This window comes from Macaca fascicularis, chromosome 14 (genome assembly GCF_037993035.2).
Source record: "Macaca fascicularis isolate 582-1 chromosome 14, T2T-MFA8v1.1".
Taxonomy (NCBI): domain Eukaryota; kingdom Metazoa; phylum Chordata; class Mammalia; order Primates; family Cercopithecidae; genus Macaca; species Macaca fascicularis.
The window spans coordinates 33,069,218-33,210,000 of record NC_088388.1 but is presented as its reverse complement, the minus strand read 5'-3'; the positions used below and the strand labels follow the sequence as shown (position 1 = coordinate 33,210,000).

The window sequence follows — 140,783 nt, the reverse complement described above, 5'->3', positions numbered from 1 at the left end:
CATGAACTCCTGAAGTCCATCCATGGGTTCCCCTGGGGATTCATGTACCCCAGTTTCCTGCTCTAAAATTTATATTTGTGAAAAGATACCCAAGATATTTTAAGTGAAGAAAATTAATTACAGACAGTACATACAACAAGATTCCATTTTTCTTTTAAATCTTATATATACGAGCATTCAGTGTCTGAGGGTAGAGGATCAACTGAAAGGATTACTTTTACCTTGTATTCTATAGACTTCATTTAGGATTATTTTATCTAGCAAACACTTTTTTTTTTCTTTTTTTGTTTTCTTTTCTTTTTTTTTTTTTTTTTTTGAGACGGAGTTTCACTCTTGTTGCCCAGGCTGGAGTGTAATGGTGCAATCTTGGCTCACTGAAACCTCCGCCTTCTGGGTTCAAGCGATTCTCCTGCCTCAGCTTCCCAAGTAGCTGGGATTACAGGCATGCGCCACTATGCCCAGCTAATTTTATATTTTAGTAGAGACGGGGTTTCTCCATATTGGTCAGGCTGGTCTCAAACTCCCGACCTCAGGTGATCCACCCGCCTCAGCCTCCCAAAGTGCTGGAATTACAGGCGTGAGTCACCGCACCCGGCCCAATCACATTATTTTTATAGTAGTTTTTTTAAAAATGAAGTTAAAATCATGGCCATGTCTGAATCAGACGATATGGTTGCCATACCTGGGCAATTGATCTGGATTGAGAACCAGTACTGGATTGAAAGCCTGTGTGGGTTAGAATATAAGGGGCAGAATATGAGGTCATCTGGGAGGTCTAGCTCAGGATGTTTCAGATACAGGGTTGCTGGATTTAGAAGAGTTCAAGTAGGTGGCAGTGGAATAATTTGGAAACGTATTTCTGACAAAATATGTCTGAAATAAAGAAAGACCAAATTGGCCATGTAGAATGGCCTCCTTAGATCACTTGAGGTTAACTTGGAACCTGTGTTATAACATAATGCATTTTTATCCAAGATCTCTGTTTTCAGAGATCATAGTCCATAGTGGGTGGGTCCTCATAAGAGAGGAATAGAGCTGAAACAGGAAAGGGTAGCAATAAACCATCTTCCAACTTCCATGGCTAGGTACAGTTCCAGGAAGTCTTAGGTTTGCAGGTATTTGATCCCACATGCATGATTCTTAGTAGGAAGGTATAGAAATCAGATATATCATGTTCCAAATCATGACCCTCTTCCCATCTGACCCAGAGCTAGTTCCTGCTAAGGAGGCAGTAGACCTTGTGAAAGTTCTAAATAGGGCACTTTGCATTCAGAAATCATACACTGCTTTAGGGGTGGGTTTTTACAAAACCATACAGCTTAACACATCACACAGTGTATTAAAGGGGGTTCAGCCATGCAAGGAAAAAAGAGACTGGGCATTCCTCTGAACTAAGTCCGGCCTGTCTTTGTTGCTTTCCTCCCACCATGAAACCATGAGCTGTGGAGAGCAGGCCTGGGCCAGCTTCTGCTCCATTTCTGCCTGGACCTGGGGGACGGAGGCCAGTGACATTTACTGGCATCACTCCACCTGCTGTGCACGTGGCCCATCCTTTGAAACTGGAGCCGGACAGGGGTTTATTCAACGCACTTCAAAATGGCTATTCCAGAGGAGGCAGGAGAATGAAGCGATCAGGTTCACTATGATTGGTGTGATTTCAGCATTGCAGATAGAGCTGCTGCAAGAGGGAGATTATCTCTGCGAAGATCTAACTGACTTCTATGGGCAAGGGTGATGCTTTTGTCTCACTGCCAGGGAGTAAAGGCATTTATGGGGTTAAAATCATTCTGATCTTTCCTATCTTCCATTCCCAGTCTCTCCTTGGGACCAAGGCTGTCAGAGGGACAGTCTATGATGTTGATAGTCCATGATGTCATTATTACCAGCTATGACTGCTGCCACCTTCTATTCATACAGTACTTTCCAGCCTACACAGCACAGCCACACGTGTCGTGAATTACTTACCTAATGTGACCCTCACAATACATCAGTGAGGTCCAGATGAGTGTCCCCACTTGACAAATTAGGAAACTGAGGCTTGGAGCAGGTAAGAAATTTCTCCCAAGTCTGCTCACCTCATTGGTGGAGGAGAAGATACTTGGAACCAGGTTTTCTGACCCCGAGTCCAATGCTCTTTCCCCTCTTTCCCCTGGCTGAGATCAGAAAAGTGGCCACAAACAAAGCACAGTCCAGCATTGAACCAGAAACTATCCCTGAGCATGAGCTGTGTTTGTCCTGGGCATAGCAAAAAAAAAAAAAAAAGGACTCCTTTACCCCCCAAAGCAAAGATAACCATAGTCAGTAAGCATGTTCTCAGTTCTTATGCTCTGCCAGGTACTGCTCTAAACACTTCACAGCTATGTCCCCTCCTGATCCTTACAACTACCAAGTAGAAGTTACCATTATTTTCTTCACGTTATAAATGAGGAAACTGAGACTCAGAGATATCAAGTAACTTGTCCACAATCACAGAAAAAAAGTGACAGTGCTGGGATTACATCCAGGCCCTGGGACTGCGGAGGTCTGGACTGCTAACCACCACGTGTCCCCTTCTCCCAGTGGGCCTGTTCACCATTTATTTATCAAGCAACCCACCACTGATCCTGACGCCCTCAAGACCTTCGCTTGGTAGCAGGTTACTTGACTGAATCAGGCTGAATAGTTCCACCTCATCTGTTAACACCCCTTCAGCCATGGCACATTAGGGGCCTAAGATCCCTTAAACCAGCAACACAAAATCGCCTATTTCTGCAAAATTGCTCTTTCAGATGGCGGTCAGACTCCATGAGGACGCAGAGACAGATTCCTCAGACAGAGCCTCACTCGGCAGCGTAATTAATAAATGTCTTGAAGAGGGTCAGGGGAAAAGATTTGCTGCCGTTTTGCTGGGCATCTGGGGAGCGAAACACAAGCAATTCATATACATTTTTTATTTCCACTTATTGCCTTTGTCAAGTACCTTCATATTCCATAGGCCAGATGGATTAGTCAGAGTTTTTTTTTAGTAGTTCTGTGTTTCAATGAAATAACACTCTCCCTTCTCATCTCCACCAAGTAATTTTTCTCCACATAAAAAGAAAAAGAAAAGGCAAAAACCTAAATCTCTGTGTTGACAAATGCCATGGAAAAAGCTTTCTTTTCTTCCAGTAAGTGCTTGTAATTGCATTCTGGCACATTTGTTTCCCTAAAGGAACTAACGCCACAGTTAATACAATTTGGGGGAGAGAAATAAACTTGCAGTGGATTGCCCCCACAAAAATGTGCTGATAATGAAGGCAGGATTTGAGATTTTGGAGAAGGTCTGTGCCAAAAATGGAGAACAAGCCTGCAGCCTGTGACCTGGAAGTCTCAGCCCTTCAAGTGCTAGAGTTCAGCGTTGGGTTTTGGCGTTCTCCTTGGAGACGCCTATTGATAGCTGGTGTCTCTGCGGATACAACTTGAGCTAATTCCCAGGATAATGACCCGGCCGCCCATGATTTACTAACCTCACCGCTGTGCAGTCGCTCCGTCAGGCCTGGCTAATCCTTTAATGGTCCCTGCAGTGTGTCCAGGGCTGCTCCAAAAATTCCAACGCCCTCCCTGGAACACTGAGGGGCATTGAATGCCCCTTCCCCTCCCCTCCACATCTCCCCACCCCCGGCCCTTATCTTATCAGGTAGCTAATTCCCACAAATTATTGTGTGGTTCAGGCAGAAAAATGAAATTGCTCTCAAATCATAAATTTGTCACTTTCCAGACAGCTGCTAAGTCAAGAAAAGCTTGACCAAGTGGGGCTTAGTCACTGTTCTGAACAATTAAGACCTATAAGTGTATTTGGCTGTCTCTCAAAGCAATGTTTATTGTTGGAGGGGAAGAAAACAGTTTATATAGAGATTTAACACTCTATCCGCTCTTAAGTGGAGTGTAATCCTTCATTGAGGAGAATGTGACTACCAACACGCTGTGTCTGACAAAATGTCTCTATGGCACATAGCACTTTATTCATTGTGCATCCTTGAGCTCAGTGGTTGCCTTTAGGTGGGGAACACCTAAGTTTCCTAAATCTAGTCTCACTCAGAGCTGAAAGTCAAAAGGTGGAAACAATCAAATGTCCATTAATCAACAAATGGATAAACAAAATGTGGTACATCCACACAATAGCATATTATGCAGCCTTAAAAAGCAATTATATCCTCATGCATGCTGTAACATGGGTGAAACTCAAACACAAGTTAAGTGAAAGAAGCCAGAACTACCAGGGCTTCAGATGGTCTACAGCCCACAGGGTCCCTCAGAGAGGATATTGAGGAACTTCTCTTTTAAATTATATATCCAGGCCAGGTGCAGTGGCTCATGCCTGTAATCCCAGAACTTTGGGAGGCTGAGGAGGGTGGATCACCTGAGGTCAGGAGTCTGAGACCAGCCTGGCCAACATGGCAAAACCTCATCTCTACTAAAAAAAAGTACAAAAAATAGCCAGTTGTGGTGGCACACACCTGTAGTCCCAATACTCAGGAGGCTGAGGCAGGACAATTGCTTGAACCCAGGAGGTGGAGGTTGCAGTGAACCAAGATCATGCCACTGCACTACAATACAGCGAGACTTCATCTCAAAAAAAAAAACAAAAACAAAAATTGTATATCCAGAATCCTCCTGCATCCCATCACCTCCACCACTATCAGCCTGTTCAAGTTACCGTCATCTTTCACCTGCACTGTTGCAGGAATCCTCACTGCTCTCCTGTTTTTGCCTTGGCCTCAATTCAGTCTATTCTCCACACAGCAGCCCAAAGGATCCTTTAAATATTTTTTATTGAGGTAAAATTCACATACCATAAAATTAAAATGTCTAAGTGTACAATGCAGTGACTTTTAGTGCATTCTTAATTTGTGCAACCATCACCTGTATCTAATTCCAAAACATTTTCATGATTCTAAAAGGAAACCCACACCCAGTAAGCAGCCAGTCTCCACTCTGCCCTTCCCCCAGCCCCTGGCAACCATTAATCTTCTTTCTGTCTCTATGGATTTGCTTATTCAGGATATTTCATTTAAATGGAATCATACCATATGTGACCTTTGTGTCTAACTTCTTTCACTTAGTGTGTTTTTGAGTTTCACCCATGTTACAGCACATATCAGTATAGTATCAGTATATAATTCCTTTTTGGCAGAATAATATTCTGTTGTGTGGATAGGCCACATTTTGCTTATCCATTCATTGATTGATGGATATTTATTGTTTCCATATTTTGACGACTGTGAACAGTGCTGCTGTGAACATTCTTGTACAGTTTTTTTTATCAATACCTGTTTTCAGTTCTTTTGGGTGTATAACTAAGAGTGGAATTGCTAGGTTCCTATCCTTGTAATTTTTTATTGATATGTAATATTTTACACATTTCTGGGATACATGTGATATTTTGTTACATGCATAGAATGTGTAATGATCAAGTCAGGGTATTTGGGGTATCCATCAAGATGTTAGATTTAAAACACTTGCTGTGGTATGGGTAATTAAAAGATTATAGGGCCAGGTGCGGTGGCTCAAGCCTGTAATCCCAGCACATTGGGAGGCCAAGGAGGGCGGATCACAAGGTCAGCAGATTGAGACCATCCTGGCTAACATGGCGAAACTACGTCTCTACTAAAAATACAAAAAATTAGCCAGGCGTGGTAGTGGGCACCTGTAGTCCCAGCTACTTGGGAGGCTGAGGCAGGAGAATGGTGTGAATCCGGGAGGTGGAGCTTGTAGTGAGCCGAGATCATGCCACTGCACTCCAGCCTGGGTGACAGAGCAGAGACTACATCTCAAAAAAAAAAAAAAGATTATATATGTATATATTATATATGATTATATATTATTATATATTATATGATTATATATAATTAAAAGATTATATATAGATTATATAATATATATAAGATTATATATATAAAAGATTATATATACATATACTTTTTTATTTTGAGACAGAGCCTTGCTCTGTTACCCAGGCTATAGTGCATTGGCACAATCTCAGCTCACTGCAACCACTGCCTCCCAGGTTCAAGTGATTCTCCTGCTTCAGCCTCTCAAGTAGCTGGGATTACAGGCATGCACCACCAGGCCTGGCTAGTTTTTGTATTTTTAGTAGAGACAGGGTTTCACCATACTGACCACACTGGTCTCAAACTCCTGACCTCAAGTGATCTGTCTACCTCGGCTTCCCAAAGTGCTGAGATTACAGGCATGAACCACCCTGGCTGGCCAAAATATATTTTCCTAACTTCCACAGCTAAGAAAGAGTTTTCAGTTGCAGCAGGACAGTGGCCATAGTTGTAACAGAGTTGACTCTTGCAGGAAAGTGAAAGTAACAAGTACAGAGGGCAAGCCATGGGATCCCTGATTCATTCAAGTGATACATGCGGTGGGTCTGAATTTCAAGAGCACAAGAAATACCACTTTATTTTCCTAAAATGAAACTGAATTTCTGTGTTAAACTCCCATGTCACTGAGATCTTGTCTCAGTCGAGGTTAAAGGTTCTAGTGTAAGTTTCAGAAGACTCATGTACTGCCAAGCCCTGGAAGGTGGTCTTCCTAAAGTTCCAGTGATCTGTGCACACAGGTATTCCTGAGATGTCTGACTGGCCCCTTCAGGCCTGGAGGGCACCTGACACTCAGCTGGGCTGTCTGTGGCGCTCTATGACGCTGTCCACCTAAAACATATCACTCAGCCACCCCCAACCCCTCCCTGGGGGTGTTGCCATCTTCCTTCTCAAGCCGTATTTTCTTTTCCCACCTCCTCCTGCTTAAAGGAATCTTTTCCTCATCTTCAAGAGAAATTCCTGCTTCTTTTAAATCTTGGGGATTTCTTCTCAGGGCCATTTCCTCTCTATTACCTTCCATCAGCCAGTGGCAAATACAACCATAAATATACATAATAACTCAAAGAGAGGGCCGGGCGCGGTGGCTCACGCCTGTAATCCCAGCACTTTGAGAGGCCGAGGCGGGTGGATCACGAAATCAAGAGATCAATACCATCCTGGCCAACATGGTTAAACCTCGTCTCTACTAAAAATACAAAAATTAGCCAGGTGTGGTGGCATGCACCTGTTATCCCAGCTACTCGGGAGGCTGCAGGAGAATCCCTTGAACCTGGGAGGTGGAGGTTGTAGTGAGCCAAGATTGCGCCACTGCACTCCAGCCTGGCGACAGAGTGAGACTCCATCAAAACAACAACAACAGCAACAAAACTTCAAAGAGAGACCAACTGGCGATTTCTTGTAATCACATCACTCCCCTGAGGAAGAGAACCCCAGGACTCACTGCTAGAGTAGGGAGGTGGGGAGCAAAATGCTAGGAGAAAAAGAGAGGCTAATATTTCAAAGATGGTACCCTACCACATATTATTGAGTGTATGCTATGGAGCAGTCACGGTTCTGGGTGCTAAGGATATAGAGATGGATGCAATCTACAAAGGGGATGAATTTGTTTCCCACTGTTGCTATAAAAAAAATTACCTTGTGGCTTAAAACAACAAAAATTTCTTATTTTTGGAGATCAGCAATCCAAAATGGTTCTCACTGGGCTAAAATCAAGGTATCAACAGGGCACACTTCTTCTGGAAGCTCTAGGGGATGATGCATTTTCATGCCTTCTCCAGCTGCCCACATTTCTTGGTTCATGGCTTGTATCACTCCGAGCTTTGCTTCCTTCATCACATCTCCTTCTCTGATCCTCATGCTCCTGCTCCCTACTCTCTGCTTTATAAGGATCCTTACTACGTTTAGAGTCTACCTCTAGAATCCAGGAAAATCTCCCAGTCTTAAAATCCTTAGCTTAATCACATCAACAAAGCCCCCTTTGCCTTGTATCCTGGGTTCTAGGGATTAGGACATAGGCATCTGTGGGAGGCCATTAATCTGCCAACTACAGGAGATTAGTCCAGAGGTGCTATGGTAAGTGCTACCACAGGAGAAATGTGGGGTGTATGAGAATTTGTAGGAATGCCAGATTTGGGAATCAGGAAAAGTTCCTCAGTATAGCCTGAGACCTGGAGGATGAATAAGAAGGATTTGGGAGGCTGGGCGTGGCGGCTCATGTCTGTAATCCCAGCTACTTAGGAGGCTGAGGCAGGAGAATCACTTGAACCCAAGAGGTGAGGTTGCAGTGAGCTGAGATCGCACCACTGCAATCCAGCCTGGGTGACAGTGCCAAACTCTGCCTCAAAAGAAAAAGAAGGATTTGAGAGACCTGAGGAAGAGGAAGCTATACTTAAAGAATTCATAGTTTAGAACAAAGGCTTAAAAGTCACAGAGAATGAAGTAGATCTTTGGAGCTGGAAGTCATTGAGCAAGTTGTTGCAAGGCTGCAAGGTAAGGACCAGGCGTGAAAGGCCTGGGAAGCCCAGGGAAGTTTAGGTTTTCTCCTAAGGGCAAAGGGCGGCAAGATGAGATGGAAAAGTCACTTGGCTCCTGTGCCAGTCCAGATTGAAGGGCTGGTGATGGAGAGAATAGCCAGGAGGTATGACAGTAATCCAGAGACAGATGCTGGGACAAGGAGGGCTGGGGACAGGTGGAGGCATGAGGAGAGATTGAGATTTATTTATTTATTTATTTATTTTATTATTATTTTTTGAGACACAGTCACCCTCTGTCACCCAGGCTAGAGTGCAGTGGCACTATTTCAGCTCACTCCAACCTTCGCCTCCCTGGTTGGAGCAATTCTTGTGCCTCAGCCTCCTGAGTAGCTGGGACTACAGGCATGCGTCACCATGCCTGGCTAATTTTTTTTGTATTTTTAATAGAGATGGGATTTCACCATGTTGCCCAGGCTGGTCTTGAACTCCTGGGCTCAAGTGATCCACCCACCTTGGCCTCCCAAAGTGCTGGGATTACAGGTATGAACCACCAGGCCCAGCTGAGATCAAGATTTAGATTTAGGACTGTCAGGGGTCAGCAGTTGGCTGGATGTTGGGTGAGGATTACGGAAGAAGGAGGAGTCCAATGACTCCCAGGTTTCTGGCTTGACCTGCAGAGGAAGAGGAAACTTGGGGAAGAAGGCCAAGGTTCCTGTTTTGAACATGTTGACTTGGTGCCTAGGAGAGATCCGAGTGGACTGCCTGGGAAACAGCTGGCTGCAGCTCAGTCTTGGGGTCTGGTGAGGAGTGAACAAATGAAGCATGGAAAGCACTTAGCCCAGTGGCTGTCACATAGTCAGTACTTAATAAAAATGAGATATTATTATTATGTATTAGTTTTATATTCAGGTCTGTGCTGTGCCTTATCAAATTATGCCCTGAGAGCCATTTAGAGCAAAATAAAAAGAAAGCAAGTAAATGACGGGAGAGCAAGGAAAAGGGTGGTTCTGTAGCTGCACACGTATTTGTGTTCTCACGCGAGTCCCGCAGGCTAACAGGGAAAGGATGGGGCAGAGCCTGCCTGCTAAAGTGGCAGCATCAGTTAGCATGAACCAAATACAGATGGGGAAAATAACTACCCTGAGTCCGCTCACTCCTGCAATTCTAGGATCAACCATCTCAGATGAGGAGTCCCCATGAAGCGGCATCGTTTGTCCGGGGTAATACCCGAGGCTCATTGCCTCATGCCAAGGAAATCAAGGACACGGACACACGTGGAGTGAAGATCAACAGTGGAGGGTTAATAGGCAAAATTAAGAGAAAAGAGAAATAGCTCTCCTTCCTGCAGAGAGAGAGGAGATCCCAAGGGGATCTTGTGGTTTCGTGGTGAAATGCACAGGGTCTTATGGTCTGGCTTGCGGAGGCAGTGTCTGACTTACATAGGGCCCAAAGATTGGTTGGAGCAGGCATGACATTTATATAGCCGGTGAAGAAGTTGGCCACCCTACCCTAATCTTTTGTTATGCAAATGGGTTTTTTTACCTGGCCAGTACCACATGGTAGGCTCCTTACTGTACATATGGTTGATAAAGGAACGGGAAGATGGAGCCTCCATGTTAGACATGTCTAGACCCCAGGTAGCCTTTTCCTATCGTCACAGCTGCAGGCATTCACCCCTGCAAGCTTCCGACTGCTTATCTATGTTTGCAGCTCAATTTTACAGGCTGCTTTTTGTCAGAAAAGAAATGATTTGGCCGGGCACAGTGGCTCACGCCTGTAATCCCAGCACTTTGGGAGGCCAAGGCAGGCAGATGACCTGAGGTCGGGAGTTCAAGACCAGCCTGGCCAAGATGGTGAAACCCCGTCTCCACTAAAAATACAAAAATTAGCCGGGTGTGGGGGACGGCACCTGTAATCCCAGCTACTCGGGAGGCTAAGGCAGGAGAATTGCTTGGACCAGGGAGGCGGAGGTTGCAGTGAGCCAAGATGGCACCACTGCACTCCAGTCTGGGCAACAAGAGTGAAACTTGGTCTCAAAAAAAATGATTTGGGGACTGCTCTTTATTAAAAGGGAAACCTTACCAAGGACTTCCTTATCCTCACTATCTGTCTAAATAATTTCTTCTTAACTCCTGTATCACCCAGATATCCCGGTGAGGAGTCAGGAGGGAAATCTGGGCTGATTGCTGGGATGAACTCCAGGCTGGTTTGTTTTTAATGAGGGGCTGGGTGGGTGTTAGGGAGGGGGACGTCCTTTCTCAACAATATCAACAATATCAGCAACATCAGCAATGAATTGACTTTTCTCTTCACTCTGATTTCAACCCTAGTATTGCCATCAAAGAGAATCCTCTGTCTGCACAACTGCAAATATGGGCCTTAGAAGAAGACTGGAGCAATTTCTCCAAGTGGTTTCACGTTAGTACTTGTCCCTCAGAGAGAAGAATTGATATTCCTGGGCAAAAGTAACATTTTGTAGAAGTAAAAGTTTTATGATTTATGATGCACCAGAGACCATATATTTCCCTTAAATATTATCATTACGGTCACAGCACCTTCAAAAGAGAAAAATGGAATTCAAGGAACATTAACCTTTAAATATTTACAGCATTTCAAATCCCTGTCCAGTCTTCATTGTCATTAGGATAACTTTGGGAAGTTGTGAGCACATAGACAATGCAATGAGAAATAGCCAGAATCCAGCTGAGTGTTGTGTTCATATCCTTTTGTGGTTGTCGTGGGGCTCCAAGACTGGAAAAATATGAAAAGAATGCAGGATTCCAGCAAGTACAGAAGTCTTTAGAACTAGTCCAGAAACATGTAAATATCTTGAGTCAAAGAAATACACAATCAGTCAAGTGAAGTCACAGATTGGGAAGTGTTCAGGCTTCTCTGAGTAGAGACTTGGCTATAAGTCTCTATAGCCAAGTCTTGGCTATAAGACCACCCCCATTTGGAAACCATAAGACATAGAACCATAAATAAAGCTCAGTGGGTCTTTCAGTCTTGTGGACAGCATTGCAGTCAGCACTCAGATTCAACTGTGACAAAAGTAGCCCCAAAAGTGTTCAGGATAAGGAAATTTTTTCTTCAGAAAGTAAAAATTTCCTTAATTCTGAAACCTGGGGTATTTTTTATACATAAGAATAAAATGGCAAGAGAATAAAACAAAAATATTAGCATTTTTATGTTAAGACATCTGTGCATATTTGATATTTTGAGTGTAAGGTTTAAGAAAGTTGGGTTGGCTGGACGTGGTGGCTCATGCCTGTAATCCCAGCACTTTGGGAGGCCGAGGTGGGCAGATCACGAGGTCAAGAAACCAAGACCATCCTGACCAACATGATGAAACCCCATCTCTACTAAAAAGCACAAAAATTAGCTGGGCTTTGTGGTGCATGCCTGTAGTCCCAGCTGCTCAGGAGGCTGAGGCAGGAGAATTGCTTGAACCCAGGAGGCGGAGGTTACAGTGAGCCAAGATCACGCTGTTACACTCCAGCCTGGGCAACAGGGTGAGACTTCATCTCAAAAAAATTAAAAGAAAGGAAAGAAAGTTGGGTCTATTAGAGTTGATAAGTCAGTCTTGAAATTCTATTTTAAAATGTAATGAGTAATTAATGTGTATGTGTAATATTTAAAGTAAATTCTGATTAAATTTACACACCAGGTTGAAGAGGGCTTGAGAATCACTATATTAGTCTGTTTTCACACTGCTGATAAAGACATGTGTAATTTAAAAAGGAAAAGAGGAAATATATTAATATTCATACATGTTGCACCTATCCTTCTATTATCCTTAAACCCTAAAATTACGAGACTGTGTAATTTAAAAAGAAAAAGAGGTTTAATGGACTCATGGTTCCATGTGGCTGGGGAGGCCTCACAATCATGGTGGAAGTTGAAAGGCACACGGTGGCAGACAAAAGAGAATACTAGAACTTGTGCAGGGAAATTCTCTTTTATAAAACTATCAGATCTTGTGAGACATATTCACTATCATGAGTACAGTACAGGAAAGACCTGCCCTCATGATTCAATTATCTCCCACTTAGTCCCTCCCATGACACATGGGAATTGTGGGAGCTATGATTCAAGATGGGATTTGGGTGGGGACACAGCCAAACCATATCATTCTGCCCAAGGCCCCTCCCAAATCTCACGTCCTCACATTTCAAAACCAATCTTGCCTTCCCAATGGTACCCTAAAGTCTTACTTAACTCATTTCAGCATTAACTCAAAAGTCTACAATCCAAAGTCTCAACTGAGACAAGGCAAATCCCTTCTGCCTATGAGCCTGAAAAATCAAAAGTAAGTTAGTTACTTCCTAGATACAACGGGAGTACAGGCATTGGATAAATATATGCATTCCAAATGGAAAAAATTGACCAAACTGAAGGGGCTAAAGGCCCCAGGCAAGTCTGAAATCCAGTGGGGAGGTCAAATCTTAAAGCTCAAAAAAAAAAAAAAATGATCTCCTTTGACTCCATGTCTCATATCCAGGTCACGTTGATGCAAGAGGTGAGTTCCCATGGTCTTGGGCAGCTCTGCCCCTGTGGCTTTGCAAGGTACAGCCTCCCTCCTGGCTGTTTTCACAGGCTGGCATTGAGTATCTATGACTTTTCTAGGTGCATGATGCAAGCTCTTGGTGAATCTACCATTCTCGGGCCTGGAGAACAGTGAACCTCCTCTCACAGCTCCACTAGGCAGCACCCCAGTGGGGACTCTGTGTGAGGTTGCCCACCCCACATTTCCCTTCTACACTGCACTAGCAGAGGTTCTCCATGAAAGCCCCACCCCTGCAGCAAACTTGTGCCTGGATATCCGGGCCTTTCCCTACATCCTCTGAAATCTAGGCAGAAGTTCCCAAACCTCACCTCTTGGCTTCTGTGCACCTTCAGGCTCAACACCACATGGAAGCTGCCAAGGCTTGGGGCTTGCACCCTCTGAAGCCACAGTCTGAGCTGTACCTTGACCCCTTTCAGTAATGGCTGGAGCAGCTGGGACACAGGGCACCAAGTCCCTAGACTGCACACAGCAGAGGGATCCTGGGCCCAGCCCACAGAACCATTATTCCCTCCTAGGCCTCCAGGCCTGTGATAAGAGGGGCTGCCACAAAGTTGTCTGACATGCCCTGGAGATATTTTCCCCATTGTCTTGGTGATTAACATTCAGCTCCTCCTTACTTATGCAGATTTCTGCAGCCAGCTTAAATTTCTCCTCAGAAAATAGGATTTTCTTTTCTGTCTTTTCTATCGGGCTGCAAATTTTCTAAACTTTTATGGTGTTTCCTTTTTAAAACTGAAAGTTTTTAACACCTCTTGAATGCTTTGCTGCTTAGAAATTTCTTCTGCCAGATACCCTAAATCATCTCTCTCAAGTTCAAAGTTCCACAAATTGCTAGGGCAGGGGCAAAATGCCACCAGTCTCTTTGCTAAAACATAACAAGAATCACCTTTTCTCCAGTTCCCAACAAGTTCCTCATTTCCATCTGAGACTACTTCAGCCTGGATTACACTGTCCATAGCATTATCAGCATTTTGGTCAAAGCCATTCAGCCAGTCTCCAGGGAGTTCCAGACTTTTCCACATTTTCCTATCTTTTTCTGAGCCCTCCAAACTGTTCCAACCTCTGCCTGTTACTCAATTCCAAAGTCGCTTCCACATTTTCAGGTATCTTTTCGGCAGTGCCCCATTCTACTTGTACCAATTTACCATATTAGTCAGTTTTCATGCTGCTGATAAGGACATACCCAAGACTGTGTAATTTAAAAAGAAAAAGAGGTTTAATGGACTCACAGTTCCGTGTGGCTGGGGAGGCCTCACAATCATGGTAGAAGGCAAAAGGCACATCCTACACAGCAGCAGACAAGAGAGAATAATAGAACTTGTGCAGGGAAACTCCCCTTTATAAAACTATAAGATCTCATGAGACTTTTTCACTATCATGAGAACGGCATAGGAAAGACCTATCTCCATGATTCAATTACCTCCCACTGGGTCCCTCCCATGACACATGGGAATTGTGGGAGCTACAATTCAAGATGAGATTTGGATGGGGACACAGCCAAACTCATATCAACCACCATATTTATGAGTTTAATTTATTAGAATTTAAAGTGTTATTTAGGTTCCCAGGAAAGTTTTGTTTGTTGACTCAGACTGGTATAGTATTAAAAGAAAAATCAAATATGTTAAATGTATAAATGCACTTTAAAATGTTAAAAAGAGTTAAATTAAGTTTTTAAATGGGATCAAACATTAATCAAGGAGTTATACATCATGCCAGGGTTTTGTAATTTTATTTTTTACTTTTCTGAGACAAAGTGTTTCTCTGTCACCCAGGCTGGAGTGCAGCGGCACAATCACAGCTCACTACAGCCTCAACATCCTGGGCTCGAGCAATCCTCCCGCCTCAGCCTCCTGAGTAACTGGGACTACAGGTGCATGCCACCATGCCCGGCTAATTTTTTTAATTTTCTGTAGAGACAGGGTCTCACTATGTTCCCAGGCTGGACTCAAATTCCTGGGCTCAAGTAATCCACCTGCCTTGGCCTCCCAAAGTACTGGGATTACAAGTGTGAGCCACTGCACCTGGCCCATGCTAGTTTTGAAAATAAAATAGTAAGAGTTGTAAAAAGAACTTAGAAGTTCATGGAAGAACTAAGGCACTGATTTTGTAACTTTATTAAGTTGAATATTAATTTTTTTTTTTGAGATAGAGTCTCACTCTGTTACTCAGGCTGGAGGGCAGTTGTGCAGTCTCTGCTCACTGCAAGCTCAGCCTCCTGGGTTCATTCTCCTGCCTCAGCCTCCCATGTAGCTGGGACTACAGGCACCTGCCACCATGCCCGGCTAATTTTTGTATTTTTAGTAGAGAGGGGGTTTCACTGTGTTAGCCAGGATGGTCTTGATCTCCTGACCTCGTGATCTGCCTACCTCAGCTCCCAAAGTGCTGGGATTACAGGCGTGAGCCACCATGCCCGGCCCTGAATATTAATTTTTAAAAACCAAAGTAAGGCCAGTTGTGGTGGCTTACACCTGTAATCCCAGCACTTTGGGAGGCCAAGGCCGGTGGATCACTTGAGGTCAGGAGTTCAAGACCAGGCTGACCAACATGGTAAAACCCCATATCTACTAAAAGCTACTTGCGATGCTGAAGCAGGAGAACCACTGCAGTGAGCTGAGATTGTGCCACTGCACTCCAGCCTAGGTGACAGAGTGAGATCCTGTCTAAAAATGTAAATAAATAAAAATCAAAACCAAAGTAAACCTTGAGAAAATATTTTTTGTACCAAAGTATGCCTTAGAGGATATAAAAGAAATAATAACCAATTCACACTTATGAATGTGAATGAACATATTTCTCCATTGCTATAAGCAGTGTTAGCTTTTTTCCGCATTTAATATTATTTTATATATTTGTATGTATGTGCATCGTGCATGTATGTATATGCATGTTTGTTAAAATAGAAATTATAAAGTTCAGGCCGGGCATGGTGGCTCACACCTGTAATCCCAGCACTTTGGGAGGCCGAGGTGGGCAGATCACGAGGTCAGGAGGTCAAGACCATCCCGGTTAATACAGTGAAACCCTGTCTCTACTAAAAATACAAAAACATTAGTCGGGCATGGTGGCGGGCACCTGTGGTCCCAGCTACACAGGAGGCTGAGGCAGGAGAATGGCGTGAACCCAGGAGGTGGAGCTTGCAGTGAGCCGAGATTGCGCCACTGCACTCTAGAATGGGCGACAGAGTGAGACTATCTCAAAAAAAAAAAAAAAAAAAGAAATTATGTTCATCAGCACATGAAATACGTGTGTGTGTGTGGTATTTCAGATACAATGCACAAACAAAATAGGCTCTAATAAATTTTCTTATATTTTGTGCTGCCAGACCCATTTTCTCTCCTGGTCATTCTTGAGCATTTTCATTAGGTCACCTAGATATACGATGATGTAATTAGGTACAATTATGTAATAATTGTATATAAATGATATTTTCAATATATTTTCCCATATGCCTTCTTTGATGAAATGTCTGTTCAAAACTTTTGCAATTTTCTACTTTGCATTATGGATTTTGTATTATGCAAACTTTTGCAATTTTGTATTATGCCATTATTTCGTTTGTGTGTCTCCTAGAGTAGTTATTGCCAGCATTTCTAATCTCTGTAAAATAGCAGTGGTAAGCAGTGGTGGCTCACACCTGTAATCCCCGCCCTTTGGGAGGCTGAGGTGGACGGATCACGAGGTCAGGAGATCAAGACCATCCTGGCTAACATAATGAAACCCCATCTGTACTAAAAACACAAAACATTAGCCAGGCACGGTGGCTGGCGCCTGTAGTCCCAGCTACTCTGGAGGCTGAGTCCGGAGAATCGCTTGAACCTGGGAGGCAGAGGTTGCAGTCAGCTGAAACCACGCTACTGCACTCCAGCCTGGGTGACAGAACGAGACTCCATCTAGAAAGAAAGAGAGAAAGAGAAAGAGAGAGAGAGAGAGAAAGAGAGAGAGAAAGAGAGAGAGAGAGAGAAAGAGAGAGAGAGAGAGAAAGAGAGAGAGAGAAAGAGAGAGAGAGAGAGAGAAAGAGAGAGAGAGAGAGAGAAAGAGAGAGAGAGAGAGAAAGAGAGAGAGAGAGAAAGAGAGAGAGAAAGAGAGAGAGAAAGAGAGAGAGAGAGAGAGAGAGAAAGAGAGAGAGAGAGAGAGAGAGAGAAAGAGAGAGAGAGAGAGAGAGAGAGAGAAGAGAGAGAGAGAGAGAGAGAGAGAGAGAGAGAGAGAGAGAGAGAGAAAGGAAGGAAGGAAGGAAAAGTGAGGACAAGAGACATCCTTGTCTGCTTCTGTTTTGAAGGAGAATTTCTTTGGTTCTTCTAATATTGCCTTTTGCATTTAAGTTTTTAAATCTTTTTTTTTTTTTGAGACAGGATCGGATTTCACTCTGCCGCCCAGGCTGGAGTGCAGTGGTGCAATCATAGCTCACTGCAGGCTCAAACTCCTGGGCTCAAGGGATCCTCCCACCTCAGCCTCCCAGCAGCGGGGACTACAGGTAGGTACCACCATGGCCAACTAACTTTTAAATTTTTGTAGAGACAGGGTCTCACTATGTTTCCTAGGTTGATCTCCAACTTCTGGCCTCAAGCCATCCTCCTGCCTTGGCCTCCCAAAGTGCTGGAATTACAAGCATGAGCCACCTTGCTTGGCCTAATTTATAAAACTGTTTATTATGGAAATTTTTAACATGTGCAAAGATAGAGAGAAAAGTACACTATTAAACCCTCATGTAGCCACCACCCAGCCTTCACAAATTTTTTTTAACATTTCTCCATTCTTGTTTCCTCCATTCTTGTTTTATTCAATCTTGTTTTATAACCCCACTCCAAACATTCTTTTCTCCTCCTCCTTCTCCTTTTTTTGCTTTGAGGTGGTGGTCATGAGGCAGACTGGAAGGTTGTTTTTTTTCTTTCTTTTTTTTTAACTGAGGTAAAAATCAATGATTGTATAGATTTTAAGTGTACAATTTGATGACTTTCATTAAATGTATACGTCCAAGTACTCAACAATCCAATCGAGATAAAGAACATTTCATCACCCTAGAAAATTTCCCTGTGCCCTCTTCCAGGCAAACATCACCCTCCACAGACAACCACTCTTCTGATTTATATCATCATAGAAACGGTGTCTTTTCTTGAGCTTCATATATTAGGAATCATGCAGTATCTTCCCCTTGGTCTGACTTCTTTCATTCAAGCTTTTTTGGGATTCATCCATGTTGTTGCATATATCAGTTGTTCATTTTTCAAATTGCTGGATAGTATTGCATTGTATGAATGTGCCACACTTTATTCACTTATACCTTCTCCTGTTGATAGACATTTGGGTTGTTTCCAATTTTTAGCTATTCTGAATACAAGTAATACAAACATTCTTGTACAGTTCTTTTTACTCGTTCTTGTACAATTCTTATTGTAGATATTTGTCTTCATTTTTGGAGGAGTAGATAACAAAGAGTATAGAATTGGGAGTCATGGGGTAGATGTATACTTAGCTTTATACGGAACTGACAAACAGTTTTTCCAAAATGGCTTTGTTATTTCACACTCTCTTCAGCAGTGTATGAGAAGTTTCGTTGTTGCACATCCTTGGCGGTATTTGGTGTTGTCAGTCTTTTCCGTTGTAGCAGTTTCAGCAAATATGAAATGGCATCTCATTGTTGTTTCAATGTGTACGTTGCTATGGTCTGAATGTGTCCCCTCAAATTTCATATATTGAAATCCTGACCCCCAAGGTGATGGTACTAGGAGGGTGGGGCCGTTGGGAGGTGATTAGGCCATGAGGACAGAGCCCTTGTGAATGGGATTAGTGCCCTTAGAGAAGAAGTCCCAAAGAGTGAATTCTCTCCCTTCACCGTGTAAGGACACAGCAAGGGGCCATCTATGAGCCAGAGAGCAACCCTCACCAGACACCAGGCCTGCCTGCACCTTGATGTTGGACTTTCCAGCCTCGTGAACTGTGACGAATAAATTTCTGATGTTTACAAACCATCTAGTTATGTTATCTTGCTATAGCAAGTGTAAATGTGTGTGTGTACAGAAATTCTTCCTAGGCCGTGCGCAGTGGCTCACGCCTGTAATCCCAGCACTTTGGGAGGCCAAGGCGGGTGGATCACGATGTCAGGAGATCAAGACCATCCTGGCTAACAGAGTGAAACCCCAGCACTTTGGGAGGCCAAGGCGGGTGGATCACGAGGTCAGGAGATCAAGACCATCCTGGCTAACACAGTGAAACCCCGTCTCTACTAAAAAATAGAAAAAATTAGCCGGGCATGGTGGTGGGTGCCTGTAGTCCCAGCTACTCAGGAGGCTGAGGCAGGAGAATGGCGTGAACCCGGGAGGCAGAGCTTGCAGTGAGCAGAGATCGTGCCACTGCACTCCAGCCTGGGCGACAGAGTGAGACTCCGTCTCAAAAAAACAAACAAAAAAAAACAAAAAAAAAAAGAAAAAGAAAGAAAAGTGATAAGGTTTCTGTTGAAGATGTGGTGTTCTATATTTATTAAGATAATCATTTTTCTTTCTAAGTAGTAAACCATTAGTAAACCATTAATAATTTATATGAATGATACCTTCCATTCCCAAAGTAAACCTTTTTTGAAAGGAATGAAGTGGTGCTGTGTGCGGCACCACAGATGAAATGTGAAACATGCTAAGTGGAAGTAACAATGACTCTCTGCTTGGCCAAACTTTAATCAGTGTCCTCTAAGCCCTTTTCTCAACTAAGCTCAGGTTTGCGGAGCCAAGATTTAGCAAAAATCCTACTAAGTCCAGTGTGTGTGTGAGTGTGTGTGTGTGTGTGTGTGTGTGTGTGTGTGTGTGTGAATTTTTTGAGACGGAGTCTCACTATGTTGCCTAGGCTGGTCTTGAACTCCTGGGCTCAAGCAATCCTCCCCCCTTGGCCTCCTGAGTAGCTGGGATTACAGGTGCACACCCAAAATAAACCTTATGTACTCATAGTGGACACTATTTTTTTTGAGACAGGGTCTCACTCTGTTGCCCAGGCTGCAGTGCAGAGTGAGATTGTGCCCAGGCACAATCTCAGCTCACTGCAACCTCCACCTCCCAGGTTCAAGCTATTCTCTCACCTCAACCTCCCCAGTAGCTGGGACTGCAGGTGCATGCCACCACACCCAGCTAATTTTTGTATTTTTTGGTAGAGCCAGGGGTTTCATCACATTGGCCAGGGTGGTCTCGAACTCCTGACCTCAGATGATCCGCCTGCCTCAGCCTCCCAAAGTGCTGGGATTACAGGTATAAGCCACTATGCCCGGCCAATTCTTTTTAATATGTGTTGTCTATGTTATTCTAAGTCATACAATTTGATATACTGTTTTTTAATCTTTTCCCATGTATGCTTAGTTTAAATTATTTGGTGGTGGGGAGGGCAGGGTAGAGGTAGTACTGTATCCTTATCAGATTTAAGGATCAAAAACAAATTCAATTTATACAATCATCTCAGTTAACAGGTCATTCCTTTCCCCAATATTTTGAGATAATTCATGTAATAAAGGGATTATTTATAGTGCCATGGAAAGAGCATTGACTTGGGAGGAAAACAGAACTGCTCTTGATGTGAGTTGGCTACTCACCAGCCTTATGACCTAGCAAATTATTTCATCTCTCTTTCAGTATCTTCCACAGCACTGAGCAAGTGGATGGAGAGAGGAAAGACACCTGGTGAATCCCGATGATAAGACTGATGATTGGAAATAAAATTGAAATGGGACAAGCATACTTCAGTATGACTGCATCACAATTAATTGCATCTGCAACGACTTTATTCCCAAATAAAGTCACATTCAGGGGTTCCGTGAAGGACATGAATTTTGGAATGACACCATCCAAACCACACACCTATCCTCGTTCATATTTGGAAACTCCATTTCAGGTTATGAAACACATGCCTTACTTGTTCCTTGCCCTTTGCAGACAGGGTGATGCAAAGTGTCACACATTGTGACCTGGGTCCCAGTCATTGTCCTGCCTTGTGCTGGATGATCCTGGCCAATCTAATTCATCTTTCTAGGCCTTATCCAAATAATGAAGTTGGGAGAGGTGGTCTCTAAGAACCCTTGGAATTTAACTATTCACAACCTTTCGGGACCCAATTAAACTTTTTTTTTTTTTTTTTTTTTTTTTTTGCAGGGGAAATGTAGAAATGAGCCATCATGAAACGATGCTAGAGGCTGGAGAGCCTGGATACATTGACATAATTGGGGGATGAGTAATTTATTACAATTGGATTCCAGGACAGCCCAGGCTACAGCTCCCCAGGCAGTATCTCTAAAGTTTCTACTTGCTAATCATCACCATATGAAGGGCAGGGGGATTGCTTTCATCTGTGACTTTTATGGGACCATCCAGCTATTCTTCAGAGCCAGTTTCTCATCAAAAATGGGGTTTATTACCACAAAAGTTAAAGACCTTAGTACACATTTTGGTAAACATAGATTGATACCCCCTAGCAGGAATCAAGAGAACAGATTTCATTTACTGAAAGGTTACCAGGCATTGTGCTAAGAGCTCTGCATGGCTTCTTCCATTTAATCCCCAAAACAATTCTATGAAGTCATGTGCCAGGTAATCAATGTATCCTTCTCAGGTCCAAATTCACCCTTCAGTACCTGCTCTGCCATACTGACATGTAAAGCATTTCTCCTTTACCTTGAGCGCCATGATAAACTTTGTCAGTAGAGGGCGCTGGCGAGACATCACGGGAGGATGCGGTTTCTCCTCCTGGTTCTGGCCTGCTGTTTTGCTTGGTTTGCTCCATCTGCTTTGTAAAGCCTCCTCCTGTGCATATGTGAGGACATCCAGTGGCATTCTGCTCCACCCAGGCTCCCAGAGTGCCCAGTCCCTCAGCCACTTTGCAGCCCTGCCGGGGGCCCAGTGAACACCTTGCTGTGTGGCCTTCCTGATGCAAACGCCAGTGCGCTCCAGGGCTCCCCAGCACGCTCCCTGGCCTACCCTCCAGCCTCGGTTTGCCTGCCCCCCGGGGAGGGCTGTTTTCCACTGCCCTACTAGCATCAACACCACGAATCCTAGGTCAAGTGTCGCCCTGCCAGGAAGCAGATTCTCAGCATCCTGACTCCATCTGCCCATTCACCTTCGCTCACCTGGACCTGGGAGGGCTGTTTCCTGCTACCAGGAAGCCCACAGACTTCACCATCTAGTGGGCGGCACCATGCCTTCTCCAACCTAGTCCAAACCCCAGCCTCGGGGAAGGCCTCCCCGTTCCAAGTTTGTCCTTTCTTGGGCACTTTCCCTCCGCCCTGGAGGACCCTTAGAGTTCCCTTCACATCTTCATGGATACTCACCTATCATCGTGTAATACTTCTTCAGATTAAGACAACCCCTGTTCAAATTGCTGTGTGGTTTCTGTCTCCTGACTGGATGCAGACAGATACAAGTAGGTACTATTATTACCATTTTAAAGATGAGGGAATGAGATTTAAAGAGGCCAAATGGCTTAGTGAGAATCAGATGCGAAGTGTGGCAGAGCGGGACAGAAACCCCAGGATGGTCTGGCTCTAAATTCTTTGATTTGCACCTCTCTGTACATAAACCAGGAGTTAGTGGAAAGATAGGAAAGATACCACTTAAGAAAGAGGGGTGACTCAGCCTTCTCCCTCCCCTCTTTTCCTATGCCTATGTGCCCTGGGTGTTTCAGATGAAAATAAGGGCAAAAAATGCAAAAATGGGCCGGCGCAGAGGCTCATGCCTGTAATCCCAACACTTTGGGAGGCCGAGGTAGGTGGATCACTTGAGGTCAGGAGTTCAAGGCCAACATGGCAAAACCCCATCTCTACTAAAAAATACAAAAATTAGCTGGGTGTGGTAGCGGGGTGCTAGTAATCCCAGCTACTCGGGAGGCTGAGGCAGGAGAATCACTTGAACCCGGGAGGCAGAGGTTTCAGTGAGCTGAGATCACACCACTGCACTCCAGTCTGGGCGACAGAGTGAGACTTCATCTAAAAGAAAAAAAAAAAAGAAAAAAGAAAACAGAAAAAAATGCAAAAAGTAGGCCAGCTCCTAGAGGAAGATTTTCAGCGATCAAGAATGTCAATACTCATCTCAAGATAATTGCCAAAATAAACACAGAAAAGAAGGGGAGAAAAAAAATGCCCCATATATTTAAAAAACCACTTTTATACACTTTACATATGGTCGATACTCTGCTCCAAATACATTTGTTTTGAGGCTATTCAATTTTTGCCAATTTCCCCAGCTTTGTCTTATCTGCTAAAATGCCTCATCTTGCTATGGAGAGAGGTGAAATCCCAGCTTTGGGTCTTGCCTGTATTTGCATCCGGCTCAAAGCAGCCAGATTTCTGGATGATGTATGTCCCAGCTCTAAGGAGCTCTGGTCCTCACTGGGGGTGTGCTCAGAGGCAGCATGTCACAGCTTCCATATTCCTGGAAATGAAGCCCCAACTTGCTTGTAGTTTATCCTTTAGGGAAATCAGCAATGTGAATCCTAATTAGCCTCAAAATAACAAACCCCAATAATTAATGATCTTCCTTAGGGGTTGCTCTGGTCCTTCAGCTTCGGTCGGAAGGGAAAAAAAAAGAGTCCAATAGGAGGATTCACTATTTCCTGCTGATTAGAGCTGGTGAGCTCTGGACTAAGAGTTAGGATACCTGGATTTGAGTCCTGGCTTTGCCACTAATTACACGGTCCTGTGTCTCTCTGTAAACAAAAAAGATTGGCATCTAAGCTCCTTTCTAGTTCTGTGGTCCTTCAGCCTCAGAATCCTTTCAACTCTATTTAGCCATGCCAAGTTAAATAACAGCACCTTCACTGAGTGCTCACAATGTGCCAGGCAAATTGCTAAACACCTCAAATGCATTATCTCATTTAAGTCTCACTGCAAACCTATGAAGCAAGCACTATTATTATTATTTTATTTTATTTTATTTTTTGAGACGGAGTCGCGCTCTGTCACCAAGCTGGAATGCAGTGGCGCCATCTCAGCTCACTGCAACCTCTGCCTCCCAGGTTCAAGTGATTCTTCTGCCTCAGCCTCCCAAGTAGCTGGGACCACAGGCGTACTCCACCATATCCAGCTAATTTTTGTATTTTTAGTAGAGATAGGGTTTAACCATGTTGGCCAGGGTGGTCTCGATCTCTTGACCCCATGATCCGCCCACCTTGGCCTCCCAAGTACTGGGATTACAGGCGTGAGCCACCACGCCCAGCCTATTATTAGCCCCAATTTACAGGTTCAGAGAGATTAGAGCATGATGATAAGAAAGCCACACCATGTGTCCTCTCCCCAGATGGGTTACTGACCTCAGAAATATGCTCCAAATGGGATCCAGTAGGAGAAATGCAGGTAGATCCCTGATTGACATTGTTTAAGTCAGCATCACCCTCATTAGCGGTAAATGAGGAAAAGCAGTAATGAGTAGTCAGGCGGGTGCTTGGAGCGGAAGGCAGGAGGGAAAAGAACATTAATCAGCAAAGCCAGGCACTTTATGCAGGTGGTCTCATTTAATCCTTAGAGCAATGCTATGCATTGGGATTATTCCCATTTTACAGATATAAAGAAAATGAGGTTCAGAGAGGATAAGTGACTTGTCCACTTACACTTCCCACCACCAGTCAGCAGCCAACCTGAGATTTCAGTGTATTTTGTTTGACCTCTTCCATCACACTGCATTGGGAGAATCCATTGTTTGTGGCCAGGGATTTCAGGGCCTGGGCAACCATATATACATTTACTGAGGCCAAGACCGTGTCAACTGGCAGTGAAATAACTGTTCAATTCAGACAAAGGGAAGGGGAGGGAAAGGTCTTTAAAAAGTTAGTCCTTTTCTTTGATATTGGCTGAGCTGAGATTTCCTGGGTCTAGGCCCAGCCTCTGCCCCAGAGGAGCCCCTCCAGGACAAGTGCTGTCCCACCTCTGAGAGAAGAAACCAAGTACCTGCTAATGATCTTCATGGGAATTGACTCAGGTGTTGGACCCCAAAGAGGCTTCAGAATAGGCCCATTGGAGGAAGCACAGGAACAGGCTATGAGGCAGGAACAAGACATAAACCTAGCCATCCTCAAAGACCAAAAAAAGTTACTTTTTTTTCTATTTCTCTTTTGACCCTATCTTTGAAGACTACATGCGTAAGAAGAACCACTCCGCTGGACCTTCCAGACACGAGGAATAATTGAGTACAAAGACACGTTGCTCAGATGCTCTTGGGATATAACTTCTCAGCCACCACGCAGAGTAGCCTACCATGGTATACAGGTAAACTGGTTCTCTGGAAAACAAAGCAACAAAGGCAGTCCTGCTTTGTAGCACTTGCCAGTTCCCATGGTGTAAACGCTTCCAGTTCAAGCTACTAACACTTTAACATTTGGCTTGCAAAATACCTAAATATTTAACAGCTGCCTTCAGCTAAACAAGAAGTGACATCTTGGTTAGAAAACATGTCTTACGCCGGGTGCGGTGGCTCACGCCTGTAATCCCAGCACTTTGGGAGGCCAAGGTGGGCGGATCACGAGGTCAGGAGATTGAGACCATCCTGGCTAACACGGTGAAACCCCGTCTCTACTAAAAATGCAAAAAATTAGCCAGGCATGGCTGCGGGGGCCTGTAGTCCCAGCTACTTGGGAGGCTGAGGCAGAATGGCATGAACCCGGGAGGTGGAGCTTGCAGTGAGCTGAGATTGCGCCACTGCACTCCAGCCTGGGCGACTGAGCGAGACTCTGTCTCAAGAAAATGAAAAAGAAAAAGAAAAAAAAAAAAGGAAACATGTCTTACAGGCCAGGCACGGTGGCTCATGCCTGTAATCCCAGCACTTTGGGAGGCCGAGGTGGATGGGAGCCAGTTGCTAAAGAGTGAGCAGCTTGGCTACTATTAGCAAATCAGTGGAAGCCAGTTCCATGTACCCTGGGTAGCCAGCTCTGAGGGTACACCACTCGGAGCAAGCAAGAGTCTTTTGTGGACAATGGCCCAGTGTTCTGCTTCCCCACTGTGACTCCAGGTATGCCAAGATATCCCCTGTCCTTTTAATTCCTGCATTTCCTTTTACTTGGAAGCTTCTTCCCTTTCTCTTCCTTCTGAAAAACTCCTATACATCCTTCAAGAACCAGGCTGAAAATAACTCTGTTAAATCTTCCCTCTGTTAAAAGCTCATCCTTGATCCTTTGCACATGCCTGTATTACCTGTTTAAGTGTCTGATTCTTCTACTAGACTGTGAGACCCTTGGTCATATGGTTTGGATCTGTGTCCCTACCCAAATCTCATGTTGAAATGTAACCCCCAATACTGGAGGTGGTCTGGTGGGAGGTGACTGGATCATAGAGGCAGATTCTCATGGATTAACACCATCCCCTCTTGGTTCTCTTGTCCCAATAGTGAGTTCTTGTGAGATCTGGATGTTTAAAAGTGTATGACATTGCCCCACCACTTCTGCTGCTCCCCACATGTGAGACACACTTGCTCCTGCTTTCCCTTCAGCCATGAGTAAAACCTCCCTGAGGCCTCCCCGGAAGCAGAAGCCACTGTGCTTCCTGTGGAACCATGAACCAATTAAACCTCTTTCTTTCAAATTACCCAGTCTCAGGTATTTCTTTATAGGAGTGCAAGAAGGGACTAATACACTTTGGGAGAAGGCGGTGCCTGATTTATCTCTGAATGAGGGACCAGACACACAGGAGGCTCACAATCAATGTCTGCTAAATGAATGAAGTTATAAACTTATCTATGATTTTAAGAAATGAATGACATCATTCATTCACCTAGTTTAAATGTCCATGTCTCCAGAAAGTCTACAGAAGCAATTCCAATGGTGGTAGTTGGGCAACAGCAGCTAATAGGATACCTCTCTTCTCCAACTATGGGCAAGAACTGACTGCAGCAGTGGACACGGCTCCTCCTGGCCTATCTCAGCTCTGAAGGGATGTCCTAGGAAGACTCAGACCACTACAGCTGGCGTTAACCTTTTTGGCAATCAAAATAAGGAATGGGAGAGTTTAAGGCCAGAACTTGGTTGTTCTCCTAAGTCCCCCCAAACCTACAAGCCCTCCAAAGGGATGCACTGCAGCCAGGAGGGCACACCCTAGATGTCCCCTCGGGACCTGCCATGAGAATCCAAGCAAAAGGGCCAGACCAACTGCCTCACACTGAGAATTTCCAACCTGTGAGAGAGAAGTGGAGGGAAGGGATGAAAAGTGAGAGAAAGGATGGAGAACAAGAATGACTAGAGACGGTAGTAATGTTCTTTATGTAAACAGGTGATAATAGCAATGACAAAATTAAGAAAATAAAAACACTGCCATGAAGATTTATAGACTAGCTAATACAGAGCTAAATCGTCAATAACTTGGACTGATAAAAGGCAACGGGGCATCAGCCATGTAAACAGCTCGTCACTTCAATGCTTCCGTGTATATTATGATGACACTGGTTTGTTGATACCACACCACCCCCATGACCCCAGGCACCAGGAGTGGGGCCTGACTCACTGTGGGGAGGTTGTGCAGGGTTGACACTGACGAGTAGCTTTTTCGGAAAGACGAGTTATCCTTGACTGGATGCAGATGGCCCGGTGAAAAATGAAATCTGCCAGCAGACACTGCCTTTATCAGCTGTAGAAGTTCAGCAGGGACGAGACTTCCCCATCCCTGGCCCGCCTGGACGAGCCTCTGGTTTCAGCACCATATCACAGGCTGTCCTAATGAATTCTTCCGCGAGGTTGGAGCCTTCACATATCTGCTTCTAGGAGTGCATCCTGGCGTCTGGAGCATGGTACGGAACTCGCCTGGTGTTTGCATTCCACCTCATGGAGTCGTCAAGGAATGCTTGCAGCAGAAAGGGAGCGCCAGCCTTACCAGGGCTAAATGCCCTGCCTCAACGGGGCCATCTTGCCAGTATCCTGGGCCACCCTCATTGACTTCCAGGTGAGGGGTGCCCAGGAAAAACCAAGAGGCTCCCCAGGACATGTCAAGCCAGACAACCATTGGTGTCTACAGTGTGGAAGACAGTAACAACAAGCACCACTGTTAATTAGCTTTCTCTTATGTGCTGACCCCCATGCCAGGCACTGTGCCTCATGTAACACACATGTCTGTCCCATGAGGTTACTGCTATAGCCTCGCCTCATAGATGGGCAAACTGAGGGCTACATGGACCTGTCCAGAGTCAGGAGGCTGGGAAGTGGCAGATCCAGGGAATAAAACAGAGCTTCACATATCCACAGAGGCTGTAACCTTCAAAGGACAAATAAGAACGAAAATGGGCAAAATAAGACTATCTGGAGATTTGGCACCATACAGTCAGATAAATGAGCAGATGCTTCGGTTTCACTCACGATGCAGTTGCATCGTTGAGAAGGCCACAGTCTGACAGATCAATCTACCATGTGGATGTTTTTTAAACACTATAAATTCATTTTGGAACACAGCACCCGAAGGGTTGAATTAGCGCTGCTTGCAGTTATTTGCGTCACTGTTCTGCTCCTTTGAAACCGGAACTTAGGAGGCAAGGTGCCTCCAAGGCCCCAGATCGCCTTGTGAACTGAGCCCGATTCTTGATACTGTCCCTCCTGCCAACTCAGGTGAGAAAGGTGTGATTGTGCCAAGTGCTTTCCATGCTTTCTTCCTCTCCTCTTACCTGGGAAGTTGAAACTGGCTGGAGGCATTCTGATGGGTTCAGAGAAGACCTTTATACAAACGATGCACAGGACAATTGAGGCACGGGCCTGGCCTCCGATGAAGGTGTGTCCCAGCCAGTCCCCTAACAGCACCTTCCTCTCTGGGGTGAGACAGATGGGCATGTGTCCCTTCCACTTCCTGACTTGAGCAGGTCAAAGGAGGAGAACAGAGACAACTGTGTGACAGGGGAGTTTGGCAGTGACTGACCCCAGCTCCTGCCTGCTCCACCCAGCAGTGCCCAGCTCTCCTCTCTGCAGTGAGGCAGGGCCAAGGCTCCCTGGCAGGAGTGGCGCAGGGCCAGTGCAGGCCAGGGCCCCGCATCAAGCTCTGCCTCAGTCCTCTCTGAATGGCTGAACCTGTTCCACGCACAGCCAGAGGCCTGGCTGCCCTGAGCAGTGCCTGCCAGCAAGACGGAGGGTAGGCAGGCTAAGCACCTGTGGCCTCTCCTTTCATCTTCAGGACAACCTGGGAGATGAAGAGTGGTGCTGTCTGAGTTGAATCTCCAAGGCGCAGAAGGCGTTGCCAGGCTCACGGGGCTGAGTGGCAGAGGGTGTGCTAGTAGCCGCTGCACCTCAGCGCTGGGATATTCCTGTCTCTTTGGGGGTGAGGGCCATGCCACCCCACTGCCTCTTCCCAAGATCCTCACCCTTTGCTCTGGTCTCTTTCTAGGCTGTCCTTAGTGAGCAGAGGTGAGCAGAGAGATTGGCCAGGGGCTGGATCGATAGGCAGAACTGTTGTGGCATCTTGCCACTAGCCACTAGCAGTTGAATGCTACTAACACTGGAGGGGTGTCCTTCAAGGTTCTCCTCAGTGGCGTTCCCTGGGGCCTGGGAGCCCCTGCCTAGAAACGGTGGTGGTTTGTCTCCAGGAGGCAGCATCGGGAACATCTCTCTCATCAGGCAGCATCGGGAACATTCACGGGGTGGGCACTTTTGTTGCCCACCCAGTGAATTCAAAGTCAGCTCTCTCAGGAGGGAGAGGTAAACGCCGTCTCCCCCAGCCTGGTTATGCGGTGAAGGCAGAAGCTGTCCCACCCAGCTCCTCTCACTGTCTTCCCCCTACAACAAGCTCTCCATGAGCCGGAGCAGGGAGCACTCCTTCCCAGGACGCTGCTAGGGGAGAGGTTTGCTGGGGCAGGGTTGGAAGGCGGGCAAAGATAGAGGCCACCGACCGGGATCGTTACACTTTTAGAAGTCAGAAAAATTGGGACAGGCAGTGTCTCTAGGACAGGCTCCCTGGCTTTTGTCATCTGGATGGTAAGGACTCATCTTTTAAAAGTGGAGGCTGCCTGCTGAGAAGTGAGACAATCCCATCCATGGGGTCACATCCACAAAAGCCCCCACACCCCTCCATCCCTGGAAACCAACGGCTTCCTCCTCAGCCCGCTCCCTCTGACGTAGAACCCCTTGGGAAAGCAGGATACTGCTTTTAAAGAGTAATCGTTGACCTTGAACTCTTAAGATGTGTTTCTCAATTTTCCCCTTTTATCACTATCCGGCTAACATTATGCCATGTCATTTCTTGAGTTCCGGTATTTAATACAAAATGTTGAATGAAAACATATTTTGTAAACAGGCTCTACAACTGGGTATGGGGGAAGGGAACGCTGTGTCAATCCTGCCCGTCCTTTCTCTGGGCACTTGACAAACATCCCTGGTATCCTGGCAAGTGGGCAAGACATCGCTCTTGCATTCTCTCAACATTCCTGCTCCTCTGGTGCATGAGGCCAACGTGCCCTGGGACGGGGGACAAATGTGGTACAGTGTAGGAGTGAAGAATATGGGCTCTGACTCAGCCAGATTAAAATCTCAACTCTGCCCTATGCACGAACTGTATGATCCTGTGGGAGGTACTTCTGGAGTCTCGGTTTCTTCATCTGTAAAATGGGAACCACTGTCAAAAGGAGGCGAGTGGAGAGAGTGCATGTAAATGGAGAATGCATGTAAGATGGCACTGAGCTGCACACAAAGGATCAATACATGGTGTGCATTGATCCGATTCACCGTTCATCACTTGAGCATCTCCTAATTGTGAAAGTCCTGGAGTGTGCATTCACAGGCCAGTGCAGGTTCATGCTGGGGGCAGGCCCTGTGAGACAGAAGCCCCCTCTTCCTGCAGACCTCCCTGACATCCGCACTCCATTCCTCATCTGTCTCATCTTTCTTCCCAGACTGGTCTTCCTCACTCCACCCCTCCTCCTTCTTTCTCCTGGAGCCCAACTGCCTCCTCCATGGCCCTCCGAATCCCCACTGCATCAGGCAATCCTTCATGGCCAAGTGTCAGCATCACCAATGCTCCTGGGATGACAGGAGCGGGGAAAGCCACTGGTCTCAACCAACCTCTCCCCTCTGCATTTATCTCAGCCCAACCCCCGGACCATCCTTCAATTCTCCCCTGCTCCATAAAAATACCGCACCAACTCCGCAGTTCACATTTGCTCATTTGGTCTGCTTGACTTGCTTACCGTTGCGGTCTCCCTGTCTGAGGCCTCTACTCGAATTGGGATGATTTTGTCTGTACTTAAAGGCACTGACCTTCCAGATCCCTGGACTTCAGGAATTTGTCCTCATCCTCTCACCAGTCTCTGAAGCACCACCTTATTCAGGGGTCTGGTCTTGATCGTCCTAACTGTGCAGGGCTGGCCGGTGGGTTTCCAGATCTCTGAGATACTACCCTTCCTATGCTGTCTGGCTCTCTCTTTCCTTCTCAAGGCCAGCCTGAGAGCTAACAGAATCAGCATTTTGCTTGAAAAACGGAGGAAAGCCCAGAGCCCTCCATGGAATCAGCTACTTTCTCAGCATAACATCAACTGACAATAGAAATCAGACCAGGTGTGATCATCATCATGAATATTTATATTTATTTATCAGCTTTGCAAGATCCTATCAAATAAATAATTATACATATTTCAATCACTTGATAATTAAAATAGTCACTAGAAGCAAAGACCTGAATGAAGAGCCCAGACCTTTATATTTTCATAGAGATTTGTCTTCCTTTTTGTGGTTCTCATGCATTTACCTATGAGAAATTCCTACAAGCCACTCTGCCTGATTCAAGACTTTGAAGAAAAATGCCTCCTGCGAGTCAGTTAATTCAGAATGGTGGATTAAAGACAGCCCAGACAGCAATTCTTAGCATCACCCCTCTCATCTGGTAACAGTCCATCTACAGCAAGTCACTTCCCTCTTCTATGCCAGGGTCTCTCAACCAGGAGACTATTGACATTTTGGGCCAGATCATTCTTTGGGAAGGGGGAGGAAAGGGCTGTCCTGTGCACTGTAGGTTGTTTAGCAGCATCTCTGGCCTGTATCCTCCAGATACCAGGAGCACCCCACCCCTGCCCTGGTCATGATGATCCAAAATGTCTCCGGAATTGCCAAATATCCCCTGGGCGAGCAAAATTAACCCCCCACCCCACCACCCCCCCGCCACACACACAAACTTCTTCCTGGCACATCCATTAGTCCAAGATTAGTGTTGCAAACACCCTTCAGGGAGCACAGGGCTCCAAGGACCATCACCTTTGCTCTTTTTTACCCAAGAGAGCCAAGAAAGTAGTTCCTAGTAGCAGCAAGGCATGGGAAAACCCTGCCTGCCAGTGAGGCTTGGGGCTCACAGGGAATACATGCTCACCAAGGCCATAAGACTTCAATTTGTGGATGCTAGAAAACAGGGCATCAGGGAGGCAGGGGTCCACTGCTGAGATGTGTGACTGAGTGAGGTGCAAGGACTGGAGAGGCAGGTGTGCCCCTCACCACACTTGATCTTACCTGTGGAAGTCTCCCCAACTTGTGGAAGTCACCAACACAGGATCCGCCAACTGTGTTTGAAAACAACCCCCTCATGGATGGATTTCCCTGGGCTGGTGCACAGTTCCTCTGACTGCATTCAGCATGCGTGTCTTGACCCACAGTGGACCTTCACAGTAGGGCCCTGTGCCGTCTTCACTGACTCCTCTCAAGGACTAGAAGGGCCCAGCACCATCCCAGGATAGTCAAGTGCTAATCTCATCAGTCACCCTTCAAGTACTTAACAAGCCCACCCTGTAGATCCTTGCTACACACAGTGTCATCCACAGGCTGGTACAGTGGGAATCCCCTGGGAACTTGTTAGGAAAGAAGACTCTCAAGGCCCCGCCCCAGAACTTCTGAATCTGAGTCTGAGCTTTAGCAAATTTCCCAGCTGCTGTCCATGGATGTGAACGCTGAGAATTCCTAATGGAAGTAATGCAGGAAAGGGAGAAGATCTCCTTCCCTCTAGAAGCTCACATTCTGGCAGAGAAAAAAGGATACATAAAAATGAAGGTCAGCGCGGTGGCTCACTCCCGTAATCCCAGCACTTTGGGAGGCCAAGGCGGGTGGATCACGAGGTCAGGAGTTCGAGACCAGCCTGGCCAACATGATGAAACCCCCATCTCTACTAAAAATACAAAAATTAGCCGGGCGTGGTGGTGCATGCCGGTAATCTCAGCTACTCAGGAGACTGACGCAGGAAAACTGCTTGAACCCAGGAGTTGGAGGTTGCAGTGATCCAAGATTGCAGCACTGCACTCCAACCTGGGCAACAGAGCAAGACTCCATCTCAAAAAAAAAAAAAAAAAGTATATACACACACACACACATACACACACACACACACACACAACATTAGCTGGGCATGATGCCATGAGCCTGTAATCCCAGCTACTCAGGAGGCTGAGGCAGGAGAATCGCTTGAACCCAGCAGGCAGAGGTTGCAGTAAGCCAAGGTTGCACCACTGCACTCCAGCCAAAAAAAAAAAGGATATATAAAAAATGAGGCAAGGGAGCAGAGTGCAAGTCTACACCACCAAGCATGTTTTGGGAGGACACCTGGATGCTGAAGACCAAGACTAAGTGCTGCCTTAGCCACTTACTTCTGCTGAGCCTCAATGTCCTCATCTGTAAAGTGGGGATAACACTTGCCCTGTCTACCTTACAGGAGTGTCCTAAAGATAAAAAAGGAGGGGAAAGCACTATTCTGACCTAAAGTACTATTTAATGTTAAATGTACTCTAAATGTTACAGAGGTTCAGAGAGGAGACGGTTCCGGGTGACTGGAAGAGTCTGGGAAGATCCAGCAGAGGGAGTTGGGGAACTGGGAGTACTGAGTCATATGCTAAACGAGGTGCTGCAGTAAATAAAGCAAGATGGAAAAGTGCACATGCTGACGACTGCACCCAACACCGCCTCAAGCCTGGGCCACAGGGAGCTCCCACTGATTCCTCACAGTCTATGGAAGAGCAACACCGTGGGTCTCAGAAACACGTACAGTGTTCACGAGTGCTTTACAGAAGACACAGCAAGCACAGATGGTCTCTGTGGCAAGGCTGGCAAGAAGCTCAATTGCTGCAAAAGTTATTAACTCTGGGTTGGGGCAGAGGGCAATGGACTTGTTTCCATTTTTCAGAGCTGACCTGTGGGGATGGTTAGACACTGCAAGAGGATGCCTGGAGGAGGGGGAGGTAAAAAAAAATGAGCCAGTGAGTTCTTGGGTAATAGTTTTCCTAGATAAAGTTTATGAGCCTTTGCTATGTACTTGATGTTTTCATACTTACAAAAAATTCCTCCTCACTATGATCCTATCAGGCAGAGACTTTTGTCCCCACTTCACAGATAAGGAAACTGGAGATTTAGAATTTGAAGCCAGGTTGGTCTGCTTTCCAAAGCCCATGAGCTTAACTGCAAGCTAAACTTGCAGGGTCGTCTGAGAATCTCTGTTCTTCCCTGTGCAGTTGAAACAATCAATGTGGCTGTACTTTTGTTGTAAGACCTGGCTCTTCCCGACTCGCTGACGTTTGCCATGCTTGTCCTGAGCTTCTCCAGAGAAACGCTGTCTTCTGGCAGGAAAAGATAAAAACGGCTGATATAAATGAGTCACCACACTCGCTATAATTAACAGTGATGCAAGAGCCAGATGCAAAATAAGAGAGGCCTCCGGACCTGACTTTTAGGCTGCCCAAACTTTGAGCTGCACTTCAACGCACAACAGTCTCCATGGCTGGGCTTCCATCTGTTTGAGACGTATTTTAAATGAAGAAATAAAACCCGGAATGCATGCAAGCCCCAAGACAAGGGAGCTGAGAGGAGCGGCACCAAATTAATCTCCTTATTTACAATTCAAAAACCACACACCAGAACACAGAGTTTATAGTTTATAGATAATATAGATCTTTGCTTTCACACTCAGTTGCCCTGGAAAGGCTGAGCAGTTTTCAATCTGCTGAGCTGATTTATAGCAAGTACAGTTGTAAATTCAATTGTACTAGGTGTTCAGCCTATGCCCTCCCAGTGATGTATCTGTGAACTTTCAAAAGGACAAGTTATCATGAACATCTCTCTATTTTCTTTTGCTGATCTGGAGTAAGAAGTGATACAATGATAATCTGCCTAAAATAAACCTTAAAACATAATCCCCACATCATCCACAGACCCCATTCAACCACAGCACGAGCACGATCACTCTGTAATGCAAGGTGAAGGCATTCTCTGCGGCTTCTAGGACATGTAAGTCCCTCCTGAAGTTTGACAGAGATAAATAAATTGTGGTCACGACCTGGATAGGCTCACTAGTAGCATTCGACGTCGGTGGCGTCTTCTCTTACCTGTTTAAAAGAGGCTCAGTGGCCTTGAGATTTGAACACAATACAGCTGATGGAATCTTGCCACTTTCCTTTTGAATAGACTTTAATTGAGAGCGAAGTGAAAAATGCAGGTTACAATTTTAAGTGTTATCATCAATATCTTGTAAGATCAACACCCAGTGATGCATCTAGTACTTATACAGTCCTAATTTTAGTTGTCAAAGAGCAAATCATTATCAGACATATATTTACACAGTAATTTCAAGCAACAGTAAATAAATTCCCTCCCTTAAAAAACAAAACACAACACAACACACACACGCACGCACACGCACACACAAGCACTTTTAAACAATGCATTTCCTCACCCAGGAAGTCTCATTTTTTTCACATATACTTGTAGACCCAAAGTTACTTAAGTTACTTAAAAACAGTCTGATCAGTGGAGATTCTGGACCAGCCCCTATTTTCTTTTAAAGTCACTTTCATTTTTACAACTTGAAGCCACATAACCAGCATGGTTTGTTTACACCAAGGACACCCCCAATGATGAAAATGAATTCCAAATGAATTCCCCTTCATTTGTGCGAGGAGATATGTACATCTATGAAGACACATATGATTACTACTCAAAAGAGTCAAAAACATACACAAAAAATCTCAGATCTTCATAGTTTCTTAAGAGCAGTGTGCCAATGTTCACATTGAAATAACTGAATGGTAAAATTCTTTTAGATTTCTATACAGAGGCACTGGTTAGTTCTGATTCTTCCTTCAGCTGCTTGAAATGCATGAGCTTTACAAGTTGCCTGGCAGAACTACATCCTGCTTTCCAGGTTAGCGGTCTGGCTGACCTCGGGAATGTTAGACAAGACTCACCCCCGATGCCTTGCTCTCTGATTTATTTCTTGCTGATGCTGTTAGTAAATGGAAACCATGACAAAGTTTACATTAGCAGACACATACACATGCCCTGGCCTATAAATATTCCACGATGGAAAATGGCACAATAATTCCATCCCCAGCGAAAACGAGCATAAAAAAAGAAGGGAAGGGTCAGGGGGACATGATCAGCCATGACTCTTCTTACAGTAGAAAATCCAGACCAAATGGCAATGGGCTTTTAACTAACCGGACACTGTTAGCCGCTTCTCCAGGGCCTGTGAGTCAACTAAAAGTAGGCAGAGCAGAGACCAACTCTTCCAGGCACACCTGGTGGTTTCCAGAGGCACCGATATCTTGTCTTGGAAGTTGGATGAAGAAGATCAACTGAAGTTTCCTTCTTAGGGAAGTGAGTGAGGAGGAGTGGAGAGTCAGACTTGAAAGCAGTTCACACACCGTGCTGCCTGGGACACTGAAGGGTCCCCGAGGGAGACCCCCTCAAAGTGCCAGCTGGAGTTTGGTCATGTTTCTCTGATGCATGTTGTGATGGCGGACTAATTCATCTGACCGGGCAAACTTTTTCTGACAACTTGGCCACCGACAGCTGAAGGGCTTTTCACCTGTTGACACAATTGCCAGTCAGAGACACTTGCAATGAAGAGACGGGCGCAAGTTCAACTATCAAGGCCTGAGTCAAGTCATTACAAGGCACCCACTCTGAATTCCCCATCGTTCCATCCCTGAGCTAACCAACTGAGCTCATTTCCCAGGCAGCCTTGAAACAGCAGCACCTCTGGGGGCTTTAAGGATCGAAATATTGTAAAGTTATATTCTTAGGCCAGAAAACTTGGAAAGTGGGAGATAAAGAATGAGTCAAGTTGGGGGAAATGTCTGAGCAATTCATAATTAAGGGGAAGAACGTTTGTTTCAGTCTCTGCTGACAGAATGTTTTGCGGACTGTGTAAATTTCTCCCCCTTGCTGAGTAAGTTGGGAACTGAGCAGAACTGGGCTGCAGAAGCCTCCAGGTCATCACCCTGGGTATTACTGAGTGATCACTGTCCAGGGATCTGAGCTGTGACTGAAGCTTTTAACACTTCTATCTGTGTAGATACCCTGGATGGGCTGGATACTTTAAAAATAAATCACTGATACCAGTTTGCATGTTATGTGTTGTTTTTGTTTTTCTCTTAAAGTGTTACTGAGAGCATAATCTTGTTATATGGAAGATTCTAGTTGGGGCGTGGTTCTTAGATTTTTAATAAGCTTGCCAAAAGATTGAGGCTTCTCCACCCAAAGAGCCCTCAGACATTCTTTCCAAGCCTCATTCTCATTAGGGAGAATAACTATCATTTATTTGATGCTTAACATATGCCAAGCCTTGTGCTGGGCTGCACACACACACACACACACACACACACACACCCTCATGTATTCCTTACAACAGCCCGTAGGGGAAGCGTTATTATCCCCACTCTACAGATGAGGTAGGACATCTATTGAAGGCAGATGCAGGCAGAACTCAAATCTCCAGGTCTGTTGAATTCCAGAGCCCACGCTCTTTCCTGTATCACACCTCCCAGGCCTAGCCATGACGGAAAAGCAGCTGCGGCTCCATCCTAAGGAAGAATGTGCAGAAGCCAAACCCTGTACCACTTGACGGATCTTCTCAGATACTGCTGGTCCCACTTGGCCTTCTCTGAGTACTGATTTGGACAAGCACTGAGAAATGTCCCAGGAGGGCTGGTGTCCCAGGGTCAGACTGGAGGCCAATCAAATGCGGTATTAAACAGTCTGCTGGTGAAACAGGTCATGTCACACTTACTTGGGGAGTGTGACAGCAGTGTACAAGGGACTATAACACTTTGCCACCAAATTATGAGCTCAGGACTAAGTCAAAGAAGCATCGAAGGCACCTGAGGAAGGGAAGCAAGATCCCATCCCACCAACCATGGACCACAGGTACCTTGGCTCTGTTTTTAAATGCAGCCAGTTTGGGCAGAGAATCTGGGGCTGCCCAGGGGTTTGTGATGTCATGTTTTCCTTCACACGCTGTTCCTCTGCTCTTCCTGGCCTGGCTCCCACTCTCCAACCCCACCTCCAGCAGTGCCGTCAAGGGCTGGCTCCTAATGGACAAATCCCAACCCTCTCTCTCATCATCTTCATTCCTCTCAGTCTCTCAGTGGTGTTCAGCTTTGCTGACTTTGACTCTCTGCTTGACTCCCCATGCTCCCTGGACTGCAGCGTAAATGCCTGTTACTTCTCTAATAAAGAAGCAAGTGGGACAAGGTGGGCTGGAAGCAGACAGAACTGGATTTGCTACTTACTAACTTTGTGACTTTAGATAAGCCATTGAATTACTATTGCCTCAGTCCCCTCATCTGTAAGATGGGAATAAAACATGCCGACCTTACTTTTTTTGTTTTGTCTTGAGACAGGGTCTTATTCTGTCGCTTGGGATGAAGTACAGTGGTGGGATCACCGCTCACTGCAGCCTCAGCCTCCCAAGCAGGCTCTAGTGATCCTCCTACCTCAGCCTCCCCCAAATAGCTGGGACTACAGGTGCACACCACCATGCCCAGCTAGTTTTTGTATTTTTTGTAGAGACAGGGTTTTGCCATGTTGCCCAGGCTGGTCCTGAACTCCTGGGCTCAAGTGATCCACCCACCTCAACCTCCCAAAGAGCTGGGATTACAGGCATGAGCCACCACACCCAGTCCTATCTTACTCTACTTACAAGCATGTTGTGAAGATAGACTTAGACAAGCTAAGCATTAACCCTCTTTCCAAAGGTAGAAAATATGCAACAAAGGTGGTGCTATTTTTATTATGAATCACACCAGCCTTGCAGAAAGCAAAAACCTTCAGCAGCCAGTAAATAAATGCCCTATTCTCCTCTCTGTACTAGTACAAAAGAAATAATACCCACACACTGATACTGGTCCCACAGAAACCAAGACCGCTCCGGGGGCATTAACTTTCAGCAAAGCAAGGACTCAGTTCTCTGAAAACAGTGCCATGAAACATGTGCTCTCAGAAGAATAAATGTTTGGCTTGCTAGAATTTCTGCTGCTTTTCTGTAAAGTTGATTATCATATCAAACAGAGTGACAAAATGTGTGACATGACAAACTGGAAACAGTAGGGACCTGGCTTATCTCTTCATTTTCATTCTGCACACTCCAGCCATTTTTTTCCCATCTTTCTCCTTCTCTGTATTTCCACCCTCCCCTTCTTTAAAAAATGTTATTATTTATTATTTAAAGATAGCCATGCACTATTCCTTCTCTCAGCTGAGGCTAAACCTTAGAACTTTTACACTAGTCTTTTCCAATCCCTCTCATCACAATTTCATTCCACAATAGTTTAAAAAAATAATGAAAAATAAATGTGAAGAAAAGTTTACGCACTTGTTTTACCTGTATGAGTCCTGGTGTGGGTCTTCAGGTGGTCGGACCGGGAGAACTTTCGCTGACAAGTTTTACACTGGAATGGTTTCACACCTAAATGGACAGAGAAGGTCTAGCCTCGGCCCTAACAATGTGGGGCACAGTGAGGCCCACAAGGCTGACTTCTGACAGCTGGAGGAGCCCAGCATTTCCAGCCACGCCTGCAATGTCTGCATCTGCCTCACCCTCAGATTTCTCCAGTCCCCCAGGCCCAACAAGAATCCCTGATTCTGCACAGTAATCTTCAAGGACCTGCTTCTAGCTTGGGAACAATCATTCCTTAACCACAAAGGTCCAGCTTCTCACCAGCTGGAAGATCTCAGCTGTGTCAGAGACAGGAAAAGTGAATCACACGCTACAAATCGGATTCCACTCTCCGTCACCCTCATTCTTTGCCGATGCTCAGTGTATCATCAGCCCAATGCTAGTGGGATCTCGCTGTTCTGTGGTTTGCAGGGGAAATGTGGGGTGTTTCCTTTTCTTTCTTTTTCTTTAAGAGGAGGAACATCTCCAGAGATTATGGGGGAAAAATACTGGAAAAACTAAACACATGGCTGACTCTCTCATTCATATTCAACAACAAAGAGAATCATGAAATCAATCCTAGCCCAAGGGAACATGGCTGGCAACAATGAGAAGTGAACCTACAAACCTGTATGTCTCCTTTGGTGTCTTTTGAGCTGGTCTGAACGAGAAAACCTTCGCTCACAGTCCTTGAAGTCACACTGGTATGGTTTCTCACCTTGGGGAAGACACATATTCTATTTGAAAATGACACTGGAAAAGGGGATCTCATTCAAGGCAACCTCTCCTGCTAGGACTGAACAGATCCCAAAATGCCTAAAGCACTTTGTTGGAGCTTTTTAGGGTAGGATGATCCCCAACCTGCAAGTTAGAAATGAATGGGAGCTCAGGGGCCAGAGGATTCCACCCCGAAGCTCACATCTAGCTCTGCCATTAAAAAAAAAAAAAAAAAAAAACCCTGGGTGAGGTGTGGTTTCTTTATTGCAAAATGGGTCCAATAATACAGCAACTTCAAAGGATTTATGACCTTTGCATAAAGGGCTCAGCCCAGGGCCTAGCACAGAAAGAGTGCTCAAAAAATATTAGCAAATAAAAAACAAAATATTTAACTCCCAGGCAGAATCTGAGGCAGAATTCTGGGATGCATGTGCCTTGAGGTCAACCTCATGAAATAAGAGTTTTATGTTTTATGGCCCGAAGATCTGGTGTTCTGTGCTATGACTCCTTGTTCTTGAGTCAAGCAAATATGCCTCCATGGTTGTGAGATCCTCGAGATACACCAAAAGCATTGAGAAAGTTTTTGGTGTGCTTTATCCAAGAGAAGCCAGTAATGGGATTACCCAACCTCCTGACTCAGAATGGAGAAGCCTCACCCCTGTCCTCACTAGAGAAAGTTCAGCCAGATACTGGGACCTGAGCCCCAAGAGAAGTGAGCAACCCCAAGCCTTCCCACCTTCCTAGGAGAATCCTGAGTCACAGGCATCTGGGATGGAAACAAGCCATTCTGGAATCAGTCAGGTCCTGTTACCTTTCCAACCTCAAAGCCTCTGCTATTTCCCTCACGAATCTCTATTCCCCACTATGCCAGAGCTCACATCCTGAAGTCCTCCTTGCACTCTGCTCACACTAAATGTTCCCTGTCTCCACATCGAAAAGTCTCCTGTATGTCTCCTTCTTCTGCAATGCCTACTTGGAAACTGCATGGGTCAATTTCCCTTCCTTCCCTCATTACAACATTTATTCCAGGGTGTCTAATGTGGTGAGCTATGTCTGGGTCTACAATTCTACAATTCTTCCATGGGCTGGAAAATCCTGAGGACTGGAGCCTTTTTATTTCTTTTCTCAGAGACAGAGTCTCTCCCTGTTGCCAAGACTGAAGTGCAATGGTGTGAGCCTAGCTCACTGCAGCCTCGAAATCCTGGGCACAAGCCATCCTCCCACCTCAGCCTCCTGAGTAGCTGGGACTACAGGCATACACCAGCACACTTGGCTAAATTTTTAAAAATATTTTTTGTAGAGACGGGGTCTCACTATATTGACCAGGCTGGTCTTGACCCCCTTAAGCAATCTTCCCGCCTATGCCTCCCAACATACTGGGATTACAGGTGTGAGCCACTGCACCTGGCCCCTTTCTTTGTATTTGTATCCAGCTTGGTGCCTTATGCTTCACCTCTGCACGCTGGAGAACACAATACCCCTATTGAGTCTGATTTCCTTCCCCTGCCTTTGAGCTTCTGCTCACCTATCACTTTCTCTGCCCAACCTACCAGCCTTCACTGGTTAACCCAAGCCCTTCTTCCTCCAAGAAACTTTCTCAGATGACCCTAGTCATCTGATACCCTCCAAACTCCTCGGTGCCTCCTGTCTCTGATTTAGTACATGATCATGTACTCTCTTAGTCACTTTTCATTTGTTTATATCCTCGCTCCCAAACAAACCACCAACTCTTTGAGAAGGGGGATTATAACCTGCAGTTAAAAAGCAGGAGCCTGAGTCCTCTTTCTGTTATATCCTACCCTCTTAATAAATGTTTTGCGAGTGAGGATTAAATGAAATATACATGTAGAGAGCCTGACACCCAAAAAGTACTTAATATAATAGTCCATACTGTTGTTATAAATAAATAAGAAGATATTGCTCTCTTTCAAGGGGGGCTGTAGGATTGTTAAATACCAACCTGCCCTCGTCTTCTGCAAGGAAGAGTTTCTTAAAGGCTCCAGTGGGTCTGGGGTTCTGGCTCTCCTGTTTACTGCCTTCCCTTCACACAGTTGTCTAATCCTCACTGCATTCTAAGTGCTTCTCTCCCATTAAAAGTATCTACAACCATATTGCCTTCATTTATTCCCTTGCATTTTTCAGGCAGGATTTTACTTTTTCGTTTTCCTTATAACCTTGACAGTCACTTTTCAAATGATCCCATTTGGGGAAATGTATAAAAATATAACATGCCACTGGTCCCCTCCTCTTTAGCCTCAAAGTCTGTGGCCCACTAAGTGCAAACTCAGGTTGATACCAGAATTGTATCCTCTGGATACAGTGAATTAGCAAAATCCAGTGGTCTAAGGAAATCTGAATGCAGCTCACATTTTTCTCCAGCTTCCCAAGAGCAAAATCAGCAGTAATATTACAGTTGTAACAGTCATCTTATAATTATGCTGTTCTTTGATTGTGGAAAAGGTAGCAGTAGCTCCTCTGTAAGAAAACCTGGGTTTCACCACACTCCCACACTCCCACCTAGTGCCCACAAGGCCCAGAGCAAACATTCTGTGACATGGCTGTCCACATTCAAGGTGGCCAACACCAGACAATGCCAGTTCTCTGTTTCCCACAAGCAGCCTCCTTGACCTGGGGGAAAATCCAGTTTCATTGGAGTATCTTCAAAAATCATCATCTCTCTCTCTCCTTTCTTTTTTTTTTTTTTTTTTTTTTTTTTTGGCAGATTCTTGCTCTGTTGCCTAGGCTGGAGTACAGTGATGAGATCTTGGCTCACTGCAACCTCTGCCTCCCAGGTTCAAGCAATTCTCCTGCCTCAGCCTCCCGAGTAGCTGGGATCACAGGTGCGTGCCACCACACCCGGCTCGTTTTTGTATTTTTAGTAAAGACAGGGTTTCACTTTGTTCGCCAGGCTGGTCTCCAACTCCTGACCTTGGGTAATCCACCCACCTCAGCCTCCCAAAGTGCTGGGATTACAGGTGTGAACCCCCGCACCTGACCTTTTTTTTTTTTTTTAAAGTGATCACAAAAAAAACAATCAATTTTCCCCTTCCTGTCTGGTTGATTATTACTGACCTAAGCAGGTAAGTTTTTCTTTGGACCATCTCTTCCAAAATTTCACAACGATCTTGCCCATCGACCTTCTAAAACCACCTGATGACTATATTCCCAGGCTAGCTCCTCTCTCTTTAGAAATGCTAATAGTATTCTAACACCAACACGATTCCCACGCAGGTCTCTTTAATTCTGTGGCACTTTCTCTCTACCGCTCTGCTCTGCCCTTCTGGAAGACAGTTTACTGACTTCTGTAATAAAGGATGGATAATCAGAATGCAAAATGGCCTCACAGCCTCTTTACATCATCTGGATCAGACCTTTCAAAGCAGTGCTTACTTTCCATCCTGGAAATGACCTGGGTCCTTAGCAGCGTGACAGCCTGGAAAAGGAGCTCTTGAACCATGTTTGTCCAAGGCTGGACAGTGGGCACACTTACCAGTGTGCTTCCTGCTGTGCATCTGTAAGTGGGACAGCTTAAAATATCTCTTATTGCAGCCTGGGTAAGCACACATGAAGGGGCGTTTCTCACTGGTCTCAGATGCCGACCGCACAAGAGTCGGGGCTACTCCAGGCACACGCCGCACATCCTGTAGGCAGACAGTAAGAGGCAAGGAGGCTTTAAGCCATATGTGAACATTCTGGTAGGTCTTGAGGGAGAGTGAGCACTGGAATATATTCAAAGAAGGGGTGGCAGGTGCAGACCTAAAACCACTCCCATTCACACTCCAGATCGCCATGGCAGACATCACTAATGGATGCTAGATCAGGACATTCTACAATGCAGTGCTCTAAGGTCATCACTACTGAGCAACCAGAAGTGGCTCTTGAGATGCAACCTACATGAAATGGCTGTCCCAGAGCCTCTGCAAAAGAAATGCTGGTGCCTCAAAGAGCTCCCAATCCATTCTATCTCTCAGTTTCTCCTCTTGAGGTAGTGATGTTTCCAAGTCCAAAGTCCCAAAACCTAACTACTCCCTCCTGCTTGGAGACATGACCACATGACCTAGAGCCAATCTGCAATGGGTGGGGGCATCCTTATTTGAAAAAAGTGGGATAATGAATGAGCCCCAAACTGACCAGATCATCCAAGTATAGATAAATAACAAGGAAGAAGGAGCCCCTGGATGTGGTGGTCCCATCTGTGAAAGGAAGCAAAACCCACCAGAAGGCCATGGTGAAGCCAGCACAACCTTTAATAGTGACACCAGCAAGCACTGGAATCCGTCTGCCTTCTGTGCACTGCACACATCCTTTGCAGGGCATCTGTTGCTCCTCTTTATCTTGTGGAAGTGCAGTGTGTGTGTTGTCAGTCTTCCAAGAATAAGAACTGGAGGAAAACAGAGAGGCAAGCTCCCCTTCCTCTTCTTGGGGTCAGGGAGTCATAAATGGGAGCTCAGCAAGTGCCTGAGTGGGCACTAAATTCTCCTCATTCCTTTACAGATGTGCAAATTAACTCCATAGAGGGTGAGATGCTGACACTAGAGTGCATCCATGTTTTGGTTTTGTTTGTTCTTAAGACAGGATCTTATTCTGTTGCCCAGGCTGGAGTGCAGGAGTTGCCCAGGCACGATCGGGGCTCACTGCAGCCTCGACCTCACCAGCTCAAGTAATCCTCCCACTTGAGCCACCTGAACAGCTAGGACAACAGGTGAGAGTCATCATGCCCAGCTAATTTTTTTTTGGTAGAGATAGGATGTCCCTATGTTACTCAGGCTGGTCTCGAACTCTCGAGCTCAAGGGATCCTTCCACTTTGGCCTCCTAGAGTGCTGGGATTACAGGCATGAGCTACCATGCCTGGCCTAAAGCGCATTCATGTTTTGTGCTAAGACCTGGAACCACTTCTGAGTATAACCAACTTCTTGCCCCGTGCATTTTCCACTCTACCCCATGCTTGTGTTCTAGTCCCTATTTCACATTGCCCTGCACTGAAAGGTCACTTTCTTTTTTTGGAAGAAAAATGCTATAGTGACATACAACGCAACATTGATGTTAATAGGCCGAAGTGTCTCAGGGATAATGGTGGCATAAAATTAAATGGTGAGCTAGTTGCTGGATGGGAATACTCAACACCTGTCCAGTCTGGAGTTTTTTAGAGGCCATGACAAGGGAGCTTGACAAACTGGGCTTGATGGGAAAGAAAGCAAAGGAAGCATTTTCCATTTCCCTTAATTCATCCTAGAAGCAGTGCACATGGGAACAGTTGTTAATCTCAGTAAGGGCCCTGGTGAAGGATTCTGATGGTATTCGTCAGGGGACAGGCTTGATGTCTCCCCAAACCGTCGTCAGATTTCCATATTTCTGTAACTCTTGCCTTTATTCCTCTCCATTGAAAGGCTTGGGAGTAGGGAGCACACTGTTCTCTCTTTGTGACACTTCTGGAAACATTAATCAGAACATCTCAGAGCTACTTGCCCCACATATCCTGTGGGGTCTGGCCCGGATACAACTTACTTCTAGAGTACTGACCATTCTGGTGAAAGTATCACTGCTGTTACTCATGTTGCAGCCATGGATTGATGTTTATAAGCCATAAATGAAACCCTTAGTAACTGCGTGTGCTTCTGACCACCCAAAATAGAGACTCCGCAGGGAAGGTAGGCTGAAGGTCTATGGAGGTGGCAGACCAAAATGTCTATTGAATTCTCTGAAACTTTTACCTTTATACTTTACTTTCCTCATGCTCGTTGGAGACCTCTCCCTCCTCCAAAACTGTTCACCATCCTCTGCCTCCCCAAGAAGCAGTATCAGGAGGTAGGTATAAACAGGGGATCTGAAGTCAGGCAAGACCTGTGTTATTAGTCTCGGCTTCACCATTTACTAGCTAGGTGATTCTGGTCAAGTTATTCATCACCTCTGGGCTTCAGTTTCCCCACCCATAGAATAGAGAGAATAACAGTACCTGGTGTACTGAAGATGAAATGAAGGGGGAAAGGCCACATATAGACACGGAGAAACCTTACATGCATATTGCTAAGAGAAAGAAGTCAGCCTGAAAAGGCTACATCTAGTATGATCCCAAATATATGACATTCTGAAGAAACACCAGTGATTGTTGGGAGAAGAAGAGGGAGGGAAGAATAGGTGGAGTGTAGGGAACTTTAAGGGTAGTGAAACTATTCTGTATGATACTAGAATAATAGGTACATGGCATTATGCATTTTTCAAAACCCATAGAACTGTACAATACAAAAAGTGAACCCTAAGGTAAACTATGAGCTAACAATAACTTATCAGTATTGGCTCATCAATTACAACAAATGTACCACATCAGTACAAAATGGTACTAATAGGGTAAAGTCCATTTTTTTCAAGTCTACGTATAAAACTTAGCACAACGCCTAGTATATAGAAAATGTCCAGCCATAGGCGGTACAGTTAGTATGATTATCATCAACACTTGCCACGATGTGTCTACCTGTGGGCACTTTACGATGTAAACCAAATCTTAGAAGTCAAAGGTCCAGGCGGTTAATTCAAACCCAATTAGCTCAAAAGCAAAAGCCACACAGCCTGCCCTGGAGAAGTCAAATGGAGCAGTAAAGGCAGAAAGGAGAGGATTCTGTAGGACGCATCTTGGGCTGTGTCAGGCAGCGGGGCAGCCTCTCTGGGAGAGGACACAGCTGCGTTATCAGACCCAGGGGACGAGCAGGGGTCCCTGATGTTAAAGGAGCCTGCAATGAAGAAGAGGCTTGCCAGGGCCAAAGAGTCCATCAGTAAGGAACTAAAGGGCCGGTAAGCAGGAAGAGGCAGTGCAGCCCCCCTCCCGCTAGGGCCTCTGCGTGCTCACCTGAATGCCTCTGAAGACACCATGCGTGTGTATTCTGTACTGGGCGCCGCAGAGGATGGGCGTGGTGTGGTTGTCGCTCTCGTACCCTGTGCCGTGGCTGCAAACACAAAGAAGGGAAAAAAGGCTCAGGGTGGCTCACAGTCGCCATTTGGAAATGCTTATCTGCAGTCAGGAGGGAATGATTGTTTTTACAGTTCACAGAACAAAAATAGTTGGTTTTTGCCTCCCTCCACGGGGCCACTTTAGATGCAGCGTTCCACGGATGGCGAGGCCGCTGGATCCTGGGGCCGCCACCTCGCAGCCCCTCCCTCATCCTCCGATTCTCGCAGGCGTGCACCGTTCCGGTCTAGGGTCCAGGTCTCGCTCAGACAAGCCGAGGAAAGCCGCAGTGGCAGGGTTTCATCCTCGGCAAGTTGTTTACCATCTAGACGGCAGGGCTGACAGCTGCAAGTATCTCAGGAATGAGCAGAATGCCTCAAGCTTCACGTTAAGTGCACTGAATTTTTGTCGGCACCTCATGACTCAGTTTTTACCAGATAACACCAAAAAAGTGATGACGCAAGAAGAAATGTCGTGTCCTCAGAAGTGGGGATTACACATCTGTGGACCCATTCTGCTTAAACGACAGGTCACTTTTCCAGATCAACTTAACTCTTGGTAGCCTGCCTGTGCTGTAGGTGGGCACTGGAGAATCTTCCTCCAGCATTCGACTGACTAGTCCCCTAACTGGTGCTCAGGTCACCTTCGACTACATAGGAAGAGCTGAAAAATGTGCAATGCCGAAAAGGACAACTTGGAAGGGATGGATGTTCTGCTCTAAAATTATTCTCTCCTTCAGATACAATGCTACTATCTGCTCTACACTTACTTTACTTCCAGATGAGATGAGGCGGACTGAGGTTTTTCACCCACACCAGCAGCACATTAGAATCACATCTAGAAGCACCGAGCAGAGCTCTTATGAAATAGTTCTGTGAAATGATGCAGCTGCTTTGCAAAATATCTGGCACTTCCTCAAAAGGTTAGACATAAAGTTAACGTATGACCCAGAAATCCCACTCTTAGGGATATTCCCAAGAGAAATGAAAACAGATGTCCACACAAAAACTTGTATACATGGTGCATTAGCAACATTATTCCTAAGAGCCAAAAAGTAGAATCAACCCAAATGTCCATCAACTGATGAATGGATAAACCAAAGAGAGTATCTGCATATGATGGAGTATTATTCAGCAGTGAAAAAGAACAAAGTACCAATACATGCTACAATATGGATGAACCTTTAAAACATCATGCTAAGTAAAAAGAAGCCACTCACAAAAGACCACATGTAGTATGACTGCATTTCTATAAAATGTCCAGAATAAGCAAATCTATAGGGACAGAAACTAGATTAGTGGTTGGGTGCCTTGAACTGGGGGAGTTGGGAAGACATAGAAAATGACTGCTGAAAATGTCCTAAAATTGTGGTAATGGTCATACAACTGTGAATATACTAAAAACCACTGCATTGTACACTCTAAATGGGCGAATCACACGGTCTGTGAAATCCATAAATCTGCTTTTAAAAAATTATTGGTGGGGGGGTAGTCCAAGAGGGATGCATCAGTATATTTATGTATTTACTTGAGATGGAGTCTCACTCTATCACCCAGACTGGAGTGCAGTGGTGTGATCTTGGCTCACTGCAACCTCCGCCTCCCGGGTTCGAATGATTCTGGTGCCTCAGCCTCTGGAGTAGCTGGGATTACAGGCGCACGTCACCACGCCCGGCTCATTTTTGTATTTTTAGTAGAGATGGGGTTTCACCATGTTGGCCAGACGGGTCTCAAACTCCTGGCCTTAAGGGATCCAGCCATTTCGGCCTCCCAAAGTGCGGGGATTACAGGTGTGAGCCACCAGGCCCAGCCGCATCAGCATTTTTAAAAGCCTTCAGGTGGGATTAAACTGGCTGCCAGCACTAAGAATTCCATTCTCTGCCTCCATTACTCTTAACAGTTGGTTCCAGGGGTGCTGGGCAGGGAGGCAGGTAAGCTGGTGGGCGGATCAGCCCACTCCATCTGCTGTAGTGTGGGGAAGCCTGGAGCTGACCCAATAATACTCAGCCAGCAGAGAGAGTGCCTGGACAGGAAGAATGTCTGCCAGGACAACTGAAAAGTCCACACCCCCTAGGGCCACAGAAGCTGTGGGGTTTCACATTTACTTCTGGCTCTAAGCATTTTAGAAAGAACTGCCTGCCGCTCTAAACTACCATACCTTGTCTCCACATTCTTCAAGTAATTTTTGACTTATCTGGGACAGGGGCAATGTCTCAAAGAAGTAACCCCAGGGTCAACCATGCAAAAATTGGGCAAAAATGCCAAACCGAAAGAACATATGTCCTTCTGACCCTTAGAATGTGTTTACCAGGAGAAAAAGGCTGTGTCTGCCTTCCTTACAATTACTTGGTATAGACAGTGGGAAAGTGAGAGGTGACGACAATGGCCATGTGGCAGCAGAAAGAGGGCAGGACCAGAATGGTGCCATGGTGCTGCCAGAACATTTTGCCTCAAAGGTTGTGAAGAGAAGCTGCCTTTGCTTGCTTCAGTCATCTGCATGGAGCCACAATGTGACTTACACATTTTCTTTCTTTTTCTTTTTTAGAGCTTGCTCTATTGCCCAGGCTGGAATGCAGTGGTGTGATCATAGCTTACTGCAGCCTTGAATTTCTAGGCTCAAGTGTTCCTCCTGCTTCCATCTCCCAAAGAGCTGGGACTATAGGTGTCCCACACCATGCCCAGCTGATTTTTATTTTTATCTTTGTAGAAACAGGGTCTTGCTATGTCCTCCATAGGATGGTCTCAAACTCCTGGGCTCAAGTGATTCTCCCACCTTGGCCTCCCAAGATGCTGGGATCACAGGAGTGAGCCACTGCACCTGGCCTACTTTCCACATTTTCTAGGGCTGAAGGAGTTCTAGGGACACAACATTGAAGTTCTGCCATTGAACGGTAAAAATTAGAAATCTGTCTTGACAGCTAAGCTCTGGATGTTAGCTGGATTCCTGGAGGGTGGGGACACGGGAACAGACTTTCCTGAAGACAACTGTCTCATGAAATGAAGCGCTGTGACACTCAAAGGGAACAGCAATCCACAGAGCCAGACGCAAACCACAAACCAAAGAAGCAACATGCAACAAGACTGTGCCTGCCAAATATGCCAGTAGATTCTCCTACCAGGTCCAGGAAGAAAAAAAAAAAAAACAGCCAGGCCCCTGCCTATGGGGACTTGGGTCTCCAAAAGACAAACACACCAATGCAATTCCACACTGTAGAAACCTGCAATTCAACACTTCCCAATGTGGTGTGCCCAGAGCACCAAGTATAATGTACTGGCATTTGACGTGGTAACAATTCTCTCTAAATAAGTTTATAAAAAGCACCTCGGTGGTCTGGGAACCACAGACTAATAGAGATAGAAAGGACCTAGAAAGACCATCTACGCCAACCCCCCTTCAAAGTAGAAATCTCTTCTAGCTCATGCCCAACAGTTGATCAACATGACTGGTGACTAGTTTTCAAGAGAGCCCATTCCATTTTAGGAGAGCTTTAAAAACAAGCTGAAATCTGCCTTCTCGTCTCTGACTCCTGGAGAACCACTGAAAGAATATTACTTTTTAAAATTATTTTATTTTATTTTTTGAGACGGAGTCTCACTCTGTCACCCAGGCTGGAGTGCAGTGGCGCGATGTCAGCTCACTGCAACCTCCGCCTCCTGGGTTCACGCCATTCTCCTGCCTCAGTCTCCTGAGTAGCTGGGACTGCAGGTGCCCGCCACCACAATCAGCTAATTTTTTTTGTATTTTTAGTAGACACGGGGTTTCATCATTTTAGCCAGGATGGTGTCAATATCCTGACCTCAAGATCCGCCCGCCTCGGCCTCCCAAAGTGCTGGGATTACAGGTGTGAGCCACCCCGCCCAGCCGCAAATATTACTATTTTACAGCCATCTGTGTGTATATCCTCTGCCCCATTGTAAAGTTGGCCTTGAATACAAAGACTCCCTGCTCCTCTCTGCATCCTCTAAATTCAGTGACTGAGGCCGGACGTGGTGGCTCACGCCTGTAATCCCAGCACTTTGGGAGGCCGAGGCAAGCGTATCACGAGGTCAGGAAATCAACACCAGGCCGGCCGCCATGGTGAAACCCATCTCTACAAAAATACAAAAATTAGTTGGGCACGGTGGCACGTGCCTGTAATCCCATCTACTTGGGAGGCTGAGGCAGGAGAATCGCTTGAACCTGGGAGGCAGAGTTACAGTGAGCCAAGATCGTGCCATTGCACTCCAGCCTGGGCAACAAAGCAAGACTCTAGCCTGGGCAACAAAGCAAGACTCTAGCCTGGGCAACAAAGCAAGACTCTATCTCAAAAAAAAAAAAAAAAAAAAAAAAGATTTCAAACAGTTTTTGTATTCTTCTGTTTTGTTTCCTAGTAGACTTCCTTTTGAGACATAAGGTAACTGACCCTGCTGAATGACAGGGAGAAGGGATTTGATGAGTCCTTGGCCAAGATATTCAGGAAGATCACAGGAGTTTAAAGCAAGGTTTCATGAGGCTATGGTTCCAAGTGGGGAAAAGAACCGTGAGTCTGAGGCAGGCAGGTAAAGACATGTGAGAGGAGGTTCAGGGTAATATGACTGCTTCTCCTGTCCTGCCACAGAGGCCACTCTGCTAGAAGCCACTCTCCAACTTAACAAAGATACTTCAGACAACTGTTCCTTTGGTTTTATTGTTCAACCAAGCACAAATCATCCATTTAAGTATTTAGCCCATCATCCCCTTTCTTGTCCACAAGGACACCAAAAATATCAAATATTTTTTGCAATGAAGAGCCACTGTATTAGTAAACTTCCACTATTGGACTGGTAATTCTACCCAAAAAGAAATGGACTTGGGCACGTGTCTTGCATACCACTAACCAACATTGGTAATGATCCCTGTTTTCTCCCCAGCTTGTTCTCAAAGATCTGGCTTAATAACTTATCCAAGAATTCATGCTAACTCTGTGGTTTCCAGAATCCACTGGGTTTTTTTCCTACTTGAAAACTAAGACATTTATCTGTCTCAACTCTTCGGTCACCTCTCTTATTCTCCATGAATTTCCAGGTTATTGGATGAGGAGGCAGTTATTTTATGTGTTTGCTAAATTGGTCAGAATATAGATTTGACTCTTTTTAATTTAAAACAGAGCCACGAACTCAAATATTCCTACAGGGGCCAAGTAAGACAAGTAAAATGAAGGCAGCCCTAAAGAATGAGATGACATTGAACTCACAGGGACGGCCACCCTGGCCACACCACCCTCTGACCAATAGAGGTGGCCACGACTCAGCTCTCCCAGCCAATAACTGTAAACAATGTGAACCCAGCATTGCTATAGGTTTCCATTCTCAAAGAAAAGCAGGAAATCTGGACTGTTTTGAGAGCACCTGAATTATAAGTTCTTGTAAATAATTGAAGTTTTAAAGAATCACTGTCAGGTCAAATAAAACACACATCTGGCCCAAGGACCACCAATCTGCAACTTATTGCATGTATCTCATGAGCCTGGTGATTGAGATCAATAACATTTAAGTTTTTAGGGCATGTGGGTGGCTCACGCCTATAATCCCATCACTTTTGGGAGGCCGAGGCAGGAGGATCACGTGAGCCCCAGGAGTTCAGACCAGCCTGGGCAACATCATGGTAAGACCCTGTCTCTACAAAAAAATTAAAATAAAAATACAAATTAAAAAATGCTGAGTGTGTTGGTGTGCACCTATAGTCCCAGCTAGTTGGAAGGCTGAAGTGGGAAGATCACTTGTGCCCACGAGTTCAAGGCTGCAGTGAGCCATGATGGCACCACTGTACTCCAGACAGAGTAAGACTCTGTCTGTAAAAAAAAATATATATATATACACACACACACATATTTTATATACATGTTATATATATTAATAAATGTATAATAAAATATATATTGAATATATAAATATATAGAGAATATATACTCATACATAAATATATATATTTTTCAATCCTTAGCAGAACCCTAGGATTCATTCATTAAGTTGTATCACCTTACACAAATGACATAACTTCCTCCCTGTCCTCAGCTTCATGTAAATGAAAATAACAGCACTTCCCCCATTAGACTGATGCAATAGGTCAGGTAAGTAAATCACAGTACCTGGTATGCACTCAATAAGTGTTAAAACTGTTGCTTATATAGTATTATCCCCATTTTATAGCAAAGAATACTGAGGTTTAAGGAGACATTGCATTATTTGCCCACAGTCAGACAGATGGCAAGTGGCAGACCTAGAGTTTGAGTCCAGGTCAGTGCTTTTCTTCCTTTCAAATGAGTTGGACAATCCTGGTGGTATTAGCCCCACCCTACAGGTTCACTTTTATCATCATGACACTTGAATGACTCCCAGCTCTTTTCTCCAGAGGAACGAATGAAATTAGACGTGCTGAAGCTTTTAAAGGTGAACTCGGGTAGAGGGAAAGGACTGGGGTAGAGGAGAGGTGGGGGAGTGGGGAAGGACGGGTTTGAAACATTCCCTCTTTAGCCTTCTTCAGCTTCTACTTGGAGGCACAACATGTCGTTTTGTATAAATCAGTAGATCCCTCACATGCGCAGTTCACAATAGGGTTCACGCTGCCATGAGAGTCTAATGTCACCACTGATCTGACAGAAGGTGGAGCTCAGGCAGTAATTAGAGGGATGGTGCGGCTATAAATACAGATGACACTTTGCTACCTCGTCTGCTGCTCATCTCCTGCTGCGCGGCCCAATTCCTAACAGGCCACAGACCACTACCGGTCTGTGACCCCAGGGTTGGGGACCTCTGGTATAAAGAAAGCACAAGGCTAACTGATGGAAATAGCTGCTTATGTGCAATACAGCAAGATCTTTACCCCCCACCAAAAAAATATATATATATTTCTATTGAACTGGGAAAAGAAGCACAAGCAGTTATCAGCAGAACATGCACTTTGTCGCTTCACTTCTGGCAGTGGCCTGGACTATACATTTTCCTAAACAGTTTTAAGATGCATAAAATGTAGGCTGAGAAAGTTTGCTTTTCCTAGACAGCTTTAAAATGCATAAATACGGCTGGGTGTGGTGGCTCATGCCTGTAATCCCAGCACTTTGGGAGGCCAAGGTGGGCGGATCACCTGAGGTCAGGAGTTCGAGACCAGCCTGGCCAACGTGGTGAAACCCCATCTCTACTAAAAATACAAAAATTAGCCGGGTGGGGTGGTGGGCGCCTGCAATCCCAGCTACTAGGGAGGCTGAGTTGAGAGAATCGCTTTAATCTGGGAGGAAGAGTTTGCAGTGAGCCAAGATCTCACCACTGCACTCCAGCCTGGGCGACAGAGCGAGACTCCGTCTCAAAAACAAAAACAAACAAGCAAACAAACAAAAAACGCATAAACACTTTCCTTAGGAAGTCTGCAAAAAGAGAAAAATGTCCCTCATATAACACAAATTGTGAGCCCTTAATACACTAAAAACGTGTACATTGAGATTTGGCCCAGGAAAAAAAAAACACAAAAAACAAACACTTAACATTGCAAGAATGGCTTCTTTAGAAATGATTAACTTTGATATTCCACAGGCACGTGAAAATTAATAAAAAGGAATTGAAGTTTTACAGATGAGGAAAACCAGAGCCGCCCTGAAATCCCTTATCAACAGAAGAGGTAAAAGAGAGAAAGACAAAGAGCCTTTGGAAGGCAATTAGCATTCATATGAATATTCAAAAAGGGGGAACTTCGGCCTGTCATTTCTCTCACCCACCTCTAGTTATTGGCCAGGCAGGCATCCCCCCATCTTCACCTCTGTCTTCTCCCCTCTGCAGAGTTAATCAGATTGAAGGGAAGCACCTGGGGACATTCAAACTCTTGTGTCTCTAAAACATGGAATTTACCCATCAACCCCTCTTCTCTCCCCACCCTTGATACTCAGGGCTCATACATGAGATGCTGAAATGCCTGAAACTTTCCGATGTTGACAGTGAACCCCACTGCAAGCCTTGAGAGCCATCACTCCCTTGTTTAAGGATTTGTGCTAAGAAACTATGCTTCCTTAAAGTTTAAACACAAGAGATGAGGCTGAACACAGTGCCACTCATCAATTACATTTACCTAAAAAAGAAAGAAAGAAAAAGGAAAAAAGAAAAGAAAAAAAGAACCCAAATTGAATCAAGCCTCTAGCAAATACAGGGGAGGCCAGGCGCGGTGGCTCATGCCTGTAATCCCAGCACTTTGGGAGGCTGAGGCAGGCGGATCACTTGAGGTCAGGAGCTTGAGACCAGCCTGGCTAACATGGTGAAAACCAATCTCTATTAAAAATACAAAAATTAGCTGGGCATGGTGGCATGTGCCCGTAATCCCAGCTACTCGGGAGGCTGAGGCAGGAGAATCGCTTGAACCAGGGAGTCGGAGGTTGCAGTGAGCCGAGATCACGCCAGCCTAGCGAGAAAGAGTGAGACTCCATCTCAGAAAAAAAGCCTGGGCGTCGTGGCTCACGCCTGTAATCCCAGCACTTTGGGAGGCTGAGACAGGCAGATCACTCGAGGTCAAGAGATCAAGACCATCCTGGCTAACACGGCGAAACCCCATCTCTACTAAAAAATACAAAAAATTAGCCAGGTGTGGTGGCACGCGCCTGTAGTTCCAGCTACTTGGTAGGCTGAGGCAGGACAATTGCTTGAACCCAGGAAATGGAGGTTGCAGCGAGCCAAGATCGCACCATTTCACTCCAGCCTGGGCAACAGAAGGAGACTATGTCTCAAAAAAAAAAAAAAAAAAGAAAGAAAGAAAGAAAGAAAAAAGAAAAGGAAGGCAGGGAGGGAGGGAAATAAAGACAGAGAGAGAGAGAAGAAGAAAGAGAAAGAACAGAAAAAAAAAAAGAAATACAGGGGAGAGAGGCCCAAGTTTAAAAGACTGTAAGATAAAGCAATCTGCCAAATCCAGATTGTGGGATATTCTACCAGACAACTGACCTGCTATTTCCAATAAACCAATAGCCTGAGAAGAAAAGGGAGGAGGGGGCTGTTATAATATAAGCTAGACTTAGGAGAGGACTACTACCAAATAAAACAAAACACAACAAAACAATAAACCTCTGCATAAATACTGTACTCACCGTGTAGTCATATGAACCATAGACTGCTGAACTTGAATTAATCAGCCCTAAGGGAGTTAGGGCCAAAAGATCCAGGAGCATTCCCTAGGAATTCTCAGTGGTTATGCCACAATGCTTAGGTTTAACACTTTACTCAATGAATATCCAATTTCCCTGTAGCCACAGTAATTTCAAAAGTCACTTTCATATGCACTTATCAGATCTTATTTGGGCAATAAAAAGATATGGATTATTCACATTCAGAGCTGGTGGCAACCTTGCACAGATGCCACTAGATCAACACAAATATTATTTTATTATTTGCTTGTGACATGCTCCATCTCTTTATTTTAAAGAATAAAATTTTAAAAATACCAGAAATAATTAAATATTTTAAAACACTTGGGATGGGAAAAATCTAAGCATGATCTAAAAGTCAAAAACTTGAAACTGTAAGACAAAAACTTACTATTTTTACCATAAAATAAAAATATCTGACAGAAAAAAACCCATCAACAGAATTAAAATACAAACCAGAGAAAATATTTTCATTACATATGACAAGCAAAATAACTCTTATAAAAAAAGAACTTTTTCTTTGTTATTATTATTTTTAGAGAGATGGTCTCTGTTGCCCAGGCTGGAGTGCAGTGGCATCATCATAGCTCATTGCAGCCTCAAACTCCCGGGCCCAACCAATCCTCCCACCTCAGCCTCCCAAGCAGCTGGGACTACAGGCATGCCACTGTGCCCAGCTAATTTTTTAATTGTTTTGTTTTCTGTAGAGATGAGATCTTGCTATATTGACCAGGCTGGTCTTGAATTCCTGCCTCAGCTTTCCAAAGTGCTGGGATTACAAGCATGAGCCACCGAGCCTGGCAGAAAGAACTCTTATAAATTAATATTGTTACTAGATAAACTATCCCAGCTTCCAGCTAAAGCCAGCCCCACCAACTTATCTATGGAGCCCCTTCTCTCCCACCTCCTTCAAGGACACTGTTCCAGTGATTCCATCCCCTCCCAATGACCATTTTTTTCCTTTTGTTTTTTTCTTTTTGTTTTTTTTGAGACAGAGTCTTGCTCTGTTGCCCACACTGGAGTGCAGTGGCGCGATCTCGGCTCACTGCAACCTCTGCCTCCTGGGTTCAAGCAATTCTCTTACCTCAGCCTCCCAAGCAGCTGGATTACCGGTGTGTGCAACCATGCTCAGCTAATTTTTTGTATTTCTGTAGAGACATGGTTTTGCCATGTTGGCCAGGCTGGTCTCAAACTCCTGACCTCAAGTGATCCACCTGCCTCAGCCTCCCAAGGTGCTGGGATTACAGGTGTGAGCCACCATGCCTGCCCCATTTTTTCCTCCTCTTGATCATTCTCATCAGCAAACAAACATACAGACACTTCTATCTAAAGATAAATAACTACATAAAAACAGAACAATTTAAAACAAAACCACTCATTCTCCCAACCTTCTTTCCCCAGCGAGCTAGAACCCATTTTTTTTGCTCCCTTTGCAGCAGAACTCCATGAAAGCATGGTCTGTACCTTCTCTCCTTATCTCTTCAACCCATCTGTTTCATGCTTTTGTCTCTTCCCTCTAATCTATTTAGAGGTAACTGCAATTAATAGTTTGATAAATGTTTCCAGAATTTTTTCTCTGAAGATATAAATACACCTCAAAATGAAAATGTTTTTTTAAACAGTTATCTCTGGGTGGTGAGATGACAGATGAATTTTCTTTTCCTCTTTATAATGTTTTGGTCCAGTCTGAATTTTTTTAAAAATGATAAGCCTGTGTGACTTTTATAATCAGGAGAAAATAGCTGTTTTCATTTTAGATAAAGTCGCCATCTAGGCATACAGAACTACATCTGTTGTTTTAAAAATGAAGAGTTAGAAATAAAGCTAGAATAAATAAACTTGTTCGCTTTTAATAGAAAAACTCCTACTAAAATATGCAGTAGCTCCTCGTTTCGGAGAAACACTTATCTGAATAACTTTTTATTAGTGTAGCTTCTAGATCAATGTTCTTCTACCTAGAGGTTATGATCTTTTCTTGGGCAGATGACAGGCAGAAGGATAAATGGTGAGTACAGGGTCTCAAAGAGGTCAGAGATAGGAGAAGTCCAAATACTGCTTTGGATCATTAAGGTATCTTCAACTTATCTGATGTAACCTCTCCCTTTCCAATACACACACACACACACACACACACACACACACACACTTTTTTCAATCCTCATTAACCTCACTTCACCTCCCTGTGCTACGATCACTGTGTTCCTCATTTCCAACTTGGCCCCCTTTTCCATCCCAACCTTTCTTTCCTGTCTTTCCCATTCAGCTCCTTTCTTCTCCAGATCTAAACAAACCTAGCATTTTTCCTCACCTCCACCAGATGAAAATAATTCCTTGCTTTAAAATAAAATAGTTAGAATCATGGTATGGAGATAAGTCTGCAGAGCCCAAAAAATTTTTTTGAATATGTTTTAAGAGGCTGAGAATATTTTCAAGAAGTCAAAGCTATCGTGACAACTTCGCGACGGCCTATAAATATGCATTTGCTGAATTCAATCTCACCTGAAGCCAATCATTTTTATAAGAAAGAAGATGACACAAATGTACATGCATGAACAGGAAAGGGTCTAAAATTGTGTGCAACATCTTTATCACCGCAGTTTCATCTGGGCTTTTGGAGGGAGTTTTAATTTCCTTCCCTGTGTAGTTGTATTTTCTAACTATTCTATAATTTGTACACATTACTTACATAATGAAAAAATTCAATACATTCATCAAATGCATGTCCAAAAATAAAAGGATAGAAAAGGCCAGCAGCCAGGGAGGGGAAAGAAGCAGCAGCAAAGTGAGAAGCAAAGGAAAGAAGCTTCCGAATCAGTCCACACTAAGTGAGAGGGACACAGAGCTAAGTCACAAGTCTCCATCTTTATCAAACCCAGGAGTCCCAGTCTTTGTTCTGGTTGGCAGGGTTAACAGACCCCAGGCCAAGTGCAATGCAAGGCAATAATAAAGAAAAAAAAAAACCTCTTTAAACAGTATTAAATGAAACTGTTTAAACGGGGGAAAATTAATAACTTGTTGCTGGGGGTGGAGATGAAGGAGTAGGCTCGGAAATGCTGATATTCACAGAACTGAGGCTCCCCACCTTCACTTTGCATCTCAGGCTCCAGGAGCCACTTAAAAGCAAGCTATCTATTTCCAAGAAGTAAATCTCTTGGACGGGTACCTTATGTTCATGAGCCTGCGAGGGAAGGTGCTGGGCTGTGTATTGGAGCTCCCAGCCAGAGAAGACAGCTATCTCTTTTGGCACAGGTTCTCAGGGATGAGACCATGTCTAGCGGGGATTTTCTCCAGATTCGACAGCCTTGGCCCTACCAAAACGCACAGCTTTGTTTTCACTATACATCACTCATTGTTGAGTCTTTTTTGTTTTTCCTCTCAAGCATCCACAGGTTGAATACTGCATGTTCCCAACAGCCTGTGAACTTCTTGGACCAGCAAAGGGACATTCATTTTGCTGAGCACTCCTTTCACATTTCTATTGTGTTCGATTTCCCACTCCCCCTACCCGAGTCCCCAGAGAATAACTTCTTCCTTGTTTTAATAACTTGGATCAGAGTCAAGGTTGATGTGTTTCTCCATTTTGCAGGATATTTTCTTCAGAAGAGACAAAACAGAGGCCAACAGGGTAGGAGAGGCTTGTTCAGAAATCAGCAGCCATTGAGAACACACAGAAAATGTTTTCAAAGAAACAGAAAGCAGATAACACAAGGCACCATCAATAGAAGGCTTCAAAATGGTGGAGTCATACTCAGAAAGATTCCCTAGCAACGTTTTCTCCCAGGGACCCACTTTAAAAATCTAATTTCATTTGTTTGGGGCTGAGGGAGAAGAAGGTGGTTCTTTCTATAAAGTACCTTCTCATTGACTTAAATTGAAATACCTTCTCCCATTGGAGGTCATAAAAGTAGCTGTGATCCCAGTGGGTATGCAGAAATTAGAAAATGAGTAAAGGGAGAAGGAGGAGAAAGGAGTGGTTCAGCCACACAAGTATATCCCACCTCTAACACAGCAAGTTTTCATTTCATCTGCCCACCTTCTTTATAAAATCCTATCCCCACCCATTGTAACACTGATCCCTGACATCTAATGAAAGATGTCTCCACGGACTTGCTTGGGATACAAGGAAACAAATCTATTCTTTGTGAAGCCACTTTTTAAAAAAGAAACATTTTCAAGGAAAGAAGACCTGAACCAGCATTCAGTGGGGTTTAGTCTGAGGTACATGATCTTTTAATAAAAAATTGATAACGCCTCTTTTTTATGAGTGATACGGAAATTACATCTTTCTTCTCTAAAACATAAGTCAAATCGCCAGTTTTCCTGTAATAGATCTACCTTGTCACATGATTTTTCTAACCATTGATTTCAAATAGTGGCAAGACACTAGTTATGAATGAACGCAAAAAGTTATGTGTCTGAATTTGTCTTCATGGAATATCTTTTCTCAAATGTATTCTCCATATTAATAGTTTTCATACCATGGCAAAAGAAAGTAAATCCAGTATCACAAAGAACAATGACCCCAACCCAGATTTGTCTCCCCTGGGGAAAGGCCAAACTTTCTACTGGAATTACAGATTCAACTAAATCCAGTTCTGGGCTGTTCATAAGTTTGGAGGAGACAGCCAAGATGTCACCATGTTTGAATGCTAAAAGTGAGGCAAACTGTGGGTTGTAAAATCAATCTAGTACAACACAATCAGCATTTTGAAAAATGAAATGGGAGGGAAAGTATCAGCATGCAGAGAATGTCATAAGAGTATTGCTCAGTGAAAATCTGTGGTGTGTGTGTGTGCATGTGTGTATATGGGCTGTCACTGTAAAGGGTATTTCTAACTGTAGTCACAGTCTAAAAGGTTTCCACTCACTTAAGAAGCTCTAATCTAGGGCCCAGGTCCTGGAGTCAGACAGAACTGATTCCAGCATGGCTCTGCCACTCACTATGTGACCTTGGTTAGTTAGCTTAATCTCTCCACCCTCCTCAGCTGAAAGATGGATGTGGCCAAAGTGTCCTGGAGGTGTTGTAAGATCAGATCAGAAGAGGAAATATGTACAGCCCCTCACACAGCACCCAATAATGTTAATATACATCCTTAGACGAATGTCCAATTCACAAAATGGAAGTGGAAATTCGTGGATTTACAGTATGTTCTACAGGGATAAATTCACAGTGTGAGAGAAGATGGTAGGCAATTAGCTAATTGTAATTTTTAGGTCTGCAAAAGAGTTGTTCTTTTGTGGAACTATCTGTTGGGCCATCTAGCCTTTTTTATAACAGCTCCCTGAATAAAGTTAATATTCGAGAAATATACATATATATTTTGTTTGTTTGTTTGTTTTGTTTTGTTTTGTGGAAGGGTCTCACTCTATCGCCCAGGCTGGAATGCAGTGGCCTGATCTTGGCTTACTGCAACCTCTGCCTCCCAAGCTCAAGCAATCCGCCCACCTCAGCATTCCAAGTAGCTGGGGTTACAGGCATGTGCCACCATGTCTGGCTAATTTTTTTTGTATTTTTTGTAGAGAATGGGTTTCACCACATTGCCCAGGCTGGTCTCAAACTCGTGAGCTCAAGTGATCCTCCCACCTCAGTCTCCCAAACTGCTGAGATTATAGGCGTGAGCCACCATGCCAGGTCAAGAAATACATTTTTAGGCAGGGCGCAGCAGCTCACACCTGTAATCCCAGAACTTTGGGAGGCCAAGCGGGGCGGATCGCCTGAGGTCAGGTGTTCGAGACCAGCCTGGCCAGCATGGCAAAAACCTGTCTCTACCAAAAATACAAAAATTAGCCGAGTATGGTGGCAGATGCCTGTAATCCCAGCTACTCAGGAGGCTGAGGCAGGAGAATCACTTGAACCCAGGAGACGGAGGTTCTAGTGAGCCGAGATCGTGCTACTGCACTCCAGCCTGGGTGACGGAGTGGGACTCCGTCTCAAAAAAAAAAAAAAAAAGAAAAAAAAATGAAAGAAATACATTTTTATTTCAGAAATCCTTTCCAAGATGTAAGTAACAGACCAATGAAAACTCTTCTGATTTTTTTTCTTATGCAGTATTGAACAGAACAAATTGTTCACACTTTGTGCTTCATCCTTAAAATACAGCTTCTGCCTCCTCAGCAAGTGACTAACAGTATGTGTCTAAAGACCTTAAAAAGTATCAAAATTATCTCAACTATGGAAAGATCCAGCTGCAAATACATGCCAAAATTCCTTATCTGTAATTTTTGTAACTGAACAAACAAACCCCTTAGAGCATGAAGAAGTTTTTGAAACTGAAACGTACTGCTCACTTCACAATCATGTTCTGTCTATCCTTGCTATTTAGCTTGGGGAACATTATCAAGTTCTGAGGAGAGGAGAAAGGAGAAAAGGAAGGGAGCCAGAAAGAAAGGGTGGGACCAAGAAGCCAAGGAACTTAAGATGAGTTAAGAACAGGTAGAAAGGCCAGGCGCGGTGGCTCATGCCTGTAATCCCAGCACTTTGGGAGGCCGAGGCGGGTGGATCACCTGAGGTCAGGAGTTTGAGACCAGCCTGACCAACATGGAGAAACTCTGTCTCTACTAAAAATACAAAATTAGCTGGGCGTGGTGGCGCATGCCTGTAATCCCAGCTACTCGGGAGGCTGAGGCAGGAGAATCGCTTGAACCCGGGAGGCAGAGGTTGCAGTGAGCCGAGATGGCGCCATTGCACTCCAGCCTGGGCCACAAGAGTGAAAGCTCCATCTCAAAAAGAAAGGACAACAGGTAGAAAGACAGAATGCTAAAACTGTCAGCAGCCCCTCAGATGGAAGACGGGAGAGAAATAATTTGAAACAACAGAAAGCCTTTTCTTTGAGGTCCAGAGAGAGGAAGAGGAGATCTGGATAAAATTGCTGAAAAATTTGGGGGTGGGGGTGGCGGTGAGGTGAAGAATTCAACAGTAAGTCTTGGAAGATGAAATACAACTCTGTCGATTACTGAAGGATGAACCAAATAACAGGACTGGGCCAACACACGGAAGAAGAAAAGAGGGCCGCTGGTTATGGAGTTTAAGCAGAGAAAAGAAAAAGAAACAGCTACAGAAATGCCCCAGGGTGCAGAGTATAGGGCTGGGGAAGGTGCGAATGTTTGGGAATAAAAACAAACTTTGAAAAACAACAAAAAACAAGTCTTTTCAAACCTGGCCTCAGACTTAGGATAAGTTCTCCCTGAGAAATTGAAAGGTAAATAAAGAACAAGCAAGTAAGTTAAGACTGAAAGGCTTGACTGATCTAACAAGAACATGTGGCATTATGGTTGTAATGCCACAAATTTAGTATTTAGTATTTCGTATTTTGTGAAATACTCAAAAAGAAATGAACAGGATTCCTATTGCATAATTTTTTAAATTGTTTTCCAGGGGCACATTGATGAGAAATGCCACTCCCTCCATTTCGTCCCCAGCATGTGTATGATGAACAAGAAGAGGTGGGGGCGGGGGAGAGAGACTCTTCCCATCCACCAAATGCTACCCTGATTACCCACATCAGTCCTAACTCCTGCATTGCCCCAGGTGCCAGTCAACAAGGCCTACGCCATTTGCTTTGCCATCTCCGCATTGTCCACTCACTTGCTCTGCCCTTCTGTCCATTTCACTGAGCTGGAGCTCCCAGCAGCAACTCTAGAAGAGAAGAAGAGGTGGGGAGTGGGGAATGGAGCATGCATGGATCTGGCAAGCCCCCCCGATCCCAGAAACCAATGAAAAGCCCCTCAATACACAGAGACATCAAGCTAGCTTTCAAGAGTGCTGAACTAAGTCCACAGTCCCACTGGGGCCAATGGTGGGATCGAAGGCACCACCGGAGGCTGCAAAGAGCTTGGGCTTTGGAATCAAATCTGGACTTGGAATCCCAGCTCCAACACTTACTAGGATGTGAACTTGGGAAGTAACTTAACCCTCTGAGCTTGGTTTACTCATCTGTAAACCAAGCAGTACTTAGCCCTCATCAGAGTGTTGGGAAGATAAGATGAGGTAACCTGGAAGGGTGCCTGACACGCTGCAGGCACTTCACGAGTGCTCTTGCTACTGCCCATCTCTTCACACTTGTTAGAAAATGAAAAGTGAGTTCTTTCAATGGTGAAAGCAAGTCCTACCTGCCTTTTTTTTTTTTTTCTCATTTTTAGGTGCAAAGAGTAGCCCCTTCCGATGTTTCCTGGCTGTATTCTCCCTATTCAGGTTGCATTATCAAGTATGGAAAGAAACACCCTGTTGGTGCAATCAGGTATGGGCATATCTGACTGTGGATTGCCCAGATCAGCGCCACACAAATAGAATTTAGACCCTGGAGTTTGTACACCCAAAGCACTTCTTGATAAGATAGTGGAATGGTTAACAACTGTGATCTTACAGTAAAACACAATTATTAAATGAGGTTGAATGGCCTTTGAAGAATTATAAAACATTCAACAAGACCATAATAAGTGTCCTCAATATTCCTTGTTCCAGATAGAAATGCCCCCTATTTATATTTTTGAAAATTTAATACTGAACACAACTCACCAACTAGGGGAAGGAGGAAGGCATTCTAATGCCACAGAGAGCTCTGCCCATTCTTCAAAAACTGTACTGTCTTCATAAGTTCTAAGCACCTTTAAAATGGTTCAAACAGGTATAAGTTACTGTGGAAAGGCAATGAAATAGAGAAAACCTTACCCCTTTAAGGTGGCTCCTAAGTTCATCTGATTCCAGGTCATGCATTCAAGCTGGGAGGTCATTTGGTATAAATTGTCACTGTTAGAAAAACATCCAGAGTTAGGACACATAACCACAAAATAATACACAATTGTTTCTTCAAAAGCAATGGAGTTTTAACTTTTCTTGAAAGTACAAGCCTCCACATTTTCCAGAATGACAGAATATGCAAGTCTGAAATTATTTTCACTTCATCCCACTGATCTCTGCACAGTCATACACTTCATACACAGCAGAAGGGATGTGAGAGTAACTCGGAAGCATTTTTTAAAACCTTTGTATAGCAACCATTGAAGTTTCTAAAGAAGTATTAAACCTTTGAGGGGAAAAGGCTAAGGGGAGTGAAACTTTGAAAGGCAACACAGGCTGGATAACTCAACATTAAAGTTAAAAGCCTGGAGCTGAAAGTAAAGACAGCAGATTAATTATTCGTGAAAAGGCCATTAAGTTGTTTTAATCAAAAGGATAAGTATCATGTGGATTATGAGGGTCTGAAAAGTCAAAGAGTGATGGCTGATAAATGGTCTAAAAAGTAAGGATGTGACAAGCAGAAGAAAGATGATGATAAACTCTATGCACAGCTGAAGGAATCATTTTCTATATGTTTTATCCTGGTACAAGTCAAATGTTAAAAAAAAAAAAAAAAAAGAGCCCAGTTCTGTAAGATTCTATGAGGGAAATGGCTGATCATTTACATAAAGACTCCAAAGAAGTCTTATACCACCATGTAAACCAACCAAAAGCTGTTCTGTCCCCTCTGTATTTATTTCATTCCTAGAAAATTAGCACATGAATCAATGGCCAGAAATCTCCTAAATTGCCAAGCTCCATCAGGAATAAATTTATGCCTGAACTGAAATGGTTAATTATGAAAGTTGAGACCCAAGAGACCAAGAGTTTGTCTGGGACCTCTTGGTTTAAACACTTTACAGAAGAAAAATTTCACTCTACCATCGTGGCAGAAATGAAAAAAGGTAAGAGGCATTTAATATCTGATGTGTGGTATCAGATTGCAGATCTCAGACCATCTCTGCCTGGTCATGGCATTCTTTTAAGCTGCTTCACCGGGCAGAGGCAACACCAAATTTTAATTCAGAAAGGCTTTTTTCAGGCCAAGCATAACTGGGAACTTGAGGAAGGGAGAGGGAAATTACAGTAACTCAGAATAAATGAATTTTGTGCTCTCTTTCCGCATAGCTTGATAAATCGTGGCAGAGTTCATCTGACTTTCATATAACAACTCTGAAAATTATTTGGAACTCCTTAGTGGTGGGTACACAGGATAAGGAGGAAATCAGATTCCAGGAGCGCATTTTGCATATGAAAAGTGAAGTGACTTCAAACTCAAAGTATGTGCCCTTTCATTAGTCAGTGTATATCTGGACGCCGTCACTCATCCCCATGTCTGACTGGCTATTATGCTACTACAATATCCTACATATCAATGAAAAAAAATGATGAGTTTCTCCTGCAGCTTCCCCGTTTGTAGCAGCAGCCCGTGCTGGTCTGTGCCACAACGTTTTGCAATTCCACAAATTCTTGCTGTAAGGCTGGAGTAATTAATTCCTGAAGGACCCCAACTTTTATTAGAAGTGCCAGCCTGCTGCATTTACCACAGGAGAGTTTCTTGAACTTTCTTTGGGCTGACAGTTCATTAATAAGCGACCTCCTCCACAATCTCTCTACTGGTTTTTGTTCTCCTGCGCCTTTTCATCAAGCAATCCATTTATTAATCTTACCATTAATCTCAGCCAACAGGCATTGTATTCCCCAGGCAGCTCTATATTTTTGTCACTAATTTTTAAAAAATTGTTCACCAACTAAAATCACTCAGCCCCAGCTGACAATTTTCCTAGGCCCTTTGGGGATATGGGATCTTTCTGAAATAATTTCATTCTTTCATATGACTCAGAAAATCATAATTTTCAAGAGAGCTGGGAAAGAAAGATGAGTGACAGACATTGATGCAGAAGGGTGAATGAATCCCAAATATCTAACTTTACAAGTTGGAAATTTTCTCACAGACTTAAAGAATAGTCTGGTTGATTCCTAAGGTCTCTATAACAAGTACCCCAAAGAGAAAATAAACATTTTTTTTTTCATTAGACAGAGTCTCACTCTGTCACCCAGGCTAGAGTGCAGTGGCACTATCTCAGTTCACTGCAACCTCAGTCTCCCATGTGCAAGCAATTCTCCTGCCTCAGCCTCCCAAGTAACTGGGATTACAGACATGCGCCATCACACCCAGATAATTTTGTATTTTCAGTAGAGTCGGGGTTTCACCATGTTGGTCAGGTTAGGTCTCAAACTCCTAACCTCAGGTGATCCACTCGCCTCAGCCTCCCAAAGTGCTAAGATTACAGGTGTGAGCCACCGCGCCTGGCCAATATTTTTAATGGCATTTTCTTGGCCCTCAGAAGGCAAACCTTCTCAAATACAGGGTCTATGTCTTACACATATGACTTTTTCTAGTGTGTGCTTAACAAATACTGTGTATGGTACTGTCTAATATGGTAGCCACTGGCCACATGTGACTCATTCCACATATTAAAATGGTAATATTTTTTGCTATATTGAGTCAAATATGCTATTTGAAAAATTAATTTCACAGTTTCTTATTTTTTGAATGTGGTTACTAGCAAATTTCAAATTACATGTATGGCTTATGTTATGTTTCTACTGGACAGTGATGTTCTATAAGTTTTGGAACACTGAACAAATCAGTTCAGCTCCCTGACCCTCAGTTTTCTCATCTGTCCAATGGGAATATTAATCTCCATCAGTCTAACTGTACAGGAATGTTGTGAAGTCCATAGAAGGTAATGCCCTCAATGGCCCTTTGAAGATGACACAGATAACATACTTTAATTACTTTAATTTGTTCTAACCTACCAAATTTTGCACAGCACTTTCACACATTCTCAATACTGCTCACAACTTTGTGAGGTAGATGTAATTATGAGTCCCCATTTATTAGATGAGGATTGAGGCACAGATAGATGCCCAGTGCTGGCATGCCTGGTGCCCCCACCCTCACTCTGCCCTGCCCCATGAAGGCATGCTGAGCCTCATCCTCTCATTATCATTTATATAATAATAATAATACAGACAAGAGTCTGGAGATGAAAGAGAATATGCTCAAGGGAACATCGTCACCTACTCAGTCTCCAGAAAATGATGATACTGCAACATGCCCCATGCGTCCTCTTCAGCTCACTAAGGACAGTGTGCCAAGATCCCAGTAGAAGCCCCCTTTGCGATTCTAGCTGTCCTGATAGCTTAGCCTGCAAACTCTCAGAAGAGGAGAGAAGGTGGGGAGGGTGTATGGGAGAGAAGCACTTTCAGAAAATCCCCAAGCTACTAATAGGTTTCCTGAGGCCAGAGATAGGATCAGAGCACAGTTTTAACCACATCCTGCCTTTTGCTGGCTAGGGCTCCTCAGCTGCTCAGTCAGTGGGCCTGGCTGGCACAGCCTTTCAAATGGAAGTCAATGACAGCAATGACAATAACGGCTGCTGAGGAGAGGACTAAAATGTGAACTGGAGCTAAAAATACCGGGCCCAAGCATGCTCAGGCTCTGATCTCTTTGGGCAATCGCTCAACACCCAGCTCTCATCATGGAAGCCCATAGAAAGACGCAGCTTCATTCAAGGAATATACAGCCTCTGGCAAATGAAGCATCTAATTACTCAATAACCACTGTAGGTGCCGACCACCTCATTCCCAGAGGAGATCAGATAAGCAGGTGGTTTGGCTTACAGCGACCATTGTGGTCACGTAGGCATTTCAGCTCCAACCGTCTAACTCTGCCTGTTCGGAAGTGAACTTTCAAATTGCAGGCTGCTAAAATGTATTCCAAAAGTCATGGTGTCCTTTATATTTTTTAAGTAGATCTTTAAAAAAAAAAAAAAAAAAAAAGTCACTTGTTTCCTATGTAAGAATGTTTGAAGCTGGAGGCAAGGGAAAGAGGAAAGAAACTTCTATAACTGGGATTAATGCAAGTTGGAGTAAAATAAAAGGAAGTCAGTCCTAGCAAAAAGGGGGAGCTTAAAAGGAAATCAGTAGTAGATCATATAGAGTTTGTTTTGGCCTGAACTGCAGTATTACTAAGTTCTCGACCTCTGCACAAAAAGAAAGGAAGAAAAAAAGCCTCAGCTATTATCTAGACGAGAACTCCTCCACTCTTCAAATGCGTGTGTGATTCAAGCACATTTTCATCTTTAAGTCTGTTTATTATATTCAGCAGAATAATTCGTGTCATAAAGGGAATAGAACCATCTAACCTGGCTAAGATTAGGGTCACCTCTGCCACGCAGTTGCTGGCTGGCCAGGTAACATCTTGGAAGAAGTAAAGAGCTGCTCCCACTGGATAAAAAATAAAAAGGCTCAAAGTGGAGATAACTGGCATCTGTCCTTAGAATTCATGTTTCCAGCTTTTTTGGTAATAGCTGTGCCCCACACCAACAGAAAGTCCTCTGTGGGTGCACCTCTACCTAATAACCTAACGGAGGGTGCAGCCAGACTTCCACACACCCTTTTCCTGTGCTCCTCCCTTTGAGGTGCCTTGCAGCCTGCCTGCCTAGAAATTTCTGCCCAGCAGGCCATGATGAATAATTATTTCACAGTCACTCTCTTGGTATTGTAATTTCTCTCAAGCTCACCAGCTAACCAAAGAAAAACCCACTGGGGATTCCATTTCTATTAATAAACACTTGGTCAGCACAAAAGTTACAGGAATATTTGGAACTAGATTTTTCCTCCTCCCTGGAGACGAGTTTAATTCAAGCCTGTGGCTTTGATGACATTGCCCATCACCCTGGAAGCCATTTCAGACCTTCCACCTTCTGCCTATCTATGCAGGAAACAAATATTGACTTTGTACTAAATGAAAAGACAGTGTACAATGTACATAGGTACACAAGTGAAAAGAGGCATTATTAATTACAATCTTATTTTCTTGGGCATGGGCTGTCATCTGATTTATGTCTATGTTGAAGGCCAACTCAAGTGGTGGATCGGCACTTCCCACTGAGTTGTGGAACCCAAGATTTCCCAGAAACTCTGTGGCTGCTAAGGAAGTTTCTCTCACATGAAAAATAATCTACTTGTAACAGTCTCCACTGTCAATGTCACCATTTGTGAATCAACAACATTCAGTTCAAAACAGACTAACAATGATTGCTTCCAGAGTTGGAGTGGTTTTACCTGCTTACAGGCAAAAGTACAGCAAAAGGAAATATTCTCATTTAAATTTGTAGCACAGTTGCTAAAGAAGAATATGTAAAACTAATAAAAGAGCAAAAGGAAAGGGAAAGGGCTAGAATGCCTAAAAGAAACAATCAGTGTTCATGGGAATATTTTGCAAACACAGTGCACAGAATTCTTCAAAGCAGTCATGAGGATCATATGTGAAGTCGGCATAGTCAAGGACTGGGAGCTCCAAGGAAGTCAGCAAACAGATGAGGCAAAGGGACTTTGGGAAGGAAAGAGAGCAGAAAAGGCCCAGTTAGCTGCCTTTTAAGGTAGAAATTAGGGGGGAAATTGTGCCTAGTAGGGGTGGACCCCACTACTCCCTACACTGACAGAAGAACTTTTCCCTGGGACCTTCCCTCTGGGCAAGCCCAAACCAGGGTGGTCCTGGAAGCAGTCATTCTTCCTGGGTCTGGATGGACAGGGAGAAAGGTCTCTGCCCTGTGATTGTTTAGGTGCCTAGGCTGAACTTCACCCCAACAGCTCATACCCAGTGGTAAAGACAAAACTGGAGGAGTCTGGAGTTTGAAAGACAGCTGCTCTGTGAGTTAGAACTTCAGGAGAATGCTCAAGTCTGCTTCTGATAATGGCCTTGAGGGAAAACGTTGTCCCAAACCAAGAACTTTCTATTGAAAGCTACAGGTAAAACTAATGGATAACTGGACTTCTTTCACAACTGTGGGAAATAGAAGACCATCCTCTAGTGAGACTGAGGACAGATGCCACCTTCAGAAAGAGAATGGCACTTATCCACCTAGAGAAAAAGCAAGTGCAGAGGGTAGAAGGATGGATTCTGGAGCTGTATTGCCTGAATTTGAACACCACTTCCATCCCTTAACTGTGTCACATTGGGGAAATTTACTTCTCAGGGCCTGAGTTTCTTCCTCTGTAAAATGGGAGTGATAACCTGTTGTGTCCCTCAGAGTCACTAGGTGGATTAAATACGTCAATACTTGCAAAGTGCTTACAGTGGTACCTGATACATGGTAAGTCCACATAAGCATGTGCTCTTACGATTTGTGAGCAAAACGGATACATTGGCCAGGTGCAGTGGCTCTTTACGCCTGTAATTCCAGCACTTTGGGAGGCCAAGGCGGGCGGATCACAAGGTCAGGAGTTTGAGACCATCCTGGGTTAACACGGTGAAACCCCCCTCTCTACTAAAAATACAAAAAATTAGCCAGGCATGGTGGCACATGCCTGTAGTCCCAGCTACTTGGAAGGCTGAGGCAGGAGAATCCCTTGAACCCTGGAAGAAGAGGTTGCAGTGAGCCAAGATTGCGCCACTGCACTCCAGCCTTGCAACAGAGTGAAACGCCGTCTCAAACCAAAAAAAAAAAAAAAAAAAAAAAAGTGATACATTGACTATACAAGGGGAGTAATCAGATAGGGAATCCTGCATAGTCCAGTGTCACTCAGTGATTCAGAGCACAGCTGGGCTGTGAAGTCAGAGAGACTGAGGATCAAATCCTGATTCTGATTCTCACTTGGCGTGTGACCTTGAGCAAGTTACTTTGAGACTCCGAACTTATTTCCTCATCAGTAAACTAGAAATTATAGTACCTGCCTCAAAGAGTAGTCAAAAGGGTTCAGTGGGTAAACTAAGTGAACCATTTAACATCATGCACAGCAACATATAGTCAGCATGCAATAAATTCCAGTTATTACATTACAAGGACTCATGCTTTCATCCAACAATGATCACTGGGTTCCATAAGGGCAGACACCTGGTTTCAGAAACCCTAGTGACCTTGACACAAAACTCCACCCACCTTCTGTATAAGAGGAGAGGGTAAGGAGGATGGAGAAAACCACCTCCTGCCACTTCCCATAAGTTGTTGATTGGGTACATTTTCTATTCACTGTTGTTCATAGCCATAACAAATATAGATGCAGCTGCAACTCCTCAGGTCTGTCACCCGAGAGAAAGGAGGGAATTGTGCAGGCCACAAGGAAAGAACTGGGATTTTGCGAACATCCTCAAAGCGCACTCCACACTGTATTCTGCTTATTGAATGTCAGATCTGTACCATCACCTTTCTTTTAGGCTGGCAAGGGAAAGTATACCCAAAGACTGGGGATAAGCCCAGCACAGCGGCTCACAGCTGTAATCCCAGCACTTTTCGAGGCAAAGGTGGGCGTATCACCTGAGATCAGGAGTTAGAGACCAGCCTGGCCAACATGGTGAAATCCTATCTCTACTAAAAATACAAAAATTAGCTGGGCGTGGTGGCAGGCACCTGTAATCCCAGCTACTTGGGAGGCTGAGGCATGAGAATCACTTGAACCCGGGAGATGGAGTTGCAGTGAGCCAAGATTGTGCCACCGCACTCCAGCCTGGGCGACAGAGTGAGACGCTGTCTCCAAAAGAAAAAATGAAAAAAAGAAAAAAAAAGAAAAAAAACAAAGACTGGGGAGGGAAAAAGTTTGGTGAGGGAGGGAGAGAAAAAAGCTGGGCAGTCAGCCTCAGGGAGTCAAACGCAGCAAGGCAAACAAAATATAAGCAAGCTTTCCCCAGAAAGTCCCAAACTTTAGGCAGAAAAATGAATGAAACCAGGGACCAGTAGAAGCACCACTGAGTATCTAAAATCCAAAAGTTAGGGTGTTAGGCAATTAAAATTTAGTCCTATTTTTTATGCTTTTTCAAACACTGCATTCACAAAAGCATTTAAATACCCTTTCAAACTTGTTTAGGAGTAGGAAAAAGGGAAGCCATATTAACTGCAGTAATGTTGGTGCACAGATCCAGTTTTAAAACATCCCTACCCCTGCCCATTCACCTTTAGACTGCAAGGGAGGCACATGATCTTTGAAAACTGATTGGAAATGTTAATTTAGAGTGAATGGAGCTTTCAAGATCCAGACAGCACAAATTCCAAGGGAACAAACTCTTCCTACAGGGGTCACAAATTCTTCTTTGAGATGTTACTACTTGGGAAATGTTCTGTGAGAGGGAAAAATAGTATTTTTATTGGATTCGTGTAATAATAACAGTACCAAAGAAAGTTCCTGAATTATAAAGAATGAAGCTAGAAATAAATACTTCTGAAAGGTGAATTTGACAAAGTGCTTAATACAGTGGCCAATCAGAAGCTGGATTAGAAAATGTGAAAATTTATGTGATGTTTCCTACTTCCCTAGCAACCACAAAATCAGACCTAAGTCTGATACGCACCCTGGAGAATTGTTATTAAACCAGTAGTAGTGATCGCTTTTTCCTGGACTCCTCTTTCTAGGCTGCCAGGTCCTCTAATGGACGCCTTCCTAGGGTCCCACAGGGTGAGTCTCGGCTTGGGAGAGAGGAGTAACCGATGTGTGTGTAGCTTGGAGTCACTGATGCACCGGACTGCAATGTCTTCCATTCCCCAACCCCCAAGAACACTTCCCATCTCGACAGTGCCCACTCCCGCATCAAGGTCTCCTCTCAGCCTAGTGTGACACAGCAACTGAGTCCACAGGGAGCTAAGGAGGAAGGCGTGGACCAAGGTCATTACGTGGGAACCATCCCAACAGCCCGCCTGATGGCTACCAGAATAACAGCAATGACACCTTGGCAATGGGCGAGAACAGCTACTCTAGAAGAACTCAACGGCCCTGCTGCCAGTTTTGCTAGGGAAGGAGATTCACCTCAGAGAATAAGTGCAAATCCTGCCTCCATTCCAGAGACTTGACCCACCGAAGGGAGGCGCTGAGGTGGCAGGCTTGGGGCAGCATGCCGCGCCTGTGGTGCAGAACAGGAATGATTTCTAGCTAGGGAGGCAGAAAAAGAAGGATGGAAAGGTGCGACCATTTCGTGTCCTTGCCCACCGCCTGCCTCCCCCCGCCCAAAAAAAAAAAAAGTGTGATGAGGAATCCAAGATTCGAACAGATAAACCGGATGTTCTGGGGAGAAAAAGAAAAAAAAAGTTTCCCCAGTCCGCGCGCCTCAGGCGTTAGAAACAGAAGGGGCACGTCCCTGCTCTCTCTAGAAACTCCCAGGAAGGAGAACCCTAGATGCGAGAGCCAGGCCAGTCCCGGGCTCACTCTCCTAAGGGCAGCAAGGGCCTGGGGCTGCGCCTCGCTCCGGATCCAGGACTCCCGCCCCTCCTCCACCTGCGGGACTGGATAGTCCCCCAGGCGCAGCCACTCCCCCACCCAATCTCCCAGGGCAGGCGCTTTTCCTTCCTTCATGACCTCACTACCTCCTTCCCTTGACGTCAGCCCCGGGTCCCCGCGCGGAGGGGCGGGAGGACGGGGATGGGTTTGGGGGCAGCCGGTGTCAGGATCCCCGAGCACCCGGGAGGAGGGGGCGATGAGGTCATGCGCGCCCAATCCCGGGCCGCACAGGCCGCGCGCCGCGGCTCCACGGCCCCCCCCCCCAACCTTCCAGCCCCGTGCGGGCTGGTGTGCGCCGCAGTTACTAGGCAACCCTATCGCAAACGCGGGCGGCCGGCCAAGTTCACCCAAAGTTGAAGAAGAAATTTGGGGGAGAGAAGGTGGAGCAAGAGGCGAGAAGAGGAAGCACGGAGCGGGAAAAAGTTGGAAGGGAATGAAGCTGGCCTTGGGCCTCCCGCGCACAGGAAGAAGGTCCCACGCAGGCCAGGGCAGCCTCCCCGCAGGGCCCTGTTGCAACCCGACCTCCGTCCCGCATCCAGGCCGGAGGCCCACCCCAGAGCGTAGCAGGGGTGCTGGGAACCACGCCCACAAATCGCTGCCGCGGGCCGAAACCCTGGAGGGTTGAGGTGGGGAGAAGACTGTGGCCAAGGCTGTGGCCGAGGGTACGCGCCTTCGCGGTAGTCTGGCCGGTGTAGTCTGGCCATTGGATGGGTTTGAGGTCTCAGAACCGAGTGGGAGTGAACTCCTTGTTTAATCTTTAGTCCCGATGAAGGTAAACTCCTCCCAGTAAAGACCTTCTAAAAATAATAATAACTTTTCAAGCGCCGCTCCCTCTTCAGCTCGAAACAGTAATTGCCCTCATTTGTGCACAAAATAAGAACTCAGAGACCAGGAAGATCAGCTTTAATTTTCTCTAAGTAGTAGAATGGAGTCGAGGCGTCCCGTGCCTCCAAGACCCTGCATGCCGCAGTCAGGGCTGCCCAGCTGGGGTATTCTAAAGTCTGCCGGCTCGTGCGTCCCCTCCGGTCCCCAGGGACCCAGACGCAGAGGGCAGCGCCTTCCTACCTGCTGTAGGGCGTCCTCAGCAGCAAAGCCTGGCTGCCGGTGCAGCTGTCGGTGGGGGTGTGGCAGCCGTAGACCGGGGGCGGCACCGAGTACTGCTGCTCACCTGCAAAGAGAACCGAAGACAGCTGAGCGAGTGCGCCCCAAGGGCTCGGGGTGCGAGGCTGCGGGCAGGGGTTGGGGGAGACGCGAGATCCTGAGCCTGGGGCACTGGGGCCTGGATGAGCGGCGTGCAGAGCGAGGCGTCCAGAATTCGAGAAGCTAAGCCTCTCACTTTACATTCCCCTAGCAGTCGCTGCGCGGTGCGCCCAAAAGGCCCTCCGGACATTCATAAACTTAGTTGGAGGGCGATGTCCCTAAGGTACTTAGGATGGAGGGATACCCAGTCTTGTCCTTTAAATACAGTGCCATTGGGGTAATGATTTCTAAGGTCCTTTTAGAGGTCTTCCTTTGCCTAATTTGCTGTGGGTTGGGAATTCCTGGGGGGAAAGGGGGATAGCATGGAAGAAGGGGAGGACTCCACTTGGTTCCCGCTCGCTTACCCAGCGAGCCCTGCTGGCCCATGGGATCCTCATGCTTGAAGGAGTGGTTGGGGAACTGCGCCGCATGGTGTGAGGGTGTGTGACCGTAGCTGGGCGTCCCGTCGAAGGTGACCGTGCTGTAACCTGCGGGAGCGGCGGAGAGAAGCACAGTGTTAGCGGGGCTCTAGCAAGACAGGGACAGTGGGTCTGAACCAGCCACAGGCGGGGGATGTGTGCTGAACCCCGCATTCGGACCCCCAGCGGAGGAGAATCCAGCCCCACCAGCCTCCAGGACTTTCGGCGGGAAGACGGCCCAAGTCCCTGGATGTGACCTCAGGACAGGCTTCTCCATCCTTTTCTGACTAAAACCCCGACCTCGCTTTTTCCCAGTTTATTTATGCCTCAGTCTTTTTTTCTGGGCGGGGGATGGTGGTGTGTGTGCATGAGTGTGCGTGTGTTTCGAAAATGGAGGTAACGATGCCCTGGGCCCTGCTTATTTAAGCCTCGGTCTCTGCCGCTTCTGCAGCGAACCCCTGGCAAGTTAAATATAAAACTCGTTGCCTGATCGACAGAGAAAGTTGGTCAAGCCCAAAAAACAAACTCCGCAGCTCTCCCGCAGGAGCAGCGCGGGCAAGCGAAATGAATCTGCTGGGCTAACCCCGCGCTGACTCCGAGCTGTAAATCAGGGGCCCGCGCACCAACTTTCATGAATTACTCGGAGCCAGTTAAATGGCCTGGTCTTAAAAATGGGAAGACTAATTACCGAGTAATGTTATCTGTCTGGGACTACCCAACCTGACACCACGACACCCGAGGACCAAAGGAAAGCTGGTGAGGGGGAAAACAAGGGCCCCTTCCAGTTGGGCCTTCAGATGGCGACCCTGCGCTCTCCTTCCCCTCCCCCTATGGGACCCACTTTGCGCCCAGGGACCCTCCTTGCGCCCAGGGACCCTGACCACTGCTGTAGGAGCCAACTTCCTTGCTCTCCAGGCTGGACAACCAGTTTCCTTTAGAGTGTGCCTGACACTGTATCTCCCTTTCCCTCCATGGTAGTGCTTGGGTCCTTTGCCTCAGTTTCCCCCCCAGGGCAATCCTGGCATTTTTCCCCATCTCTCCTAAAGTGAGAAAAAGAGCGTGGAGCCTCAGTTGGAAAACATAGTCTTTTATAAGTTTTGTTATTAAATTGCTTTAAACATATGCCCCACAAGCTTCTGGAAAGCTGTTGCTGCCTCTGGGGAAAAGGATCCTTCCGCTAAAGATCCTCACTGGCCCTGGAACCCAAGGTGGGGTCCCATTCCTCTACAAGTTCGGGAGTCTGTGGCCTGAGGTCCAGGCACAATGGCAAAGGAGAGCTGCTCCTATGGGATCCTGGCAGGGCCACCCCACCAACCTCAGATCCTCCTGGCCCAGCGACTGCCCTGGGTCTCCAAACTTCACAAAATTCTCAGGAGTAAGTTGGGGCAGACAGCACCCATTCTCCCACTCTTGCGCGATTTTATCAAAGTGCCTCCAAAGACTTAAGCAGGACTCAGCCGAAGAGCAGGACCCAGGGCATCCTTACCTCCATTTTCGAAACACACACGCACACTCATGCACACACACCACCATCCCCCGCCCAGAAAAAAAAAAAAAAGCTTCTCCGGGGCAACAGAGGCATAAGCCTGGAGGGTGTTGTGGCAGAGTGCAAGGGAGGGAAGGAGGGGACAAATCCTAACTCCCTGGTAGTACAGGTCCAGGCTTAAGTCTCACACACCGCTCAGCACCACAAGTTGGGGATTTGAGAAGCCACCAGCTTTTATCATCTGCATGACCCCGAGGGCCTCCATTTCTCGCCTGCTAAGTGGGCAAAGATAACCCCCGCCCCGTTAGCTCTCGGGCGTTGGTGAGCACGTTTGGGCTTCCAGAGACTTCCTTTTGAAACCTGAGGCCTGGCCCTCTTTGAGGACTACAGATCAGCTTACAAACGAAATTTGGCTCCGGGCACCCACTATTGCCCGGAGGGAAGGCCGATTTTCTGAAAGGACACTAAAAAGAGAGAGAGAAGAAACAGAAGCTACTAAGAAGTTTTCTCTAGGCGAACCCTTCTCCATTCCTGAGCCGAGGAGTAGGCAGGGACCCGGGGCACTGCACAATCCTCAGAGCCCTGCTCCGCAACCGTCCGTGCCCGGCGAGGGCCGTGGGTCCCAAATTGCGGCACCCACTCTCGCGACGTCCGTCCGCACCCCAGAACTCGGGCCCAAGTATGCCCGTGGCCCCTAGGCCTCCTAGGCTCCCCTCCCAGACGGGATCTGCAGACCTCGGCGGGCAGAGACCGGCCTCGAACCCCCTCCTTCAGGTTCCCCCGGGAGGGGCAGTGGTGAAAGCGCCTGTGGAGTGGAGGGAGGTCTCTTTTAATTAGAAGCTTATCGGACGCGGGTTTGATTAGAGCGCGCTGTCCCTGGGCCCAGCGCTGGGCCTGGCGCGGAGAGTGCGGGGGCAGGGGCCGGGGGAGGTACAGCTGCTGGCTGGAAGGAGCAGCGTGTTCAAAGGCTCCTTGTACAGGCCTTCGGGGGAGAGAATCGAGTGGCCAAGGTAGCGCCTTTCCCACGGTTAGTCCCAGCCCGGGAGGGGAGCGCAACCTTGACCGCGAGCGAAGAGGTGAGACGCGCTCTGCGCCCTCCACTCCCGCCCGCGGCTGCAGAGAAGCCAGGAACCGCCTGGCCCAGCCGGGCCGGGAGAGCTGAGGGGTGAAATGGACAGCAGGCTCAGCCAGGAAGGTGCTCAGAAGGCTGAAAACGATGACTGCAGCTGCACCGTGATTGGGGAAAACCTGTCCCCCAACAAAATACCCTCTTCTATGTGACCGGAAGGGGGAGCCTTTGCCCTCCGGCTTCACAGCCCTCCGCACCTGACCCTACGGTGGCCTGATGATCCCAGGCCTAATCATGCGTTAGGCGTCTGCGAGCTTGCGGGGCTGCGGGATCAGTAGACTAGCAAGCAATCTCTCTCTCTCTCTCTCTTTTTTTTTTTTTTTTTTTTTGAGACGGAGTTTCGCTCTGTCGCCCGGGCTGCAGTGCAGTGGAGCGATCTCGGCTCACTTCAACCTCAGCCTCCCAGGTTCAAGCGATTCTCGTGCCTCAGGCTCCCGAGTAGCTGGGATTACGGGCGCCTGTCACCACGCCCGGCCAATATTTTTTTGTATTTTTAGTAGAGACAGGGTTTCGCCATGTTGGCCAGGCTGGTCTCAAACCCCTGACCTCAGGTGATCCAACCGCCTCCAGCCACTGCGTCCGGCCCAAGGAAGTTTTTTTTCCCTCCTCCTTAAGCCTTGCATCTAGTCTGGGGCTACTCAAGTCCTCGCCCCACATCTGCCCTCACAAACCCGTCAACCCCCACACAAGGACTAAGAGTTTGCTGCCCCTCCCTCGGGCCAGAAGAAATCCATCTCAACGGTGGGGCCAAGATCCCTGGAAAAGGAGTAGAAACACCCTAGAATGGTCTGGGTTCAAATACCACCTCTGCCACCTAATCTCATAGAACCTGTATTTCCTCATCCAAAAAAAGGGGCTTCTCCAGGATTAGCTGGTGAGTTTCTTGCAAAGGTTCTTGAGGCCGTTATATTCAGTACCCAGTGCCTGGCCAGTAGGCGATTGATATTTGCTAAATTAATGTTTACAAGATTAGGATGCCAGATATAATATTTAAGAAATTAAAATATGAACATGCTTGTGAAGTTTTGGGCGGTTGTGACTGGGCACCAGCAATTGCCCCTGCCTGTGCGCCATGGCTAGGCTGCCCTCGGGATCCAGAGACGGCCTTGATTCCTCTCCCCTGGGGTTTGGCCTTGGCGCTCTGATGGCCATTTCCACATTTTTGAGAGAGTTGATGCCCTTGCCTCTCACAGTCCAAGTCTTGGGCCAGGCCCTGCATCTCCTGGGGAAGCAGCAGGAACCCTGGAAATCAAAATAATTGTTGCCCACTCCAGGATAGCAGCCGGAGCACTCCTCACATCCAAGCTGCCCAGTGAGCCTCAAGGGCTGAGTAAGCTCGACCCATCTGTTTTCATTGCAAGACAAAACTTAAACCTGGAGATAGTGCTTCCAGGCTGTATGACTTGAATCTGGGGCCCTCTCTCCATTGGGCTTTTTCTCCAGGGTGGAGAAGGAGGATACATTCACCTGCTAGTCCTGGTCCCCTTTTAACTTTTTCTCTGTGACAGCCAGGCCTGTGTATTACAGAGGAATCCAGATATTTTCCAGAAATATAATGCCTGCTAACTGCAAAACCCACAGTCCCGCCCCCCACGATGTGTGATAAGATCCCAGGCACCAGACCTGCCCTGAAGAGGGCTGGACAAGGGACCCAAACTGAAGCGACAGAGTCCAGGTTTCAAAAATCCCCTAGAAGCACTAAAAAGATAATGGCATAGTAGTATTTTGTACCCCAGGGGCATGGATTCGATGGTTTCTCAACCACCTCCAAACAGCACACATGCAGACAGATATTCATGGCTTCTCAGTCACAGATGTTTAGATGGGTTGCCGAGTTCCATATTTAAAGCCCCAAGAGGGTGGTGGGTCGCGCTTCTGCATCTGTGGAGTATAACTTCAAGCCGGACCTAATCTCCAGGTTGCCCATCTCAGCTGTCGTCTTATAGACGGGGATACTGAGACCTAGAAACTCCCCAAAAGTAACACCAGCCTGCTAAACAAAGGTGGCGCGATCTGATCAAAGAACACAAGCCTCAGCGACAGTAAGTTGCCCCAACGCCCCTTGAGTACAAAACACTAATTTCACCAACTAAGGGCATAGAGTGGAGGCAACCCTTGGGTCTGCTTGCGGTTCCTTCGCAGGACACTGATCCCAGATTCTCCGGAAGAAAAGGCCGGTTTCGATTTCTCCAAGGCTTCTGGTGGGCCCGTGCTCCTGGTTAGGCTAAGGTAGGAGCAGCCTGAAGACGCGCGTTTAGAAGGCGCGGGTGAAGGCGGGCAACAAGGGCAGAGCCCTTCTTGAACCGAGCCTTGGGCGAAGGTACCTCCTGCAAAAGATACACTCTGCTTCCCACGCATTCCAAAAACATCCCAGTCCCGAGGCCCTCGAGTAATTTTGCTCCAGGAAAAGCATCCGCCACTGTATTAGTAAAGCGTTTACTAAATTACCGAATCAAACCGAACTGGCTTAGGTTCTCAATAGCGCGGAAATCCACTGAAAATAAGAGAGAGGGCAAACTACAGTGGCTCCGCAGGATCGGGTCCGCGCAGCCCAGGCTAAACAGAGATGGGCGGGCGCCGGCACAGGATGAGAAACCAACCTGATACTTATCGTGTGCAGAGTTCCCTCCTTGTATCCTGACTAAGCACAGCGAATAATCCTGTCTTTGTTCTAACCCCAGGTCTTGAAGAAATATTGTCCCAGCTGAGCCTCGCGTTTACAAGATTAAGAGGCGCCCCAGATGGGCTGAAAGAAAGGCCAAAGCTCGTGTCTCCTTCTCCTGCCTGTGGTAGAACCTGGTCCTGCATAGCTTGGAATCGGACAAGTCAAGTTTCTTTCACCCCCAGAACCTGTGTGGCCGCTGCCTAAGCAAAGCCCAGAAAAGATCCACTTCTGTATTACCACACGCGGGAGTTATCCGCGGACACGACGCGGTTCCAGAAAGCCATTTAGTTACTGGCGGTGTATTTGCTCATTCTAGCTCTCCACGATACTTAATATGAACCTAGTGTGTGCCAACACCGTATTACAAGGGCTGGAGGTGCTCCTGGACATTTTAGCGCGGCGGAGGCAGCACAGCACAGGCGCTCACTCCGCCCTGGTCCCACTCCGAATCCAGAGTCCGGACGTCTGAAAAGCCCAATGCTTGGTGACAATTTGGTGTTGCCTTAATCAACAAAACCTCTTCCCGAAGCAGAGCCAGACACTGCGCTGGTTTCCTGGTCCCACTCCCGTGGGGACTACCAGTCCCGGAATCTCTCGGACTCTCAGGGGCCCCAGACGACCTCCCGGCTCATGCGAACAGTCAGGCTCCCAGCTCTGCCTGGCTTTGGAGGATGTCGAGGGCCCGTGCCTGCGTTCACTCCGACTCCCCGGCCTCCTCCCCAGCCACCGCTTCCGCTACCCTCACGGCCCTTGGGAAGCAGCTGGGTAAGAGCTGCGGTCAAAAGGGGTAGGAGGAGGGGGATGTCCTAGAGCAGCGAGCACCTGGCGCCACTGCCCCGCGCGTAGGGGGCGCTCCCCGGCCTACTTACCCTGATTGCGAATAGCGGGCTGGCTCTCCAGGCAACTGGGCAGGTAGGGCGCGTTAGGAAACATCCTGGCCTGGCCGGTTGACGCCTGGCTGGGCGGAGGAGGACCGAAGGGCCCGTAACGACAGGCTCCGGCTGTGCCAGTGAACTGGCCGGAAAAGTGGACAGTGAAGGCGCTCAGGCACTGCTCCTCGTGCGGCTCCGCGCCGCCCCAGCTCGGCTCCTGTTTTATGAAGGAGTGAGGCGGCGGCGGCGGCGGCGGCGGAGCCGGCGGCGGCGCGGGGCCGCCCAACGACCCGTAAGCCGAAGCGCCGGGGGGCGCAAAGTCCAGCACTGGCGCCCACTGCGCGGCGCCGCTCACAGGCAGGGCGCAGCCGCCACCGCCACCCAGCGAGGGGACGGCCGGCAGCAGCGCGTTCAGGTCCCGCACGTCGGAGCCCATTTGGTGCGGCTCAGACCCGGACGCCCGGCGGCTCCTCCGGCCCTGGAGACGTTCACCGCTGGCCTCGGCCGCGCCTAACTTGGCCCAGATGCCGCCCTGGTCCCGGACTCCCTGCTGCTCTGGCTGCGGTAGGCACCCAGGCCCGGAGCGGAGCGTGTGCTGAGACGCCGGCTCCGGGGCACACGTGGAAGCCGACTCCTGCAGCAAGAGGAAGTCCAGGATCGCGGCGAGGAGACGGCGGGGCCCGGGTGCCTGGGCTGCCGTCCCGGCTCTGGGTGGGTGGGTGAATGAGTAGGTGGGAGGGAGGGCGGGAAGGGGGGGAGCGGACAGGCGGTAGGGTTGCGGAGAGCCCCCGGGTGTGGGCGCTGCCTTTAACTCCTTACCCCAGCTGCCTGGCTGCCCTCAGCTTCCCAAAGCTCAAATAAGAGGGGCCGGCGGCGCGGGGAGGAGGAGGAGCCAGGAGGCTCGGCCGCTCCATTCACTAAGCAGCCCAAGTCCGGCAAGGCAGCGCGCGCTGCTCCTTGGGGGCGCCCTCGCAGCGCGGGTGGGGGCGGGTCCGAGGGAGCGTCCCTCTCGGAGACACCCTCCTCTTCAACCCCACACCCGCTCTCAGCTGGCCGGTGTGGCACAACCCTACCCCCACCTCCCCTTCTTGGCCCTCGCCAGTGTGGGAGCCTCGTCTCACTGGAGAGTCCCTTCAGGTAAGCAGTGAGTCCGGGCAGGGTCGAATGCGGTGGGAGTAGAGATGGGGTTACTAATCTAAGAGAGTGGTTCGGAGGGAGGAGCAGGTAGGTTCCAAGAGGGCGGGAACTTCAGGAAAGCGCAGAGAGAACTCTCTCAGGCTTCAGAAAAGTGTATACTCTTACTTTGCACCCTTGAGTCTGGCTCTTGCTTCTGGAGCCGTCGGGTAGGGGGTGGCCATGATCTTGGGGTCACCGGGGAGAGAGGTGGCCCTTTCTGGCTTCCAGAGGTCGGTACTGAAGGCGAACGTGCCTCAGTTGGGTGGCCGGGAGTTGCACCAGTTATAACCCGGGCGTGTTTCGATCCGCTGGTAGTTGTTTACTTGGTGAGGTTTGCGCCCGGCGGAGGGCGGTTGCCGTATACCTAAAATCGGAGTCAGCAGCAGTTTCCCTTTCCAGTGAGGAATATCAATTCTTCTACGGTTAAGCCGGGAAAACAGCGGCTAGTTTGGGAGGGAAGAAACCCCTTGGGCAAACGCCCAAAGCCTGCGTATATTCCGGCCGGAGCATCCTGGCGCCCAGTTTGGGGAGGAGGGGTGAAGGGGAAGATCTGGATACGAGGCCCGGCAGGGAGAGGGTAACTCCTGGAGCCACTCGCCGAGCACTGCCTGCGACCCCAATCGAGGATACCATTCTGGTTGCTCAGTGATTGACCAGGAGGCGGAAGCCAGTTAGGGGGACCAAGAAGTGGAGTAGGGAGAGCCTCCATCGGCCCACGGATGCGAGGTAGTGTTCGAATCTTTGGGAGCTCGAAGAGCTTCGCCAAATCTGACTTCCTTCATCTAGTCTCTGTTTGGCAGCCCCGCGCCCCAGAGCAGGTGTTTGGGGCGGGAAGGGGGGTTGTTTTGGTTTGGTTTTTGGATCTTCTAAAGGAGTCAGGATCTATTGGGAAGGAACCCCTAGGCAAGGAGAAGAACTGGGAGCCCGGAGCGGAGCGTGTTTCAGAGGTGCGTATAAAATCCCAGGGGCGCCAGGAGGCAGCAGCGACGGCGCAGCGTGGGACAGCCAGACGCGACGGGAGGGAAGCAACCGGTTGCAGTCCGGCCTCCTGTACCTGGCTGGCCCGGGCTGGGGCTCCAAGCTTTCCAGCCAAACATGTGAAGCAAAGTAGTTGTAGTTTGACAGAGTGGCGTTTCAATAAATGACATAGTCATTTTTTACGCTTTGGTTTTTTGCTTGCATTGCGTAAACGTTCTCGCTATTAAATTCTGGCTGCGGACCCGAAGTGTGTGCGGGTCCAGGACTTAGTCAAAGGGCGCACTTCTTGGGGATGCGCATCTCGTAGGCGCAGGAGACCCTGAGGAACTTGAGCCCTCCGCTTGCCCCCCAGGCCACCTTTGCTGCTTGACTTTGCTTCGTCTCCACTGAGAAGTTTTTAAAATCATTATTGAGAAAAGAAAGGTTCTCCAAGACACTGCCCCTTACGCTGTCTGCCCAGTCCTCTCCCACACGCTCTATCCCTAAACCTTTCGCGGGGCTCAGGCGTTTGGTTTGTTGAGTGGAGACACGACTCGCGAGACAAAATTTAGGACCCCCCAGATCCCTGTATCTCCCTTCCTTCTCTCCGCCTATTATTTCTACTTGGAAGTCGTTTTTCTTAACTAGGACTCAAGCACTGAGGGATGAGGAGCCCTTTATGAAAAGCCAGGGGCTTTCATTTTCAAAGGAAAAGATAGAGATTGTTTCTTCTTTTACCATCCTTGGCCCTTTTAGCGGGGGGAGAGGAGGTTATCTGAAGGGAGGGAGGCAGGCTTGAATGTGAGTCTTTGTGAAACCCAGGTAGGGCAAAGACACGTAAATCTCTGCCAACATTTTTTAAAAATAAGTTTTTGCCCCGGATTAAGGGGTGTAGGGGTGGGTAGGAGGAAAGGGGAGCCAAGCAAATGTAGGACTCCTCTCTCCTCTGCCATTTATTTTCTCAGAATCCTTGTGGGGGGGGGAGGGGAAGAGCACCGGTGCGAACCCCGGGGTGCCCCCTCGCCCGACTTCGACTTCTTTGACTTAAGAGGTGGGAGGAGTTCCCTGCAGCCTGCGGGGCCGAGAAGTAAGTGCTAAACTCAGGAGCCGCAGTCAGAGGACCCTAGGGACCCGACAGGAAGTCTCCGTTCGACCCCCACGGATCCACATGCCCGGAAACCTAGGCGACCCTAAGCCAGCGCTGGGGAACTGACGTACTCCTGCTGTCTCAGGGCGCTCCATGACTCTCTCTCCTCTTCTTTCTTGGGGATAACGTTCTCTGCGGGAGACCTGAGGTTACCCAAGGGGAACTCGCCCTCTACACTGGCCTTGGCGCCCTGAGATAAGCACCAGGACTCACAGTCTAGCTCGAAGGCAGGTAGCACCTTCACCCGCCGCGGAAGATAGGTGCTCTCCTGCACCTCCTTTAGCTCACGAGGCCCGCCCTACGCGAGGTCCCAGGGAAAAGCAGGCTGTGGAAAACTGGGCGCTCCCTTATTTCACCCACCTTCTTACCCCTGTCAGCTCCGAGATCTGTGGCAGAGGTTCCTGGTCTGAACCACCGATTGGTAAAGAAAGCTGCAGATTAAACTCCTCGTTTTACAGAGAAGGAAACTGAGGCCCAGACAGACGAAAGAGAGGCAAGCTATGGAGCGCAGCGGTAAAAAGCAAGGGATTGGTGGCCCCAGAATGGAACCTCAGCTCTGCCAGGTAACCAACAGCTGTGTGACCCTAGACGAGTTCCGCAGTCTCTCTGAGCCTCAGTTTCCTTACTGGTCAAACGGGATAATGGGATACTAGCGCACACCTCATAGAGTTGTTCTGAGGATTAGATAGGAGAATAGTGTTGACCTTGGACTCAATCAGCTTTACAGTTTTTGTTACTACTACTGTTTAAGGACAGGAAACAAGTTAGTGGCAAAGCCGAGCTGAAATCCAGGTCTCTCAACATCCGGTTGGAGGTTTTACCCACCACCCTTCTGCCTCTTTAGAGCTAGTAGGATGCAGAGGCAAGGAGAGCCCCTGGAAAACCGTGTGGCGTTGATACACTGGCAAAGCGCAGGCATCTCCGCCTCGAAGGTGCATAATTATTGCCATATGAAAAAATCGAGGCTGGATGGGAGCAGGGCAGTGAGGATCTCTCAATCCCTACTTTCACCCCGGAGCTGTTCACTACATCTGACCGAGCGCGGAGCTGGGCTGCTATACAGCCGCAACCCCAGGGACCAGTGCGCACGCCCGGGCCGCCCTCCGGGAGACACCCTGCGGCCGTGGACAACTGAATAAACACCCCAGAGCACTGCGATCGGTCAAGGGCGGTGACAGCCACCCTGCGCTCGGGGCCCGCCGGCTGTAATAAAGAGTGGCTCGACCTCGCTGCCGCCTGTCGCGGGAGAGGAACAGGCGTTCGACTAGCACCTCTCTCCGGGACCCGCGCCCGGAGCCCCACGCGCAAGACAGCCCTACAGCTAGCTGTTGCTCCCCTCCCCGCCGACTCCAACTCCTCGGAATCTGCCCACTCGGGGCTGCGGGGCAAGTGTTTAGGTTGGTTCTCAGCCCCGCACTGGCGGTAAAAATTTCAACATCATTTCTTTAATTAAAAAAAAAAAAAAAAAAAAAGGCAAGGGAGGAGCTTTTCTGATAACTACTCCCAGCTTCTTCTGATCATTTCAAAATGAACTCAATTTTTTTTTTTAACCAGTCCCTACTTACGGTTCTAACTCTCCTCTCTGACCCTGTCTGGGGGCCAGGAACCATTAGGTACTGCCGAGTGCGGTGCAAAATTTCCCCCTTTCCCCCAGTTCGCAGTGCCTGGAGCCACGGGGTTACCCGTCTGTTCTGATGCCACCGCGAGATGGTCCCCGAGCTCCCCGAGAGTCCTCAATGAAAGGATTCCGCGGCGCTGCCTCTATTATTATACCGTAAATCTTTTTAAATTCTGGAACTAATTATATAGAGGATATGTCTCAATTTGTTCTGCATTAATGCCACAGTGGGGATGGAGGCCAGGCCGTGGCCAGAGCAGATATGTAGGCCCATGAAATTGATGAACTGAGAGTTGCTTCCAGTCCTGAGCGCACCATCTGGAATTCCAGTCTGAGGTTACAATTAGAACTCCTGACCCCAGATTCAACTTTGCAAACAACAGGAAAAAAAATGGGGAAAAGAAAAACCATGAGAGAGGGGAAAAAAATTATTCTGCACCTGTAAAAAAAAAAAAAAAAAAAAAAATCACACAATCTTAAAATCTTTCCATCTTAGACAATTCTTTCCAAGTATTTCTTTTGTGTTTTTTAACCTGTAAAAGATAACGGGATATGTTTTATAGACTGGATTTTATCTCATCCCCTTTCCCTCTCCCAACTGCCCTCAGTTTAATAGTTGTCAGTTTTACCTCAGTGTTGAATTTAATTATATAGGAACAAAATATTCCTCAGTAAATTAGCTTGCTAAATATTCTGTCACATTTACTTCCCCTTTGAGAAATGGCTTAATTACAGAAATCTACCTGCGTCTAGGAACTTTTTTTAACCCTTTTTTTGACTGCCATTCCAGCTTAACTGTAAGCAGAGATTTTATTTGTGCAGTAATTTTATTTGTGTTCTAAATAAGTTTGGCCAATTTCTTATTTCTTTAGTAACACCCTGCTTTATTTTCCTCTCACTTTGACCCCCTGAAGAAAACGAAGGACCAGGCAGTGCTGGAGAATCTGTTAAATTTATTAGCATAAATGCTTAGACAAAACGAGATATAAATCATTCAGATGTATTAAGCCATAAAGTATCCCAATGAAGTCAGTCCCTTGCCAGGGTCCTGGTGTATAAATGTTCATATAAAACAAGGTATCAGTATTATCTTTCAAACTGAATATATGTTGTACAAGTATCCAAGGTTGAGTTAGGAATATTGGGGGGAGGGTGCAGCAGGACAGGAAGGGGATATTCTTTAGAGCAGTCTATAACATAGTGGTGGCTCAGAAAGTAAGGTGGAAAGGAAAAATCTCAACCGTTTGCATTTGGAGTCTTCTTAGATAATATGTTTTTAAAGAAAAGTATGCAGGATATATTTGAGAGCAAAGGAATAAGAGGAAACAAAAAAAAAGATGACTAGAGGGAGAAAGGCATTGCTTTCTGTAGAATGCATTTCCTCCAGAGGTCAGTTTAGCTTCACAAAAATCCACCCGGAGGAGGCACTGACTCTTCATTCAGATTAACGGATTCGCCAGTAGTGAAGAGCTACCTGGGCCTTCCTCTGGGAACTGGGATATGCAGCCGCTGGTCAGCAGAAGGATGTGTATTCATTAGTGGTGGAAGAAGAGGAAAGCGCCCGGGAGTGAGAAAGGGCAATGGACAGAATTCCTGGCAGAGGCTTACCAAGACAAAAATCAGACACAATGTTTAAGCAGCAATTGCTCGTGAAGTTCCTAACCGTGGCTCTCCGTAAATCTTAGCAAATCGGGGCATCCTTTGCCTTTTGGAAATGATTGTTTTCAAGCCTTTTTTAAAAAAAGTCAAGTTGTCTACCAGAAAAATGGAATAGCTCACCTTCCCCATCCTTTTTATAAAGCATCCTTTCGGTGCCATTCATTCATTCACTCACTCACCATGCAACAAAAATTGTCTTGCACTGTAGCAGCAAGTAGGAGCACAAGGTATTGACAGGTTCACCCTGTTCTCACAGTTTTTTTTTCCAGTAGGTATGACAGATACATTACAAGGAAACAAATGAAATATTTTCATATTGTAGTAATTGCTATAAAAGAACAAGGAGATCTGTAAGACTAGAGAATGACTAAAGGTGAGATGGGAATGAGGAGCAACAGACAGCCCTCACTTCCTTTTGCCTTCTGCCCACACTCACATTTCAGTGTGTTTAGGAAGTATTCCACCTTACTGTCCAGATGCAGGAAGGGTTTGAAGGATTTGGAATGGTTGGTCTGGATAAATCTCTGCCTACAAGACTGGGCTTTAGGGAATCAGCAGGGCAGCTGTTTAAATAGCTGGCTTAAAATCACCACTAGTTGAGTGACTCTGAAAGCTATTTAACCTGTGAGAAACTTCGTTTTCTGCTCTTCAAGATAAAAAATAATGGCAAGTTATGAGGACTAGATAAGGTAAGGCATGTAAATTTCTTAGCCTTTAGGAAGCACTCAATGCATGTTGGCTATTATCTATATAGACATAAATTCTATGCTTCTAATTAATTGGTAAGTTATAGGCTTAGTATTGATATTGGTGTGAATTCAGCAAAGGTAGTAATCTTCGTTCTTGTTGGATCAGGGAGAAGGGCAGGAAGAGAAACCTTTCTGTATCTGACCTTAAACGAGGTTGTTGCCATCTAGAAGGAAATTTAAATCATTTTGCGCTACATCAGGACCCTAAAACAGGAAATATGTGGCTTTTGCCTGAAAATCAAGCTTAGGTTTCTTCTTTTAGTACAGAAGTCTATAGGTTAACAGTCTGAAAATCTTAGAATTGCATTGAAAATCTTAGAACTGCATTGTTCCTTAGAGCCACATTTCAGGTTTGCAGCTTTGTCCAGGATAAATAATTCTGGGGTAGGTATAAAAACACCTGAACTCAAGTCCTATCTTTGCCAGTTACGGTGATCTTAGGGAAATAGCTTCAGCTCTCAATTTTTCAGTAGCTTTATCTGTAAAACGGAGATGATATAAAATGAAATAAAGCATCCATAGGTGATTTGAAAACTATGAAGTGCCGGACAGTGCAGAAGACCATCACAGAATTGTTACATGTGAACGTGTGGAAAGGAGTATGTCTATTCAGAACACTGGGGCACATTGCTTGCTCTCACGGTTCCTCATTTTTAAGTGAGTATACTATCTTTCATGCACGGCTGTTGTGATAAGTAAGTGAGATCATATATATAAACTTTCAAAACAATACATAGCATAGAATGTGTGCTATCTAAGTGTCACTGCTACGGTTATTGTTACTGTTCTCTGGCCATCTTGTTGGGCCAAGGGTTGAACCTTATAATTTTCACATAGAGAGCTTCTTACTGTAGAAGTTTACAATAGTATAGAGAGCAGGGCTTTGGGATCAGATGACTGGAATTTAAAGCCTCCTCTGCTACTTATTTTCTGTATGGCTTTGGGTGACTTCCTTATTTTCTCTGAGCTTTAATTTTCAAAACTGTAAAACGGGGCTAATGATACCACCACCGCACAGGGTTGTTTTGAGAACAAATTAAAACACAATATGTAAATTGCTTTCATAGTGCCTGGCATATAGTAAGAAATCAATAACTGGTAGTTATTAAACCTCCAATTTTTCTAATCAGAAAATATTAGCTATGACTTAAAACAGGTGAGCCTGCAAGAGCTTGAATTACAGCATGATTCTGAACAAACACAGAAAGTAATTTCTATCTTCTTTTAAACTCACCTATACCACACTGAAATCTCACTCTTTCACATATGAAAGACTTTGCAACCAAGGCACTGACAATGATTTCCTTTTTGACTATGAGCCTTTAGGTTAAAATTTTGAATCTCATTTATTTTTAATGGGTTTCTTTACAAAATACCCAGTGTATGAAAAGGACATTGGTAATCCCATGTTTTTCAAAATAAGCAGGAAATTGGTTTCAGCCAATGGGGAGAAAAAGTAGTTTGATCCTCTTCCTGGAGTTACCACATAGCATTTATTAATAGCACTGTAAACGGTCTGGAACACAGTATCAGCTTGCTGTTCAAAATATGACAAAAGTTTATGAGAAGTTGCTTAAGAAAAACAAGATCTAGTCATTAGAAATCTGACACTGGTCAATAGTACATTTATTCCAAGTCTCCATAAATCACAAACAAATGAAACTTCTATTGTGATCACTGTTCCAGAGCTAAAAGAAGCGCTCCCCCCTTACCTCGGAAAAATTAAATACATTTTAGAAAGCCCAATATTTTTTTCTCTACCAATAGAGGTTAATTACAAAATTTCCCAAGAAATGATAAATATTAAACTCTAACCAACAGATGTGACACAAGATAAATAAGAAGCACATAAGTTAGCTTTCATTCTCTATGTAGGGCACATGTTTATCTTTAATTATCCCCAACCTGGGAATGGCACAAATGTTATCTCTTTTATTTATTATTTGTATCTAGAGTGACACCACATTTTGATTTTGCCCAGGACAGTCTCAGCTTAAGCTGTTGTCCCAGCTTAATTATTAATTTCTCTCCATTTACTCTCAAAGTATTCTACTTTTGATGGTAAATAAGGACTTCACTTGCTTAAAATTTTGTTTTATTAAAAAAATGACAGATTTAAGAAAGCCATTGGAACAAGGGTAAAAGATGGGCTAAGTGGGGCTAATGAGAAGAAAAAAGATTGAATTAATATTAGAATCAAAGGATGCAGATAGTTACTATAATTGAGCGTAATACAATTCTGAACTTCCTGACAGCCAAGTAAGAAAGGGGAAAATAGCACTGGTTATGTATCTTTCATGATGCAATAAAGGGAAGTAACCTAGTTTTTCAGAAGAGATGAACTTTTTCTAGTACTAAACTCAAAGAGGAACTTGCCATACTAACCTTTCTATAAGAGTTATCAGACAATGGTTAGTGACTTCAGCAATAATGTTTCAAAAGATGCAGTGACATTCTCTGGTAGTTTATTTCAACCCAATGTTCACAGCATTAAAATTATGGTTCTGTAAACTCTTAAGAGGAGAGAGGCAATATGTAGTCACTTTTTGTAGTTTTCTGGGAGATCTGACCTGATTCAAATTAACCTGATTTGTTAATTTTTAGAGTGTACCTATTGGGGGGTGTGTGTGTGTGTGTATGTATATATATATATATATATATATATGTTTATATATGTGTATATATATATATATGTTTATATATATATGTAGAGAGAGAGAGAGACAGAATCTTGCTCTGTCACCCAGGTTGGAGTGCAGTGGCCCGATCTGGGCTCACTACAACCTCCGCCACCCGGTTCAAGAGATTCTCTTGCCTCAGCCTCCCAAGTAGCTGGGATTACAGGCACCCACCACCCCACCTGGCTAATTTTTGTATTTTTAATAGAGACGGAGTTTCATCATGTTGGTCAGGTTGGTCTTGAACTCCTGACCTCAGGTGATCCACCTGCTTCGGCCTCCCACAGTGCTGGGATTACAGCCGTGAGCCACCACGCCCAATCCGGTAATTTTTTAAAAGCATCTTTTATTCATTAATCATCAGTTAACTTGAACACGAATCCAAACGCTGCGAAGGACCTGACCATTGTTCTCCAGAATCTGCGAACGATTTGGTGAGAGCTCTTGGGCAGTGGTTGTTCCCAACTGAGATGATTTTCTCCCCAGCAGACATCTGGCAATGTCCAGAGATATTTTTTGTCACAACTTGCAGTAAGATAGGATCACTAGATGCACAGTCCTGGCATCTAGTGAGTAGAGGACAGGGATGCTGTTAAACATTATGTAATGCACAGGACAGACCCCCCAGAACAAAGAATTATCCAGCCTAAAATGTCAATAGTGCTGAGACTGAGAAACTGTGCCCTAGGGTACTGTTAGAAGAACGGATGGAAGGCCAGGTGCGGTGGCTCCTGCCTGTAATCCCAGCACTTTGGGAGGCCGAGGCGGGCGGATCACAAGGTCAGGAGATAAAGACATCCTGATTAACACAGTGAAACCCCATCTCTACTAAAAAATATAAAAAATTAGCTGAGCGTGGTGTCGGGCGCCTGTACTCCCAGCTACTCGGGAGGCTGAGGCAGGAGAATGGCATGAACCCAGCAGGCGAAGCTTGCAGTGAGCCGAGATCGCGCCACTGCACTCCAGCCTGGGTGACAGAGCAAGACTCTATCTCTAAATAAATAAATAAATAAATAGAAGAAGGGATGGAGACATCGTTTTTAGCTGGAGTCAAAAGAAAAAAACCTCATGGGGAAGGGGAGTTGGGCTAGATTCCTCCATCCCACCCAGTGGAGCTGGAGGGTGTCCCTCCCCAAGCTCAACAAATATCAGGGAAAAAAAAAAAAATACAAGAATAGGCAAGTCATGTGGAAATGCAGTCCACAAAGGGAATTGTGGACAAGCTCATTTAATTAGAAAGGAGGAAGAATCTATGTAGAGCAGTAAGAAAGAAAGCCAGATAGCACAGGCAAATTTAGGGCAAAGAGTTTCTGTTCTGATGTTATGCTCCAAGATCCCTAAATATTGCCGGTATTTTTTAAAACCACACAAATCAAGGGCAGCATAAACTTTTATGTTCCCAGAGATCATCTTTGGAATACTGGCTTATAGTGTATATGAGGATATGCACGTATTTTGCTTCCTCTCCTCCACATCATTTTTTACCACTTACATAATAGGGATTCCTTGGAACTCAGTTTTATATCACATTAAATTTAAAAATGGGTGCCTACTTAAAAATACAACCTATCAAGGCACAGAAAATTCTGAACCACTGCTGTAATGAATACATCATAGGAATCTCCATTAAGAAATATTATTCTGACCTAGTTCTCTGGGTTATGCTGCAGATTGTCCTTCTCTTGACTCATGGAATGCTTTGTGAGAAAGAACTACAAAGCCGGGTCCCTCGATATTAGCCATCTCACCCTTCAAAGTTCAGCCAGGAGTGGGACAAAACCCTCGTCACCATGTTGACATGTTTACTTCTGGCCTAGGAAAATACTGCTGTTGCCCAATTTGGCTTCCCAGTCCATTCACTTGCCTGGAGACATATATTTTATGCTTTCCTTTGATGATTTACAAATAAATTAGCTTGATTCACTAAGGTCTGCCAGCATATATGCGTTACTGGAGAAATCTGAGATGTTGAAAAAGTATTGTAATTTATTGTATCCCAGTACTTTCTTAAGAAAATTTCTTAAGAACCAAATAAATATCATCAGCTAGTTTATATACCTGACATATTTATTGCAGTATTCCCGCTGAGCACTTCCCATTGTCATGTGTTCTCACACATTGTTTTCACAAATTGTGTTTTGAAAGAAGTCAAGGGAAATTCAGGCCAGAGAAACAAGATGTTATCTTTTGGAAAGGATGAGCCCACTCTAATGGAAGAGGATAATCCATTCAGAGGTTTGTGAAGCCAATAACCCCCAGTGGGTGTGATAAATCCACAGTGTCTGAATCCAGAATTTTGCACTGGGACCTTGAAGTTGCATGAACAATTTACTCATGTTCCAAACAAACACAGTGTATCATTATTATTATTGGATAAACATGAACATCTGTTAGGTCAAGTTTGCCCTATTTCCTTAAAGGCAACTGGAGTCCCTGAACACAGTTCCCATATGCCTATCACAAATGGATCTGAGATGGGTGTATGATGCCAAAGCAGCTCCTTGACCATCTCTGTGTTTGGAAACCAGATTTTAAAAAGAAAAAAAGTCACCTGTTCATCTGAGGTGGGTAACATGCCTAGAGAGGGCCATAGAGACTGCAGTTCCCTTCTGAATCCCATCAACAGAGCTCTTGTCAAAAGATGAGAATATTTGAATCAGCCAGCCTTGTTCGTTTTTAAAGCAATGTTGTACATATTTTAAGTAATTATTTGGGGCAAGAGGAATCTAAGTGTCACCATTCTGTTGTCCTAACTCAGCCTGGCACCTTCCCAGTTGTCACTCAGTGGGCACAGGATGCATAGGACGATTTCTCACCAGGCTGAATCAGCAGGTTGCAGCAGGTTACAACTGCAAGGGACTTTACAAAGCTTCTAATCCTACCTCTCATTTTTCAGATAAGATATTATTGATACGATCTGCCCAAGATCATGCACTTAGTTAGTGGCAGAGCTTTGCCCAAGGCCAGGAAATAAAATCTATCCTTCTGGAACAGCATTCATTGGTTTCCACTTACCGAGTACCTTTTACAGGCCCAGTAACTAAACCAGGATGCACAAACCTGGCTCTCAACTTGCTTACAGTCTGGCCGTGCTTCAGGATTGGGTCATCATTGAGGCAGGATGTGCAAGTTCTTGTAAGAAGTATCCTTATGGCCAGGTGTGGTGGCTCACACCTGTAATCCTAGCACTTTGGGAGGCCAAGGTGGGCAGATCACGAGGTCAGGAGTTCAAGACCAGCCTGGCCAACATGGTGAAACTCGTCTCTACTAAAAATACAGACATTAGCTGGGCATGGTGGCAGGCACCTGTAATCCCAGCGACTCGGGAGGCTGAGTCAGGAGGATTGCTTGAAACCAGAAGGCGGAGGTTGCAGTGAGTGGAGATCAGGCCAGAGCAACTCCAGCCTGAGCAACAAGAGTGAAACTGTCTCAAAAAAAAAAAAAAAAAAAAAAAAAGAAGAAGTATCCTTGTAACAACCCTCACTTTTACTAGATCCAAGAATTCTCTCCAGTTGCTCCCTGTGTTATTCAGGGAGACTGAAGTCCATTTCATTAAGTTTCACAGAGAAGGCCCCTGGTGAGTATATAAATAATTCGCTTATCACTATATTGTGAAAATTAGGAAAGCATCCTCCTACGTCACGGAGGAAGACCTGACGTATAAAGATACCTCAAGTACTGACAGCATCTTTTTGCCTGAATTAAGTCAATGATGCCTCATACAGGTTTAGCAACAAGGATACCCGAAGGGGGAGCTCTTCTGGTTTGGAACTGTATTGAAGGGACTGGTTGATCAAACCCCAAAGCACATGTGTTTTAGAGCTGCATTTAGTAGCACAGTCAAAGGAAGATAACCAGAGGGCCACACGGAAATTGCTAATCTTCTTTACCCTGTATTATTTGCCTATTTGATGCTGATGAAATCCTGACAGCATTGGGGTTGGGGGGGGGGGTGCGGTGCGAGGGGGAGTGAATATTACGCAATGTGCAAACATGCAGACATTTACCAAAGATCAAGTTCCAAGATGTAAAAATCAAACAAAACTCTCTCCTAACAAACAAACAAAAAACTCCTAATTTGACTCCCAAAAGACCTGAAAAGCATTTCAAACGTGTCCAGTAAGGCATTAAAAATAATTAACCCAGAGAGGAATAACTCCCTTGGTTGTTTTGATGTATTTTTGTCTACAAACAAATTTTCTAAACCTCTGCCTTGGCTTCCTTTAAAAGGTCTTTAGAACAAAAGTACTTAGGGTGACCCCAGGATTACTGAGCAACAGTAACCAAGGATGTGGATGAGGCTGAAAAAGATAAAAACAGATGATGCACTTTTTGATGTCAACTCTAAAATATTATATAATTAAAACAGAATAAAATGCAGAAGTTTAGAAACAAAGAAATAATCCTATGGAGAAAATTAGCAAGCTCATTTAAGAGAACGTTAAGATTTTTTTTAAAGCATCCTATAAAATCACTCTTATGCTGCCCAGATGGCTCTGGGGGGTGACTTCTTTATGTAATTAAAGTTCGCTGTCCTCCTCTTTTCCTCCTCCTTCCCTCCTCCTTCCCTCCTCCTTCCCTCCTCCTCCTCCTTTTGTTCCATAATAGTAGTTATTATTATTAGCCATCACTAATTGAGTGTCTAGGCTGTCTCGTACATTCCCTCCACTTCTCACAGCAACCCTTTAAATTAGAGGTTGTTTGCGGTTTCCTAGATGAGGAAATGGAGGCTGGGAGGTTTGGGTTTCCCACAGTTAGCCATGTAGAATGTGGGGTAGCCAGAGAAGCAGTCTTCAGTTTCGAGGACCCAGCATCAGAATTCCAGAAGGAAGTGAGGTGGAGATAAGGAAACGGGAAATCTCTTTGGCATCAGCGCTTGGGATAGCTTATGCTCAGAGTCAAATCTACTGTGCGGTCCAATTATGCCAATGTCCACAGCCCCAAGTACAATTAAATTGCATTGCCACAGAATCTGTTTTCACCGTACAATGTCAACTAAAGTCCGATCCACCTGCTTCTTGTTTGTATCAAATTCTAGCATACCTTCTTCGTACAGTAGCTGTGCTGTGTGCCTGAAATTATTATTTTTTTGTTAAATACAGTGAACAGTAGTGCCAGTGCACTGTGGGGGAGTTGCAAAAAGAATTTGCTATTTCCGGGAATCTCAAGGTGATGTTGTTTTTCTTCAGTATCATTCCTCTCTCTCCCTCTCTCTGAACTTGAATTTTCATCTGCCAGGGTTTAGTAGAGCGGGGGGGGGGAATGCGTGAGCACACCAATATTGTATCTCAATAAAGCAAGAGCCAGCTCTACTGAAACGTCCACTTGGATTTTTAACATGGTAGCTCTCAGAAGATCTCAGAGCTAGGCTATTTCTGATGGTCACAGGGAGAAGAAAATGCAGAGGTTTCCGCATTTTTAGAACCCAGAGGCTCATAAGTAGCACTGAGTTAAGGGAGCCAGACTGTGTGCTGCTGAAGTCTTCATCCTTTCTCTCTGTGCTCTTAACATGAATCCTGTCTCTGCTCTTCTCTTTCACAGTGACCTCTCATTTACTGAGCTGGGCCTTCTCACTCTCACCTCTCCCTTCCACACCTTCCATCACACAAGCAGTCCTGAAGGACTGAGCTAATGGAATATTGCAAAGAAAAAAGGAAAATGGCTTCACGGGGCAAACTGGCACCTTCCACATTTGTTAAAAGACAACTCCATCAAGGTTGATTTTCTGGGCTTCTCGTGTAGTTAGATAGAGGAGTTAGATACCCCAGGCAGGGATTCAGATGCTCAAAACTGAAACAGTTCTGGCTGTTTGAGAACATCAGGAAGAGAGCCAGAGATACTCAGTCAGGTATTTGGGATCACATCTCTTCTAAGAAATGTGCCTTGGTTCCAGTTACTCCTTTATCTTTGGCAACGAGCACCAGGGTCATGAACTAAGGACTGTGGGTGGAACTTGGAGCCAGGGCCAGAGGATGCCCCACCCTGCCTGTCAGGGTTTAACCCAAAAAAGCAACAGCAGTGTTCCTCACCCAGGATACCCTTTGAGGGTTAGAGGCAGGTAGCTTGCCACTTGGTCCAGCTTTCTTCTGCACCCCTTCAGGATACATAAATGAAACTTTGGGGCTTCCTTCGGGCCATTTGGCCTGTTTGTGCTGCAGGCAGCCATTGGCAGGCTAGCAATGGCAGGAGGTAACTAATGATAAAGAGTAACCACCTTTTATAGATGCTTCTTAAATGACTGGCACCACGTTACAGGTTTTCTTAGATTATCTCATTTGGGGCCGGGCGCGGTGGCTCACGCCTGTAATCCCAGCACTTTGGGAGGCCGAGGCGGGCGGATCACAAGGTCAGGAGATCGAGACCACGGTGAAACCCCGTCTCTACTAAAAATACAAAAAATTAGCCGGGCGCGGTTGTGGGCGCCTGTAGTCCCAGCTACTCGGGAGGCTGAGGCAGGAGAATGGCGTGAACCCGGGAGGCGGAGCTTGCAGTGAGCCGAGATCGCGCCACTGCACTCCAGCCTGGGTGACAGAGCGAGACTCCGTCTCAAAAAAAAAAAAAAGATTATCTCATTTGATCCTCACAAAAATCCTGGGTGAAGAGTCATTTTAAAATTTTCATTTTATAAATGAGACATGGAGAGCTGGTCATTTGTCCAAAGTCCCACAGCTAGAATATGGCAGAGCTGGCTGGCCGCGGTGGTTCACGCCTGTAATTCCAGCACTTTGGGAGGCCGAGGCGGGCGAATCACAAGGTCAGGAGATCGAAACAATCCTCGCCAACATGGTAAAACCCTGTCTCTACTAAAAATACAAAAACTAGCTGGGTGGGGTGGTGCGTGCCTGTGGTCCCAGCTACTTGGGAGGCTGAGGCATGAGAATCGCTTGAACCCAGGAGGCCGAGGTTGCAATGAGCCAAGATCATGCCACTGCACTCCAGCCTGGCGACAGAGGGACATTGTCTCAAAAAAAAAAAGAAAAGAAAAGAAAATGGCAGAGCTCAGATTGAAGTGATTCTAAAGCCTTTGATGCTAATTGCTATAGCGTCTTAGAGGAATGAGTAAAACCATTCCCTGTCATCCGGGTACCAGTGTTAGTCAAGCTTCTGTGGAAACACATTCACGTGGGGCAATCGAGGAACACTTAATGAACGGTCTGGTTTTTTGTTTGGTTGGTTGGTTGGTTTTTTGAGAAAGAGTCTCATTATGTTGCCCAGGCTAGAGTGTAGTGGTGCAAACTCCGCCTCCCAGATTCAAGTGATTCTCCTGCCTCAGCCTCTCAAGTGGCTGTGACTACAGGTGTACACCACCATGCCCAGCTAATTTTTATAATTTTATATTTTCAGTAGAGAGAAGGTTTCGCCATGGTGGCCAGGCTGTAATGAAGGGTCTATTTTAAAAGGTGTAGGCAGGGTTAAGGGAAACGAGTGAGGGGTAGTGAAGTCCCCTGGCTCCAGACACTATAGGGAGTACGTTACCATCCCTGTGGCTGAGAAAGGAGGGAAGAGGAGGGAGTGGTTCTGGAACCCAGACAGAGGAATTGAAGTTGCTGGAGAGAGTGAAGAAGCCTACTGTATAAAAAGGCCGAACTTCTGAAAGGAACATGGTTAACTTGAGCTGACTTAGCAGGGAAGGAGCCAAGGAACACAGAGCCTGACCTCATTCTTCTTTCTCCCTCCAGGCTCTGCCACTATTTCCCATTGGCCAAACCCTACTGGAAGTGGAAGGCTAAGAAGTCCACTGGTGCAATCCATACAGGTCAGTCCCGGGGCCCAGCGTGGGATGAAAAAAGGCGGGGATGCACTTGAGGGAGCTTTGTGTATCTGAAAATAACTTTATTCTAACCTTTTCTTGACTGATATTTAGCTGTTTATATGATTATACATTGAACATATTTTTTTTCTCAGACTTTGCAGACATTGCTCTTTGCTGTTAACTTCTAGCATTCCTTTTGAGAAATCCAAATCCATTATGAGTCTTGAACCAATATGTGCAACTAACGTTTTCTCTCTAGAAGTTGATAGGCTATTATCTTTATGAGTTCACTAAACTCCCCAATTCAGTTCCCAATAATCCTTGTTTAAAAAAAAAAAAAGAATCAATCTACTTAGTAAATGATCCCAACAAATTTTAGAATGGTAATTTACAAGGACAGAAAAAGGTATTACTTATTGATATTTGAAAAAATCACTTTTCCCTTTAAGCAGCATTTAGAACACAACCTAATGTAGGTCTTGAATTGTAAATTCTGTGGTAAAAGGCATTCTTTGGGCAAATAATGTTAACAATGGGGAGAAAACAATTCATGATTGCGGGAGCATCCAGAATTATTTTCTCCTCAGCATCTAAAATGTCTTAGTTATCCTGTCTTCACATGAAATTGCTATTGGGGTTCCTGAACACAGGCCCAGGTCAGTACTAAACAACGTGTGTCTCTAGAGCAACAGACCCTTCAAAACGCAGACCTACCAGACATTTCTCTTAGAAAAATAGTGTATTGTTTTTGTACTGAGCTTACTATTTTATGTAAATATATTTTAGCTGGGAAGAGAATGTGCCCTGTTATGGGAACCCACCATTCAGTATGTCGTGGCCCCAACACAGAACAATTGGTGACGGAAATTCTTTTGTGAGTTGTAGGCTCCTGATGGAGCCTGAGTTATTTGGCAGGAGATGATTTCCACGGTTTGTGAACACTGAAGATGAGACTGGCTTGGGGGAGACTGGCTAAACTGCACAGCCAGTAAGACCTGCTTCCATCAACCCACAGCAGTTCTGACTTTTTATTTTATTATCTTTTCTAACAATAGAAAAGAAACTACCACAGGGAAGAGAGAAAACGATGGCGTTTTGACAAATGGAACAAAGATGGAGTGTGACTGACAATTCAGGTCAGAAGGAAAATTAAGGCACAGGAAGACTGATGTTGGTCGGCCTCCTTGCCAAGAAGCAGAAATTCAGGGGAAGGCGTCCAGCCACATGCGAACTGGCTCAACACTGGCCATTTTGTTTGAGCAATTTTGTTGGATGTTTTCTACAAAAGAGCACTTTTTCTCAGACTTCAAACATCCTTATATGCAGGATCAACACCACACACTGCCATCATCCCCTGGAGTAGTATCCTTGAGACCTGAGGAAGGGAGAACTGGAGGGAAGTTGTGGGACTCCACTGAGAAATATGGTCCTTTGTCTCCTTGGAGATCTTTGAGGATGGTTCAGATAAAGTTGCTGCCAGTGGAAGTAGCTAGGCTCAGAAACCTCTAGTTGCCCTTTCTAGACTTGTAATCCTCTGAAAAATGGAAATTAGGAAGCGTTCATTTATGACCTTGAAAAAAATCGTTTACAAAAGTATATTATATCAGTAAAACGAGCTGGAAAGAGGGTTTATGTGAAAGTTCATGGGAGAAACACAGCTATTAGCACGCATGCCATTCCCCACCTTGACCTCAGCAGGAATGTGTAAATTGTAACATATGGAATGTAAGCCCTGTCGAGATGTTTCATAAATCTGCCTGGCAATGAGCATCACAATAGCCTGCATGAGAACAGGCCCCAGAAACGGAGAGACAGTGAGTATTGTGCCTGACAAGGTCTAATTTTAATAAGTCCAGATTCTGACAATCGAAACTTCCCACACAATGTTCTTTAATAATATTATTTCCTGACAAAGGGGCACTTTTTCATGGGACTCAGCCCAGGTAATCCATCCGTCCATCCATCCATTCATCCATCCATTCCACATATATCTACTGAAAGCCTACAATATTGCAGGTGGCATGCTAGGCACTGCAGATACAGTGGAGGACAGAAGGGATGGTGTGTTGCCCCTATAGGGTTCACTATATGTAGGAAAACAGATATGAAACAAATAATAGAGTTTGAGACCAGCCTGGCCAACAGCATGAAACCCTGTCTCTACCAAAAATACAAAAATTAGCTGGGCGTGGTGGCGGGCGCCTGTAATCCCAGCTACTCAGGAGGCTGAGGCAGGAGAGGCAGAGGTTGCAGTGAGCCAAGATTGTGCCATTGCACTCCAGCCTGGGCGACAAGAACTAAACTCCATCTTCCAAAAAATAATGATAATAATTTTATAATTACAATTTTGATCAATGCTGTAAAGGAGAATAATAGCTTCTACTGATAGTAGCACTCTGCCAAACTTTCTACATGCATGATCCTAGTTAATCCTCGTAACAATTCTCTGCAGTAGGTACTACCATTAGCCCCATTTTAGACATGAAGAATAGAGACATGGAGGTTTACATGGATCTCCCAAGGTCACACAGCTCTGGAGTGGTGGAGTTGGATAAAAGTCAGTGTGAGTCCCCACCCCAAGTTCCTGATACCATGCTATTTTTTTTTTTAAATAACCTAGGTGAGGAAGTGGTTGCTGATTTAGATTTGAAGCTTAAAGAAAACATGTTTCAGGATGAGATTTTAGGCCAAGCCTCAAGGATAAGTAGGAATTAACCGGGCAAAAGAAAGTAGCAGAAGTATTCCAGAATTAGGGAATTGCATGTCCAAAGGTCCTGAGGCAGGAAGGTGGTTGGCCGTGGGTGTTCATGAGGAGGCCAGTGTGACAGGATTGGGTGGTATGTGGGGCAAGGCTGGAGAGGCAGAAAAGAGTCCGAGTAGGTGGGGCCTTGTAAATCATGTTAAGATATCTTGAACTAAATCCTGACCAGAGTGGGAGCTCCTGGAAGACCTGACTCTCTGGGGCTGAGTGGTGTGGCTCCAGGCAGAACTACTGCTGCAGCCAGGAAAGGAGACTCCCCACGGGAGACTAGCCTGTTCCTGGGCTCACTTCTCACCCCTCCTTCCCAGCATCTTCCATAGAAGTGAGTGGATTCTATATACTTCTCCTTTAACAGACTTCTGCCCCCTGGGCCAGTTAAAAGACAATGATGTCAAGAAAAGACTGGCAAATGCAGAAGTTCATTCAGCACTGAGATCTACTTAATATTAATCTCAGTGGCTGGGCGTGGTGGCTCACACCTGTAATCCCAACACTTTGGGAGGCCGAGGCGGGTGGATCACCTGAGGTCAGGAGTTTGAGACCAGCCTAGCTAACATGGTGAAACCCCGTCTCTACTAAAAATATAAAAATCAGATGGGTGCTTGTAATCCCAGCTACTTGGGAGGCTGAGGCAGGAGAATCGCTTGAACTCGGGAGGCAGAAGTTGCAGTGAGCCGAAGTCATGCCACTGTACTGCAGCCTGGGTGACAAAGGGAGACTGTGTCTCAAAAAGCACTACATATATTAATCTCAGTTACCACCATTAATTTTGGCATGGCCCAAACTATGGAATCCCCATTAAAATTTAAAAAAAGATCCTCTCCAACTTTCCATGTTAAAAGTGGCAGTTTTTTCTTACATTCCTAAGACAGATAACCTATTACTACGTGTATTTGTTTTATCAGTTCTTTCATTTATCCATTCATCAAAGATGTGCACATCTACTATGGCAGACATGAACCATACCAAAGTAAACATGACTGGGGTCCCTGTGCTCTCAGGGCTAGACAGAGCCTGGTTCCAGGGGAGCACTCGCACCACACGATGCCATTAGCCCCTGGGGTAGGCAGAACAATGCTCCCTGCCAAGAGATCCATGCCATAATCCCGGGAACCCGCAAATACATTAGCTTACATGATGAAAGGACTTTGCAGATAGGAATATGGCATGGGCTTTGAGAGGGGGAGATTATCCTGGATTACTTGAGTGAGCCCAATGCGACTGCAAGAGTTCTTTTATTTATTTTTTGTTTTTTGAGATGGGTCTCACTCTGTCGCCCAGGCTGGAGTGCAGTGGCGGCCATCACAGTTCACTGTAGCCATGACCTCCTTGGGCTCAGGTGATCCTTGCACCTCAGCCTCCTGAGTAGCTGGAACTACAGGCGCACTCCACCACCCCCAGCTAGTATTTTTTGTTTGTTTGTTTTTGTTTTTGAGATGGAGTCTCGCTCTGTCACCCAGGCTGGAGTGCAGTGGTACAATCTTGCCTCTCAGGTTCAACTGATTCTCATGCCTCAGCCTCCCAAGTAGCTGGAATTACAGGTGTGCGCGACCACTCTTGGCTAATTTTTGTAGTTTAAGTAGAGATGGGGTTTCAGCATGTTGGCTAGGCTGGTCTCAAACTCCTGACCTCAGGTAATCCGCCTACCTCGGCCACCCAAAGTCCTGAGATTACAGGCTTGAACCACCGTGCCGGGCCTAGTTTTCATGTTTTGGTAGAGATGGGGTTTTGCTGTTGCCCAGCCTGGTCTCGAGCTCCTGGGGTCAAGCCATCCACCTGCCTCAGCCTCCCAAAGAGCTAAAATTACAAGTGTGAGCCATCGAATTGACTGCAAGAGTTCTTATGAAAGTGGGAGAGGGAGGCAGGAGGATCAGAGTCAGAGGTGTGAGGACAGACACAGAGTGGTGCCATTGTTGGAAGGGGCCAGGAGTTCGGCAAGACGCGCAGGCTCAGGGAGCTGGAAAGGGTAGGGAACGGATTCTCCTGGAAAGCCTTCAGAAGGAGATGCAGAGCTGCCAACACCTCGATTTTAGCCTAATGAGACCCATTTGGGTCTCTGGATCTCCATAACTGCAAAATAATGAATTTGTGTTCTTTTAAGCCATGAAATGTATGGTAATTGGTTGCACCAGCAATAGAAAACAAGTATCCACCTGACTCGAGCCAGGACCCGGCCCGAGACAGACCTCCCCCTTAATCCCTCACAGTTTCCCACTGGGCCCGGATGTAGCTTCGCAATTGTTCACAGCCCAGACACCTACTTCCAATCGATTGGTGAGAAAGTGACTCACCTGCTATCCTGCGGGACCTGTACAACAGTTTATATTTGATTGTGACCCCTCCAGCATTGTCAAATATACACACATTAATGCCTGGAACATTTTTTTAAATAACTCTTACAGATCTGAGTTCCTAAAGCAGCTGCTTACACTGCTATGTGTCCTTGGGCAAATTACATACATCTCTGCGATTCCATGTGTTCATCTCTAAAATCAGAATAATATTAATCATCTAGCATTATTGTAAGGATTAAATCAATTAGACATGAGAGCATTAAAAATGGCGCCTGGCACACAGTAAGCACTCAGAAATTTTAACAATGGTGATGATGATTGTTATTATTATTTCCTACAGCATTTGGCATGAGACTTAAAAGTCCTTTTTTCTTTCTTTTTTTTTTTTCTTTTCTTTTTTGAGATGGAGTCTCGCTCTGTCACCCAGGCTGGAGTGCAGTGGCATGATCTCAGCTCATTGCAACCTCTGCCTCCCCGGTTCAAGCAATTCTCCTGCCTCAGCCTCCCTGGAAGCTGGGATGACAGCCACACATCCAAAGCCCGGCTAATTTTTGTATTTTTTTTAGTAGAGATGGGGTTTCATCATGTTGGCCAGGCTGGTCTCAAATTCCTGACCTCAAGTGATCGCCTGCCTCGGCCTCCCGAAGTGCTGGGATTACAGGCGTGAGCCACTGCGGCCGGCCAAAAGTCCTTTTTTGATTACTCGGTCTACAATGTGGAAAATGCACTAGAGGGGCAAGTTGACAGGAGCCAACTGGGGGAAGACTGAATTAGGGTGATGATGGCTGAAATGGAAAGAGGTGGATAGACTTGAGAAATACTGCAGAAGTAAAAATCAACAAGTCCTGTTGATGAATTACATCTAGGGGTTGAGGATGTACCAAGGATGACATAGTCAGAAGCCTTATAATGATGTATTAATACAGTGTAAAATAAACCCTTAGTTTGAGCTTCCCTCCCCTCTCCTACCATCTTTTCCTATTGTGATATCTCTCTTCTTTCTTTCCAGAATAAAGAAACATCAGAAATATAAAAACCAGGACCAAAAGGAGGCCCAGGTACAGGAGCACAAAACATCTGGCAACATGTAGCAAAAACAGGAGACTTTTTTCTTCTAACTGAATTTTGGCCTCTTGGTGCCAGTATGTGAAAAAGGCCTTGTAGGCCAGACGCAGTGGCTCACGCCTATAATCCTAGCACTTTGGGAGGCTGAGGCGGGCAGATCATAAGGTCAGGAGTTCCAGACCAGCCTAGTCAACATGGTGAAACCCCGTCTCTACTAAAAATACAAAAGTTAGTGGTGGCGCATGCCTGTAATGCCAGCTACTTGGGAGGCTGAGGCAGGAGAATTGCTTGAACCCTGGAGGTGGAGGTTGCAGAGAGCCAAGATCGTACCACTGCACTCCAGCCTGGGTGATAGGGTAAGACTCCGTCTGAAAAAAGTAAAAGGCCTTGTAATTGGCCAGAATGAGGGGAAGTAAGACAAGAGAGGAAGAAATATAAATATAACTAAAATGTTTGAATTGATTGTTTTTTTGTTTTGTTTTGAGACGGAGTCTTGCTCTGTCGCCCAGGCTGGAGTGCAGTGGCGCGATCTAGGCTCACTGCAAGCTCTGCCTCCCGGATTCACGCCATTCTCCTGCTTCAGCCTCCCGAGTAGCTGGGACTACAGGCGCCCGCCACCACGCCCAGCTAATTTTTTTGTTTTTGTATTTTTAGTAGAGACGGGGTTTCACCATGTTAGCCAGGATGGTCTTGATCTCCTGACCTCATGATCCACCCACCTCAGCCTCCCAAAATGCTGGGATTACAGGTGTGAGTCATCGCACCCGGCCAATTTTTAAAAAAATAAATAAATGTGTAATATAACCAGATGGCTTGTTTTGATTTTTTTTTAAATGCCTGTAATGAGATTGGACTGGGGTGCAGGAAGCAGACCAAGAATAGAGGACCCAGGCTCGTTATGGCTCTGCAGGAAATAGCATGGGTCCAGGGACTCATGGGGAAAAGGAAAACATCTGCAGATGGAGTCAAGAGAGATGGTTTGTAACCACCAATGAGCATTTGATGAGGAAAGCTCCATAACCTCCCTACTCAGCCTACCCTGCAAGGATTCTATGAGAGGCACCTGTATTCACGGACTCTGTGAAGCTCTAGGGAATCCTCAGGAGAAGCCTATCTTACTGGCACGTGAGAATCCTCCAGGATCTCACCAGCCCCACCAGCTTGAGAGTGGCCCCAGAAGGACCTTCTGCCTCTGTCCTCCCAAAGTGACTCCTATTAAAGGCAAAATGTTTCCGAGTCAGCCCACCTTAAATGGCTGACTAGTAAAATCTATTTCTGCATGCAACAGAATACATTTTTCTTCCCCTCCCTTCTGCCTGGGTCTGTAACTTCATTGTGCTCAGCAGAAGGAAGGTAGGAAAGGCACACTTTGAAAGTGTAGCGAGCATTTGAGCAGACTGAATTCAATTTTGGATACAAATGTCAAGGAAAGGTTCCCTTGGCTCCGAGCTCCTTACTCACTGAGGCGCAGTGTGATGCTCCATTGAAAGACCTGCTGATCTGGCCAGTGCAGGGCTGATGATGATAAAGCGGGAGCGAGGGGCGGACTGCTGGGCAGGAGGAGGAATGACCTTCCAGAGGATGTCTTGGAAAGATTGCCAGGCTCCCCTGCACACACTGGACAGAGGGCAAGAACCTGGAGATCTGCTTCAGTCCCAGCTGTGCCATGAACGTGCTATGCATATAGCCCCTTCCCTCAGCTAAAGCTTGATTTTCCTGGCCCATAAAATGAAAGAACTGTAATAGATGATCTCCAAGGCTTTTTCTTTCCAATATTTTATGATTCTGGCATTTACAGCATCTGCAGGTGCCGGAGAGGAATGCCAGCAGAGTGTATGAGAAAAATTGGCACAACTACTGGGAGGGTAATTTGATATTAGCTTTCAATTATTTTATTATTTTGTTTAACTTTTGTGGGGGGACAGCATCTTGCCCTGCCATTCAGGCTGGTGTGCAGTGGCGTGATCATGGTTCACTGCAGCTTCTACCTCTGAGGCTCAAGTGATCCTCCCACCTCAGCCTCCTGAGTAGCTGGCACTACAAGCATGTGCCACCAGGCCTGGCTAATTATTTTTTAAATGTTTTGTTCAGATAGAGATCTTGCCGTGTTTTCCAGGCTGGTCTCAAACTCCTGACCCCAAGCAATCATCCTGCCTCAGCCTCCCACAGTGCTGGGATTACAGGCATGAGCCACCATACCCAGCCAGCTTTCAAATTTTGTAATGGGCATACCCTTTGGCCCAGAAATGTCCATTCTTGGGAAATACTATGGAAATACTAGCACGAGTATGCGGACATGGATGTTTATGACTGCAAAACACCAAAAACAACTCATATGCCCATTAGTAGGGAAGTAGTTAAGTAAATCTAAGAATGCGGATCCCTATATATATATATTGAAAAGGAAAAAGATCCAAAATATAACTAAGTGAAAAAATTAGACTTTTGAGTAAAATAAATAATATGATCACATATTTTCTGAAGCAAAAATCCAAATATGTGTAATATATATATTTGTCTAATTACATCTTCATTTTCATATGTAGATACATAAAGAAAAAGGAAGATTCTGCATCAAACTTACAATAGTTATTTCCTCTAAAGCCTCATTGTGTAATATGACAGTCACTAGCCACACGTGGCTACTGAGTACTCAAAATGTGTGACTGGTGTGAATGAGGAGCTGAATTTTTAATTTACTTAATTTAAATTACTTTTTTTTTTTTTTGAGATGGAGTCTCGCTCTGTCACCCAGGCTGGAGTGCAGTGGCATGATCTCAGCTCACCACAACCTCTGCCTCCTGGGTTCAGGCAATTCTCCTGCCTCAGCCTCCTGAGTAGCTGGGATTACAGGCGTGTGCCACCACACCCAGCTAATCTTTTTTGTATTTTTAGTAGAGACGGGGTCTCACCATATTGGCCAGGCTGCGTCTCAAACTCCTGACCCTGTGATCTGCCCACCTCAGCCTCCCAAAGTTCTGGGATTGCAGGCGTAAGCCACCACACCGGGCCAATTTTAATTACTTTTTGTTTGCTTATTTATTTGTTTTTGTGACAGTGTCTCACTCCAGGCTGGAGTACAGTAGCACCACCTTGGCTCACCACAACCTCTGCCTTTCAGGCTCAAGCGATCCTCCCACCTCAGCCTCCCAAAGTTCTGGGATTGCAGGCGTAAGCCACCACACCGGGCCAATTTTAATTACTTTTTGTTTGCTTATTTATTTGTTTTTGTGACAGTGTCTCACTCCAGGCTGGAGTACAGTAGCACCACCTTGGCTCACCACAACCTCTGCCTTTCAGGCTCAAGCGATCCTCCCACCTCAGCCTCCCAGGGAGCTGGGACTACAGGCGTGAACCACCACACCCAGCTAATTTTTGTACTTTTTATAGAGACGGGGTTTCACCACGTTGCCAATGTGGATCTTGAACTCCTGGGCTCAGGTGATCCCTCCTCAGCCTCCCAAAGTGCTGGGATTACAGGCATGAGCCTCCATGCCCAGCACAAGTACCAGTTCTTAAATTAAATATGTAGTAATTGGCTGGGCGTGGTGGCTAAAAATAGGCCTCTAAAAATGTGTAGGTCTCTACTAAAAAATACAAACATTAGCCAGCCATGCTGGCACACACCTGCAGTCCCAGCTACCCGGGAGGCTGAGGCACCAGTACCACTTGAACCTGGGAGGCGGAGGTTGCAGTGAGCCAAGATCGTGCCACTGCCCTCCAGCTTGGGTGTCAGAGCAAGACTCTGTCTCAAAAAAAAAAAAAAAAAAGAGAAAAGAAAAAGAAAAGAAAATGGAACTCTCACTGCGGTGACTGTGGTGTCTCTGTGATTTACCAACAGCTTCTAATTGCCTGATCCTTTTTTTGATGACTGCTATCCTCAACAAGGAACGCTCTGCCTGACAGCCATCCCAGCTGTGTTGGAAAAGGATCCTTTCTCAGAGTGTAGGAGTTAGGCCCAGGAGAGTTAGAAGGGGCGGGGGGGAAGATAAATAACTCTTAAAGAAATCTCCCCTCTTCTCTCCAGTTCCCCTCTTTCCCCCATATCAAGCTTCCCCAAAACTTTAGGGATCTGTAGTCCTAGGTTGAACTTCCTACCTTACTAAATGACAAGGCCAGGATGTTAAGGTTCCCCACACAGACACGTCTGTATTCTATATGAAGATGTCTGTGTTACACATAAACACGTTATGGCTGTAACAATATCACTTTCAAAGGAGCGCTAATCCACTGAAGTCATCGAGTCCAAAAACATTTGCTTCTCTGTGTCTTGTGTCTGAGCTCTGTGTGAGAGACACAGAGAAAAGGAAGGAGGGAGGGAAGGAGAAAAGGATGGAGGGAAAGAGGAAGAGAGTGCACTTTAGAAAGCCCTACTTTGCAGAAATTGCTTTGAAAATTATCCCTCTGGCTTATTAAGTTCTTTATGGTGTCAGTCTCTTATATCAATTACCCTCTGCTTAAAACGTTCATCATTGTCTTTCTATTGGAACTTCCAGATATATCAAATCGACATTTTGGATATGAAGTGATTTGGTTTGAATGGATGTCTCAGGGTGACTTAGCAGAGAAAAAATCAGCTGCAGGAAAAGCTCAGAAAATAGCTGCCTCAGTGCTCCCCTAAACCCTGTATTACCCAGATCATAGCCTGTAACTCCCTAGATCATACTCACCTGTTTTATCTTCTTTGCTAGACTGAGCATTCCATGAGGCACCTCTGTCCCCATCACCTAGCACAGGGTCTGGCAAATAATAGGCTTTTTTCTTTTTCTTTTTTTTTTTTTTGAGACAGTGTCTCACTCTGTCACCCAGTCTGAACTGCAGTGGTGCTCTCTCAGCTCACTGTAACCTTGGCCTCCTGGGCACAAGCGATTCTCCTGCCTCAGCCTCCTGAGTAGCTGGGACTACAGGCATGCGCCACCATGCCCTGCTAATTTTTGTGTTTTTATTAGAGACAGGGTTTTGCCGTGTTGGCCAGGCTGGTCTCCAACTCCTGACCTCAAGTGATCCGCCAGCCTCAGCCTCCCAAAGTGCTACGATTACAGGTGTGAGCCACCTCACCCAACCAAATAATAGGCTCTTCATAAAAGTTTGTTGATTACTCTATGAAAGAACAAGTGAAGGCATGAACAGACCTACCATTCAAAGGTCAGCCATTATCTAAAACATTAACAAAAAGAGAGATTCACTTCAAAGGTGGACTTCTAAAATTTTCCATCTTGTTCTTCTGTCAGTCATTCAACATATATTATTTTTATTTTTATTTTTTCGAGACGGAGTCTCGCTCTGTCGCCCAGGCTGGAGTACAGTGGCGCGATCTCGGCTCACTGCAAGCTCCGCCTCCCGGGTTCACGCCATTCTCCTGCCTCAGCCTCCTGAGTAGCTGGGACTACAGGCACCCGCCACCACGCCCGGCTATTTTTTTGTATTTTTAGTAGAGACAGGGTTTCAGCATGTTAGCCAGGATGGTCTCAATCTCCTGACCTCATGATCCGCCAACCTCGGCCTCCCAAAGTGCTGGGATTTCAGGCGTGAGCCACGGCACCCGGCCTCAACATATATTTATTAAATGCCTATTGTGGGGGGTTATACACTGACTAAACAAAGGCCAATTTAAACACACACGGTTCCTGCCCTCATGAAGTTTACAACCTGGGGAGAGAGGGAAGGTAGAAGTATGCCATAAATAAATTAAAAATAACAAACCGTAGTAAGTTCTCCCAAGGCTATTAACACAGAGCGGTGACAGAAGATGAAGGGGCTACACCAATTTAGCCAATTTGTCTTTTCTCTAAGGAAGTGATATTTAAGCTAAGGAACGGAGGATGAGGAGTCTGCTATGAAACTATAAAAAAAGTAAATTCAGGCCCATTGCTTTGTGACTCACTGCTTCAGCGTGGTATGAAACTGGAACTTGCCTTGATTCCCTTGGGTTTTAGAGCTCATGCTAACTTGCCTGGATGGGCGTCACTGTCTCTTGGAACCCATGTGTTCAGAGTGTAAGGAGAGGACTTCCCATATTTGAAGGGCAGGGTGATTATGAGGAGATGGTAAGCAGTAGCCTGGTGAGTTTCATTCACCGTCTACAGAGCTGTCTCATGCCTCTTCACATGAGCTTCCGTATATCCCATCTGCTCTCACTGCTCAATCTCTACTTTCAATGAGCATTTTTATTGACCGTAGTTACATATGGAGGGAGACTGAGGATTCACAAGGAAGAAAACTCTTACTTTTCCCCTTCTACTCTTTGTCCCCTTTGGCTACGTTTAACTATCAACTTTTTATAAGTTATATTATACAACTAGTAAATAAAAATGGTAAACTTGATAGCTCATGCCTGTAACACCAGCACTCTGGCAGGCTGAGGCGGGGGGATCGCTTGAGCCGAGGAGTTGGAGACCAGCCTAAGCAACATGGTAAAAGTGGCCTCTACAAAACGTATAAAAAGCTAGCTTGGTGTGGTGGTGCACATCTGCAGTTCCAGCTACTTGGGAGGCTGAGGTGGGAGGATCACTTAAGCATGAGAGATTGACAAGGCTGCAATGAGCAGTGATCATGCCACTGCACTCCAGCCTGGGTGGCAGAGTGAGACCCTGTCTCCAAAATAATAATAATAATAATGATAAATAAAATAAAAAGGTAAACTACATATACAATTCTCTTTGACATGCCACAAAATTAGGATACTTTTTCTGATTTTTAAAATCACTTATTTATTTAAATTTATATGCAACAGATGCAAAATATGTTTTCAGACCATGTTTGCTAATTTAATACAATCATATAATTTGTAAAGATTGGATCTATGTACTTGGATATTCATCATTTTAAATTACCTTTTCTTTACGCTAGAAACATGCCAATCATTCTTTTCTAGATATTTATACATGTACAATAGATTATCATACACTATAGGCACCCTACAGATCTCTGGAACACTAAGACTTATTTATTCTATTTAGATGTATAGTGGTACCCATTAACCAAACTCACTTCATCAACTTTTTTTTATTATTAATGCAATACAGTATAAATTCCATGCCATGACACTTGGAAAACTGAGGAAAGAATAAAATTCGCCATAATTCAATCAACCTGTGATTACCACGGATGATATTTTGATATATTGCTTTCTCAATGCATTTTAAAAAACAGGATAAAATTTTACCTGTTAATTTATCACCTGCTTTTTAATTCAATATATATAGGTACTTTTTCATGGCAATAATGTTGAGCTTTTGTATTGGTGTATCATAATTTAAGTTGACCAATTCCCTTTTGATGGACATGTAGGTTGCACTTTTCACCACATGATTAACTTTGTGTGTGTGTGTGTGTGTGAGATGGAGTCTCACTCTGTCACGAGGCTGGAGTGCAGTGGTGTGATCTCAACTCACTGCAACCTCTGCCTCCCAGGTTCAAGCAATTCTCCTGACTCAGCCTCCCACGCAGCTGAGACTACAGGCATGCGCTACCACGCCCAGCTAATTTTTGTATTTTTAGTTGAGACAGAGTTTCACCATCTTGGCCAGGATGGTCTTGATCTCTTGACCTTGTGATCTGCCCACCTCGGCCTCCCAAAGTGCTGGGATTACAGTCATGAGCCACCACACCCAGCAAAATTAATTTTTAATCTAAATATTTATGAATTTTATTTGTCCATTACCATCCAGGGATTTCACCTGATTCCTCAATATTCAACAAACAACAGTGATTCTTACTTGGTCATCAAAATATAAGATTTTCATTGCAAGTTAGGTCACGTAATTCAAGCAGTGTTCCATTGAACAGGTGCAATCCTGTTATATGAACATCTAGACTGACCAAATCAAATTCAGGATTGTTTCTTAACTTCATAAAAGAATTTGAATAGCAATTTCACTGGAATATCAGCTTCCTGGAAGGTTGGAGGTAGGAGGTAGGGAGAGATGTCTTGGAAATAACTAATGCTTCATTTTAAGAGTAGCTCAAGTTTGTTGTAGGGAGGTATGGGGTGGGGTGCTGCTAGGGTCCACCGCTCTGATCACAGCTGTTACCACGTGACCAAGAAGTCAGGCAGGTGAAGGGAGGTGGGGCAAGAGCCAGAGTTCAGACACCCAGGAATCAGAAGTGGGTAGGCTGGGAGGATGCTTACTGTCAGAAGCCCCTACATACCAGGGCTTGAAAAAGGGAACCTCAACAGATTACTCTCCAACAAAACAGTACAGGAGCCAAGGCTTGGCCATCCTCTTGCTAGATCATCCTGTCTGTCTCCAAGCCAGCAAATACACAAAGATCCATTCCACCCTCAAACCTGACATTTCCCTTAGTTACAATCCTCTGATTTCCAAAAAGACTCTATTTTCTGTTTCTCTTCAGCTGTAGCAACCTGTTCTCTTAAATAGCTTCTTTATCTGGTGGGGGTAATTACAGCCTGTGACTAACAGCTGCGGTTCATAAACATGAGTTTTAATGTTTGGGTCAGTAGTTGTTGGTCTTTTCTGAATGGCAACTCCCCCAGCTGATCTCAGCATTAGGAGAGAGGCCTCTCCTTCGACACTCCCAGTTGGTACTCACTAGTGTACTAGTGTTGAAGGCTGCTGTTTTCCCATTATAAAATATTTAGGTTGGCGCAAAAGTAATAGCAGAAACCGCGATTACTTTTGCGCCAACGTAATAGGTCACATTTTTATTAAAGTTGCAAGTCCAAGCATCTAATACCAAAACATATTTCTGGACGTTTGTATTATTAGTGATTTAAATTTTCTCTTTGAGCTTTTTAAATATTCCAAATTGTCTACAATGAGCATGTATTTCTTTCACATATTTTTAAAATGCCTTTTCAAAAAGTAATTCCTAACTATAACATGTTAGGAGAAAATCTGCAGGATTTAGCGCTTGAAGAAGAAAAACACAACACCAAGAAGTACAATCTATAAAAGAAAAAATCAGTAGATTCAATTTTATAGAAATTAAAAAACAGCCAGGGGTGGTGGCTCACGCCTGTAATCCTAGCACTTTGGAAGGCCAAGGCAGATGGATCACCTGAGATCTGGAGTTCAAGACCAGCCTGACCAAAATAGTGAAACCCTGTCTCTACTAAAAATACAAAAAATTAGCCAGGCATGGTGGTGCATGCCTGTAATCCCAGCTACTCAGGAGGCTGAGACAGGAGAAGCACTTGAACCTGGGAGGCATAGGTTGCAGTGAGCCAAGCTCACATCACTGCACTCCAGGCTGGGGGACAGAGTGAGACTGTCTCAAAAAATAAATAAACAAATAAAAATAAAAACCGTTTGCTCTGGGAAAGACTTTGTTAAGAGGATGAAGAGACAAACTACAGGCTCATAGAAAATATTTGCAAACTACACATTATGACAAAGGACTTTACGGTAGATATATATATATATATCATATCTACAATATATAAGTAACTGAAAATTCAGCAGTGAAAACAATCTAATTAGAAAACAGACAAAAGATATGAAAAGGATTCGCTGAAGAGCACATGATAAGCTATTCAACATCCAACATCACTGTCGTTAGGGAAATGCAAATTAAGACCATGAGGAGTTATCACCCTTTACACCAGCTAAATTTAAAAATAATGATGGCCTTTGGGAAGCTGACATGGGAGGATTGCTTGAGCTCAGGAGTTCAAGACAAGTCCTGGTGACATAGGGAGATCCCATCCCTAGAAAAAATAAACATAAAATAAAATAAAATAATAGAAGTAGCAATGGTAAGGATGCAGAGAAACTGAATCATTCATACATTGCTCATGGAGTATAACATGGCACAGCCACCCTGGAAACTGATTTGGCAGTCTTTCCGTTTTTAAATTAAATTAAAATTTTTTCAGACGGGGTCTTGGTCTGTTGCCCAGGCTGGAATGCAGTGGCACAACCACGGCTCACTGCAGCCTCAACCTCCCAAGCTCAAGTGATCCTCCCATCTCAGCCTCCTGAATAGCTGGGACCACAGCCACTTGCCACCAAGCCCAGCTTATTTTATCTTATTTTTTTTTTAGAGAGAGGGTCTCGCTGTGTTGCCCAGGCTGGTCTCGAACTTCTGGGTTCAAGCTAGCTTGCCATCTTGTCCTTCCAAAGTGCTGGCACCATAGGCGTGAGCCACTGTGCCTGGCCTAGCAGTTTCTTAAAAAATTAAACATATGCTTACCACATGACCCAGCAATTGTACTCTTAGGCATTTATCCCAGAAAAATGAACACTTAAATCTACCAAAAAATCTGCACATGAATGTTCATGACAGCTTTATTTGTAAAAGCACAAATCTACCAACAACTGAAATATCCTTCAAGGCCAGGCGAGGTGGCTCACGCCTGTAATCCCAGCACTTTGGGAGGCCGAGGCGGGCGGATCACGAGGTCAGGAGATTGAGACCATCCTGGCTAACATAGTGAAACCCCCGTCTCTACTAAAAATACAAAAAAATTAGTCAGGTGTTGTGGCAGGCACCTGTAGTCCCAGCTGCTGGGGAGGCTGAGGCAGGAGAATGGCATGAACCCGGGAGGCGGGGCTTGCACCACTGCACTCCAGCCTCGGTGATAGAGTGAGACTCTGTCTCAAAAAAATAAAAATAAAAATAAAAATAAAAAAAGAAATATCCTTCAAGAGGTAAATAATTAGACCAACCGTGGCACATCCATACCATAGAATACTATTCAGCAATAAAAAAAAGGCAACCCTATTGACATACACAACAAGCTGCAGGACCTCAAGGGTATTATGCCGGTGAAAAAAGCCCATCTCAAAAGGTCACGTTCTATATTATTTCATTTGCAGAACCATCTTGAAATGGCAAAATCACAGAGATGTAGAACAGATGAGCAGCTACCCGGCTAGGATTGGTGGGGAGGAGGACAATGGGTTATCATTATTATTTTAAGACTCACTCTGTTGCCCAGGCTGGAGTGCAATGGCATGATCTTGGCTCACTGCAACCTCTGCTTCCTGGACTCCAGCGATTCTCCTGCCTCAGCCTCCCAAGTAGCTGGGATTACAGGCGGCCACCACCACACCCCACTAATTTTTGTATTTTAAGTAGAGATGGGTTTCACCATGTTGATCAGGCTGGTCTCGAACTCCTGACCTCAGGTGATCCACCCGCCTCAGCCTCCCAAAGTGCTGGGATTACAAGCATGAGTCACAGTGTCTAGCCAGCAATGGGTCATTCTAATGGAATAGACTGAGGGAGCTCTTCGTGGTGATGGAATAGTTTTATGTCTTTACTGCAGTGGTGATTATACAAGCGGCACCTGTGAGAGTGGCCTAGAACTATACATATACATTGTATCGATGTTGACTTCCTGGTTTTCATTCTACTATAGTTATGCAAGATTGTAACCGTGGGTGAAACTGAAGGTACACAGGACTTCTCTGTACTATCTTTGCAACTTCCTGTGAATTTATAATTGTTTCAAAATTAAAGACTGTTTTTAAAAAGCAATTCATCCATATGTAGAAAATTTGGTATATGCAGAAAAATAGAAAGAATGATAGTTTTACAATTCATAAGCTTTTTCATATTCATTTCATAATGCTGGAATGTATTGCTTAATTTTTGTTTTTTATTTTTCTGAGATAAAATTCCCATATCATAAAACAACATTTAATGCGTTTTTTGTTTTGTTTTGTTTCTTTAGAAGCAGGGTCTCTCTCTGTTGCTCAGGCTGGAGTGCAGTGGCACAAACAGTTCACTGTAGCCCCGAACTCCTAGACTCACGGGATCCTCCCACATCAGCCTCCCAAGTAGTAGGTGGGACTTCAGGCATGCACCACCATGCCCAGCTAATTTTTTTTTTTTTTTTTTTTAAGAGTTAAGTGTCTCACTACCAGTTGCCTAGGCTTGTCTTGAACTCCTGGCCTCAAACTATTCTCTTGCTTCAGCCTCCCAAAGTGCTGAAATTACAGGCGTAGGCCTCCTCACCTGGCCCACTTTAAGCATTTTAAAATGTACAATTAAAGGGTAGTTTTGTTATATTCACAATATTGTGCAATCATCACTACTATGTATTTCCAGAACCTTTCACCACCCTCAAAAGAAACCCCATACCCATTACCAGTCACTCCTCCTTCAGCCCTCCCACAAGCCTGTGGCAAATGCTTTCTGCCTTTCTGCCTACACTGGACATTTTGTATAAATGGACTCACACAGTATACAGCCATCTACCTCTGCTTCTTTCACTTAGCATCTTGTGGTCAGGGTTCATCCGTGTATGTAGCATGTATCAGCACATCATTTCTTTTTACAGCTGAAGAATATTCTGTGAATATGCTTAATTTTTGTCTTTATTTTATTACACAATTTTTTTTCAAGCAATCCTCCTGCCTCTGATTCCCAAAGTGTTGGGATTACAGGCATAAGCCACTACATGCAGCCTAATTTTTGTTTTAAATAAAATTCTTCTTCACTCCCCTCTTTTTTTTTTTTCTTTTTTTGTTTTGTTTCGTTTTGTTTTTTTGAGATGGCGTCTTATCGTCCAGGCTGTAGTGCGGTGGTACAATCTCGGCTCACTGCAACCTCTGCTGCCTGGGTTCAAGCAATTATCCTGTCTCAGCCTCCCGAGTAGCTGGGATTACAGGCGGCTGCCACGACGCCCAGCTAATTTTTGTATTTTTAATAGAGACGGGGTTTCACCATCTTGACCAGGCTGGTCTTGAACTTCTGACCTCGTGATCCACCTGCCTCAGCCCCTCAAAGTTCTGGGATCACAGGCATGAGCCACCATGCCCAGCCTTCACTCCCCTCTTGTAGTCTCTTTTACATCTGGTTACTTTGGTGAATTCTCTCTAGACTGGATGAGTGACCTGTGACCTCTGACCATTCACACTGAGGCTAATATTCAGCCTAGTTTTGATTTTAAATAAAATTCTGATTCACTCCCCTCTTGTAGTCTCTTTTACATGTGGTTACTTTGGTGAAATCTCTCCAGCCTGGATGAGTGACCTGTGACCTCCGACCATTCACAGTGAGGCTAACATATGTGGGCAGGTGAAGGCCCTTAGCTTCCATCTTCCCACTGTCCAGAATCACCTGCTGACATATGCCTTATCAGGTGGATCATTACGTGGGATCCACAGGATCTGTACAGGTGGGGCTCACCATGTGGCCCATCTGAGATGATACGCCAGCAGAATGAATGACGGCGGGAGTGGGAGGGAGGAGAGACTGGCAGCATGTCTACCAAGCAGCAGGACAATTTCAGGGGCCTCCTACTCACAGCCTTGACCCCCCCCCCTCTCTGGAAGACTAAGCACGGAAAGTCTTTCCCAAAGCAACATTTTTCTAACCCCTCGTGGAAGACTGAACCCCTTCCCTTAGTGTCCCTTCTCTCCTCATTGTCCTCCAAAGTCTGGAGCTGGCCTACAGTGATGCAGTCACCAGGAGCCTACTGCCAACCATCTCTCCCTTCTGTCCATGACATCAGAGCTGGGCCAAAATGCGCCTACAACCCACTGGCATCTCAGTGGATGTACAGTCCATTCACTGAGCCCTCATGATGTGCCAGGCACCATACTGAGCCTTAAACATTTGTTATCCCACTTAAATCTCCCAGAAACCCTATCAGGTGAATGCTTTTATCATTCCTGTAAATGATAACAGATTCGGTGGTGGAGACTCAGAGGGTTTTAGGGTCCAGTCCAAGATCTTATCACCACTGAATGGCAGGATCAGGATTCACCACACGCTTATGTAAACAGCCAAGCACATGAAGAGTGTATAGTCTGGGCGGGGTGCCCCCAGTGGCTCATGCCTGCAATCCCAGCACTTTCGGAGGCAGAGGCGGGTGCATCACCTGAGGTCAGGAGTTCGAGACCAGCCTGACCAACATGGTGAGACCCCCATCTCCATGAAAAATACAAAAATTAGCTGGGCATGGTGGCAGGCACCTGTAATCCCAGCTACTCAGGAGGCTGAGGCAGGAGAATTGCTTGAATCCGGGAGGTGGAGGTTGCAGTAAGCCAAGATCGCACTACTGCACTCCAGCCTGGGTGACAGAGCAAGACTCTGTCTGAAACAAACAAACAAAAAAAGAGTATATACTCTGGAGCCAGACTTCCTGGACTCAAATCCAGGCTCCTTGTTAGTTATTTGACTTTGCCTCTGTTTCCCCATTTATAAAATGGGTGAATAATAATACTTGCCTCTTAAGATTGTGGTAAGGATAAAATACATGAATCTGTCTACAGCACTGACAGCTACATGCCTGGTGTGTAATAAGGGCCATGTAAGTGTTCACTATTGCTGTAGTTGTTGCTGTTACTATACGGCCTCTTAAAAATGAGATAGAAAAGCAGGGAAAATGCAATGATCCATTTCCCTTGCCTAAAGGGGTTTCTCCTGGCCAAGTAACACAAGAAGTGCTGTCTCTAGGCTGCTGCTCCCAGCCCCAGCCAGGGCTTACAGCAATAAGCAAAGCGAAACCAGCCATTTCTAAAGCTGGCATTAAGTCTTTAAATTAACAGGAAAGTAGGGGTGGGCACAGCAGGGAAGGACAGTTCTTTTCTTATAAGAGCCAGCAATGGATTTCCTTTGAAGAGACATTACATGGTCACTCAGAACCCTGCCCATGATAAGCATTTGATTAAGAGTATCCAGTGGTGCTATTTTGTGGATCTCTATTGCTACAACAAACCATGGACTATCAGTGCTCTTTACTACTGGAAATAAATAATTAGTGCCTTTAAATCAACTCAGATTAGAGAACCAATTCCAGAAACTCCAGAACCAATTCAGAAATCTCATTCTTAAGAATCTGTTCCAGCCAGGCACAGTGGCTCACTCCTGTAATCCTAGCACTTGGTGAAGCCAAGGCGGGTGGATCATGAGGTCAGGAGATCGAGACCAGCCTGGCTAACATGGTGAAACCCCGTTTCTACTAAAAAATACAAAAAATTAGCCGGGGGTGGCGGCGGGTGCCTGTAGTCCCAGCTACTCAGCAGGCTGAGGCAGGAGAATGGTGCGAACCTGGGAGGTGGATCTTGCAGTGAGCCAAGATGGCACCACTGCACTCCAGCCTGGGCGACAGAGCGAGACTCCGTCTCAAAAAAAAAAAAAAAAAAAAAAAAAAAAGAATCTTTTCCTTTAGAACCACTCTAGGCACCTAACAAGGAGCAGTACCATTCAATAACAGATTGTTGTCCAACACCACCACTCACCATTGAATTCTTTCTTGGGTAAAGCCAAGAACCCTCCCAGGCTAAGCCTCAATTTTGGGGCTCACCTGTCCTATAATATCTGGCGACCATGAAGGGACAAAGACAGTGAGTGAGAAATGAGGCAAAAGACTGGCAGGGGCCGGGCACAGTGGCTCACGCCTGTAATCCCAGCACTTTGGGAGGCCGAGACAGGCGGATCGCAAGGTCAGGAGATCGAGACCATCCTGGCTAACACGGTGAAACCCCATCTCTACTAAATATACAAAAAATTAGCCGGGCACAGTGGCAGGCACCTGTAGTCCCAGCTACTCGGGAGGCTGAGGCAGGAGAATGGCGTGAAGCCAGGAGGCGGAGCTTGCAGTGAGCTGAGATCGTGCCACTGCACTCCAGCCTGGGCGACAGAGCGAGATTCCGTCTCAAAAAAAAAAAAAAAAAAAAGACTGGCAGGACTTGTTTTCTGGTCACAATCCTGCTGACCAAAACAGTATCTGGTCCAGACAGGATAACATAAATAAACCAGCAGGAACCAGCAGATGGCAATGAAAGTGACTCCCAGCTTGCTCATTGGCATAAGACACTCCAGCCAGCACCATCACAGTTTACAAATGCCGTGGCAATGACCTGGAAGTTACCACCCCTTTCCATGGCAACAACCTGGAAGTTACTGCCCCTCCGCCCCTTTCCTAGAAAGTTCTAAATAACCTGCACCTCAATTTGCATTGATCTGCCCCTTAATTTACATGTAATTGTTTTTTGTTTATTTATTTTTGAGACAGGGTCTCATTCTGTCGCCCAGGCTAGAGTGCAGTGATGTGATCACAGCTAACTGCAGCCTGGACCTCCCTGGCTGAAGGGATCCTCCCACCTCAGCCTCCTGAGTAGCTAGGACTACAGCACATACCACCATGCCCTGCTAATTTTTGTACTTTTTCTAGAGACAGGGTTTCAAAAAAGAATGTTACCAATTGTGCCTAGGTTTACAGCTCTGAGTCCGTGATGAAAACTCCAGGTTCTCATTGCCTACAGGAAGCACAGGATTGACAGCTGATCTAGTTTAGGAGGGAGAGGCTTTTACCAGAATCCCAGAGTACAAGGAAGGTCTGACGTGGAGGAAAAAAAATCACAGCTAGGACTTGTGTCCAAGAGAAGAGCTCTTAGCATCCTTAGGATTTCTTTTTTAATCTCTATAAAGAATCATATGCCTTTAGGACTATGGAGCCTTAGCTTAGTTTGATTTTATTAGCATCCTTTATCCCATGCACCAGTTAGTAGAGGGCACTGCTCTCCATGCCACAAAATCCCCTAGTTGAACTCTTCATTTTACAGTGAAGAAACGGAAGCCCAGAGTCATCCAGCAATATAGTAATAAAGGCTTAGAACCTAGACCCCTGACTTCAGTCTATTTCTCTACCATCTGAGCCACACTGCCAAAAGACAAGTTTTTAAAGTTCTTCCTAAACAGATCACTCCTCCTCTCTTTTACAGGGCCAGCAGGTCACCTCACTGAGGATCATTCTATCCGCAAGCTAATTCAGAACAGCCTGAAGCATGTTTCGTCATGAGCTAGAGCTTCTGCCGGGATGAGGAGGGAGGATTCAGCTCTGGTTTTCGGTACCGAACTGAACTGAGGGAAAAGCTCAATTAAACAATCCTGCTGATTCAGAATGACAAGGGAATGAGCTCTCTGAATTATCTAATGCTTCTGCCCATGTTTGTTGAATAAATGAATATATGGAACGTTAAAACATAAAGCAAGATGGGCACTGCGGCTCATACCTATAATCCCAGCACTTTGGGAAGCTGAAGAATGTAGATCATTTGAGCCCGGGAGTTCAAGACCAGCCTGGGCAACATAGTGAAACCTTTGTCTCTGGGAAAAATAGAAAAAATTAGCCAGGTGTGGTGACCCGTGCCTGTAGTTCCAGCTACTCAGGAGACTGAGGTGGGAAGATCACTTGAGCCTCAGACGTTGAGACTATAGTGAGCCATAATTGCACACTGCACTCCAGCCTGGGACATAAAGAAAGACTCTATCTTAAAAAAATCATAAAAATAGACCAGGCGCAGTAGCTCATGCCTGTAATCCCAGCACTTTGGGAGGCTGAGGCGGGTGGATCACGAGGTCAGGAGATCGAGACCACTCTGGCTAACACGGTAAAACCCCGTTTCTACTAAAAACACAAAAAATTAGCTGGGCGTGGTGGCAGGTGCCTGTAGTCCCAGCTACTCGGGAGGCTGAGGCAGGAGAATCGCTTGAACCCGGGAGGCGGAGATTGCGGTTAGCCGAGATCACGCTATTGCACTCCAGCCTGGGCAACAAGAGCAAAATTCCATCTCAAAAAGAAAAAGAAAGAAAAAAGAAAAGAAAAAGAAAGCTGCTTTTGCCTGGTCCCTGTTTTAGCTAGTACCCAAATGGATCCAGTGTCCAAGCCCTGCCTCTGGAGTTGAGTCCCACCTCCTACCTCAATATAGAAAAGGTATTGGGATCAAAACCCAGAGTCCCAAGTTTTTCTTGCTGTATTACATCTTCCTTAGGCATTTTTTTTTTCTCAAACTCCGTGAGTCCCAATTCCTTTGTCAGTAAAATAATAATTGCAGCATCTGTCTCCCAAAGTAATGCTGTTATTTGAGAATAACCTTTTTAATCATAATAGTGGATTTATGACAGGATAGAAAGCCCAAAACCCAAGATTTAACAGTCATATCATTGTAGCTGCATATACAACTAGATTTGTGTTTGTTTGTTTGATTTTTTATATGTCAAACAAAACTTTAATAATGTCTTTAAAGCCTTTTAGAAGGCATTTCTTCACTCTGAATAGTCTTGAGCTTAAAATTCAAGCTTAATTTTTCTCTGTACCGTAAATATTTCTCCAAGTGGGCTTAAAAGGGGGCACGAAAGGATCAATTCCATGAAGAAGGCAAAAATACTTTACCAGAATGCCATGCCAAATTGGATAGCACTCTCAAAGCAGATTAAAGTTGTTTCAAATGCTTCAAAGAGGAAGACAAATCTAATCCCTCAAGGCTTCCTTTAAATCCATATTCCTTAATTTCAGAAAATTTCCCAAGTCTTTTAAAAGGCCCAAATATCAGTTTACAGTTTGGAAGCAGTCATGGAGAACATTTCCAATTTTTGAGACCATTCTTCCTTCCTTAAAAAAGGGCTCAGTGAAGCTGGGTCTCCTTCATAAAGAAACCTGCCCTAGAGGACCATGACCCCTTGTTTTAGGAGTAGAGCGGGACAGCCATCCTTGGGCCCTGGGTCTGGAGCTCGTGACTAATGACCACATGGAGAATTCCTTAAAGAAGCAGAGTCAGGCCAGGCACGGTGGCTCAAGCCTGTAATCCCAGCACTTTGGGAGGCCAAGGCGGGCAGATCATGAGGTCAGGAGATCAAGACCATCCCGGCTAACACAGTGGAACCCCTTTCTACTAAAAATACAAAAAATTAGCCGGGCATGGTGGCACATGCCTGTAGTTCCAGCTACTCAGGAGGCTGAGGCAGGAGAATCTCTTGAACCTGGGATTTGGAGGTTGCAGTGAGCGGAGATTGTGCCACTGCACTCCAGCATGGGCAACAGAGTGAGACTCTGTCTCAAAAAAAAAAAAAGAAAGAAAGAAAGAAAGAAAGAAAGAAAGAAAGAAAGAAAGAAAGAAAGAAAGAAAGGAAAAAGAAGCAAAGTCAGGCGTTCTCCCTGTGATTTCTGGGCGAGATCTGCATGTCTGTCATTGTGTGGAAGAACGCCCAGTCCCTCCACTATGTAACACCAATGGAAAGAAAGTTTCCAAATGAGAAGAAAAACAAGACTGGGTGCAATAGAGGCAAGTGAGACCATTATCACAGCTTCAGAAAACAGCTCTTCTGAAGCCACCTTCCCCTGCTCAGAGAGGCAAACTCTTTCCCCGATTCTTCTCTTGCTGCTGTATCCACACAGCAGTTATAACAGACCCATTATAATAATGAATATTTATGGAGACTACCAATGTGCCTGCACTGTGCCAAAGGTCTTACATGCAGGGTCTCTTTACATCCTCTCAAGAGCCTGGAAGCAGATACACTTCCTAGCCCTATTTTACAGATGAGGAAGTTGAACTTGTAGATGGCTCGTTAAGCTGCCAGTGTCATCGCTACTTAGTGGTTACGTGAGACTCAAACTCAGATCTTCCTGACTCTGAAGTCTGTGCTTAACCAGAGTGATGCGCTGCCTAAATACAGTCTCGTGGCAGTGCAGGGTTGGGCCCGTGTTGAACACTTCCTTTGTACCTCCGCTCTGGAATTTTGTTATAATTAACAATAGCTACCTGTGTCCCAGCTAAGTGTGCTGAGTGGTTTACATGCATGGTCTTCAGCAGGGTTAAATGGCATAAACCACCCTGACCCTGGACACACTTTCTACCTCCTCTGTCAGACTCTTTTCTCCTGTCTCTCCTATTTCCTTCCCTCTCCCCCTGCAGCTCGGAGACACCGGGTGAATTCTGGTTGCCATTTTACCTTGCCTCCAACCCGGCCTAAAATGCAAACCGTGTTGTCAATGAAAATAGGTGTATCTTTTCTGCTGTTTTCTCTTTTAGTTTGAGGAGAAGTTGCAAGTGTCCCTCTCTGCTCTCCATATTCAAGACATCTCCCTGTAGACACGATGCCAGAACAGTGACCTCAGACCACAGCTTGGACGCTGATTACAAGTAATCCAGCTCCAGAGGTGATAGAGTGTCCTTTCTTTAAAACGGAGATAAAAATAGCGAAGAAACAACACTTTCCTTAGTTCTCTGAAAGGTTGGCATTCTTCCAGAGTAGACTTATGTACTTTTTGTACTTGGAGGAAAAAAAGAGATGGGATCTGGTCCAAGAATAGTCCTGCAAACAAGAGAAATATGGAGCAGGCAGCTGGAGCTGAGCATCCAAGTGGTACCACCAGCTGCAGGCCCATTAATTAACGATCCCTGGTATGTAGCGGTTCCCGTGACCTTGATTCTCGTTGAATTCACAGAGATAATTTTTACAGAGTCTCTACTTTTCTCACTGCAGTATATTTATCCAAGGAGTACCTTGCATATTTCCCCCCATCTCTCCAAGCAGTAAATTTATTCTAATTGCAAAGAGATACAGTAAAAGCCTGATTGAATACTTGGCAGTTTATAGAGATTTATTTCGGGAGCTTAAGGGGGTTTTTAGAGTGTGTGACTAGAGCAGGGTTGAGGGGAGCTGGGGAAGGGAGCCCAAGAGAAAATGTAGATTTAATGGATCTATAAAATGACCCTGCTGTAGATAAATGCTTGTTCCAAAGAAGTTTAAACAGCCTGACCCAAACCAGGGTCTGTGACAGCCAGTCCAACATGAGGTGTCTGTAGCATTGCATGTTTCTCCTCGGGTTTTCAGGTTTCCATATGAAATTTGTTATTCTTCAGGCAGAGATGAGGTGGTGGGGAGTAGAATTTGTTTTCCAGAGGGAAGAAAACATATTGAAGCACATATTTCTTAGTACTAAAAGCTATGAAAAGAGGCAAAAGTAAACCTCCAGCACCTGCCCTTAAAATCACTCTGCCTTTTCTCTAACTTCCTTGAAGCTGAATTCTGAATTTTAAGCCTAGGATTTTGGAAGGCAGATCATGAGAGCGAGAGCCTGCTCTTTATACCAGGAATGTTGAACAACAATGGGGAGCCTTGCAAAGTCCACTTATCCCAGGCACTTCCAGCTGATAATGAGACAGACGGACACTCTATCCCGTAACCGGGCCTTCGGCTAAGAATAGGCTTTGCATGTACACACTACTGAACCTTTCCCCGAAAACTTTCTAGGCTTTTTATCCCATGAGTGACATTCATCTTTCTTGCAGCTGCCTTGCAAGTCCTGCTGAGGATGAATTTTAGGCTTTCAACTGTTAAATTGGTTATATTGTAAATCTAATCACCATACTAAAATGAAGACATTTGTTCTGGAGGGAAAGGCAACACAGAAAAGGGTTTTAAGTGGACACTCTTGGGGAGGAAGAAGGAATGCACAGGCCTCTTTGGGCAGAGGCTGTCTGAGGGTCAGCAGTCTGTGGGCTTCCCTGTGCTGTTGCTTTCTTCAGGAATTGGCAGGAGATCTTGGGGGAAATGTTTAAACTTATTTGATTGTGAGATATAACCGTCGTACACAAAAATGCGGTTTAACAAGTTGTTACAAAGTTAACCCCCATGTCAAGAAGTATAATATGGCTAACCCTCCCTCAAAGCTTCTCCCATGCTCCTGGAGATAACCATTATCATGGCTTCTACGAGAATCACATCTCTGCTTTTGAAAACAATAATTTAGCACCAAAGTTTGCACCTAGATAGAATCTGGTTTTGAGCTTTATATAAAGGGGAGGAATGCATTGTTCTTCTGCGTCTGGCTTCTTTTGCTCAACCTTGCGTTTGTGAGAATCATCCACTTTGCATGTAATTGCAATTTAGATTCATTGCAGACAGTATTTTTTTATTTGTCCATGTACAGTTGATGGATATTTAAATTATTTCTAGCTTGGGGATGTTACTAGTAAGCCTGCTGGGAACACTCTTGTGCATGTATGCTGATGCACATGAACATTTGCTCAGTCTCCCTGGTTGAGACCAAACAATCCTATTAGAACACAGCTTGGGCTGGGTGCAGTGGCTCACGCCTGTAATCCCAGCACTTTGGGAGGCCAAGATGGGCAGATCACTTGAGGTCAGGAGTTCGAGACCACCCTGGCCAACATGGTGAAACCCCATTTCTACGAAAAATACAAAAATTAGCCAGGCGTGGTGGTGCATGCCTGTAATCCTAGCTACTCAGGAGGCTGAGGTGGTAAAGTCATTTGAACTTGGGAGGCAGAGGTTGCAGTGAGATGAGATCATGCCACTGCACTCCAGCCTGGGCAACAGAGCAAGACTCCATTTCAAAAAAAAAAAAAAGCCAACCTTGAGACAAGGATGTGGCTATAGGAAATCTGTTTGAGAGGTGGTCCCAGGAAGCAGAAAGTAGAAAGAGAAAAAGACAAAAGCCAATAAAAGATGCATGAACAAGCAGGTACGGCCTTGGGAAATGATGGCTTAATCCCTCTTGAGACCCTCTGAGAAGGCATGTGGGGTACACCTCAGAATTTTCCCACCAGCGAACAGAAAGACTGGGGCATTTATCCAATGACCCCCATCCCCTACTGGTTGTGGCTGCAGCCCAGCACATTCCCCTAGCCAAGGAGAAAGCTCACAGAGAAGCAGAGCTATGTGGATGCTTGGGTGGGGATTCTCCAGCCTGTGGGAAATGGTCTGCCACTATTGCAGCTGAACACCAAGATGGACCAGAGAATCTGGGCAGGACAGCAATAATGCCTGTTGCGGTAACCCTGAGCCAAAGCAAAGCCCATGTTATGGGGTGGCAGGAGCCAAGAGCCCTGCAGAGAAGGCTGACCTGCCAAGAGGAAAATGAGGTAGAGAAGCACAAGAAGCAAGACAGACAACACAGTCACAGAGAGCAGAGCCTGGCCGTCATACCCACTGTCTTCAGCAGCCACCCACAGGAGCCCACCTGGCAGTCACCAGATGTGACCCAGGACTTGTATTCCGGCAATGACTGTTCCATTTTCCTCCCATAATTATTTCCAGCTCCTGCTCATACAATTGTTGATCAGTCTTTCTGAGCTGCACTGACCTGTATGAAGTGCTATGGATGTCAAAGGACTCCCACCTACCTCTATTTGCTTCCTGAGTTACATCCTCTGCTTCTTCCTCCAATGCCTTGGAGGACCCAGAACCTCTCAAAAAAAACTGCATGCTATTAATAACATCCAGCATAACGCTATCCCTTTTACTTTTTTTGCAATAGTTCCAGTATTATCCTCCATATCCCTTAGTCAGTTAGTCTGGGTCAAAACTGTTTGCCAGGACACCAAAGTGATGGCACAAAGGGGCCAGGGAAGAAAGGGAGACCAGGAAAGAAGGGGAGGCCAGAGCAGAGTAAACACAAACCTCATGGGACACATTCAATTCCCATGCTGTAGTACCAGCTCATTGGCTGGAGGCAGTGGCAGTCCTGTGCCTTAATGTTCACTGGCTAAGAACAGGATCATTCCTTTGCTCTAACTCACTGGCTGAGAACAAATGATGACACTCAGAAACTGGGGAGAAACTGTATGGATACATAGAGGATTTTTATTTTGAAAAATATTTCAGATACGAATAATGCTATAATGAATTGGGATTGAGGTAAATATTGAATACTAAAAGTATTTCTTGCCAGGCAAGGTGGCTCATGCCTATAATCCCAGCACTTTGGGATGCTGGGGTTGGAGAACTGCTTGAGGCCAGGAGTTCGAGGCTGCAGTGGCTATGACTGTGCCACTGCACTCCAGACTCGGCCACAGTGTGAGATCTTGGTCTAAAAAAAAAAACAAAACAAACAAAAATGTATTTACTATAAAAGTATCCGGCCAGGCGCGGTGGCTCACGCCTGTAATCTCAGCACTTTGGGAGGCTAAGGCAGGCGGATCAGGAGGTCAGGAGATCGCGACCATCCTGGCTAACACAGTGAAACCCCGTTTCTACTAAAAATACAAAAAATTAGCCGGGCGTGGTAGCGCATGCCTGTAGTCCCAGCTACTGGGGAGGCTGAGGCAGGAGAATGGCGGGAACCTGGGAGGCGGAGCTTGCAGTGAACCGAGATCATGCCGCTGCACTCCAGCCTGGGGGACAGAGCAAGATTCAATTAAAAAAAAAAAAAAAAAAAAAAAGGCTTTACAGAAACTTCTAGAATAGTGTTTGACCACATATCTGGGTACTGTGGCCTAGCCAATTTGACACCTTTTGATTGACCCCAAAATTAACCATCACACGACCCATCTCTGATCCCTAGCAGTGATTGCCTTGAGGTCTATGTTGCAAAGGATTCTGAAGCCACATCCATATTCAACAGGAAAGAACACCCTTATAAACTAGTAATGTCTGCTCTGAGCGCAAAAACGAGGAGCAGCAACCTGTGCCACATATTTGCTATTCTTGTAATAGAAGTTTGGTTTGTAATTATTGGATGAATGAAAAAGTGACAAATCTTGCCAATTTTGCCATTAGGTTACCCTTTATTCAAGCTGTGTTCTTTCTTTGCTTTTCTTTCTGAGATGGAGTCTTGCTTTGTCTCCCAGGCTGGACTGCAGAGGCACAATCTCAGCTCACTGCAACCTCTGCCTTCCGAGTACAAGAGATTCTGCAGCCTCAGCCTTTTGAGTAGCTGGGATTACAGGCGCGTACCACCATACCCGGCTTGTTTTTTTTTTTTTTTTTTTTTTTTTGGTATTTTTCGTAGAAATGGGGTTTCACCATGTTGGCCAGGGTGGTCTCGAACTCCTGACCTCAAGTGATCTGCCCATCTTGGCCTCCCAAAGTGCTGGGATTACAGGCGTGAGCCACTGCACCCAGCCCAAGCTGTGTTCTAATAGGATTGTTTGGTCTCAACCAGGGAGACTGAGCAAATGTTCATGTGCATCAGCATACATGCACAAGAGTGTTCCCAGCAGGCTTACTAGTAACATCCCCAAGCTAGAAATAATTTAAATATCCATCAACTGTACATGGACAAATAAAAAAATACTGTCTGCAATGAATCTAAGTTGCAGTTACATGGAAGGTGGATGGTTCTCACAAACGCAAGGTTGAGCAAAAGAAGCCAGACGCAGAAGAACAATGCATTCCTCCCATTTATATAAAGCTCAAAACCAGATTCTATCTAGGTGCAAACTTTGGTGCTAAATTATTGTTTTCAAAAGCAGAGATGTGATTCTCATAGAAGCCATGATAATGGTTATCTCCAGGAGCATGGGAGAAGCTTTGAGGGAGGGTTAGCCATATTATACTTCTTGACATGGGGGTTAACTTTGTAACAACTAGTTAAACTCCATTGTTGTGTATGAGGGTTATATCTCACAATCAAATAATTTAAAATTTCTCCCAAGGTCTCTTTCTGCCAATTCCTGAAGAAAGCAACAGCACAGGGAAGCCCACAGACTGCTGACCCTCAGACAGCCTCTGCCCAAAGAGGCCTGTGCATTCCTTCTTCCTCCCCAAGAGTGTCCACTTAAAACCCTTTTCTGTGTTGCCTTTCCCTCCAGAACAAATGTCTTCATTTTAGTAGGGGGATTAGGTTTACAATGTAACCAATTTAACAGTTGAAAGAGTTTTGTATTTTTAGTAAAGACAGCATTTCACCATGTTCGCCAGGGTGGTCTCGAACTCCTGACCTCAAGAGATCTGCCCGCCTTGGCCTCCCAAAGTGCTGGGATTACAGACATGAGTCACCGCACCTGGCCTAAACTGTGTTCTAATAGGATTGTTGGTCTCAACCAGAGAGGCTGAGCAAATGTTCATTTCTAGCACACCTGACTTAGAGAGCCTGGTGTTGTGCTGGGCAGTGGGGCACACAGAGAACCAAACCCAGTTTCTGCCCTTCAGGAGTTCTGATAGGAAACAGACTATAAATATTTATATTTGAAAATGGTAAGTTCATTTTGTGAAAGTATTATGAAAGCAGAATAACCATAGGTTGGGGTGTTGAGGGTTTGTTAGATGCTAACCAGGGGAAAGAGTGCAGAGAGGACTTTGCAGGTGGAGGAAACGCTGACAGAAGGAGAGGTGAGAAAGCACTGCTCCTTGGCTGCCTGGCTTTGTCTCAGCTCAGCGTCTTCTCTTTGTGTCTGGCTTTCTCCCAAGGAGGAACAGTGAGGCACCAAGAGAGACCCCCAGAAACTCCGGGTTCAAGCCTCCTATTCTTTTCCACATTGATGGGGAAGGTGTCCATGGGTTTGGAAGCCAGAAAAAATATTACTTTACAGTAAAGGGAGAAAAGGTTTGGAAGCATTAGAAAATGGAAAATGGGGGCACAGAGCCAGTGATAAGTCAGTTTTATGTTGCACATAGCAATTGCTCCTGGAGTCATCACAGGAGTGTTTATAATCAGGATAAATCAATGCTTTGGATGAATTCCTGTGATTCTTCTGTTTCTGAAAAGCCAGATTACCTCTGTCTTCTGAAGATCTTCGAGAGATTTGTCCTCACGTGGAAGAGACCTGAGAGCAGGGCTGATATGCAAAATGTTTAACCACTGTGCTGTACATACCCGACCACTCAGAAACCACACAGTCTGGAGACACTGGGGACAGCCAGCCCAAGTGTGGACAGGTTGAATCCCAAACCTGTCTCTGAGACCTGATATCATATTCAACCCTCTGTTTTGCACAAAAGATCCCAAGTTTCCTGGGATCACCATCTAGCCCTCTCCACTGCAACCCATAGCCTCAAAGTCCATGTAAGACAAGTGCAGGACCCAATTGGGTCTACCCTAAACTTGATTCACATCCAAGGCTGCCCGTGGGGAGGATGTCTTATTCTTTAATTGTTTATTTAAAAAAATTCTTTTAGAGACAAGGTCTCACTTTGTCACCCAGGCTGTAGTGCAGTGGTGCAATCATAGCTCACCATAACCTCGAACTCTTGGGCTCAAGCAAGCCTCCTGTCTCAGACTCCTGAGTAGCTGGGTCTACAGGTGGGGGCTGTGGTTCTCAGCTAATTTTTTCTTTTTCTTTTTGTAGAGACAGGGTCTCACTATGTTACCCAGGCTGGTCTTGAACTACTGGCTTCCAGTGATCCTCCCTCCTTGGCTTCCCAAAGTATTGGGGTTACAGGTGTGAACCAGTGCTCCCAGCCAGTGTCTTACTCTTCATATGTCTCTGGATTCTTTGCTGCTCATAAGTTAGTGTGTAAAATCCTTTTTAAGTGGTAAATAAGTCTGCCATTTGTCTGCAAGACTGGTTTATGAAACATATTATGAAGGATGCAAGGGAATAGTCAGTTTAAAACAAAAGACTCAGGCAGGACGTGGTGGTTCACGCCTGTAACCCCAGCATTTTGGGAGGCTGATGTAGGTGGACCACGAGGTCAGGAGTTCAAGACCAGCCTCACCAACACGGTGAAACCTCGTCCCTACTAAAATTACAAAAAAATTATCCTGGTATGGTGGTGTGCACCTGTAATCCCAGCTACTCAGGAGGCTGAGGCAGGAGAATCACTTGAACCCTGGGCAACAGAGTGAAACTCCATCTCAAAAAAAAAGCTCTCAGGTGTGCAAGAAAAGCCATTTTAAAATTTTTAGTTTCAGAGACAGAGTCTCATTCTGTCACACAAGCTGGAGTGCAGTGGCACAATCATAGCTCACTGCAGCCTCCAACTCTGAAATGCCATTATTATATATTCCACAAATCAACCTAAGTCTGACTCCAAGCCCTCATCCTGCCAGGCTCTTGAGAAAGTTAACCGTCTACCTCCCTTCTCTCCAGTCCACAGGCTAGTGCAGAAATCCAGAGGTTTTATATAACATAAAGCCCTGCTTTGCCATCGTCATTCATTTAGCTAACATGTATGTATTGAACTCTTACCACATGTCAGGCTCTGCTCTAGGAGCTGATTAGTGGTGATGTACAAAAAGAAGTAAAATCTGTACCTCTCCTCCAGGCTGAGCAGGCACTTTTGTACCTCGCCTAGCGCCAGGGAAGGACTCTGGGGAGGCAGCCTTAGGGCTCTGTGGGAGCACATGCAGCCTCTCCCCACTAAGTGCTGTCCATCCAGCCACTGCTTAGAAGTGGGGGGCAGATCCCATCTAGAGGAATCTGCACTCTTTCCTGACCAGGCATCGCTTCTCCTAAACTCATCTCCTCAAAACTATCCTCCCTTGGCCCTCCCTTTCCAGAATACCCTTCGTGGTGCCTCAACATGGAAAACTATTTTTTTATGATAGTAAATGCTATATCTATTTCTTGTTATAACACATATATCAGAATACTCCAAGCAAAATTGTTTGGTATATTATATTCAAAATTTTAAATTGTGGTAAAATATACACAACATAAAATGTACCCTCTGAACCACTGTTGGGTGTTCATTGTGGCATTAGATACCAAGGGCAAAATTTTTCTTTTCTTTTTCTTCTTCTTCTCTTTTTTTTTTTTTTTTTTTTTGTGAGTCAGAGTCTCACTCTGTCACCCAAGCTGGAGTGCAGTGGCAGGATCTTGGCTCACTGCAGCCTCCACCTCCTAGGTTCAAGCAATTCTCCTGCCTCAGCCTCCTGAGTAGCTGGGAGTACAGGTACACACCACCATGCCCAGCTACTTTTTTGTATTTTTAGTAGAGATGGGGTTTCATCATGTTGACCAGGCTGGTCTCAATCTCCTGACTGCATGATCCACCCGCCTCGGCCTCCCAAAGTGCTGGGATTACAGGTGTGAGCCACCACACCCAACTCTCTCTCTCTCTCTTTTTTTTTTTTTTAAGAGACAGGCTGTCACCATCTTGATCAGGCTGGTCTTGAATCCTGGGCTCAAGCGATCCACCCACCTTTGCCTCCCAAAGTGTTGTGATTACAGGCATGAGCCACCTTTCCTGGCCCCAGCCTAAGTTTTCCAGAAAGACATGACAAAGCCTGGATGTCTGTCTGAAATGAAGAGAAAGAGAATTTAATATTTTGGTCAACCATCCTCCACATGAACATCCTAGCTGTCCAAACAAGTAAAAGTGCAGAACAAAATTTTTTTTTTTTTGAGATGCAGTCTCGCTCTGTCGCCCAGGATGGAGTGCAGTAGCACGATCTCGGCTCACTGCAAACTCCACCTCCCAGGTTCACGCCATTCTCCTGCCTCAACCTCCCCAGTAGCTGGGACTACAGGCACCCACCACCACGCCCGGCTAATATTTTGTATTTTTAGTAGAGACAGGGTGTCACCGTGTTAGTCAGGATGGTCTCGATCTCCTGACCTCGTGCTCCACCTGCCTCGGCCTCCCAAAGTGCTGAGATTACAGATGTGAGCCACCGCGCCCAGCCAAAGCGCAGAGCTGTTTATTCCAAATTCCCACTCCACACATTTGGTAAAGACATAATTGTGTGCACATTCTATGGCTGGGCCTCAGGAGACCCGTGAAGGCTTCAGTGGTTGATCTGGTCCCTCATCACATTCTGTTCAGAGTCTAGTTCCCTTTTCCTCATCTCCTGAATAGCCCTCAAGCTCCAACACACCCAAACCTGGTGCCTATGCTGGGTACCACCTCAGCCAGCTAAAGAGGATGCTCTCTGATAAGCCTATATTGGGTAAGGCATCATTGATCAGGGTCTAGGATTATTTGGGAGTTTCTATACTGCAACTGGAGACACTGGGGACTTAAAAGCCTCCAAGACACAGGGGAATGGATCTATATGGATGACATTTCATTTATTGTGACAGGATAAGACTTTTGGATAGAAGGGTAGTTTTGTGTTTCACTGTCTTATCCTGTGATGAAGTCCTGTGATCTTCTTTCTTTCTTTCTTTCTTTTTTTTTTTGAGAGAGAACCTTGCTCTGTCACCCAGGCTGGAGTGCAGTGACATGATCTTGGCTCACTGCAACCTCCACCTCCTGGGTTCAAGCAATTCTCCTGCCTCAGCCTCCCAAGTAGCTGGGACTACAGGCGTGCACCACCACGTCCAGCTAATTTTTGTATTTTTAGTAGAGATGGGTTTCACCATGTTGTCCAGGCTGGTCTCAAACACCCGACCTTAAGTGATCCACCCCCCTCAGCCTCCCAAAGTGCTGGGATTACAGGTGTGAGCCACTATGCCCGGCCTCCTGTGGTTTTCATATGTTCATCCTGCATTTTTAAATTTTCCTTCCTTTTTTGCTTTTTGAGACAGGGTCTCACTCTGCCGCCCAGGTGAGAGTGCAGTGGCTGATCATGGCTCAGTGCAGCCTGAAACTCCTGGGGTCAAGTGATCCTGCTGCCTCAGCCTTAACCTCCCTAGTGGCTAGGACTACAAGTACATTCCATCACACCCAGCTAATTTCTTTTCCTTTTTTTTTTTTTTTTTTTTTTTTGAGACAGGGGTCTTGCTTTCTTGCCCAGGCTAGTCTTGAACTCCTGACGTCAGCCTCCCAAAGTGCTAGGATTACAGGCTTGAACCACCGCACCCAGTTGATTCATCTTGCAATTAAAAAAAAAAATGATTTTGTAGCTCCCTCTGCAATCTTATCTTCTGTAAATGGTGTAAACAATTACTGCTGTGCAAGGACTCTGATTTCTGACTTCTTCCATGAATTCTGTCGTCATATATTCAACTCATTGCTGGATGCTTCCAACTGGATATACAGTCAGCTCTCTCTATCCCTGGGATCTGCATTTGTGGATTCAACCAACTGCGGATCAAAGATATTTGGAAAAAATAAAAAATAAAAAATAAAAAACTATGACAATTTAAAATAATACAATTTTTTAAAAATGCAATGTAACAATTATTTATATAGCATTTACATTGTATTAGGTATTGTAAGTAATCTAGAGATGATTTAAGGTATATGGGAGGATGTGCCTAAGTTATATGCAAATAAGATGCCATTTTATATAAGGGACTTTGATATATAAAGGATTTTGGTATCTGCTGTGGGTTGTGGAATCAATCCCCTGTAGATACCGAAGGACAACCGTACTCATGGAATCTCAAATTCAATGTATATACAACCAAAGATATCATCTTTTCCCTCACATCAAGTGCTCTTTCTGATATTTCTATTAATGGCACCATTCTCCGTCACCTTCATGTTTACAACCTTCATAAGATCCCTGGTTCTTTCCTTTCCCTTGCTTCCCATATCTGGATAATTGGAACATTCTACAGGCTTGACCTCCATAAGACCTCTCAATCCACTCCTTCCTTTTCATCTCTACTATTAGTCATCTGGTTCTGGCTCTCCTGAGCTCCTCCCTGGACAGTAGCCTCCAAGTTGGTTTATTCACATTGGTGCCTGGTCTTCCCACTATAATCTAAATCAGTCTTCGTGGGTATATTTGTAATTATGTTACTAAACTGTAAGCTGCTTGAAGGCATGGACTGCATTTTACTCATTTTTGTATCTCTAATGCCTAACATAGTACCTGGCACATGGTATATATTCAGTAAAGGCTGAATTGAATTTATGTTACCTTCCGGCTAAAAAATAAAAAATGTTCAATGACCTTGTATTCACTACTGAATGAAGTTGCCCCCTGGCATTTAGAGCCCTCCATGGTATAGTTGCCATTTAACTTTCTGTTCTTTTTTTTGCCATTAATATTGTATTTGCAGAGCAAAACAGAACGACTTGCTTTTCTGCAAACATTCTTTCCTACCTCACTATCTTTGCTGGTACTTTTCTTCCTTTTTTGGAATGCACATCTATTAAAATTCTAGTAATTCTTTTTTTTGTTTGTTTTTTTTGAGACAGAGTTTTGCTCTTGTTGTCCAGGCTGGAGTGCAATGGCGTGATCTCAGCTCACTGCAACCTCCACCTCTCAGGTTCAAGTGATTCTCCTGCCTAAGCCTCCTGAGTAACTAGGATTATGATGCCCACCACCACGCCCAGCTAATTTTTGTATTTTTAGTAGAGACAGGGTTTCACCATGTTGGCCAGCCTTGTCTTGAACTTCTGACCTCAGGTGATCCACCCCGCTTGGCCTCCCAAAGTGCTGGGATTACTTTGGGAGTAACAAATACTATAGAAGGCAATGACTTAGTTGAAAGTGTCCAAGGTTGGGTGTCAGCACCTTGGATTCTGGGTCTGTTACCAGCTAACCACGTAGTTAGTTTTAAGTCATTTGTTCTCGGGTTCCTTATTTGTGATATCAGCAACAGGCAGCCCCTTCTGACTCTGAAATTCCATGAATTAAAGGGGCTTGCCTCTTACATTCAGTCATTCAGTGATTTCGCATATATTAAACTCCTACTATATGGCAGTGTGCAAAAGGCTGGGCATATAGTGGTGAGCAAGCTTGGCATAGTTACTGCTTCATGGAGCTGCCAGTTGAGAATAATTTTCTACAGCCCACAATCAGAACACCATTTTGATTTCCAGAATGAAATTTCTTCAGGTTAAAAACTGGTAATTTGCCATCTCATTCATTATGTGTTTCAAGTTGTGACATGAAGCTTTAGAATCTAAACTTACGGTCTATCTAGGTTTATCATTCTGTTTCACCAAAGAGTTCCATTGTAAGAATAAAAAATTTAACGTGATCTCTTAGGTGCATCTAGTTTTTAAATTTCATCTTTAACTTTCTTTGTAAAGATTCAGTCCTCTACAATTTAGAAAGCAAATTCTAATGATAGAGCATCAACTGAGAGCTACTGGGCAGGCTCTGTTCTAAGCATTTTGCATGTAATATTACCTCACAAGTGATAATACCATTTCCATTTTGTAGAAGTTAAATAACTTGCCCAAAGTCACACAGCTGGTGAAGCTGGGCTTTGACCACAGGCAGTATGTCTCCCACGCCTGAGCTCTGAGCTCCAATATTAAACTACTACTGTTGTTAATAATTAATTGAATATTGTCCAGTAGATTTTCTGCTGGAAATATAAGGGTTAACAGCTTTGGAACAGCTGAACAGTCATATGGGATTTTTAAATGTCTCTAACTCCAGCCAGGTAGTGTACAAAGGAGGTAATGAAACATTAAAAGCTTTTATTTTTTTGGCTGAGAACTGATCTTCAAGGTTATGGATATATCTATATGCCAGAGAATATTGCACTTTAGATAATAAGTAACTATAAAATTGGTGGTACTGTTTTAAACCCGACAGCTCCATATGTCTGATGTGTTTTCTGAAAGTATTTCAAAGATAAGACTTTACTCTCAAATCTGAAATAGGTTCTTTAAAGATTTCCAACACTATACAGTATTTATATAATTGGATCAAATATATGGGGAAAAACTATAGTACTAAGAGTAGAAGAGTGTTTTAATCATAAAAATATCTTCCTGTCAAAGAGAAACAAAATATAGTCAAGGAAATGCAAACCACACCATGTCAGTGAGAATTCTTGGCATTTCATTTTAGAAGCCATTTTGCATGGAAATGAATAAAATATAAACACAGTACTTTATCTTGGATATGACAAGAAACTTCAAGATTGTAATGTGCATTAAGATAACATTCCAAACCTATCCTTTCAAGTTTTCAGCCAAGAATTTGTTTTTATAATTTCTTTGCAGTTGGCAAACAGCTAACCTCTACTTGAGATATCAATTTTCATGCTTATGATCCCAATCCCATTGTGTGTAACTATTAACTTGCTGTGTGACCTTGACTAAATCGCTCCCCTCCACCCCGACTCAAATGAAGGGGTTAGATCTCTCAGTCTCCTTCCAGTCTTAAAATTCTGTGATTCTAGTCTATAGATTATGACACATGCCATAAAAAACACTATAGAGATTGAATTTTTTTAAACTTGGGCTATGTAAGTATTTTGTAAATGACCAAGCATCAGCTATGAAGAGAATATGAACTGTGGCATCCAGGGTCTGCCGGCAATTTACTTGTCTTTGGTGTTGGTTAGCAGCTGCTGTGCCTATTTCAAGTCACCAAGCACTTTCTTTTTTTCTTTTTTTTTTTTTTTTTGACAGAGTCTTGCTCTGTTGCCAGGCTGGATTGCAGTGGCGTGATCTCGGCTCACTGCAACCTCCACCTCCCGAGTTCGAGCGATTCTCCTGCCTCAGCCTCCCAAGTAGCTGGGCTTACAAGCATGCACCACCATGCCCAGCTAATTTTTGTGTTTTTTGTAGAGACGGGGTTTCACCATGTTAACCAGGATGGTCTCGATCTCCTGACCTTGAGATCCACCCGCCTTGGCCTCCCAAACTGGTGGGATTACAGACGTGAGTCACGCACTTTCTGTAGTTTACAGAAACAGTAGACCATCCATGTGCTTCCTAGACTGCCTGACATAGTGGAGTCTGAGAGATTCAGGACAAAAAGAGCAGTGATCACACCCTACTTGGTCCATGAGCTTACTTTGAACACCTTCCTCCTAAGCTGCAGCGGGATGTGGACCTTGTGATATGCTGCTCACATTCCCCTGTGAGACTGAAGCACTGTGCCTGCAGCTGCTGGGAGCCTTGGCAGTTAAGAGCCTCGCTGGAGCTAGCTGTTGGCTGAAAGGAGCTGCTTTGCCCAAAGCCACATACCCTTCTGAGGCAGCCTACATCCAAGGACTGAAGATTCCATGGAAGAGTTGGTTAACCGCAGGCCTCTTGTCCCAGTGGGTCCAACTCTGAAGGGTAACGCCCGTGCCAGAGCTCCTACAAGGTAGGCCGAGGCCTTCATTGTGGCCACTCCCACCACATTGCAGCTCAGCATTTCCCTCTGGCCACAGGTATTACCCGGAGCACTCCCCACTGAACTCCCTGCACAGAGATCTCTGTCTCACAGTCTGCTTCCTGAGGATCCGGACCTGCTACAGAGACGTACAGACCTGAGTTCCAAATTAACCTCTGCTTACTTCTAGCTGTGGGGCTTGAAGTAAATTCCTTCTTCAATAAAATGGGAATAACAATAACTACCTCATAGCATTTTTTATTATAAGGAAATCACTCCAAAGCACACGGTAGATGATTCATAACAATAAGTTAGCATGCATTGAGGCATACTTCACATTTATCATGTGTCATGCATTGTTTTAAGTACTTTACTACCCAAGAAGAAGTGTGAAGAAGATAATATCCCTATTTTGCAGATGAGAAACAAGTACAGAGAAGTTAAGTAGCTTCCCCAAGTTCACACAGCCAATCAGATGTAGTCAAGAATTCAAACTCAG

General features: G+C 45.3%; 1 protein-coding gene and 1 long non-coding RNA gene across 14 annotated transcripts; one reads left to right on the top strand and one right to left on the bottom strand.

Moving 5' to 3' along the window:
• Positions 1-35,210: 35,210 nt before the first annotated feature.
• On the bottom strand, positions 35,211-82,964 carry WT1 (WT1 transcription factor). Of its 7 annotated transcripts, none has more exons than XM_074013996.1 (10): positions 82,128-82,964; positions 75,925-76,047; positions 75,386-75,488; positions 64,784-65,014; positions 63,854-63,904; positions 47,037-47,133; positions 43,685-43,835; positions 40,106-40,195; positions 39,415-39,507; positions 35,211-36,627 (listed from the first exon to the last, which is right to left on the bottom strand). In XM_074013996.1, exons 7-10 carry the CDS (start codon positions 43,758-43,760, stop codon positions 36,506-36,508), a joined length of 381 nt encoding a protein of 126 aa, XP_073870097.1. In that variant the 5' UTR covers positions 43,761-43,835; positions 47,037-47,133; positions 63,854-63,904; positions 64,784-65,014; positions 75,386-75,488; positions 75,925-76,047; positions 82,128-82,964; the 3' UTR covers positions 35,211-36,505. The 7 variants fall into 6 exon arrangements, 5 of the variants coding, with proteins under 5 accessions (XP_073870097.1, XP_065384406.1, XP_065384407.1 ...); XR_012423349.1 differs by having other exon boundaries at positions 39,424-39,507; XM_065528334.2 differs by having other exon boundaries at positions 64,937-65,014.
• Positions 82,965-83,165: 201 nt separating this feature from the next.
• On the top strand, positions 83,166-106,335 carry LOC102132931 (uncharacterized). 7 transcript variants are annotated; one of them, XR_001484953.4, is made up of 5 exons: positions 83,166-83,267; positions 99,794-99,870; positions 100,923-101,229; positions 102,798-102,950; positions 105,932-106,335. It is a non-coding gene; the product is annotated as an uncharacterized lncRNA (long non-coding RNA). The 7 variants fall into 7 exon arrangements; XR_012423353.1 differs by lacking the exon at positions 83,166-83,267 and adding an exon at positions 83,827-84,032; XR_012423351.1 differs by lacking the exon at positions 83,166-83,267 and adding an exon at positions 85,788-85,973.
• Positions 106,336-140,783: the final 34,448 nt, after the last annotated feature.

Coding starts and splice junctions, on each gene's coding strand:
- WT1 (XM_065528334.2), bottom strand. CDS start 82,566: ATGGGCTCCGACGTGCGGGACCTGAACGCGCTGCTGCCGGCCGTCCCC. Junction 76,048..82,127: donor GCCCGCTATTCGCAATCAGG/GTAAGTAGGCCG, acceptor CCGCTCCCGCAG/GTTACAGCACGGTCACCTTC. Junction 40,196..43,684: donor GCACAGCAGGAAGCACACTG/GTAAGTGTGCCC, acceptor GTCTTCCCCAAG/GTGAGAAACCATACCAGTGT.